Source organism: Panthera uncia (assembly GCF_023721935.1).
Source record: "Panthera uncia isolate 11264 chromosome A1 unlocalized genomic scaffold, Puncia_PCG_1.0 HiC_scaffold_17, whole genome shotgun sequence".
NCBI lineage: Eukaryota > Metazoa > Chordata > Mammalia > Carnivora > Felidae > Panthera > Panthera uncia.
In genome coordinates, this window is record NW_026057577.1 from 104410158 (window position 1) to 104532053 (window position 121896).

Consider the following 121896-nt stretch of genomic DNA (forward strand, 5'->3'; position numbering starts at 1 on the left):
CACAGCTGTTGCTGAGATCCCTGAATATAGCCTGCTGTTCTCTGTGAAAGCTAGGGTAGATTAGTGTGGTTAACTTGAGATGCAGTAAAGCCCTCCAGCCTGCCCCCTCCTCCAAATAGCCAAGCTGCTGGCAGCCAGATGCTGGTGTTTGCCAAATTATCCATGTCTGCTTGCCAGTGGGAAAAGCTGGGTGGTAGTTGAATTCTTTGTATGACTTTAGGAATGTCAGCACCCCTCTCAGGAACTTGGTTCCACTGAAAAAGAACAGGAATGACTCTACTTCATACTGGAAAGTCCCCTTGGGAATGAGCACTCAGCACTTCTGATCCTGGGAGGGTGATGATTGGAGAAGTGGCCTTCTCTGACTCAACTCCCAGAGGTGTGGCTTTGAGAGAATTCTATGAAACATGAGACATAGACCAAGGACAAAGACAGAATCAGGTTTATGCCTCTAACAGCTGTGGTTTTCAAATTGTTTGAGACTGAAGAAGTTGAAATAACAGCTGCAGATTTATTCCGTGCTCTTGGGATAGGAGGTAATGGGTGCAAATGCAATGGAGACACAATAGCCATCACTATTTTCTTCTTTAATAAATCCCAAATTATGTCTTGGGTTCTGTAAAATAAGATGTAGAATGAGTGATCTGGCACACCTAACCAAAATGAATAAGTGGAATTAGGTAACCCCAGCCCCTGTGACTTTCCAAATTCAGATTAATATTTTTGGTTAAAGATGCTCTGGACTCACAGAGTTCTAAGAAACCTTCAAGTTATCTAGTCTACATATAGGAGCTGCATGGTTGTCCTGTGTCATTCCTTATCCTTAGGTCCATGATAGACATTGTTAGTCACAGAGCTCTAGCCTGCTTTCAGACATTCATTCTCATCACAGAGGTGGTCCAGGCAGTCTCTAGCAATGATACGGAGCTGAAACTCAAGACAAAAGTCATTTGCCATCCCTGATCTATGCCCAACTTATGCATTTTACACATGGAAAACTGAGGGCCAGAGAAGGGAAGAATCTGCCCTAAGTCACACAGTGAATCAGTGTTATTTGTGGAAAGCTAAATAAAGAGCCTAGAATTCTTAGAAATGTCTAATAAAGGGGGGCCTGCGTGGCCCAGTCGAGTGCCTGACTCTTGATTTCGGCTCAAGTCATGATCCCAGGGTCATGGGAATGAGCCCCACATCAGACTTCACCCTGAGCGTGGAGCCTGCTTAAGATTTTTCTCTCTCTCTCTCCCTCTGCCCCTCTCCCCCACTCGCATGGTCTCTCTCTGTCTCTAAAATAAAAATTTTTGAAAATTAAAAAAAAAGGGTCAAATAAAAAATAGGTCGCTGCTGACTTACCTATTGTGCTGTGTTTGTTCTCTCTTTCTGTTTTCTAAATTCACCAAACTGTTTCTCTAAGTTTTGAGGGCTTTTTTTCTAATATAAAAGCAATATATCTCTACAGAAATAGAAATAAAACAAAAAACCCACTCAAAAGCAGCACTCACACATGAACTATATAAGCCAAGGTCTGGAGACCTTTTCTTTTTTTTTTTTTTATTTTTTTTATTTTTTTTTTTCTTTTTTTTTTTTTTAATTTTTTTTTTTTCAACGTTTATTTATTTTTGGGACAGAGAGAGACAGAGCATGAACGGGGGAGGGGCAGAGAGAGAGGGAGACACAGAATCGGAAACAGGCTCCAGGCTCCGAGCCATCAGCCCAGAGCCTGACGCGGGGCTCGAACTCACGGACCGTGAGATCGTGACCTGGCTGAAGTCGGACGCTTAACCGACTGCGCCACCCAGGCGCCCTGGAGACCTTTTCTACATGCATCTACACATTTACCCATATATTTATATTTTTATGTTTTAAATCAAGTTTCCTTTGTAGAGCTCCTGGTCACAAGAAGCACTACTTCAGGTCATACCTTCAATTGGGTCCATATTTTACATATTGTTTTGTGACCTGCTTTGAGTAAATGTTCATCAGTTATAGGGGTGCCTGGGTGGCTCAGTTGGTTAAGCATCTGACTTTGGCTTAGGTCATGATCTTGTGGTTCTTGGGTTTAAGCTCTGCATTGGGCTCTGTGCTGACAGCTCAGAGCCTGGAGCCTGCTTCAGATTCTGTGTCTCCCTTTCTCTCTGCACCCCTGCTCAAAAATAAACATTAAAAAATTTTTTTTTGTCAAATGTTCGATTATAATGTCTAAATACACATGTTGTTAGATGTTTAGACTATTACCAGTTTTTTGCGAGTCTAATATCCACTCTAAATCTTTGCTCACAAATTGTTTTCTTAATTTTTTTTAATGTTTATTTATTTTTGAGAGAGAGACACACACACACAGAGAAAGAGAGAGGCAGAGTGTGAGCAGGGAAGGGGCAGAGAGAGAGGGAGACACAGAATCCGAAGCAGGCTCCAGGCCCTGAGCTATCAGTATAGAGCCCGACACAGGGCTCAAACACACGAACTTTGAGATCATGACCTGAGCCGAAGTTGGACACTTAAACAACTGAGCCACCCATGTGTCCCCTAAATTGTTTTCTTAAGGGCAAACACATTTTAAAGGATTTGACACACATTGACAAATTGCTCTCCAATAAAGCTGGAAGCAGGAGGCCAGCAGTGTCTCTAAAGTACATGTTTTTTTGTTTGTTTGTTTGGTTTTTGTTTTATTTTTTTAGCAACTTCACTAACACAAGATCTATTATTTTTGTTGTTATTTTATTCTCCTGTATGTATGCTTTGTGTAAAAAGATTGAGTGTGGAATTTCCAAAGGTAAAACCACACTTTACAGTTCCCAGGGTAAGAGGCATGACTGAACACATAAAAATGAATTAACAGTTACTGAACATTAACAAAGTGAGGGGCATCATAAGGTTCACAACAACCTATCTTGTAGGGGAAGTTCATAAGGGTAGAGCAACATGTCTGATGCTACCTGGGACCAAGCTTGAGTATGTCTGGCCTGCATACCAACCCCTTTGCCATGTTGCCTCCACATAGTCACTACAAATAAATATTTACATGGGTTGATTATGTTCCTCTGGTAAGACAGACCTGAGCAACTCAGAAAGGAGTAGCCATAAAAATAGGCCAAAAACACAATATTAGTTCTCCTAGTCAGTCCTGACTGGAATAGCCCCAATGGATTTCAGCAATGTTTAAGCTGGGTTTGAGGGTATGACCTGAGGTAATATTTTTATTAAGGATTTCTTATGACTGGGAACTCAAAGAAGGAAGCTTGAATTATCCCATATAAAAATATAGCCACTCAAGATTATCAGTGGCATTTCCTTTTTATAGTGTTTGGTGCTAATAATAACTCCAAACTCCTCAACCCAACTTTCCAGCTTTTTAAAAGAACAGTACTTAGGAGAATATCTGAACACTTGTGAGTGGTGGGATTTATTCCATCCAGCATTTCCTGTGGCTTCTCTGGAAAAAGCAAAGGGCTTGGAAGTTGGTGGCTACATACAGTTTCTGTGCTGCCCCAGGGACATGGTGAGGTGTCCCTGGCCACAGAATGAGAGCCAGAGAGAAAGGCTGCTAAGGAAGCAAGGTGGGGATGTGAGGTAGGGGGAGGGGAGAGGCATGAGGGTTTCTATGGAGAACTCAGAACAAGTCAGAATATCTATCTTCAGTTCCAGGGAGCTGAGTAGGCCCCTTTCTCCATATTGTTGTCCTTTGGGCAGGTCTGTTCCTGTCAGACCAGCACTTGGTGTCTGACAGGACCTGAGGAGCGATTGTGACCTCTAAGAGTATGAAAGGTCTTGTCAAAGCAGGGAGTGACTTTATAAACTAAAATGTTCTCCTTAGGTTTCCAGCCCTTGTCTACTTCAATGTCTTCCACACCGTGTCTACCCATGGAGGCTCTCTCCCTGCTGCACAGGCATGTTTCAAGGCTCTCTCATTTTGAAAAAATAATTCTTGGAGATGTAATTTACATATAATAACATGTCTCCATTTTAAGTACACATACAGCTTGATAAATTTTGACGAATGTGTGCACCCATACGACCACCACAGTCAAGATGTAGAACACCCCTATCACCTCAAAAAATTCTTACTTGCCCCTTCCAGCCAATCTCCTCCCCCAACCCCCACTCTAGAACACCAGTGATCTACTTTCTATCACTGAAACTTGACACTTCCAGAATTTCACATAAATTGAATCATAGTGCGTGTAGAATCTTGGTCATGACTTCCTCCCTTGGCATAAAGTTTTTGAGATGCATCAGTGTTGTTGGATATATCAATAGTTCTTTTTCACTGCTGAGTAATATTCCAGGATACATGGATATACCACAATCTGTCTAGCCATTTGAGTTTGCTTCTTTTGATTATTATGAATGAAGTTGCTGTGCACATTCACATCAAAATCTTTTTGTGGGCATATGCATTCATTTGTCTTGGGCGAATATCTAGGAGTGCAATTGCTGGGTCACAGAATAAGTAATTTAATGTGGTCTCAAGCAGTATCTCATAGTGCTTTTAATTTGCATTTCCCTGCTAACTGATCATGTTGAATATCTTTTCACGTGCTTGCTGGCCATTCATATATCACCCTTTCTGAAGGGTCTGTTCAAATCTTCTGCCCATTTGTCTTTGAGTTACCTTCTCTTAATTGACCTTTCAGGGTTCTTTTTATATTCTGCTTACAAGCCCTTTATCTTTTGCTTTGCAAACATTTTCTCCCATATTGTGGCTCACCATTTGAGTTTCTTAATAGTGGCTTTCAAAGTTCTGGTGTTTCAAAGTGCAAAGTTTGGTTTGGTTGGTTTGGTGAAGTCCAGTTTATCAGCTTTTCCTTTAATGGTTTAAACTTTTCTGTCCTGTCCATGAAATCTTTGCCTACCTCAAGGTGAATATTTCCTCCTATTATTTCTTCTAGAAGTTTGTAGTTTTAGTTTTGCTCTTAGCTCTATGATTTATTTTGAAGTAATTTATGTATATACTGTGAGGTAGAGGCCAAGACCTCTTCCCCACCCCCGCTTTTTGTTCCCATATAGATATCCAGTTGTTACATAAATGTGGGTTTGCTTCTGGTTCTGCTACTAATTTCATGACTTTGGACAAAGATTTCAGGCTCCATTTCTTTATCTGTAAAACGGGATGATAGTGTTTTCTTCTCTGGCACTTTATTTTCCTTTAAAGAATATGTACACAAGATTTGTCATTGTTCTTGGCACAGTAGGTCATAACTGTGAACTGTTAATGTTTCTGGTCTGAATACTAACATCGATTATATGTAAAAAGCTATTTCCCATTTACAAAGCACTTTTGCATATATTTGGTATGATCTGATCCCATTCCTCCATGTCAGGCTTTAAGACCCCTTAGAGAAAGAACTGCTAAAGGGTAATCCTTACATCTGTGCTCAGTAGAAGTTGGAACTGTGATTTCCTGAAGGGCAGAGGGTTGTGTCTGCTCTACTTTGCATTCTTTCCCAGTACCTAGATTGGGCTGGCTACGCACACTAAGTGCTCAATGGTAGTGTCATTTCATTTAGTGGGACAAGAAGTTATCTAAGTGCTTCTTGAAATCAGTCATGTTTCCAGTCTTTTCTCTCATCTCTTTTCCTCTGCAGAGATCTCATGGGTTCTGAACCAGCTTTGGTGATCAGCCCATGACTCCCACATCCCACCTTTTGCCTGGCTTGCTTCAGTTCTGTTTCCAACAACCTCACCCTCAAAAAGCTTAAAACCACATTCATCGGTGCTATCCTAATCAAAACTTTGTTGGTCACAGAAGCAGAAACTCACTCGAGTTAGTTCAGGTAGAAAGCAGTATTTATTGAAAGGCTGCATGGGGACAACCATACAAGTGAAGGGGCGGGGGGAAGCAGGAGGGCTTGAAGGACAGCTTGCTTGACTTGTGTGACCAAGGAGAGCCCCATAGAATACAAGCATTTGAAATGAGGTCTGGCTGTGTTTGAAAGGTGAACATAGTGTGAGAAGTCTTTTCCAGTAGATGAAACACCTTAGATATAAAGGCAGGAAGTTAGGAATGTGCTAGTTATTCTCAAATATTACTTGGCATTTTGGTTATTTGTGAATCCAACTCTTCTTCCCAACTGCATTCTGAATATGAATGTAATATTATATTTCTTCAGAACAAAATAATAATAAAAAGATCACCACCACCATCATCATCATCACCACCATGAGAATTATTTATTTAACATTTATGCACTAGGTACAGTGCTAAGTGGTTTTCCATATATTTTTTTTCCTAATCCTCAAAATGTCTTTGAAATGATATAGCTGAGGAATTTGAGGCTCAGGGAAGGTATGTTCTTTAACTTAACCAAAGTGATTACTTAAAAGACACAGGGGAAAGACTGGAATCCAATCCCGGTCTGCCTGTTCCCAAAGTTCCTTACTCTTGAAGCTGAAGGCTTCTTTTTTTTTTTTTTTTTTTAATTATTTTTTAATGTTTATTTATTTTTTGAGAGACAGAGCATGAGTAGGGGAGGAGCAGAGAGACAGGGAGACACAGAATCTGAAGCAGATTCCAGGCTCTGATGTCAGCAGGGACGGCCGACGTGGGGCCTGAACTCATGAACAGCGAGATCGTGACCTGAGCCGAAGTTGGATGCTCAACCGACTAAGCCACCCAGGCACCCCAAAAGCTGAAGGCCTCTTAAGAACATGGTTTTGGGGTGCCTGGGTGACTCAGTCGGTTAAGCATCTGACTTCAGCTCAGGTCATGATCTCAGGATTTGTGAGTTTGAGCCCCTGTGTCGGGCTCTGTGCTCACAGCTCAGAGCCTGGAGCCTTCTTCAGATTCTGTGTCTCCCTCTCTCTCTGCCCCTCCCCCATTCATGCTCTGTCTCTCTGTCTCTGTCTCTGTCTCTCTTTCTCAAAATTAAACTTAAAAAAAAAAAAAGAACATTGTTTCAACTCCTGACTTGTTTGTTGAATGAAAAAGGCTCCATGTGATTGATATTGGAAATTTACCCCCACCCCTTCCAAATCATCTATAACTATTAAACTGTTTGTGCAGGCCTAACCTAAAGATCTTTGGTGATGACTTTGTCCATCATGAAGTTTTATGGCTCTTTGAAAGAGATGGAAGATCATTATTTCTTCTGACAAGTCCTTCTTCAAATGGGATCTTAATCCTCAAACCTTATAGGAATATTGACACTGGAACAAAGTCATTGCTCAGTCCCAGTTAGCACTGTGAATCTTTGGGCAAACTGCTTTCTTTAAACTTGTTTCCTTGGTTAGCTTTCTCCATAGAGAACTTGGTTACAGAGAACTTATGGGAAGGGCTTTCTAACTGATACTGATCAGTAAGCTTCAAGAGGCCAGGAGGAAATGACGGGCTTAAGTGGCTCCTGATGACCCTTCCTGAGCCAAATGCACTTTCTTTCTTTTCTTTTTCTTTTTTTTCCCTAATGTTTATTTATTTATTTTTGAGAGAGAGAGAGAGAGCACAAGGTAGGGAGAGAGAGGGAGACACAGAATCCGAAGCAGGCTCCAGGCTCTGAGCTGTCAGCACAGAGCCTGCCATGGGGCTTGAACTCACAAACTGTGAGATCATGACCTGAGCCAAAGTTGGCTGCTTAACCAACTAAGCCACCCGGGTGCCCCAACTGCACTTTCAAGATATCTTTAACAGTGGTTTTTCAATCCCAGGTCCCTTTTCAGAGAAAAAGATTACCTTGTGCATTTGTTATGCTCTCTTCGAGATGGAATCTTTGGACCAGCAAGGGAAACCCTCTCATCTCCAATCTGTGAATCATGATCCCCTTATACTATTGAAATTACTCACAGTCTGTAAAAGAGGAAGTGTGCCTGTGGAGAAGGATCCTGGCCCAGGAAGTAGTATGAATCATTCCAATGTGGTATACGAGGCACCACCCACTGTTGCGTCAAATCCCAACTCTGCTCTGCCCTTGGCATCGCCTCCCACTGCCTACTCTGGTGATTTGTCTAACACACAGTCTCATAAACATAGCTCCAAGTTGGTTGCTAAGAGTAACTGTTTGCATCTGGATTACTCTTTGTAGTTAGCGCGTCATTTTGAATCATTTATCGATCCACCCATCTTTTCATTCATTCAGTAAAAACGTACTTGGCAATAATAATAATATTATAGGCCCACCATGGAACAAGCATTGTGCCAGACATAGAGATTATAGTGATAATCAAAAGAATCATATGGTCATGGTCACTGCCATCATGGTGTTGGTAGTCCAGGACAGTGTTTTTTGTTTGTTTAAACACAATTCAGTGAAATTCAATTGAATTGTTACGTAAAAGGTATTTCTTACTGAGGATTATGGCCAAAAACATGGAAACACATTGGTTTAGTGGAAGTTATTCCTCTAACTATCCTTCTCACATCCACTGGAGAATTCATGGAGTCTCATGCAGAAGAGAGAAAATATTATTACTGTTCTTGCTTATAATAATATTCATCAGGCATTACACCTTGCAAGGGAAGCAAAAGTTATCAAACACTGCTGTCCTTGCCTTCAATCCTTTTGGGGCTCCCCATCACCCACAGGATGAAGGCTCAACACCTTAGCCTAATACAGCAGCCACTGCTGGATGATCCGGTTTCTATCTCTCTGGCTCCCTTTTCCATTGTTCATACCACTTCCCTTCATCCTCTTCAAATGCCCTCCTTAACCCAGCTGCCTGGAAACACCTCCTCATCTTTGAACACTCAGGTTAGGTGTGACTTCCTCTGTGCCTTTGCCCTGTTCCTTCAGGCAAAACTGACAGCTTCTTGTTTGGTCTTTCACTGTCACTTTTCTTATTCCCCTTTTTCTTCTGATTATGGCACCCCCTTTTCTTTGGGAAGCCCCCTCCCCCATGTGGTGCTGATGACAGGCAGGACTCATAGGATGGGCTCATGACGCTGGCCTAGAACCTCATATTCTGAATATTGCAATTGGTTCAAGGATGGTATATAACCCAAGCAAGGCCAGTTACAGTCTGTGAGCCCTTTGTGTTGAGATAGGTCAAGTTGGGTCTCTAAATAGTCATGAATATACAATGTCTAACTTTATAGCACCCTTACTTGTCTAAAGCCTATCTCCTTCTACCATACCATAAATTCCTTCAAGGCAAAGACTGTTCTTTGACTTAAAAAAATTTGTATGTGTATGAGTTTGTGTGTTCGTAAAAGTAGGAAAAGTAGGAAATCAGTGGGTGATTTGCTGTAGAAAAATTTAAAAACACACAAAAACGTTGCTAAGCCCTTGTAATCCTTCCTCTTCTATTTTAACAATTTTTATAGTGCAGATACACACAAAACTCACATTTTACACAAATAGAATATAAATGAACATATGACTTTATAACTCACTTTTTTCACTTAAGTGATATATTGTGAAAACTTTTCCATGTAAATTAGCTGTTTTTCCTCATGATTTTTCTTGGCCATTTATTATTCCTAGTCAGATGGAAAATGTGTCATGGCCTATTCATCAAAACTCTATTGGAAACTTAGGTGCTTTCTATTTCTCACTATTATAAAAAAAATGCAGTGTCTGTTTTATGCCAAAGATGACACTGTAAAGAACAGTCTTTTCAAGAAATGTTGCTGGTCAATGAGATAACCATACAGCAGGTGTATTAGTTATCTATTACTGTTTAACAGCAATAACAGTTTAACCACTAACTTGCATTTTAATGCAATGTACACATGTTATCTCAAAGTGTCTGTAGACAAGAGTTTAGACAAGGCTTAACCAGGCCCTCTGCTTAAGGGTCTCACAATGTTGCAATCAAGGTGTTGGCTAAGGCTGCAGTATTATCAGAGGTTCAACTGGGGAAGGATCTGCAAATCAAATTCATGTGGTTATTGGCAGAATTCAATTCCTTCCAGGCTACCAAACTGAGGACCTCAATTTTCTGCTGTTAGCTTGAGGCCACCCACACTCCCTTACTGCATGCCTCTCTCCATGGAGTAGCTCAGAGAGTAGTTGGGTGTTACAATTTTAAGTAACACAATCATGTTCACAAAATCACATACATCCTGTCACCTTTGCTATATTTTATCAGTTAGAAGCAATTCACAGGTCTCACCCAGACTCATGAGGAAGAGGTTACGTAAGAACATAAGCACCAGTATGGGAATCATGGGGACTGCCCTAGACTCAACCTCAGTGAGTTTCCCAAACTTTCTTGATACATGGCACCTTTAATGTCCCAGAAATTTTCTTTTCGTGGCACCGTTAGGCCAAAAGAAATACCTAACAATTTTTTTTGTTAAGTAGTTAAATCCAAACAAGTTAGTAAGTACTTATATCCTAACAATTTAGTAATCATTTGAAAGATAGTACATATAATTTGAAAGAAAAAATAATATTTTTTTTATTTTTAAGCAACCACAATATTTACTAATGGATTTATGCTCCTGTGGGCCCTACAGGTCTTAATGGGCCTTGGAATCAGACTGAACACCATTATTCACATCTCCTGATTTCAAGAGGTATTTACTTTTATCACAGCAACTTCAAAAAACCCAGCTTTACAAAAATATGTCATGGAAGGGAATGTAGTACAATTTAATGTTGAAACTGAACTACTTCAAGTTAATAGTTTGGTATCCAACAGATGTCACTGTGCTTCTCTCAAAAAATGCAAAATATCTCATGGCACCCCTGTGAATTCACTATAGCTCCCAAAGGTGACTTGGTACGGCCATGTGGAAAAATTTCCTTGACCTTTACGTTATACCATAAACAAAATCAATTTCTAATAGATTACAGATCTAAAGGTAAAACGAAAACGTAAAGTTTTCAGGGGAAGAACATTTTTCTGATCCTGGGGTACTGCACAATTTCTTGAATAGTATTTAAAAAGTACTAAACATAAAAAATTGACAAATTCAACAATATATGAATTTCTTTTTTTAAAAATATTTTTAATGTTTACTTATGTTTGAAAGAGAGACAGAGCATGAGCAAGGGAAGGGCAGAGAGAAAGGGAGACACAGAATCTGAAGCAGGCTCCAGGCTCTGAACTGTCAGCCCAGAGCCCGACGAGGGGCTCAAACCCACGAACTGTGAGACTATGACCCGAGTCAAAGTCAGACACTTAACCAATAAATAAATAAATAAATGACGGACTTCTTTCAATTCCTTGAATGAAGCAGACTTTTTCAAGACTAAAAGCAGTTCCTATTTGCTCTTCCCAGAAATCTCTTCTCCCTGTTCATCATACTGCTGTCAGCTTAAAAGACACTCAAATAAGAGGCTTCCCTAACCATGCTGTCTAAAGTAGTCCTCCATTCTTATTCTGTCTTAGCTCCTCTTGTTTACCAATCTCAATGCATAATTATTATATCTGATTTATTTGTGTAGTTGCTTGCTTATTGCCATTCTCCCACTGGACTCTAAGTACCACGAAGATAGGAATGACGTATGTCTTGTCCACTATTTTAACCCCAGCACCTACCTAGCATAGTGCCTAGGATGGAGAAGGCCTTTATGTTAGGCATTTTTGGCCACAAGGGACAAACTCCTAACTCAGATGGACTTAACCAAAAAAAAAAAAAAAAAAAAAAAAGGAAGAAGAAGAAGAAGAAGAAGAAGAAAATTTTTTGGTTCATGTAATTGAGAAATTCAAGGGGTATAAATAAACAATTTCAGACACGCCTGGATCCACAGGTTCAAATAATATTATTAGGCCAGGTTGTTTCCTTACATAGTAGCAAAAGAACTCCTCACCAGCCCCAAACGTACATTGCTAACCATCTCTGAAGAAAAGGAAGATACTTTCTGATAGGCCTGTCAAGAGTCTTGGGGAGGATTGTCCAGCTCAGGGACACATACCCAACACTGAGCCAAGCTCAGTGGGTATGGGGGCAGAGTTCTATACCCAGGCCTTGGTTCCTTGACTGTCTCTGAGGGGCTGGATGGGTGGGAGCGGAGTCTCTGTCCCATCCAAACCACAAGCGCTGATGTGGAGAGGTGCAAGACCACCGGGGGCTAACTTAGTTGCCTAACTCCCAGTCCAACTTACCACTTGATTAGCTGCAGGGACTCAGCTCTCTCAGTGGGTGTATGCAGCCATTAACTGAAACCAGGCAGCTGAGACCTAGAAGTAATTGAGCTATTTTCCAGCTAAGTGGGGCCAGCTAAAATTAAGTGCTTCCTTGAACTTTGATTGCCATTTTTAATTAGGCAGTATATTGGCATTACCGGAATGCCTTCTCCCTTTCCAATTTATTTGGGATTTAGGTGGAGGTCTGCCCTTTGTAACAAAACATAGGGGTAGAATTCGTATATAACATTTTCTTTCTTCCCAGTCCTTATTCTAAACTGAGTCTGTTTATACGGTTTTCTTGATCGGCTTAAATCTCACACCCCCACCCTTAGGGTTTATTCACCTCCTTCACCTGTTTCAGTTGGATCAGCCTAAAGTTGACTGAGCTAAGTGACAAATAGGGATTTTCTCATTGGTATGCAGAGGTACATCAGATGCATAAACTCACTGGCAGTCTTTAGTATTCACTGCCTTGCAGACTCATCACTTTAGATTTCCAATTTGGCTCCTTTTTCAGGGTTTGTCCATGACCTTGAAGAAGTCAATTCCCTCTTTCTGGACCTTGGTAGCTCTAGCTATAAAATGAAATAATTACCTCGTCTACTGAATAAGATGATTTCTGAAGATGATCTCTGATCCCGGAATTACCTTTCCCTGCCTCTCCTTTGTAATCTGGTGATGAGAAGGTTACCGTTAAATGTGAGGTGGCTGCGGGATCAGCCACATGATTTGTGGATTCCCATACAAAATGAAAATGTAGGTCCCCTTTTCCAAAAAGTATCAAGAATTTCAAGATAGCAACAGCAGAGCATTTAGCCAAGTATGGGGTCCTTCTGAGAGTGGGATCCTGTGCAACTGCCTGGGTAGCCCTGGTGAAGCCACCCATGGATGCCTGAATTAATTAGATAGGATTAACCAGCCATGCTGATGCCCCTCCTCAAAATTCTGCATTATATGTCCACTGTCTTTTGCAAGGATAGAAAAATCAAATAAAATAAATGAGTGATGTGGGCTGGGGGTGGTGGTGACTGTGGCAAAATGGAGAGAACAAATATTCTCCCTAAAAGGAGCAGCTAATATTGTCTGCCAATTGTCATCATGGGAGAATTTAGGCTTATTACTGTCCAATCTTTTAATGTTCGAAAAGAAGCCAGGGTCAGGATAAAAAACCAAAAAACCAAAACAAACAAACAAACAAACAAAACCTCCCGATTTTTCTTAAATGTTTATTTTTGAGAGAGAGAGAGAGAGAGAGAGAGAGAGAGAGAGAGAAAGCATGAGCAGGGGAGGGACAGAGAGACACACACACAGAATCCAAAGCAGATACAGAATCTGTCAGCACAGAGCCCAATGTGGGGCTCGAATCCACAAACCGTGAGATCATGACCTGAGCCAAGACCAAGACTGGGATGCTCAAACAACTGAGCCACCCAGCCACCCCCTGATTTTTTTTGCAATGTTGGTAACTGTTGAGAAAAATTATCTAAAATTTGGAAATGAGGCAAAAGGATAATTGCAATTTCTTTTAATGGCATCTGAGAGCAGTGGTTCTGAAAATGTGCTTTCCAATCAACAGCATTAGTATCACAAGGCATTAGCATACACATGCTTATATGTAAGTAGCATGAATAAAAGCAATGATGCAAGGGACAGGAGGGAGAAATTGAGATTATATTGTTCTTATAAGGTACTCACAGTACCCTTGAAGTGGTATAGTGTTATTTGAAAGTGGACTTGGATTAGCTGTGGTATATTACAAACTTTTTTAAAAAGTTTAAAAAAGGGAAGTATAATCCATAGGCTAAGAGAGAAAATGGAGTCATAAAAGATGTTCGAATAAAACCACAAAAGGCAGAAAAAGAGTGGAAGACAAAAACAAGAACAAACAAGGACAAATAGAAAACAATAACAAATATAATAGATATTTATCCAACTATATCAATAATCACGTGGAATGTCAATAGTCTAAATGCACCAATTAAAAAAAGAGAGAGAGAGAGATTGTCAGGGCGGATAAAAAAAGACCCAATTACATGTTGTGTACAAGAAACTCACTTTAAATATAAAGACAGTTATACATGAAAAGTTAATGGATGAAGAAAAATATACCATGCTAACAATGTTCAAATGAAAGCAAGAGCAGCTATATTAAATTCAGAGAGAGAGCAGATATCAAAGCAAGGAAAGTTACTGGGGATAAAGTAGGGCATTACATAATGATAAAGGGGTCAATATTTCAAGAAGACATAACAACCCTTCATATGTCTGTACCTAACAACAGAGCATCAAACTATGTAAGGCAAAAACTAATAGAATTGCAAAGAGAAATAGATGAAACCACTATTATAGTTGGAGACTTCAACACCCCTCTATCACAAAGGGACAGATTCAACAGGCGGAAAATCAGTAAGGATATAGTTGAACTCAACAACACCATCAATCAACTGGATATAATTGACATCTATAGACTAGTTGATCCAACAATAACAGAAAACATATTTTCCTCAAGATCACATAGAACATTCTTCACTATAGGCCATATTCAGAGCCATAAAACAGACCTTAACAAGTTAAAAAGAATAGAAATTATACCATGTCAGCTCTCAGACCATAATAGAATTAAACCAGAAAGCAATAACAAAAGGATAAATGGAAAATTTCAAAATACATGAAGATTAAATAATACACTTCTAAATAAGACATGGGTCAAAGAAGAAATCTCAAGAATAATTTGACACTATTTTGGGTTAAATAAAAATGAAAACCAGCTCATGAAATTTATGAGGTATAGTGAATGTAGTGCATAAATGGAAATTTATTGAATGTGTATATTAGAAGGAAGAAAATTAAAAAATAGTAATTTAAGCATCCACCTTATGAAACTAGAAAAAGATGAGTAAATTAAATACAAAGTAAGCATAGGAAAATAAATAATAAAAATTAGAGCAGAAATCTATGAAAATGAAAACAAGAAATCAATACACAAAGTCAATTAAGCCAAAACTGGTTATTTGAAAAGATCAGTAAGTCAGTAAGCCTCTAGCCAGGTTAACTATGAAAAGAATACCGAAGACACAGATTACTAATATCTGAAGCAAACGGAGGGAGGGGCAGCTGGGTGGGTCAGCTGGTTAAGCATCCAACTCTTAATCTCAGCTCAGGTCTTAATCTCAGGATCATGAGTTCAAGCTCTACATTGGGTTTTCCACTGGGCATGAAGCCTACTGAAAAAGAAAGGTTTTAAAATAAGAAAAAAAAAAAAAGAAAAGAAATGAAAGAGGGTACATCAGCACAGATGCTATGGACATTAAAAGGGTAATAAAAGAATACTATGAACAACTCTATACCCACACATTTGATAACCTAGATGAAATGGACCAATTCCTTGAAAGACCCAATTTGCCAAAACTGACACAAAAACAAATAGGCAAAGTGAATAGGCCTATATCCATTAAAAAAAATTGAATCAATAATTAATAACCTTCCAAAACAGCACCAGACGCAGATGGATTCACTGGTAAATTCTGCCAAACATTTAAGGATGAAATTATACCAATTCTCTACAATCTGTTTCAGAAGATAGAAGCAGAAGAAATACTTCCTAACTCATTATATGAGGCCAGCTTTACTCTTATATCAAAACCAGGTAAAGATATTATAAGAAAAGAAAACTACAGATCAAAATCTCTCATGAAAATTGATGCAAAAATTCTCAATAAAATATTAGCAAATTGAATCCAGCAATGCACAAAGAGAATTATATACAATGACCAAGTGGGGTCTCTCTCAAGTATGCAAGACTGGTTTAACACTCAAAAATTGATTAATATAATCTGTCACATCAACAGATTAAAAAAGAAAAATCACATGATCATATCAATAGATACAGAAAAAGCTTTTGCCAAAATCCAACACCCATTCATTATAAAAACTCTCAGTAAACTAGGAATTTCCTTAACTTGATAAAGGAAAAAAACTAGAGCTAATATAATATCATAATATAATAATATCATATCATATCATATCATATCATATCATATCATACTTAATGGTGAGAAACTTAAACCTTTTCCACTAAGATGAGGTACAAAGAAAGGATGCACCTTCTCACCACTCTTTTGCAACATCACACAGGAAATTCTAGCTAATGCAATAAGATAAGGAAAGAAAATAAAATATGTACAGATTTGGAAGGAAGAAATAAAATTGTTTTCCTTTGCAGATGTCATAACCATCTATGTAAAAAAATCTGAAAGGCAGACCAAAAAAGCTTCTGGAACTAGTAATTTTAGCAAGGTTACAAGATATACAAGGTTAATATACAAAAGTCGATCACTTTCCTATATACTAGCAATGAACAAATGGAATTTGAAATTAAAAATTCAACATCATTTATATTAGCACCCCCCAAAATGAAATACTTAGGCATACGTTTAACAAAATATGTACAAGATCTAGGTGAGAAAAACTATAACCTTTGATGAATGAAATAAAAGAACTAAGTAAATGGAGAGAGATCCCATGTTCATGGATAGGAAGATTTACTATTGTCAAGATGTCAGTTCTTCCCTTGGAATGCCTGGGTGGCTCAGTTGGTTAAATGTCCAACTCTTGATTTCAGCTCAAGTCATGATCTCACAGTTGGGAGATCGAGCCCCATGTTAAGCCCCACATTGGGTTCTGCACTGGGCAAGGAACCTGCTTAGGATTCTCTCTCTTTTTCTCCCTCTGCCCCTCCTGTAATCACATGTGCTCTCAAAAGAAAGAAAAGAAAAGAAAAGAAAGAAAGAAAGAAAGAAAGAAAGAAAGAAAGAAAGTCCATTCTTCCCAATTTAATCTATAGATTTAATGCGATCCTTATCAAAATATCAAAATCTCAGCAAATTATATTATGGATATCAACAAAGTCACTCTAAAGTTTACATAAAGAGGCAAAAGACCCAGAATGACCAACACAATATTGAAGGAGAACAAAGTTGGACAACTTTAAGACTTACTATAAAGCTACACTAATCAAGACAGTGTGGAATTGGCAAAAGAATAGACAAATAGATCAATGGAACAAAATTAAGTTCCCAGAAATAGACTCACATAAATATAGTCAATTAATCTTTGACAAAGGAGCAAAATGTTGTACAATTGAGCAAAGATTTTTCCTTTCCACAAGTGGCACTGGAACAACTGGACAACCACATACAAAAAAAAAAAAAAAAGGAATTTAGACAAAGGCCTTACATTCTTCACATAAATTAGCTAAAAATGGGTCATGGACTATGTAAATGTAAAACTAGAAAACTCCTGGAGGGTAATATAGAAGAAAACCTATATGACCTTGGGAATGTGGCAACTTTTTAGATACAACACTAAAGGCACAATCCATGAATAAGATAATTGGTAAGGTCGACTTATCAAAATTAAAAAAAAAACTTTTGCTCTGTGAAAGACAATGTCATTGGAATGGAAATATAAGGCCACAGACTGGGAGAAAATGTTTGCAAAAGACACATTTGGTAAAGGACTGTTCTCCAAAGTACACAAAGAACACATAAAATTCAACAAAAAGAAAGCAAACAGCCTGATTAAAAAATGGGCCAAAAAATTTAAGATACCTAACCAAAAAAGATATATAGATGGCTAATAAATATATGAAAATACTTTTGACATCATATTTTATTAGAAAATGGCAAATTAAAATGAGATAGCACTACACACCTATTGGAATGGCTAAAATCCAAAACACTGACAACACCAAATGCTAGCAACAGTGTGGAGCAGCAGGAACTCTCATTCATTGATAGTGAGAATGCAAAATGGTACAACTACTTTGGAAGACAGTTTGGCAGTTTCTTACAAACTACACATGCCTTTTGATTTATTTTTATTTTTATTTTAAAAACTAAACATAATCTTAACATACAGTCTACCAATCATGCTCCTGGATATTAACTCAAATGAATTCAAAACTTATGTCCGTCTACACAAAAACCTGCACATGGTATATATAGCATATTTATTCATAATTGCCCAAACTGGGAAGCAATCAAGATGTCCTTCAGATAAAGAAACTGCCGTAAACTAAAACAACACAATAGTATTCAGTGATAAAAAGAAAGGAGCTATCAAGCTATGTAAAGACATGGAGGAACCTTAACTGGATATATGCCCAGTGAAAGAAGCCAATCTGAAAAGGCTACATATCATATGATTTAAAATATTTGACAATCCAGAAAAGACAAAACTATGGAGACAGTAAAAAGATCAGTGATTGGAAGTTTGGGGTTTGGGGTGAGAGATGAATAGGCAGATCACAGAGGATTTTTAAGGCAGTGAAACTATTCGGTATGGTATTTATAATGGTGGATACATATAGTTCCACATTTGCTAAAACCCGTAGAGTGTATAACACTAACAGTGAACCTTAATGTAAACTATGAACTTTGGGTGATAATGATATATCAGGGTAGGCTCATAACATCAACCATAACAGACATATTACTCTGGGGGGGGGGGGTGTCAATAGTGGGGCAGGTGGTGCGTGTGTGGGAAAGGGAAGTAGTGAATTCGTCATGCTTTCTGTTCAATTTTATTGCGAACCTAAAGCTTCACTAAAAAATAAAGTTTGTTAATTTAAAATGATGTACTTCCTTTAGGGTCAAGTAGGAGCAAGCAAGTATCAAAGCCTCTTTCCTAGCTGTTCTGCCAGCTGCGGAGGCAACACCCTGTGTTTCCGAGGATGGCCTGAATTCAGTCCAATATCCAGAGTGACAAGGAGGAGATGAGGAAAAAAAGGTGATTTGGCCAGGAGTTTGAAGCTGGGATGCCCTGTGAACTTGGGGCATGGTAGATCCCACAGCCACCTCAGGCAATTTCACTTCTTCAAGCCTCAGTTTGCTTATCTGTAATAATATTAGAGTATCATAGTGGTTACAGACCATTATGGTTTCAGTGGCTCTGAAGTTCCTCATACTTCAGTTGTGAATTCAAGCTTTGTCTCCAACCAGCAGCTTCATGAACGTGCTTCCATCACCACCTTCAGTCTCAGTTGCCTCATCTGTAGGAATATCAGTAGTACCTATGGTAGAGAGTTGTCCTAAGGATAAAATGTGATAATGCACTGGTTACACTGTATGCCTTGTGTAATCAATTATGACTATTATTAATAGGTGAACCATATTACATTGCCAAAGTTTGACCCTTTCTGATCTACAAAATCAACAATTCTGTATGCTTTGACCTTATATCTTTTATGGAACTATTATGGGCACTGAATGAGATAATACAGGCACTGTACTTGCTACCATCACATGATAGTGATTATTATTATTATCCACAATTCTGGGGACAGTACCTGGTGTTGAGAATTCAAAGGCCCAAGACACATTAAGAAACTTGATCATTCTCTGTAACTGTCATTTCATTTACTTGTCAGTTCCTATTCCCATCTCTCTTTTTCCTCACCTCCCCCTACCCTAATTGTTACAGTAGAGACCTTGTCTTAGAAATCTTTGTATTTGTAAGGGCACCTGGGTGGCTCAGTTAGTTGAGCGTCTGACTCTTGGGTTCAGCTCAGGTCATGATACCAGGATCATGGGATCAAGCCCCATGTTGGGCTCTCTCTTTCTAAAATAATAAAAAAAAAAATGTTTTAAAAGAGAATCTTTGTGTTTTTAGATTCTAGCAAATGCTAGATACATAATTAACTGCTCAAGAAATGCTGTTGAATGAGTGATTCCAAGAGCTTTATGGGTTTCCCAGGGGTTGGAGGGATTTGCTTCTCCTGTGGATTACTAAGAGAAAAAAAGGAACTAAGGACTAAAATCTTGAACATAACCAAAGAACTTGAGTAAAAGACCCATTTAGGCTTTAATTGCTTCTGTCAAAATGGACCCAATAATCCTAATCTGGTCCCCTCACAGAGTACTTGAAATGCAAAAGTGTTGCTGGGAAACAACACATATATTAAAATGGCTAAAATCAAAAGAACTGACAATACTAAGTCCTGCCAAGGATGTGGACCAATTGGAACTCTCATGTATTGCTGGGAGGAATACAACACCGTACAACCACTTTTTTTTTTTTTTTTTTGGGACAGAGAGAGACAGAGCATGAACGGGGGAGGGGCAGAGAGAGAGGGAGACACAGAATCGGAAACAGGCTCCAGGCTCCGAGCCATCAGCCCAGAGCCTGATGCGGGGCTCGAACTCACGGACCGCGAGATCGTGACCTGGCTGAAGTCGGATGCTTAACCGACTGCGCCACCCAGGCGCCCCCGTACAACCACTTTTAAAAGTACTTTTTTGTAGTTTCTTACGAAGTGAACATATTTAACCACAAGACCTAGAAATTTCACTCCTAATTATTAACCCTAGAGAAATGAAAACATAGGTTCACATAAAACTTGAATATTTATAGTGACTTCATTCATAATTGTCAAAAACTGGAAACACCCAATGTCGTTCAACAGGTGAATGGATAAACTAACTGTGGTATATCCACACAATGGAATATTACTGAACAATAAAAAGGTGGGAACTATTGATACATGCAACAACGTGGATGAATCTTAAATACATTATGCTGAATGAAAGAAGCCAGACTCAAAAAGCTAAATTCTGTATGGTTCCATTTATGTGGCATTCTGGAAAAGGTAATGCTAAAATGACAGAAAGCCAATCAATGATTGCTAGTAGTTGGGAGTGATAGGAAGCAGGAGTGAAGTTTTGGGGGTGATCCTAATTGCAGAAGTGGTTGTTCAAACTGTATGCATTTATCAAAATTCATAGTCATGTACACTAAAAAACATGGAGACTATTAATTATGTAAATTATACCCAAACTGGACTTTAAAAAAAGAGCTAGTTGCTGGAAAAATGGTTTACAAAGCAAAGTTGTCACTGGGCCAACATTATTCCCATAGTAAGGGCCAGTGAAGAAAATTCTCCTAAGAGCAACTTGGAAGTGTGCTGAGCCAGAATGAAATAATAACAATTAATTATTTAATTTATAATTTATCTAATTAAACATTTATGATACCTTCTAAATGCTGGTGGGACAAAAGAAGAACAAGGTATACCTCCTATTCACAAAAGGCTCACAAGGTAGTGGGAGTGGGGTAAGGAAAAGAAAATTACAGTATAACAGGATCATTATCTTTGACAATAATTAAAGAATCAGTATATAATTAGACTCTTCACACATCACACAATTAAAAGCACAAGCTAAGCATTATACACTCCTCACCCCTGTACTTAATAGCAGTAGAATGAGGATAATAAAAAGTAGCACTTATTGACTGCTTACTACGTGAGAGGTGTTATGGTAAGCAACCATTTAAGCCTCACAAAAATCCTGTGATCTAGGAACCATCATTATCACTGTCCTTTATAGATAAGGCAACAAGTCATAGGAAAGTTTATTTTCCCATGGTCACACAGTTGTAAAGGGTAGCACAGGGATTTAAATCCTGGTATGATGGTTACCTCCTAAACATGACAGTATACCGTAGCTACAGAGAAACAGTGACCTGGGTCACTTGGACTCCCAAAATTTGGAACCGGTTGCTCTAACTTTGCCTCAGTTTCCCTAACATTGGAGGAGAGAGTCAAGCATGCAAAACTCTCTGTGTAAGACACCAGGGTAAACCACTATTCCTCTTGTGATCCTTTCCTGTGTTTACCATTTAACCCATCCACCCCCATTACTAAAATAATATGTAATTGTAAAAAATGGAAGAAGCAAAAAAAAAAAAAAAAAGATAAACAAAACGCAAAAAACAAACAAATAAACCTTCATCCACCCATAGTCTCACCACATAGAGGCAATACTCTAGCATTGTGGCACATTTCCTTCTAGTCTTTTTAAGAAATGTCTTTTATTTACATAGCTGAGATCATACTTAAATGTAATTTTGGACCCTGCTTTTTTTCACTTAAAATCAGAGCATAAACTCTTTGTAAACGCTATTTTAAATGAATGTATAATAATCTATCATATAGATACTCTACAATTTATTAACTATTCCTTCACAGTTGGATATTTAGGTTATTTCCAATATTTTCACTATTATAAATAACACCACTATTAACATTCTAGTCCATAAATCTTGCAGATTATTTTTTTAGGATAGTTTCCCAGAAACGTAATTACTAGGTTAAATGTCAAGAATATTTTAAAGATTACATAGAGATGTAGTATTCTTTACAAATACAAACACATTCTTTACAAATAAATGGAAAGGCTTCCGTGGGGTCAAAAGTCATTTGTATGTTTGTTTCTGTGTATAAGTATGGCGTTGAGGGGGTGATGAGAGACAGAATTCGGAACTTTCTCAGTACTTGGTCAGTGCAGTAACCACTTGACTTTTTCTTTTATGAGCTACTTTCCAATTGTCAGGGGCCCATGATGGTTAAATATTGATCACTGAGTGCCAGCAAATGGAAGCAAATTTCATGTACAGAGTTTGTATACCTTTTGCAAGTATATTGTCCATAGAATCAGTGAGACTTGGCACCTCAGTGTTTTTCACTGGGCAGCACCTTCACCACCATTTCGTCAACCGTTCTCATAGCTCCTGGGTGAAATGGGTTGGAACAGCCATTACCATTCTCAGGTCATTGGTTAGAAACTGAGGCCCAGAAAGAAGTGACTTACCCAAAGTTACAGAGCTGGTTGGAGAGAGCTGGGACTAGAATTCTACTCTCATGCTTCTAGGGTAAAAGCCCCTGTTACAAACTGAATTATGTCTCCCCACCCCCCAAACCCACATCACCCATTCATATGTTGGAGCCCTGACCTGCAATGTTACTATATTTGGAGACAGGGCCTATAAGGGGGTAATAAAGGTTAAAAGAAGTCATAAGGGTAGGGCCCTGATCTGCTAGGATTAGTGCCCTTATAAGAAGAGGAAGACCAGAGCTCTCTGCACACACAAGAGAAGTAGCCATGGCAGGACACAGCAGAAGGGGGTTGTCTACAAGCAAGGAAAAGAGACCTCACCAGAAACCAACCTTGCTGACACACTGATTGTGGACTTCCAGCTTCCAGAACTGTGAGAAAATAAATTTGTGTTGTTTAAGTCACCGCATTTGTGGTATTCTGCTATGGCAGCCCTAGCAGACTAATACAGATTCTGGTATCAAGAAGTGTGTGGGGGGGGGGGGGGGGGGGGAAAGGGGGGGGGGGGGGGGTGGTTTGCCTAAAAAATGTGGAAATTGTTTCTGGAACTGGGTAATAGGGAGAGACTGGATAAGCTGTGGGGTGCATGCTAGAAAAAAAAATCCTAGGTTGTCTTGAAGGGACGGTTGGTAGAAATTGAATGTTAAAGGCAATTCTGGTGAGGGCTGAGGAAGGAACGAGAAGAGCTATTAAAGAAAGCATCTCTTATTTTAGAGAAGACATATCATCATGGACAGAACGTTGGTAGAACTGTGAACATTAAAGGTGATTCTGGTGAGGCTTCAGATGGAAATGCAAAACATGGGAATGGAAACTGGGAGAAAGATGATCCTTATCAGGAAGCAGCAAAGAACTTGGCTAAATCGTGTTCTAGTGTTTCATGGAAAGTAGAAATTGCAAGTGATGAACTTGGAAATTTAGCTAAAGAGATTCCTAAGCAAAGTGTTGAAGGTGTGGCCTGGTTTCTCCTTGCTGTTTATAGTAAAACATGAGGCAAATGAGAGAGGCAAATGGAAGGGATTGGTAAGCAAAAACAAACCAGAGTGTGAAGATTTGCAAAATTCTCAGCCCATCCATGTTGCACAAAACAAGAGTGCATGTTCTAGGGTGTGTCTGGCAAATCACTCTATAAGGAGGTCAACCCATGCAGTGTATCAGCCATCTCAGCAGAAACCAAGAATAGAGATGGGATTTATACCAGCACAGACATTGCCAGTTTGGACCAAAGGGAACAGAGATGGTATAAGATAAAGGAAGGCTATTGGATTTCTAGGATTCTACAGGACAGGATAATAAAGCTATTTGGCTGTGAATATGCTTTATCCTTTAAGAAAAGAGGATTGACCCTGAAGGTGATTCACAGATCATCAGGGCTGCCATTCCCACTATATGCCTAAAGCATACAGCCCAGAGAGCAAGACTATTTCCTTCTGGGTTTCAGAGGGTAGGGCCGGGCCTCCTCTTGGTTTCAGGGCTCTGGGCTGTCCCTGCTTAGTGCCTCAGGGGCAGGGCTACAGCAGAAAGCCACAGGGTGGGGCTTGCCCCCAGCGGAGGAGGCAAGGCTACTGCCTAGTGAGGATGACACTACTGACCAAGTGGGTCCAGAAGGCAGAGCATTCCTCGAGAGGATTATTCTAGAGCTTTAAGACTTAGTAGAATTTTCCTTGCTAGGTTTTGAATTTGTCGGGGACCTATCACCCCTTCCTTCCTGTTGATTTCTCCCTTTTGGAATGGGAATATCTATCCTATACCTGTATTTTGGAAGCATGTAACTTGTCTGGTATCTAGGTAGAGAAGAATTTTGCCTCAGGATAGGTCATACTTGGAGCCTCACCCATATCTGATTTAGGTGATACTTCGATAAGACTTTGAACTTGGAACTGATGCTTGAATGGGTTAAGACTTTGGGGATTGTTGGGATGGTTTGAATGTATTTTGTGTACAATGAGCACATGGATTTTGGAGGGGTCAAAGGAAAGAATATTAAGGACTGAACTGTGTCTCTGTCAAATTCATATGCTGAAGCCCAACTATCAGAGTGACTGTCTTTGCAGACAGGGCCTATAAAGAGGTAATAAAGATTAAGTGAGATCATAAGGATGGGGCTCTGACCTGATGGGATTAGTGTCCTTATAAGAAGGAGAAGAGAGAAGAGCTTGGTTTCTTCACACAAGGAGAGAAGACACCATGTGAGGACTCAGTGAGAAGGTGGCCTTCTACAGGCTGGGAAGAAAGATCTTATGGAAAACAACCAAGCCAGCACCTTTATCTTGAACTTCTAGCCCCCAGAACTGTGAAAAAAGTGTTAATCCACCCAGTCTGAGGTATTTTGTTACGGCAGCTCAAGCAGATGATTATAGCCTCTAAATACATCAATGGCTGGGGTGCTTGGGTGGCTCAGTCAGTTAAGCATCTGACTCTTGATTTTGGCTTGGGTCCTGATCTGGCCTTTCAGTTCATGGGATCAAGTCTGGAGTGGGGCTCCACACTGACAGTGTAAAGCCTGCTTGGGATTCTCTCTCTCTCCCTCTCTCTCTCTGCCCCTACCCTGCTCTCATTCTCTTTCACTCAATAATTAAATAAACTTAAAAAATACATCAATGGCAAGACCATATACTTTATTTATCCTACGGGTACCTAATGGTTTTGATAGACCTACCTACTCATCACCTTCCCAATACAGAGTATTTTGTTGAGTTGTACAAACCTGGGTCTGAAGAAAGAGGTGCTGTCAAGGAACAGATGACAAGAGGTCTGAGGCTTGGTTTCTAGAACCAGGCTTTGCCAAACCTTGCCAAGGGATCTTGGGCAAGCCACTTCCCTCTGGTTATCAGTTACCCATCTATAAAATAAGGTATGCTGCATCAGACTCTGGAGTTATACACATGTGGGCTTGAATCCAGACTCTGACATTAGCTGTGTGACCTTGCACACATTACTTGGCCCCTCAGATTTAGTTTTCCCATCTCTAAAACAGGATAAGCATTAGCCCAGGGTATTACTGGGCTAACTGAAAGATGATGTGCAGAGTCCCTGGCACATTTTAAAGGACAATACAAGTAGTTCTCTTCCTAGATTAGTTAATTAATTAATTAAGTTAATGTATGTAAAGTGGTGAGGACAGTGTCTGGCACTTAGTGAGGGCTGTATCCAGTTTAGTTACTTTTTTTTTTTTCTTCTTACTTGAACAGAGAGTAGGTCCTCAGTAAGTGAGGTCCTTATTATTATTTTGGAGGCTCATCTCCCTTCATTTCCGTCCAAAGGCCTAACTCCTAACTATAGCTAATTTCGGTTTTTCCCCAAATACAGCCTGTGGGCTTTCCCGCCCTAGTACATTTGTCTATTCCGTTTTCTCTGCGTGGTGCTCCATTTCTCCTCCTCCGGAGCTCAGATGTCTTCTCTTCTGGGAATCCTCTCTCCGACACCCCCCTCCTCCCAGTCAGAGGAATGGCTCCTAGATTTGTGTCCTGCTAAGAAAACAACTCCATATAGCACTTAGTTCTTTGTGCTCGGTGATTCGGTTAACTCTTTCAGAGCCTGCCTCCAAGAGTGGCGGCCTCTAGGGCACGGTGCTGGGTGAGTAGCCTCTGGGTGTCACCCAAGACGTCTTAGCACAGTGTGGGACAGAGGAAACGGACCCCTGTGCAGACAGGGGTCCAGTTTTAACTCCTAGAAGCCCGAGCCCCCCGACCCTCCCTAGGCCTTGCGCACCGTGAAGCCTGCCCCTCCTCGGGCTCCGACCCTCCCTCCCCCGGTCCCCATTACCTGAGCCGACTGGGCTGCCCAGGGGTCCCCCAGGCTCCTCCTCCGCGGTCCCTCCGCCCCCTCCTGGCGGGCGCGTCCCCTCCTCCACCCCGCGGCGGAGCCCTGCGGAGCTGAGGGCGGAGCGTCGTCGCCGATGGCTGGGAGCCGGGCTGGGAGGCGCTGGGAGAGCAGTGGGTTCCTGACGCGCCGCCGCCTGGCCGGGGGGCTGGCATGGCCGCGTGCTTGTGAGCGCGGAGCGCGCAAGGGGCCGCTGCCACCATGCCCGGGGGCGTGGGCGCCGTCCGGCTCTGCCTGCTGGCGCTCGCCCTGCCGGCGTGGACCAGAAGTAAGTGGCGGGGTGTGAGGGCGCTGGGTGAGGATGGAGATGGGTGGGCTGGGTGGCCGGAGGACGTGGGAGTCGCCCCCTGCAACTCCGCGGGGCTGTTCCCCCGCGGTCCCCCAGCCTGGGAGCCCGGGCTTTGTTCCCACGTTGTGCACCCCGGGAGGTGGTGGGGGTCCGGGAGACCCAGAGCAGGCAGAAAACAGCCGGTCCTCTCCCTGGCTTGCCTCCCTCTCCCTCTTTCTCTTTTCCCACTGTTTTTCTGCTTTTGGCTTCTTTCCGCTGCTTTCCTAGTCTCTCCTCCTTTCTCCAGTCTTTGTGTGTGTGTTCCTATAAATATATATCGATAAAATTGGAACCGTACCATATGCACAGTTTTGTGTCTTGCATTCTTCACTTCACAGTGTGAGCGTTTGCCACATCGTTACATTCTGCAAAAACATGACTTTAATGACTATAGATTAAATCAAGAAATCGCAGAAGTGTAATCTTCAAAAAGTTAAAAACATGACTCATACAAATATAGGATGAATGGGTGGCAAAGATTCCTTCAATTCATTAACGAGGCTGCGAGTAGGGTGGTGTAGCTGGTTGAAAGCATTAGAGGAACAGGGATGGTGCAGGTATCCAGGAATTGTTGAAATCATGTGCTGGGACAGATGTGAAAGTGGTCAGTGCCCCATCCGGGGAAACAACCATAATCCTTAGTTATCTTTCTCCCATACTAAAGTCATTTGCCTCTCTACCAGACAAAAATTTACAGTTAGCATGTTAAGTTCACAGAGTATGGTTTTTTAATTCGTTGTAAATTAAAAAAAAAGTCAAACAAATGTACATTCCCCTAGAAAAATTTGGTGATGTATGAGAGGGCCTGTTAAATAGTGCTCCAGTGTGACATTGAAAGGACATCCTGCTTGCTTTTTGCCTCATTTGCAAGTTTTGAACAATTTTTCTTAAAATATACTGTGTTCCTCTATTAATTAGTCTTGCTTTCAGCATTTTTTTTTTGCGATCATAAAGATAATTTCATTCCTTTAAATATTCCATTAAATGTCGTATAATTCCTTTTTGTTGCAAAGAATCCAGACTTCTGAGAGCCACTGGAGCAGGGACTATGCCTCTCTGGTTTCCCCATGAATATCAAGCACCTAGCATAGTACTTGGTAAATAGTTAAGCATTCAGAAAACATGAGTAAATGGATGCACTGCTTCTGATTTTTACCAGTATGATGATTCTAATGCTAGTCTAATGAGATTATTTTTTCAGATATATTTTGATTGAGAATACATTATATCAGTAATCTGAAAGGAACATCAATCACTCATAATTTTGCCACTCTAACAGAACAGCTGTGGCTATCTTTCATATCACTCATTGTATTCTATGTGATTGATGTGGTTGGTTTAGAAAGAATAGATTTTTGGAGTCTCCCTAAATCTAGGTCCCCCACCCCAGGAGTCCTATGGATTTAACCTATTCTTGTGGAGACTAATTTGTTTAGGTTTTGGGAAACTACCAGTTTATCGAGGTTATCTGCAAGAGTGAGGTCTGCAGTGCCTAGAACAAATCTCTCCTCAAACAAGTTTCAACTCACCTTTTTTTTCAAAATGGGAATCCTGCTGCTTATCTTGTCTTGAGGATGAAGGAGAACCAAGTGGTGATAGTGATTTGGAAAGTAGGAAGTGATCTGCAAATGCAAACTTGCCATTAGGAAGCTCAAGGTAATGCCAGGATGCCTTGTGGTTCTGGGAGCACTTTCACTGTGACTCTCCCCAGCAATGCTGTGACATAGGCAGGCGGGTATCATAGTCTTCATTTTACAGATGAGCAAGCTGAAGCTCAGTGGGAATCACCCATGGGCCTGAATCTGACCCATGATTCTGAACATACCCAGAATCCGACCACTTCATTCTTCTCCACTTCATTCTTCTCCACTGAGGTCATTTTAGTCTGAGCCACCATCATCACTCACCAGGTCTCCAGCCTGGCCATCTTGCTTCTACTCTCACTCCCACACCCTCCCCCACCATACCCCCCATCTCCACCCAGCCGGCAGAATGATCTTTTAAAAACTGAATACAGAGCATATTGCTCTGTGTCTAAACACTCCAGTGCCTACTGATCTGTTTATTTTGAGAGAGAGACGGACAGAGAGAGAGAGAGAGAGAGAGAGAGCGTGAGTGCACGTGTGAGTTGGGGAGGGGCAGAGAGAGAAGGAGAGAGAGAAATCCCAAGCAGGCTCTGCACTGTCAGTGCAGAGCCCCATTAGGGACTCCATCTTGTGAACCATGAGATCATGATCTGAGCTGAAATCAAGAGTTGGATGCTTAACCCAGGGCCACCCAGGTGCCCCTCCAAGTCTATTTATAATAAAATCCAGACACTTTCCATGGCTTCTGTGATACAGACCTGTGGCTCTCTTGCTGACCACATCTCCTACCAACTTTGCTACTCATTGACTAGATTCTACCTAGTAAATCTCCTACCAATCAACCACATCTCCTACCAACTTCCCCACTCATTTACTAGATTCTACCTCTACCTTCTGCTTGCTCCTTAAATGGGCCAAGTCCACTTCTGCTCACGCATGACCATTGATTGCTCTTGCTAGCCCCTCTCCCTGGGGCACTCTTCCCCCAGATCTTTGCATGGCTACCTCTGGTCTCTCAGATCTTAAATGCCATCTTTGCTGATCATCCTGTCTAAAATAGGTACTTCCTCTTCAGTGTCTCTTTATTCTATGACCCTGTTGGACCATTTGAGAATATTTGTGGATTGTGCATCTCTCACCTCTAGAAAGTAAACTGTGGGGAGTACAGAGACCTTGGTAAGCCCTGTGTACCACTATATGGCCAACAACTAGCAGAGTGCTTGACTCAGGAAGTGCCAAGAGCCTGGCATCCAGCAGGTCTCCTAATGACCCAATAAGGTGTTCTTTCCAGTTGGCAATGCATGCCTAGCTTAGCTAGGGTGCAAACTCCTGGGATACCAATGGTTGTGCATCCTGTATTGGCAGGAGAAAACGGGGAAGGCAGCCCCCAGCTGCAGCATGAACTAATAATACCTCAGTGGAAGGTTGCAGAAAACCCCACGAAAGAAAAGGTAAGACCCCAAAATATCTTATTTTCAAAGGCAGGAGCTGACAGCTCCATTCTGTGAAGTGGCAGGCCACCTTCTTAATCTTCCTGGAAGCCCAGTTATCATTATAAGTTCTGTTTCTGACTCACTCTACATCCTCTCTGTGTATTGGTTTTGAAAATCCCAGATGGGACTTTCCTTCATTGTATGACAAACTTGTAGAACACTTTCAAATGCTATTAGTTGAGGAAATGAAAATTATTGATGCTGACACAAGCTAAGTGCAAATAGTCACAAAAATCACCATCTCTCAAATGGAATTGATTAAATATTGTCATTGCTATATTTTGTCTATATATACATGCTTTATTTTATTGATGACATAATTTACTTGAAGAGAAAAATAATAATTCAAGCTATTTTTAAGAGTCAGGGAGGGATCTAGTACTGGGAAATACATCTTAAAATGCAGTAGGGCTCCTTGGGCCATAACACCAGAAAAATGCACAGGCTTTCTCAAGGGGATTGGGAGCAAGACAGAAAATATTATCCTGTTATGCAGAGAGGACCTGTACATCTAGGATGTTCTTTGTGGTTCTGGTCTTTATAGTTCAAGTGAGTCATGAAAGGGCTAGAAAGTAAGACATGATTGCTGCGTGCCAGTAACCAGCTATGGGACTTTCTACTTTCTGAACTTCGGTTTCCTCATTTATAAAATAGGGCTTAGAGGGGATAGGAAGAAAGAGGACTGTGGAGAAGGGAGAGTTAATAAGGTCCTTTGGGCTCATGATTTATTGGGCAGCATATAAAAGCAGGAAAGACTTCAGACTTTGTGGCTTTTGAGTCTGGAAAGGTAAATGGGGGCTGGGGGTGGAGAAATGCTTGGAATCCTTGAAGTTATGGCTAGCGTAATACAGACATGTCCAAAAATGCTTCAGTTTGAATTTATTAAGGGAACTTCCTGCAAAAATTTTAGGAGAAATGAAAGTAAGTAACATTTTATCCTAAAGACAATAAATGCATGGAATTCATTTCATCAAAAAGTAGGAAAGGCTAAAAATAGCTTCAGGGAAAGTCTAGACAGATTGATGGATGGCTATCCTAGAGCAGGTTATTTTTAAAAAACAGGATCTTGGATAGTCCAATTTATCCATTATTGCTCAAGGAAGGGATCCGATACTTTTTGTAGAGGTTCTGTGTTCCTTTTAGATGTGGGATGCCTAGCATCCTCAGGAAGGGCCTGAGAAACAAAGTGGAGCTCTAGATCCTGTCTTTATTCCTAGCCGTTGTCTGCCCTGAATCTGGGTCAAAATATTTTGTAGGATTAGTCGGCACAGTGCCCTGTGCCATAAGTATCCATTGAATGAACAAATGAATGAATGTCAGAGAGAGAGAGAGTATAAGGTAGGTTTCACTCAGGCCTCTTATTCTCATTTATGTAATTAATTCATTCATCAAACATTCATTGAACATTCACTGTATACTAAATATCGTACCAGATCGTATGGGGGCTGCACATACACAGGACAGATTTCTGATACCCTATGGAGCTGAAGATATATTTACTTATTTATTTATTTGTTTGTTTATTTATTTATTTATATTTATTTTATTTATTTATTAAAAAAAAATTTTTTTAACATTTTATTTATTTTTGAGACAGAGAGAGACAGAGCATGAACGGGGGAGGGGCAGAGAGAGAGGGAGACACAGAATCGGAAGCAGGCTCCAGGCTCTGAGCCATCAGCCCAGAGCCCGACACGGGGCTCGAACTCACGGACTGTGAGATCGTGACCTGAGCCGAAGTCGGACGTTTAACCGACTGAACCACCCAGGCGCCCCTATTTTATTTATTTAATCTACCTCTAAAGAGAAAGGAATTTTAACCCTTTCCTGCAGGAAGTATAAATATCAGTGTCTGAGCATCTTCCACACCAGAGGGAAATATTTTTGGAGTGCCCACTTATAAATACTCATACTCATGTTGCAGCTTGTGTCTCTTTGGAGGAGACGTGGCAGTGCTTAGATGTGTGTCAACTTGCCTTTTTTGTCTGGACTGTCACATGGCCATCTACTCCTTGAATGAGGGAATTGCTACAGCTCTGTTGGTGTGTACTTTTCCTCAAATGCCCACTTGGGACTGTGTCCTGATGCTTAGTGTCATTGGGTAGGGTTCTTGCTCTGGAACATCCCAGAGTAAAGTGGCAAAGGATCAGCAACCAGAATGGGTGTTAACAGAGCTTCATCAGGGCATCAGAAACAGAGATGTGGATCCCGTAGTGAAGTTATTGTGCAAACATCCACCTAGCTTCCTCTCCCCATGATTTTGAAATGTCCCTTTTTAAGAGAAGTCAATAGGATGAATTAGTGCAAAAATAGCAAAGGACAGGGTTGCCCAAGCTTCCTGTATCAGAACGTTCAGATCTCATCAGAGCCCTTGGTGGTGTGACTGTCCCAGGGATGCCCAGGACCCTAACGGCAGATGCAGTTTGGGGCAAATGAGAAGAGGAATGTACTTGGCAGAGGAAGGTCCCCAACCAGAGGTGGCAAAGCAGTTGGCCCACTTTCTCAGATGCTGAAACTAAGCTTTGAGATCAACCTTAAAAGGGACAGAAGCTCCACTCTATCAAGAGCTTCTGTGGATTGAAAAAAGACTTCAAGAGTTTCTCAGTTCCTTGGTCCCAACTTAGAGAATGTGCATTTAAAGCACACCAAAGAATTGATCCTTTTTTTTTTTTTTTAAGTTTATTTAATTTTGAGAGAGAGAGAGAGAGAGCGAGAGCATATGCATGAGTGGGGGAAGGGCAGAAAGAGAGAGAGAGGACAGGGAGAGAGAATCCTAAGCAGGTTCCATGTGGTCAGCGTGAAACTTGACTCAGGGCTTGATCTCACAACTGTGAGATCGTGAGTTGGACGCTTAACTGCTTAACTGACTGAGCTACTCAGGTGCCCTTGGTCCTGTTTTTGATATGTTTAAATATGTAAATATCTCATTTCAAATAAATAATTTTTTCCTTTGAAATAAGTTCAACCACCTTAAGTTGAATTGTTGAAGCATGGAAGTTTATTATGACTTGAATTTTTAATTTCTTTGAAATTTTCCATGATAATAAGGTAAAAAGAGATTAAAAGCCCATCACGTAAAATATAAAAGCAATTCTAAAAACATGGAAAGATGCGCAAAGAAAATAAAATTAACCCATGATCCTATTGCTGAGAAGTAACTGTGGTAACCTTTTGATACATTTTTCTCTACAAAAGCATATTTAAATAAAATAAAATAAACAGTGTTGTTTTGAGCCTTTGTGTACTTAATAATTATCATGTGTACTTTCTTGATAGTTTAACAATTATTTAAAGTCATTTTTAATGACTGTCTAGTGTTTTGCCATATGATTGATTATAATTTATTTAACCATTCTATTATTGGACATTCAAGTCATATTTCATTAATCATTATTGTAGGTAATGAGCATCCTTGCATATAAAACTTTACTTGTGCTTCCATTTGCTCTTTTAATATAGAATTTTACTGAGTCAGAGGGTCTAAACATTCAAAAACTCTTGGTCCAACTTTCAAATTATTTCCCAGTGAGTTTGTATCAATTTAAATTCTCACTGGTAGGGTATGAGAGTGCCCATTTTTCATTATGCCCCACTGCCTTGTGATTTATGGGTCCTAAAAAATATTTGTCACTGTGATTTTTTAAAATGTATCTTTAAAAATTTTTATTTTTTGGCGGGAGCAGTTACCAGTGATGTTGAACATGTTTGTGTGTGTGTGTGTGTGTGTGCGCGCTTATTGGCCATGATATCTCAAATAATTTATTCTGGGTGTGTTGCTAATTTGGCTATCTGTAAGTTCTTATGTGCTTCAAATGTATCTTATAAAACCTTAGTTAGAGGCTCTTCTAGTTGTCTCCTCTGAAATGGGTGGGTGAGTGGGGCATCCAAACCAAGAGCCAAAATAACATAAAATAAGAACTCACTATGAAGAGAGTTCTCCTGGTATTTTAGATAATAGCCAACATGTATCAGGGGCTTTCAGTGTACCAGGCCCTGAGACAAAGTTTTTACATTTACTATGTCACTTTATCCCTACAAGGTTCCCATAAGGATGACTATTATTATCTCTATTTTATAAATGAGGAAACTGAGCTAGTGGGAGGTTCAGGAACACGCCCAGGTTGGCACAACTACAGTGTCAGAGCTCAGAGCTAGCACTTGAATCCAGATGTGAAGATTGTGAGCCACACTGAAGATTGTGTTGTTGTGTGTTTGCCTTTCCCAGACCTGTACGTGAGCACTTCCATCACATCTCAGCTTGAAGTTTCTTTCCTTTGTGTTTGAAGAGAGGTGGATGGGGGAGGGGAATTGGGTCCTGCGGGGATTGAAGTAATTTCATGTTTGGGCTGGAAGTGCAATTGACCCTTTCTCGTTCACTTCCTGTGGATCAATGTGAGAGCATTGTGCTGGATCCTGTGTCTCTTCCTGGGAGCCTTGTCCCTGCTTTTAGGAACTGACATTCTTTTGTTGTTGCTTCTAGCATCCACTCAAAGCTGAGCTCAGGGTAATGGCTGAGGGGCAAGAATTGATCGTGGACCTAAAGAAGAATGAGTAAGTGGACTCTTCCTTGTCTAAAATGAAACAATTCACTTCCCTGTCAACGCCGGATGCAGGTGCCATTGTTTTGGAAAGAAGCAGTTTGTTAAATGACCCAGGCTCTCAATCTGTGGTTCCTTTGTAGGGAATGTCTTGCAAAGACAGCATATCCACAGTCTCTTGATTTGCTGTGAAATTACTGGACCGTTTAACGTCTTCCTTGAATTTCCTCTGGTTGTATTTCCGGGGCTCTTAGAGTTCACTGCAGGCTCACAGGGGTGTGTGTGTGTGTGTGTGTGTGTGTGTGTGTGTGTGTGTGTTGTGTGTGTGTGTGTGTGTGAGAGAGAGAGAGAGAGAGAGAGAGAGAGACAAAGACAAAGGGAGGGATGGACTGGAGGACTTTGGCAGCTGTCTTACTAGCTCCAGCACAGCGCATGGCAGGAAGTGAAGGAGATTAGAGGAAAACAGCAGAGAGCAGAGAGGCAGGGTGGAGTGTTCTGGGATTTTGCACCTCACACGCGGGCTGCTCCATCTGTTCTGGGTCAGCTAAGTCTGAGATTCTGCCAATAAGGGCATGGTCAGCAGTCCCCTGGCTTAATCAGGCTGATTCTTCCATCTTCCTAACCTCATTCATCTTGGGTGGCTGCCTGGCTCAGGAGTATTTCCACATTGATTTGCCATCAAGTGCAGTTGTATCTTGATTCATGTTATTGAGCAGGTGAATAGACATAAAGCATGGCTGCTTTTTCACCATTCCCAATCTGCTTGAACACTGGAGAGCTCTGCTCACTTGGCTGGGGGATGCTGAGGCCTTTGGTGTTTTCCCACTAACCAGTTCTGCCTCACAGACCTCACAGATAAGGCTGCATGGCTCAGGGAACTGCCTGCCTCCTCTTGGCAGCCTCTTGAGTCCCCTAGAAGCAGATGAGTAATCAAACGCATCACTGCCAAGAAAGGGATGGATAGGGACCTTCCCGTATCCAGAAGGATGGGAATGGCTGCTGAGCTTGGGTGGAAAGCAAGAATATAAATTATTCCAAATTTGGGCTTTGGACACTTGCAAAGAAGGGTGAGTGGTGTTGGAAGTGTGGCAAATGTATGCCTTAAGCAGCATGTACAGTAATGGACTTCATCCACACCTTTCCTCTGTCTCCAGTATATATATATGGTGGCCTTCGGGAAGCTAAACAGATGGGCATCTCAAACATTTTTGCTACTTTCCTCCTACAGTGAAACCACCCCAAGAATGGGTTCCTTTTGTCCCATTTTCCTGGAGCAGATTTGGCTGGCTGTGTCCTCAGAAGGCATAGGCTCTGCATGACTGGGATTTCTCCTTGCATTGTCTTCCTTTCGTCCTGCAGGAAATGCCTTCAGAGGGTCTGTTCTTGACTGTCTCTCAGGAGCCTGCTTTAGCTTCCCATGACCCCAGCCTTCCAGCTCTAGTCTGAATATTTGCTATTGCCACCTGAGCCTCATCTGTTCTATTTGGCCCCAAGTGAAGCATTTGGGCCTTCAACTTCCTCTGGGTAGTACAAGTGATGGGGGTGATGTCATGGGTAAATGGGATCCCAGGAGTCATCCTTCCCTCATGTTTTGGAACCTGTGCAAGAGGTCATTGGAAGTTAGAGCAGAAAGACATCTTAGAAAAACACCTAGTGCAACCGTCTTATGTGTGGTTGTAGAAACTTTGAATCAGAGAGGGTTAGGCACTTGTCTAAGGTCACACAGCAAGTAAATGAGAGAGGTGAAAGTAGGATCATTTGTGTTCTTGGCTTGGTTCTAGAGTCACAGAAATCCAGGTTCGGCTTACGAGCTGTGTAACCTGGGGCAAATTGTTGCCACTTTTGGAAACTCAGTGCCCTTATCTATAAAATGCAGAATGTGACGCTGACTAACTTCATAGGGTGATTGTGAGGACTGAATGAGGTGGTGCTCGTGAAGTGCTTATAAAACACATGGTGATCAACCACTGTTGTGATTTTTATTGTCCCACACTGAGAGGTTCCAGAGGAGAGCCTGGCACACAGCTCTACTGTCTGCTGCTCCAGGCATCTCTTTGGTTTCCCAGTGAACAGCAGGGGTGGGGGCGGGGGGGGGTGCTGGATGTGGTTCCTGGCCTCCTTGAGTTGGCAGAAGGCAGGAGGCTTGACAAAAATGGAAGTAGCAGAGCCAAAAAATATGACCTCACCAGGTATCCCTAGGGGACAGCTTCCTGCTATTTTCGTCCAAATTGGGTTTTTTGTTTTTGAACATGTGTTAGCAAGCGGAACTCTAACTGCACACGACTTCCTAGTGTGTTTATTTCCCAAAGCCTTCTCATTCATGGTGCTTGTGAATCTGGATTCAAAACAGCTGGGAGGGGGAGGGGAGCTGGGGGAAGTGGGGGAATGATGCTTTTCTGATTTTTCAAATTGCTGTGTTAAAGTTTTTGTAATCCTGTGATATTTGAGGGGAAGCTAGGCCCTATGCCTGGTGACTTCTCAGTCTCTGGTTCTTCATTTCCCCCACCGATTCATTCACTGTCATGCATCTATTATGTACCTGCAGCATTGCAGGCACCGGTGTTGGTACTGGGGACATGGCTGGGTGAACAGAACAGTTCTGCCCTACGGAGCTTATATTCTAGTGGCAAGAACAGTACACAAGTAAACAAGTAAACTGTGGTATGTCCGATGACAAGTGCTATGGAGGAAACAAAGTTGGGGGAGGCAGGAGGGGTCAGGAGGGAGGTGCTTTTCAGAATGGCGGTCAGAAAAGGCTTTGGTGGTGTTTTGATATTGGGGTGAAGGCCTAAAGGAGGTGAGGAAGTGAGCCATGTGGACAGCTAAGAGATGACAATTCCAAGGAGAAGCAACACCCAAGTTTAAATCCTGATAGGTTATGAAGGCTTCCTCCATCCCCATACATTTCCCCACATATTGGATTCTGAGGCCTCCCAGGGCAAGGACTGTGGGCAAGGGCTTCTGGGATTCTGAGGGAAGGGAGAGGACATTTCTAATTTATTTTTCATCATCCTGAGGTGTCTGGCCTTCTCCCATCAAGTCAAAGCCCATGTGCTAATGCATGGCCCAAAATAGCAGTGAGCAGGCCTTTAATGGAATTCACACATGGAGAGATTTCCAAGAATGGTGGAGATGGAGGAGCAGGGGGTGGGCCGGGAGAGTCGGGGTGTAGCAAACAGTCTTTCAGCTCAGACACTGCGAGTTGCCTTAGTTCAATAACGTCACAACTGGCAGCCTTTTCCTGCTGTGAAGCAACTCAGGATAAATGGCTGTATGCCCATGGGAGACACACATCTTTTATAGAGTGCAGGTGAAAAGGAGTGACATTGTAGGGCTAACCACAATATGGGTTTCGTGTTCAACAGTTCTGGGTTCAGATCCTGGCTCTGCTACTTAACTAACTGCGTATTCTCTTTAAGTCTCAGTTTCCCTATCCAGGGTATAATGATAGTGCTGTGCCATGAGCCATAGGGAGGATGAAATGAGATGGTATGTGTAAAGGGCCCAGCATTGTGCCTGGCTTATATTCCATACTCAGTAAATGGCAGCTACTATTATTTCTTGCTCATGGTTTTTTAATTGCAAAAGCAATACGTGCTCATTGTAAAACATTTAGCAATACCAAAATATGGTAAGTTAAGGAACGAGAGCCTCACAGGCTCACGGTGAATCCACTCTTTGGTGGGCCTACCCAGGATCTTTTCTGTGTGTGTGAGAACATGCGCACAGATATGCATAAACACAGTTGCACAGAAGCACATATACCGGCTGCTATTTTTGTTGGGGAGGGAGGAGCAGAAATGAGATTATACTATATACATTGTTCCATGCTTGTTTATTTAGATTTAACTGTATGTCTGAAGTAGTACTCTACTCCAATAAAGTGTATATTATGTTCTTTTACATTAACTCACACATGATTTGCAAATGTTGGTGCATAGCTGTTATTAAGAGAATCTTACTTGCGATTAAGGCATAGTGGTCCGGTGGAGAGAGTACTGAGCTCAGAGACACATGATGTAGAGGTGAACAACAAGCCAATTGGCTCTCCTGGGCCTCAATTTTCTCATCTGTAAAATGGGGATTTTGTCCCCATTGGGCTCTAAGAGCTTTTTCCTTCACTGCATATTTAAAGGATGTGGTGTAAGTAGAAAAATGGAAAATGAGTCCCTTCCTTAGGGAGTTTGCTCTCCAGTTAAAGAAACATCCTTGAAAATAAGGCAGTGGGATAAAAGCAAGTGCCCCAAAACCACAGACCTTGGAGTAGAGTTTGAACTTCTAGCTCAGGACTCACCGTTTAGGCAACATAAACAGGAAAAGGGAAACAACAGGGAAGAAATTATAGGCTGTTATTTTCACAACCCAAAATTTTGAGTCATAAATCCGTAATATTTTTTCTGCATATAATTTCCCCCATACCCTGAGGACTGCCTCATCAACCCAGAAACTGTATTGGACAAAAATCTGTTTGCTGAAATCAAATGGACTCTTCCTTAGCTGTAAGCATCTAGGGAGATGAACACCTCCAGGACATGTAGGCTTTGGTTCACCCCCTTCTCCTTTCTGCACTTTTTCCCAAGAGGAGAGCCCACTGAACTGTTGAATCAGCTTGCAGGATGCTCGATGCTCATTGGGTTGCACCCAAGGGCAGGATCACTAGGTTACAAGGTCACCTTCAAAAACACATGAGTAGCTCAACTAGTGGGCACTCTGCCCAGAGGACCTTTGGCCATGTACGTCTCCCTGCTGGTCTCTTGAGCACATTCTGGAACTCTTAATTTCCTCGGTATACTGTCTTTCCTTGAGTCCAAATGATGATAAGATTTAGATTTTGGCTTGGGAAAGAGGTGACAACCTGGAAAATTAACATTCACTGCTAATGGAGTGATCTAGTGCCCTAGTTTTCTCCTTTTTCCCCTCAATTCTATTTGAATTATATAATACTGGAGGGTTGGAAAAGGGGAGAATTAGCAATCAGGAAAGGAGTTTTTCAGTAAGAGACAGGCTGGATTAGTTAAGAACCTCTTAGTGCCACACTTCCCTTCCAAGGAGGCCTGGGAGAAATATATAGCTGATCCAGACCAAAACCCTGAATACACCTAAGCCACTGTGCTCTCTGCTCTCTCCACCTTCCCAGCTTCCTCTTGAGTTGAGAGTAGACTTTAACATCTTATCTAGGATAAAGGACAGCTCTGTCTGACCCTCTATTGTCATGAGCTTCATTTGTTGTTGGCAAACTTCAATTTCCCTGGATCAAAGACCAGCTTAAGAAAGGCTTAGATGCTATCCCAGTCCGCTTGGTAAACCATGCTTCACTGAGTTGCATTTAAATGAGTCAACAGACATATGGATTACATTTCACTTAAAATACACATGGCTTAAGAAATTAGAGGATATCGTTCTTTAACCAAGTATTTGGCAGATCTAAAGTATTCAAAATGTTTTTCCAAACTCGGCATGCAGCTGGGCTCCCCATTCCCCACAGCTGAGACTGAATAACTGAAGGAAGCTGGTGCCGAGGAAATGGTTGAGTGGATGGGCGGGGACACCAGAATTTGATGAGAGCTGCCTGTAAGTGTCTGCAGTCTTCTTCAAATGTTTTCTGAAGTACCAGGAACTCAATTAACCCTGCTGCGTTGACTCTGAGGCAGCGAAGGCAGAAGCGGATACAAATTCCAAGTACTACACTAGGAACCTTGCCCCAGAGACACCTGTGGTCCTGCTGGAGATGTAGTTTCCAGTTGTAGCTTTGTAGATGGAGATGGATTTCATCTACAAGTCCCACGTTGCCCAGAACCCCTAGAGTTGCAGAATGGATCGCCAGCCAATCTGATGTGATCTTTTTGCAAGCCAAATTCTCACATAAGCAGCGTCTTTATTATTTCTAAATCACTGGAGACTTGATACCGCTTTCTTAGGGTCCGTTGCATAAATTCAGTTTCAGTAATTAGGAGAGCTGATCTGAAGGGAGGTAGCTATACAGTTGCCAGAAGAGAGTATCGGGGAGCATCTGGAATTGAAATAACCTAGAAGTGTTGATTCTGAAGGCCGCAAGTGAGCCCATACACCCAGAACATCATAATCCATAGAGTAGAACAGACTCAGGCTTTGGTGCCACAGAGACCCAGATTCAGTTCCAGGCACTGACACTTCCCGGTTAGGTGGCCTTTGGCAAGTCACCTGCCTTCTGAATATTTTCTTTATCTATATTCATAATAATACTCAGTCCTTGGTGAGCATGTGCTGAGAGCCAGTCACTGTGCAGAGACACTTCACACACTGTTTTATTTAATCCTCATGGCAACCCTTTGAAGGAGGTATTATTGTTATTCATATTTTATGAATAAGGAAACTCAAGTGTAAGGATGTTTAAGTAATTTACCCAATGTCAGGCAGAGCCAGGAGCCAAACTCAGAACCATCTGCCTCTTACTATATTCTACCACATGCATAGAAAATAGATATTAATACCTTCATTGCAGGGTGGGGTAAATTGAAAATTGCTCCCCACCCCAAGATATTCACATTCTAATCCTGGGAACGTGAGACTATGTTACTTTATATGGCAAAAAAAGAGTCTTTGTAAATGCGATTAAGTTAAAGATCTTGAGAAGGGGAGATTATCCTGGATTATCTAGGGGGCCCTCAGTGAAATCACAAATACATTTATAAGAAGGAGGCAGAGGGAGACTTGATCGTAGACAGGAGAAGGCAGTGTATAACCATGGAGGTAGAGACTGGAGTAATGTGGCCACAAGCCATGGAATGCAGGCAGCCACTGGAAGCTTGATGGGGCAAGGAATGGAATCTCCCAGGGGGAGTGCAGTCCTGTTGTCACCTTGATTTTGGCTCAGTGGTCCTGTTGGAGATGTTGTTTCCAACTGTAGCTTTGTAGACTGAGATGGATTTCCTCTACAGTTCCCATGTAAGACGCATTTCATTCTTCTGGCCTCCAGAATCGGGAAAGAAAAATTTCCTGTAATGTTTAAAGCCACCAAGTTTATGGTAATATACAGCAACCACAGGAAATGAATACCCAGGGCTCATGAGGTTTAGTGGTAATGTATTAGGAGGTGCTCAATACAGTGCCTAGCACATAACAAGCAGGTTTCAATACACACTAACTTTCATTCATGCAAAATCAAGAACAAATATTTTCTAAAGTGCCTTGATAAGGCATAGCATTGCACATGGCCCCTGTGACTGTCTTCATGCATGAAGCGACAAGAGAAAAACATATTGAGAAATAGTGTTGTGTGGTTATTACTTATCAGCATTTCCTAAGTTCCAGGTCATGTCCTCTGATGCTCAGTCTGCCTTCAGGTAACTTCTGGCTGAGGAATGATGGTCAGATATTAATAATGGTGTCAACAACCATGGTAATTATAGCTGTTACCATGTAAAAGATGCTTACATAGCAGGCACTGTTCAGAGGTCTCTATATGGTTCATCTAAGTGAATCCTCACAACTCTGAGGTGTAGGTACCTATATTAGCCTTATTTGGCAGATGGAGACCTTGAGACACGGAACAGTGTGACTTGCTCAAGGTCACCTGGGTTGGAAGGGCAGAGCCTGGATGTGAAGCTAGATCTGTTTGATTTCAAAGCCCAGGCTCTTAGCCATGGCCTTGTATTGCTTCTCAGATGCCTTGCCCTTGCTCGATATGCTCTATCTCAGTTAGAACTGGCATTACTTCCCCATTCTACCTTCCCTCTTCCCTTTCCTTCTGTCTGTCCTAGGCCTTGATTAGGATCTGGATTTCAGTGTATGGTATGGATTTAGAGCTTGGCTCTTTGCACCCACTGATGACGTAAGCTTGTTGAGTCTCAGTTTTCTCATCCACTCAATGGGGCTAATAATAGTGGCCACCTCGCTGGATGTTGTGTGAGTTCAATAACGTAATGCTCTTAGAGGATGTGCACAAGGCCTGGTGCACCATGAAAGTGTAATAAATAGTCGCTATTATTTGTAATTCTCAGGGTCGGAAAAACAGTTAAGAATGAAGTAAGAGGGAATTCCCCTGGGTTGGTTTCCAAATGTAATTTGGAGGAGTTGACCTTAGAACCCATTGCCCCTGAGAGGAAATTCACTTCTGCTCTCCAGGCATGCCCAGTTTGACCTAACTGTGTCTCAAGAATACAGCTTTGTAGGGTTCTCTAGCCAGCCAAACTGTACCTCTTTTCTGTGCCTGCAGAATCAGTGCCCAGCCACTCCCTTGGCAAAACCCTGAACTGTCCGATACGGAGGTCAGGATTTGTTTGCCGGTTCCGGCTCTATCTCCTTCCAGGGATCCACAGCCAGGGCTGCCTGTGTAGCCAGGAAGGATGTCCATGGTTTTCTTTTGTCTCAAGCTTATTTCTCCTGGCGGCCCTTCAGCAGGAGCACGGGGTAAAATGAATGGGAGGAAGCTGTCAGCTGCCCTGTTGGCCTTAGATGGACCCTTGTCAGAGCAAAGGGAAGTACTGCACTTGGAGGAAGTCAGGAGTTGATTCTTGAGTCTAAGGATCCCTTTACCATCAGGCTGTTTACCTTAAGGTCACAACGATAGCCGGCATCCAGCGTGTGCACATTGATGCTGAACTTAGTATCTTACATAGATTTTTTTTAAAGCCCTTTGTAAATTTCCATGTAAATTTACCCAAGTAGGGTTATACGACATCCTCAGTTTTATAAATTTTTTTCAGTTGGAAATATAGCATGGACAATCATCAAATCATTAAAAAAATTTACACAAGCAAGTTTTGGAGTGTTTGAAAACGTTGATAATAAAATTCTAGAAAAAAATTACACAAGAAATAGAGTTTCAAAATAAATGAGATCATACTCTATATATTATTCTGTAATTTGCTTTTTTATTATTTATCTTCAGTATCTTTTCATATTAGCATATTTATAGGTCTGTCTCATTCTTTTTAATGGTGACATAGGATTCCACTAAATGGATAGATCAAAATTAATATCCTTATTAATGGACAGTTAGGTTTCCAATTCTTGCTATTTCAAGTAATGCTGCAGTAATTAGCTTACACATTATCTTTAAGAACACTTGCTAGCATTTCTGTAGGATTGATACCTACAGGTAGAGTTGCAAGGTCATTTAGCATATACGTTTAAAATGGTTTGGATTTTGATCAGTTGTACCTCTCACTCCACAGCTTCTACCCCCGAAGGCTGTACCTTTTTATAGTCATGCAGCAGAATATGAGAGCATATTATAGACACATTTCCATGTAAATTTATCAGATGATTTTTTATCAGGTAATTTTTAATGGCTATGTGATATTAAATTGTATATATATGGCGTAATTGTAAATTTCTTATAATGAAAAGTTATCAAATGCATACAGAAGTAGAATAATATAATGAATCCCCATATGCCCATCGTCCAGATTCAATAATGATAAAGATGCCACGATTAATTAATTACCTCATATGGATAGGCGTTCATGCTGTTTCTTCTTTTTTTTCATTTTTACAAACAGTGCTGAAGTGAACGCCCCTGTATTCTTTGGAAGGTACTTCTAGAGGATCACCTTCTAGGTTTCAATCACTGGATCAGGGGACTTTATGTAGAACACGTGGATAAACGCACATTGCCTTTGACTTCCCTCTAAGTTACATCCTACAGCCCTGTGGAGCCAACTTTTCACACACTCTCACCAGTGGGTCGAGTTTTGAGCTTGGGCACACTCTTCAAACCCAACTCTCCTTCCATTTTTTAAAAAAAGCTTTATTGATAAATAACTCATAAACCATATAGTTTATCTATTTAAAATATACAACTGAATGTTTTTTAGAGTTGTATAACCCCACATGTCCTAGCTTTTGAACATTTCATCACTCCAAAAAGAAGCCATTAGCAGTGTTACGGGTTGAATGTGTCCCCGAAATTCACATGTTGAAGTCCTAGCCCCCAGGACCTCAGAACAACCTTATTTGGAAATACAGTCATTGTGGATTTAATCAGTTAAAATGAAATCATATGGGACAATCCAATATGACTGGTGTCCTTATAAAAATGGGAAATTTGGCCACAGGCATGCACACAGGGAGAACGCTGTGTGAAGATTGAGGTCATGGAATAAACCAAGGAACTACCAGAAGCTGGGAGAGAGGCCTGGAGCAGATCCTTCCTTAAAACTTTCAGAGGAAGCATGGCTCAGCCAACCCCTTGATCTTAGACTTCTAGCCTCCAGAACTGTGAGATAATAAATTTGTTTTTTAAGCCATTCAGTTTGTGGTACTTTGTGAAGGCAGCGCTTGCACACTGATGTGAGCAGGCGCTCCTTTTTCCCCACCCCCCTCAGCAATAGGCAACCACTACTCTGCTCTCTGTCTCTATAGTTTTCTGCTTTTGAGATATTTCATGTAAAGGAGATTATACAACATGTGTTGTTTTGGTGTTTTTGTTTTTTGCTTTTTTTTTTTTTTTGTGACTGGCCTTTTTCACTTAGCATAATATCTGTGAGTTTTATCCATGTTGAATAGCATGTATCAGTACTTTATTCCTTTTTATTCCTATATAGTAGTCCATTGTATGGATATACCACATTTTGTTTATTCATTCATCAGCTGATGGATCTCCTGCATTTAAAAAAAGTGTTCTTTTAATGTTTATTTATTTTTGAGAGAGAGACAGAGACAGAATGCAAGCAGGGGAGGAGCAGAGAGAGAGGGAGACACAGAATCCAAAGCAGGCTCCAGGCTCCAAGCTGTGAACACGGAGCCTGATACGGGACTTAAACTCATGAACTGTGAGATCATGACCAGAGCCGAAGTCAAACGCTTAACCGACGGAGCCACCCACGCGCCCCGGATCTCTTGCATTTTAAGCCAGAACTAACTTGTCTCCATTCCACAAGGTTGATTTCAGCAAATGTTATAGAGCATGTATGTGTAAAATACTATGCAAGTGCTGTAGGGAATAGGTGTAAACACAGTGTCCTTGCCCTCTGGCAGTTTACTGTCTGTGGGAGAGAAAACATGCAAACAGCATACATAATTCAAAGCAGATTACAAACTTAATAATAGGGTTGCAAGTACAGTGCTGAGGAAGCAGGTGGGAATAGAGACTTTCTGACTGGGGCATAGAGAAAACTTCCCTAAGGACGGTTACTTGGAGCTCTGTCTTGCAGGAGCAAGGAGAAAAGGCTGTGGGTTGTTGTTGTTGTTGTTTTTTTATTGAAGTATAATTGACAGACAATATCCTATTAATTTCAGGGGTATATGATTTGATACATTTTATACATTATGAAATGATCCCCATGATAAGTTTAGTTACCATCTGTCACCATGCAAAGTTATGCTGATATTGTTGACTATATTCCCTATGCTGTACCTTACATCCCCATGACTTATTTATTTTGTAACTGGAAGTTTGTACCTCTTAATCCCCTTCACTTATTCCATGCCCCCCGCCCCACTCTGTCCCTCCTCCAATAACCAATAATTTGTTTCTTATATCTATGAGTCTTATCCTGTTTATTCGTTTGTTTTGGTTTTTAGATTCCACATATAAGTGAGATCACACAGTATTTATCTTTCTCTGTCCGATTTATTTCATTTAGCATTATGCTTTCTGGGTCCATCCAAAGGAGGGGAGGCTTTGGATGAGGGAGGGAGGAGAGGTGTGTGGAAAAATGAGAAAGGAATTCAGACTGAAATTAATATATAAATATTTGGTCTGGATCAAGGGGCACCAGGGCTGTAGTGCTAATAATCTCTTAGGAATTCAGTATTCCAACGAGCCAGATCATTTTGACTCAGAAGGGTATTATGTGGGGACTAGGGAAAGGGTTTATTTTCCTTCCACAGCTTGCTACCCCAGGATTTCAGTGCCCTAAAGCTCAATTTTTTATTCTCTCTCTTTTTAATTTTATTGTTATTATTAATTTTTTTTTACTTTGAGTTGGGCTCTCTTCCCTCAGGTAAAACCATGTGGTCAGGGAGGTAGATGGGGTACCTCTAGGAAAGATCCTTGAGGTACACTCCAAAGCTAGGCTGCATTTTTTTTTAACACATCGGATGAGAAGAAGCTCTTGCCCCACCCCTCCCCATTGAAAGGAACTTTGGTCTGAGTCTAGTGGATCAAAGTGTACCTGGTGGAGGGAGCCATAGACTGATTGCAAGAGGCTGAGCATAAGGCAGAGGGTGGCTTCTTCACAACTTAGGGAGGCAAAGAAAGCCTCCTGAGAAGCAGGGCATGCTGGGTGGGATGCAGAAGGATATGTGGATATACTTTTGGATTTGGGAGATGTGTGGAAGTGCCACCTTCAGGACCTCTGTTTTCTCCCTAGCTTCTAGGATGTGTTGAGGCTCTTCATCTAGACTCCCTAGAAGGTGGAGGATGTTTCCACTCCACAGCCTTTGTGTTTGTGCCCTGTTGCATGACTAGCTCAGGAAAAATCTAAGGGAGGAGGAGGTCAATACTAGAGCCTCTGGACTGGTTCTGTTCTGAGAATGAAACTGTGTTTACATTTCACCCAGGAAATATTTTGATTTTAAGAAAATGAGCTTAGTCTTTCTCTATGTAGAATTTAGTGCCATACACAGACCTTTAGCTGACACCTTGAATACTAAATAAATAGGCTCTTGGACACCCTGGAGCACATCATAGATCTTGTTCAAACTCAGCTGGAGGTGGACATTGGGTCAGAGAATCCCTGGCTTTTTTTTCTTTTTTCTTTTTTTTAAGTAGGCTCTATGCCCAGCTTGGGGCTTGAACGCATGACCCTGAGATCAAGAGTCACATGTTCTACTGACTGAGCCAGCCAGGCACCCTGAATCTCTGGCTTTACTGATGGGAATCTCTATTGTATTGGGCCTGAGCTCTGGTCTACTCATTGGTAACTCTTCACTTCTTGTCTTTCCTTCCTTCTCTTCCTTCATTCAACAGATATTGCGAGTGCCAACCACGTGGCAGGTACTGGGCTAGGTCCTGGGTGTTCCTTGGAGAGCAGTGGCAGGCAAAGCACAGTCTCTGCCATGGTGGGTGGGGCTTAGAGCTTAGTGAAGGAGCCAGGGAATGAAACTTTTCTGGAACAACATAGGGCTGTAATGGAGGACGTAGAGGCTACTGTGGGAGCATGGGGAGGGGGAGCCTACCCTGGACTGGAGGTAAGGGAAGGCTTCTGGGAGGAAGTGAAGGAAGGAAGGAAGGAGTAGGAGGAGGGTGGTAGAGTTGGCCTATTCAAGCTGCAGTGGTAGAAGAAACAAAGTCCTGAAGGTAAGAGTAACATGTGGAGATGAAAACAAGTTCTTTGTGGTTATAGCAGAGGGAGGAGGGCAGGAGGAAATGGTGAGAGAGGAAGTTGGCTAGGTAAGCAGGGGTGAATCTTTGAAGAGCCTTTTAGGCTCCTTAAGGGGGTTGGCCATTTATCTTTAGGGCAATGGGGAGCTGATGAAGAATATTTTAAAAGCCAGATAGTAACAGCCTCCCACATGCATTTGACAAGGACTACTTCAACTGAAGTGTAGGATGGGTTGGAAGGGGCAAGACCAGAGAGGTACTAAGACCCATTCAAGAGTTTTATTATAACTGAGTGAGAAATTAAGGTGATTGAATTTAGGGAAGAAGTAGCTGATAAGGAGAGAAGGGGATGCGTTACAGGCATGTTTATAGGGTGGAATCGTGGAGACTGGGAGGTGGGTAGACTAAGCGCTGAGGAAGGGGATGGAGTCAAAGACCAATGTGAGTTTCCTGCATGTGTAGGTAGTGGGACAGGGCTGCCGGCCCCTGGGTTTGTCCTTAGCTTGCAATAGGACCTCAGACAAGTCACTTCTTTTTTCAATCTTTAGTTTTCTCATTAGATGAAGGTAATAATCCCCAGGCACCAACTTGGCAGGATCATGGTGGAGATTCACTGATAAAATCCAAGTGTAAAGTAGTGTCCTGTTCTCTTTCCATGACCCTAAAAGGCTGGGCAGAAGCAAAGTCTGTCCTTACCCTGGTTATCTTTGTAATTTGGGCTTTTACATGGTTTCCCCCCTTATCTGCAATTCTAAGTACTTAATCTCCCAGGAACTGGTGAGCCTTCTGCCTGGTCCAGCAGCTGAGGCCTCACTCGGAGCCTCTCTGGGGGGGTTGGGGGGGGTGGTCTCAAACCAGCTTTTGTTGAAAACAATGATATCATTGAGTGGGTGGAGCTGGGTTAGGCTTTTCTTAGCCAGTTTCAGGAGAAATGGGGTCTTTATGACTTCTGTACTTATGGCTCTTTTCCAGTCCCTTCCATAGCTCCCATGTACCCCACTGCCCCCTTTTCTTCTCTCTCCCCTGAGGTTACAGATTTGTGGAAAACTGGCAGCCTCCACATTTTCTCCTCTTGCATCAGCCTCCCTGGAGAGAAGTCCAGATGGGCCAAGGGGCTATAATGGCTGCATTATATCAGGCATGGTTTCTTTTTCCAAGCCCCCTCCTCCACTGAAAGGAAAGGCAAGTCACACAGAAAGGAAGGGATTCTTTTGAAGGGAGACTGGAATGCTAGGGAAAAAAGGTGATCTAAGTGTTGGGAAAGATATCAGGCTCCTGGTATGCTAGAAGCACTTTATCTCCTGACTTCTTGATGCTAAATATGGGGCTTGGGTAAGAGTGCAAAGATTAAGCAAGCCTTTCAGTTATGCGGTGATAGGAATATGGCTGGGGAAAAGGAGATCAGCAATGTTGAGTAAGGACCCTTAGTTCCTATTCTCTACGCCATTCTTCCTGTTTGTCCTCAACACACACACACACACACACACACACACACACACACTCACACATATGCACACACACACCTAAATACTGATGCACCCTTCCTCCACAGCTATGTAAGCAGCTTGTTACGGGTACTTGCTAGTTGTTGCCCGACTGGTTTGCAAAAGTTCTAGGAAGGAAGGAAGATGGGCTGTTTAACAGTGATTTGGCCTCCTGGGACCAGATGGTCATACCCGCCTTCTGTGTGGCCTGGTTTGCAAAGTGCTTTCACAGCTGACCTTGTAGGGGAGGAAAAATAATTTACCCTCTACCTTTCTAAGTTCTCAGCTGGGAACCCTGTAAACAAAGGCAGATTAACAAGAGAAAAACAGACAGAAGTTTATTAACATGTATACATAAGAGATAGCGAGGGAAAAATGAGGAGTAACTCAAAGAGTTAGAATTCAGGCTTATGTAGCATCTTTCCCAAAGAACAATAAATTTGTAGAGAAATGACAGGACAGAGGAAAACAGTTACACTTCCAAAGATGGTAAGCTGTGGGAAGGTAATATATGGCAAACTAATGGGAGACAAAAGCTAGTCAGTGAAAGTTGTTGTGTAGATTCCTCTGGTGCCTTCACCAGGTGGATAGGGTCTGAAGTTGTCTCCGGTGATTAACTTTTGTCCTTCCTGGTAGAGAGGGGAGGAGGGACGCCTTTGAAAATTTTTGTCCTGATTTTAGGCAAATAGGTAGAGGGCAGAGAGCATGTTTTTTGTATCTGTTTCTTTTCAATTGCCTTTGGTGCAAAATTATCTGTATGCTTACTTGGCACATTCCGCCACCCTTCAGCCTACTCTGATCTTCATAATAGAGATGCAGGTGCTGGGGAGGGCAGGAAAACTGTGCTTGTGCCACTCACTCAACTCCCTTAGCATCCTAGCACAGTGCCTGGCACACCACGGTCTCAGTCAATATTTGTGGAATGAGTAAACAGGTTTGCAGAGGCAGAGCCTGAGCTTCAGAAGAGGTACTGCAGCTTGGCTGAGGACCCAGAACAAATACATGATGGATTCAAGCCAGGAGGAACTTGGTCTCCCTGATGCCATGTGCCCCACAGTTTGTACTATATGATGCTGCTTAATAAGCAGTTATTGACAAGATTACACGAACATCCTTCCTCTCTGCCTTCTGGGAGTATCTGGATGGCCTAACTCTTGGATTATCTACCACTGACATTTAGCTTATTTTTGTTTATTTAGACTGATGAGTTTAGAAGCAAAATATAACTATGTGATGTTGGGTAAGTTGCTTTTGCTCTTTTTCAAATTTTTCATCTATAAAAGTGGATTGAGGGGCTTCTGGGTGGCTCAGTCAGTTAAGTGTCTGACTCTTGATTTTGGCTCAGGTCATGATCTCATGGTTTGTGAGATCGAGACCCATGTCGGGCTCTGCACTGACAGTGTGGAGCCTGCTTGGGATACTCTCTTTCTCTCTCTGCCCCTCCTCCACCTTCCCCTCAAAATAAATACATAAACATTAAAAAAATATAAAAGTGGATCAAGGGTTGGTGTGCCTGGGTGGCTCAGTCGGTTAAGCGTCTGTCTTTGACTCAGGCCATGATCTCACAGTTTGTGGGTTTGAGCCCTACATCAGGCTCTGTGCTGACAGCTCAGAGCTTGGAGCCTGCTTGACATTCTGTGTCTCCCTCTCTCTCTGCCCCTCCCCCACTCACGCTCTACCTGTCTCTCTCTCTCAAAAATAAATAAACTTAAAAAAAGTGGATTGAGGAGAAGCATTAGACAGATAGGGTGGCATAAAAAGATTCTTTTGTTGCAGTCAACTCTGCAATTTGTATACTGATCTCCCCCCCCCCCCCCCCCCCCCCCCCAAAAAAAAAAAAACTTTACGGAAGGATATGGGACAACAGATAGAATGTGTTGGGGAAAACAAAACAAAACAAAAAAAACAGCTGAAGAACTAGGGCTTGAACAGGAAGGATTTAGGAATTCATAGTTAGTCTTTTCAGGTGCCACCACTGGGGTGACTCTGCTCCAGCCATTTTCACCAGATGTCACCCATCATGGAATTTGGCGAAATGAGATTTGATTGTCTTGGCTTGTCACTACTGACTCCAGGTGCCCACAGTCAGTATGCAGGGACAGGGGAACATTTGTCTGAATGCAAATCAGGGCAATCTTACTCCAAGAAGGTGGCAAAGATGCTAGAGGCTGGGACAGTTGTTGTCCATTACGATCTAGAAGGGCTCGCCAACATCCGACCTTCTTGACTGCGTCATAGCTGTGATTTGTGCTTTAGGATGTTAAAAAACCTGGGGCAGAGTTATTGGGATATTTAATCAGAGTCTAAAAGGGACGAAGCACCCACATTTAAGGTGGGTTGGTTTCTTGTCTTCACCCACCTGCTTTTTGTTTGTATGTTTTTTTTCATAGGAAAAATGAAATGGTCCTCTTTCCTAACATATTTTTGTAGGCCCAGTGATCTTAGAGGTTCCTTTTCTTCCCTTCCCCTTTGTCTTATTCACCAAGTAGATCTCTGAAATATGCCTGGTACCTCTTGTTTTGGCCCTTCCCTTCAGGTTGATTTGTTAAACAAACACTGTGGTTGTTTATCAAAATCTGGTTGCCAGAGAGACTGCTATCAGGTAATGTTTTCATTTTTAAAAATTTTCTGAGAAGTGGTAGAGATAGTACCCCATTTCTTTTAACTATTCTTATCCACCTCCAATAAATACTCATAACAGGCTCTTCAGGACACTGTAGAACAAATCTCTAGACTCTTGGGTGACACATTTTGAGGTCCCTTATCTCAGGTCTCTAACACTTAAGCTCCCTGATCTCAAGAAATCAGCCATGTTTGCACAGAGAAGTTACTCGTTTTTGTGGAGTTAGCCAAGAGGGAGGCATGGAGAGGATTAAAGAAATACCCTGCTGGTCAAAGGAGTAAACAGTGCTCATCCAAACATCCTTTGGTATATAAAAGCAAAACATAGAACCAGGAGCTGGTGGGAAGGATGCCAGGTCTTATAGGGACTGGGAGAAGATGTAATGGGAAGTGGTTGGTGAAAAAGAGTGTTGATTTAATGCATTGTTGGGAAACTTCCTTAATAAAAGGCTAAAGAAAACATGCCATGTAGCTTTGGCTTTTTGCCAGGATTATGGGTAGCGCCATCTTGCTTCAAAGTGTTGCTTCTGGAGCTGGTCCTCTGGCAGTAATGATACTTGTTCAAGAAAGTCCTTGGGGTAGGAGGGGATCCCCACTCTTTAGATTAGGAATGATGTTTAAAGTCCCTCCTTCCTTGGCCTTTCTGTTCCCTCAAAAAGGAATGCCTCTGCCTGTGGGCCCCTGGACTTGTCAATCCTTATTTGGCTTTAGGGCCGTGCCTTTGGCATGTTGGTTTGTTTCCATTCCTTTGGAGTCAGAGGTGGAATGAGCACTGGTTTAGAAATCTTGGTTCTGAGACAGCTGTCTCTTCTCCCCTTTACTTTCTCCTTCTTTGAAAACAAAAGAAAACAAAACAATACTTACTGAGTTTGTTATTTTGTCCCAAATATGGGTAAACATAGGCTATTACATTAGAATAGCACTCTCTGCTTTTCAGAAACCCTTCCAGTGTCTGCCTGTCCTGGGCATCACTATTTCCATTTGGTAGAAAGGGAGACTAAGGCCAAGTAGCTTGTAACTGGCATAATGTCCCCTTGCTAGTTAAAAAATATTAATACCCGAAAAGAGTATTATGAACCCTCAGATACTCATTATCTGGATTTACCAATTATCAAGATTTTGCCACATGTGCACATAGCTGTTCCCAGAGAAAATTATAACAGTGAATTATAGAACACAAAACGGTATACTTTAAGAAGAGTTCTTTCACATTTGTTGATTTTACTTAACAAAATTTCATAGGCATTTGACAACAGCCCTGTGAAGTAGATTCTAAAATTCTTCCCATTTTATAGATAAGAAAACAGGCACAGAGAGTTTAACTGACTTGCCCAAGCTCACCGGAACTTGAAGTATCAGTGTTTGAATGTATGTTTCTCATTTGGTCCTTTCAGTGATGCTGTGAGGTAGTAATTATTACTCTGTTATTTGTGGTCTAGGAAACGGAGGGTAAAGGTTTCGGTGGCTCAAGTGAAGTAGTTCTCATACAAATACTGGTGAGCACATGTCAAAGTTCGATTTATCTCATTAATGCATTAATGGGGGAACCAGCAAGATGATAACTGGCTTAAAAGTTGGATAAGGGAAATATGTATGTATGTATTTTTTTAATAGTGAAAAAAATGAATGTTGAGATAAGATTGCTAAGTTAGACATAAAACTGGTTAATATCATCCTAGGGATGATGAAACCATAACGTTTGGAGTTATCTTTTCTACTGGGTGGAAATCATTTGCATTTCCTCTATTGTATCTTATTAGCATTTTACAAGTTAACATCTCATTTTACAGACTTGTACAAGAGCTGCCTTAATTAATTGTAAATAGTCTTTCAAAGCTACATCTCCCCCCTACAGAGTCCGAAGACCCTTAGCCTGGCCTCCCCGAGCCTGCCACGCCATGGTGCTCTTGTACGAAATTGAAAAAAAACCATACTCATCTTTTTCCTCATTTCTGGGGTTTGAAAGAACAGTTACCTAGAGAGTAGTGCAGCTGGTACTTGAAGTGAAGCTTTCTGAGCCCTGGCCTTTTCTTCTGTGCTGTGCTGTGCATCTTTAGGTTTGGGAGGGTGATTAGGAGGCTAGAAATGAGAAAAAGAATTTAAAATGTTAAAATTGATCCAGTGGAATAGGAGAATTCCCAGAACCTGAAAATCCCAGTATCACCTGGAAAAACTATTTAAAATACAGATTTCTTAGTCCTTCTCTAGAGAATATAATTCTCATTGGGGCTGGGCTGGGGCTTGAGATTTTATATTTTTTCAGTGTTTCCGGGTGTTGTGCAGTTACTCGGCTAAGTCCCATGGCTACGGCATTGGGAATATGAGCGAGAAATGACAGAGGCTTGCATGATCATCAGCATGGGTGGGCATGGTGAAGGTCTTCCAGGGGAAATAAGAGGGCTCAGCAAGGCTATACCTCCCCAAGCATCACTGGTGCTTAAGAGCTAGGATACTCTTTCTTGAAGGACCTAGAGGGAGCAAGATCTGGGGGAGGAGGTGTCAGTAAAAATAGCCACTGTGGCATGAGCTAAGTAACGTTTACTTATACTGAGCATGGCTGCATTGGTTGTTTTTCAAGGTAGTTTGGAAATTATTATCACTTTATCTTCACCACGTGCTTATCTGAAGCAGAGGAAGGAGGACTGAACTCAGAGACGTTTTGCAAATTTGTTTTAGCCCTGCTGCTTCTCTTTCCAGAGGGAGTTTTAGAGATTGAAGTTTAGAGAGGCATTTGAAATTTGTCTGATAGTAAATAGTCCTTAAAGGGATTGTTCCGGTTTTGAAGGCACTAGGCTCTAGCAGAGGTGGGTCAGGGCTGTTTCAGACTGCAGTGTGCTTTTGGGGTCTGGCTGCACGTACAAACAGGGCCCTGGCCACCACAGGCAGCTCTATTGTCCTTCCCTGGAGAGCGACCTTATGTCTAGTATTTGAGAAAAAGCTTATTTTCCCAGGTGGGATTCAGTAGATGCAGGTTTTGGTAGAGGACATGGGGGTCTGAGCGACCTGGGTTTTGCCCACAGTGAGCATTTCTGTGCTAGCTGCTGTTAGTATAGGAATACTGTCTACCTGCTTTGTGGGCTTGTGAGCCTGGACGGTGTGTGTATGGGGTGGGGGAACACTTTGTAGAAACTGCTTTTCCATCAAAGCCAGTAAAAGGAGGGGGTGGGGTGGGAAATCTTGGACAGTCCTTCTCTCTTCCTGGACTCACATCACTCACAACTTGTTTCCTGAAAATCCTAATACACTCCAGTGGTGAGAGATGGCTTCCTGCTGATATGCTGAGCCAGCCCCTTGTCAGGGAGGAGATGAGAACAAGATGTGGCTGAAGAAGGGGCGGGTGGGCCAAGCCATGCTGCTCAGTGGCCCTGTGGCCCTCTCTCTGAGTCCTGAGAACACTGCCAGGGCACCCCATGGGCACGCAGGCATAGATAGGCCTGGCTCGGGGCAATGGAGAGGATTTGGAAGTTGTGTTTTGTCTATCGGTAGAATTGCACAGATGGTGGTGATGAAACATGACCCTTCCTTTTGCTTCTAGAAAGAAAGACCTTCCTGGCCAACATCTGTAACCCTATTTGGAGAAAAGGTTGTTGTTTCAAAAAACTAGCCCTGAAGTTCTTAACATACCCATCCCCTTTCTCCTGCCATGTGCTTTGCTTACTATATTTTTCTTGCATATATTCGCATCTAACAGTTCATGACATTTTTGTGACATCCCGTGTGTCTGCAAGGCAACTATCATTACCATCAAATTGTGGTTTGGACTGCTGGTTCTTGGAAGCGCTTTATTTTTATGCTTCTGCCTTCTAAGGGAGACAGAGCAGAAAAGTGCTTAAGAAGCATAGTCAGGGCCAACAGACCTGGGTCTGAAACCTGGCCCTGACATCATGCCATGAGAACTTGGACAAGTTAAATGTCTGAATTCCCAGTGTCCTCAATTACAAAACGGGGAAACAATTAGGACCTACCTCATAGGCATGTTGTACATAGGTGTGTTAAATGGTTTAACACTTCAATATGTGTGAACTGTTGTGATGCAACTTATCTGGTTTTTTCAAACTCAGAATGATCCAGGATGTGGTAGAGGCAGGAAGGTGATAGGGGCTTGGAGAATGAGACACTTTGATGTTTCTGAAGTTCTCCTACCTTAAAAATATTTTGAGGACTTGTGGTCTAGGGCGGTGGTTCTGCATCAGAATCACTGAGAGAGTTATTACAATGGATAGTTGGGCCCTAACCCCAGAGTTTCTATCTGCCCCAGTACATTTGGGCTGGGGTCCAGCAGTCTGCATTTTTAACGAATTCCTAGGTGATGCTGATGCTGCTGGTCTTGAAATGGCAGTTAGGTAGAAGAGGAAGCAGATTGTTCCATGTAGATTCAGAAGACAGAATGAAGCCAGTGGGTGCCAGTGACAGAGATAGATTTTGGTTCATTGTAAGAATGTTAACTGTTGTATGTAGTCTAAAATGGAGTGGGTGGTCTCATGAGTTCCCTGTCACTGGAGATGTCCAATCCTGAAGGGCCATCTGGCAGATTCCTACGCTAGGTAGAAGGTTCATTTGTTCATTCGTTCCTTTGCTTATTCCTTCTCCCACTTACAGAATAAACATGTACTGCCTGCCTGGTACGTGCTGGGAGCTGGGGAGAAGCCCTGAATGAAGCACTTGTGCCCTTGCTCTTAGGGAGCCCACAGTTTAGTGAGTTTGGCTAAATGATTACGAAAGTCCCTTTCAACCCTGAGGCTCTGGGAGTCCTATGATAATGGTGTCAGATCCTCAGAATAAGAAGCTGCAGAAAGATGCTTACCCTTCTGAAGGTATGGCTGGGGACTGACCATAATGTGGACACCTATGAGGTTCAATCTGGAATGTTCTCTTTGGAGCATCTTAATGTCACTGAATGAATGATTTTTTTTTCCCCCTGAGACCCAGACTAGGCTGAGAATGTATTTACCAGGGGTGCATTTCCTCTGGGAAAATTCACATCTCCCCACTGGCACTGGGAACGGACCATTAAACTCTGAACCCTTTTCTAGCTGTCCATGATGCCATCTGTGAAGGCAGATCTAGGGAGTGGGCCTGCGAGAATAAGCTAATTGCCTTTTCATCTCTCTCAAGTGATAAACTGGAACATTAATGGCTGGGGAGAGTTAGGGGAAAATGGGTAGATTATATCAGTTTTTCTGGGTTCTTCCATCATAATCCCTGGTGAAAGCAATAATGATAATTGCTGACCTTTACAGAGCTTACTCTATGCCAGGCCTGGTGTTAAGCCCTTTTTGTGCATTTTGTTATGATACTCTTAATATAGCCCTATCAAGTAGGCATATTATCCTCATATTTGCAGGAGAGGAAACAAAGGTTCAGAGAGGTAAAGTAACTCACTCATGGCCATGGAGACAGTAGATGTCAGAGCTGGAATGTAAACTTCATTCTCTCAGACTCCAGACCATGCTCCAAGCTCCTAATGCTGAAAACAACTCATTCATTCAATTACTAGTTAAGTCATTCTTTCATTAAATAAATGTTAAGCACTGGTATGTACTGGTGCACTAAACAGCTTGGCCTCAGTCCTCCTGGGGCCTATGGTTTATCTCCCGCAGACAAATGGGTGACTCCTTCCTTGGATCCTTGGCTTATTAGGTGCTAAGGAGAAAGACATAGGGCTGGGAGACAGACCCTGCCAAGTGAGCTACAGACCCAGAGTTTTCATGTGAATGAGAGTTTCTCTACACAAGCTGGGTTTTGTACTTTGCTTTATTTTTACATTTTTCTGTTGGGTTTCTTTTCTTCTTGTCCAAGCCTTGATGTTGAAGGGCTTGATGTAGTAGAAGAGACAGTTCTTGTGACATTTGCCTTCTGGCTGCACTCCGCGAGTGGAGAGGAATCTCAGTCAGGAGTCCCAGAACTTACAGCCAGAAGTGACTCTGGAGACCCTCTTCAACGGACCTCGTCTTGCTGGGAAATGTCCCCTCTTCCAAAACCAGGGTTGTCTCTGCACATTCCTTTGGCTCTCTGTGCTGGCCTCAGTCTGTACTTCCTTCTTCTTAAAAGCAGTTTCAAATTAGGTTTTCAGGTTTCAAAATAAATAATTATTTTTAAAAAAAATCAACCAGTTTTTAGAAATCTGCAACTTAGATTGTGAACATCTGCAATGCCCTGAGATAACCACCATTAACAATGGGCATTTGCTTCTCCATGTGTTCTCAATGCCTACACTTGTGTGTATTGTTATCAGTTTTTCATTAGGAGGGATTTTTAAAATGTGTATTTTCCTGAAATGTATTGTTTTGATCTAACTCCATTTTTAAACACTTTTTTCCATGTTAGTACATCTAGATCCTCTTAATTCTTGTTTTGTTAGACTTCAGTTTCTCTTCCATGAGACACCTTTTTGCCCTTAGACTTCAACTTTCTATAGATGCATTTTGCTTTTAATGTGGCTGAGCTAGTTGAAACGTCCATTTGGCTCTTTTATTTTTCTTTTAACTTTTAGAGAAATGCTAAGAACCTTGTTTGGTGTTGCCTTGCCTTTGATGAGGGATTCTTAACTTCAGCTTCAAGGGGTCTGTGGCAAGAGAGAAACCAATGTGAAGTTTTAGAAAAGAAAAGAAAATAAGAATTTGTTGTAAGGGTAACACAGAACTACCAGGTCTCAGGACATCTGAACCACTAGGTCTCAGCAAAGGCAGACAAAGGCAACTCTGGGAATCGAGGCAGCAGGAACAAAGGAACAGATGAATTGCTTCCATCTGTTTGGTTTTTGCAACATCACTCCATTGGCTTAGCTTGGAACATGGGCCACTCTTGGCCAGGGCCAGGTAGGACACCTTGATTGGCAGTCTCACCAGAACATGCAACAGGAAGGAAGGATTCCCATGAAGAAAAATTGGCGAGCCAATACTGCAAGTTGGTGGATGCAGTGCTGGCATAATTATAGGTACAAAAGAGTGTCCAAAGACCCTGGGAAATTTTAATATGGGTTTGCTTGTGTGTATTCCCAGGACCCAGAAAAAGTTGTGACCACTGCTGTCGTTTTGTCTCCTTCATCTGGTTGTGTTCATACTAAGTGATGATCCCATTAAGAACAAAATTAATAAACTTCCTCCTGGTTTTCTTTTTGTTCCGTAGGCCCTTAGGGCTGCTCATTTTCTTCTGCACAGAGATGCTTGGGTGGTTCTTCCTGGGTCATTTAGAATGACTGGCCACTGTTTCCAGGAGGGTGGAGGCCAACACCTAAAGAGACAAATGTCTATGTTTATTCTTTGCAGGTACCTTTTTGCTCCAGCCTACACAGAAACCCATTATACTCCAAGTGGCAACGCTCAAACCACCATGCTGAAATCTGAGGTGAGTTCAGGTCAGCAGGAATCTGTCAAGCAGCTGGCCTGTCCTGGTGCCACCCCCGGGAAGTGAGGAGATATGTGGTGGGCACAGTCCCTCCTCTGGAGGGATTGTTTGCCCTGACCCCAGACCCAGGGCATGAGCAGGAAAAGCAAAATGTGAATTTGTTGTTTCATAAGGGCTCCCTCTCCTCTGCTGACTAAAATGATCAGGCAAACAGAATATTTTAGGGTAAGTGCCTCTGACTACAATTGGCATAAATCATTACAAAGCATACATTTTCTCTGTTGTATGTTAATCACCCACATATTAACAAAAGTTTAAGTAAAAGGAATGATTTACTGGTAATCCTGCCATTGCACTTAATTAGATGTTTAATTGAGACTTTTCCATATGGATGTATAAGGTTTTGTAGTCTGCCTTTTTAAATGGGATTTTAGGTTTCATAGATTTTCTTGTTTTGCTGCCATCTTCATATTGGATATTTTCCCCCTCAAAAGTGTTTTTGAGTTTGGCTATTTGCAAAAAGATTTGTCACTTAAAAAATGGTCTTTCAAATGGTTTCTCAGAAGGATGAATTTTAGTCTGCTTCACCACACCCCACTGGTGGGCACTTAAGGTAGTGAATTGTCCACGTTTCATGGTCTGCTAGCTTTTCCTACTGAGGTACCTGCTAATATTCATGGGGTCAGATCAGTGGTTCTCAGCTGGGAGTGATTTTGTTTAAAGTGTTTCTTTTATTTAAACTTTTGTTAACATGTGGGCAACTCACATAATGCAAAGAAAATAGGATTTGGGATGATTTATATCAATTTTAATCAGATGCAGTTACCCTAAAATATTCTATTTGTTTCTTTGACCATTTTGGCCAGCAAAGGCTTGGGGGACACTTGGCAATGTCTGGAGCCAGTTTTTGACTGTCATGACTGGGAGGTGGACGCTACCAGCATCTGGTGGGTAGAAGCCAGGGATCCTGCTAAGTGTCCTACAGTGCATAAGGCAGCCTCTCCACAACAGAGGATTATCTGGCCCCAAATGTCAACAGTGCCCAAGGTGAGACACTCTGGATTAGAGTGACCCTTCTCGGACCGTGCAGATGAGATGGGGTGAAGAAGGGAAGATGGAACACCAGTGGTCTTCTGCCTTTGGGGCAGGACATCACACACTTTTGTGGCATACAGATGTGGAGGTGTGGTGTATAGGGCCAGAGGGTAGGTCCCTCTGCCTCAGTGCTCCTCTGGCAGCTTCCCGTGGAATCTTAGATTCCTGCATGGCTCATCTTTAAAATATCGCTGTTAGAGTGTAGATGTCCAAAAGGCCATGGCAGCCACCATCAGTCAGTAAAAGCTCAGATTAGTTTATCAGCTTAGCCTTGGATGGGGAAAGGGACTCAGGACAGCTAAATTTTAATAGATCTAAGAGGTCTGGAGCATAGTAATCAGGTGGCTGAGGTGCTGTGTTGGATTGCTGCATGTGAAGATTAATGCAATCTTACTCACCAAGACCTTCCTGGATAGGGAAGGAATTGGCAGTGTGGCCACTACCCGCAACAGGCAAGTTGGCTATGTCTTCTCATCTCTGGGGAGGCTATCCAGCTGTGGCTCCCCACCTTCTTCAGTATCCCTGGTCAAAACCTCTTCCATCATTGAGACTAAAGTTCTGTGCCTCCAGGGAGGGAGGGAGAGGGCAGGCACGCCTTGAAAGCCCCTACACATAAGGACCTCACAAAGCACGGTCCTCTCAGTTTGGCTCCTGCACTTCTCTACCCACAGCTCAAGAATGGGTCTCAGTGCACAAGTTTGCCATGAGCTCATACTTCCTGCTATGAAAGCCCCCTTGGGTGGCCCCCTCAGGCCGAGAAGCTGAGAAGGAATGCGATGACTTCATGACTGTTCATTTACTTGTTCTTTGTGCTCTCAGAGTCAGGCAGAGATGCTGTGAGGGCCTTTCAGATGGAAGAGAACTTCCCCTCATTCCCAGAACTCTCCTTCTTACGGAAGGTCTTGTTGACCAAAGCACATCCTAGCTGAAGTATGGGATAACCCATTGTTTTCTTATATCCCCTCCTGCAGGACTCTTGCAAAGCCCCCACCCGGCCTCAGGGAGCTCCTAGTCAGCTTTCTTATCTGGGAGCTGAGGGCTTCAAAGAGAAATGAGAACAGAATAAACCATTTGGCTGTGCTTGACCCCAGTGTTGAGAGCCATGCCCTGCTACCAGCCTGGGCCTGGGATAGTGGGAGCTCTGGAGCTCTGGGAACTTCCTCAAACTCATCAGCCAGGCCTGTAGGAGTTAGAGTTTGGGGTCTAAAGCCAGGGTTGTAGCCTTGGCTTTAACTGGCTATGTGACCTTCAGCAACCCTTTTGACCACACTAGTATTGAGTTTCTTCATCAGAAAACTGGATACGCTAACATCTGACTCTCAGAGCTGTAGAAGGGTACAATGAATCACTGGTTTTATGAGAATTTATAAACATCTCTCCCAACACCACATTTTATTCATGAGGAAATGGAGAGAAGAGAAAAAGTTAACATGCTTACCTTCAGATAACCAGTAAATGGCAAGGCTTAGACTAGAGCTCAGTCCTCCTTGGTGCTAGAAGAGAGAAGAGCTATAACAAATGAAGCCCTGTGCACTTTCCTGGGGCTGCTTTTGCCAGGGGTGGCTATGGAGTCTGGAGTCAGGCTGCTATCATTCCAGTCTCCACCTGGGTGTGTGACCTTGGGAAAGACTTGAAACCTCTCCAACCTTTAGTTTCCCCCCACCTCCTTTTTTTTTTTTTTTAAATTAATTTATTTATTTTGAGAGAGACAGAGCATGAGTGGGAGAGGGGCAGAGAGGGAGAGAGAGAGAATACCAAGCAAGCTCCACACTGTCAGCACAGAGCCTGACGTGGGGCTTGAACCCACAAAACCGTGAAATCATGACCCGAGCTGAAATCAGGACTCAGGTGCTTAACTGACTGAGCTACCCAGGTGCCCCTAGTTTCCCTTTTTAGAAAATGGGAATAATAATATCTACCTCCTAAGGCTGTGAGATTGTCAGAATTAAAAGGAAAAAATCGACATCAGTTTTTTTATCCAGTAGTAAGGGCTGGATAGATGTTAGCCCTTATTGTTTGTAACAGGAAATGGTGGGATCATTATCACACACGATGATGTGTGTGAAAGCCCCTGGTAAATTTAAAGCATGTTACAAAAGTCAGTTGTTAATGCTATTTCAGAGAGCACTCAGTGAACACATCAGTCCAAAGATGTACAAAGAGGTACAGGGATCCTTCACTCCTCTCCCTGGATCTGAATTCTCTTTATCTGTAGAGGTACTTAGATTTTTGAAACTAGCTGACCCCCATTCTGAACTTCTTGACTCCCCGTCATTCCAACATCTGCTAACCCCTTTTACTCTGTAAAAGCCAGGCCCCCTCTTCCACTTGTGAATGATCCTGGGCCGTGGAGTTCATGGCCCTGTAGCTTCTAAGGATCAGGTTCAGAATCTGAGCATTTGATGATGCGTCTCCAGGTCTTGGAATCTGGGGATGGGGGGAGAAACCATGTGATAGTCTGGCATTTGCAAGCAGATGTAATCATGGCTGGAAAAAAAGGTTGTCCCTGCCTCACCTTGTCTCATAGGTGCAACACAGTGGCTTTCCTTTGTGCACCTCTGGTCAGGATCTGACTTGTTTGATGTTCAGGAGAGTTTGATGCAGAGAGGGGCTGCTGCCTGTCCCTCCTCCAGAGGGCCTGAGCCCAAATGGGTGGAGGAGCCGCACTGCTGGCCAGTGGGTTGTCGCCAGGTGGAAGGGCATCCACCAGTGGTCTGGGGACTGACCCTGAACTGAGTGCCAGCCTGGCCCATGTCCTGTGATCTGACGGCATGGCTCAGCTGCATGGGACATAGAATTGGTGTGGCGATGACTGAGGATTCAGGCTCTTGGTTGGCTTCCAGCTCTCTCGAGGCCACATTTTGCCTTTGACAAGGAGAATTTAACGCCTATAACATGATCACTAAGGTTTATTGCCGGCCACTCTGGGCCAGGCACCCTGCACTAGGTCCTTGATGTACTGTATTCTCACAGCCACCTCGTGAGGTAGAGACTGAAGACACTGGAGGTCTGAGAGACGTTGTGAACTGTTTGCATCGCTGGCAGGTGTGGGAGCTTGTGTTTAAATCTGGCCTGGCTGTGCCAAAATGCTTGAATTTAATTATTGGGCTGTCCTGCCTCGAGGTGGGTGGAAGGTGGAGCCAGAGAATATGCAGGAATGGGTTAGCTGTCTCCTGGGTCACATCCTTGCCAGCTGGGGATCAAAGAACAACTACAAGCAAGTGTGGTCCTGGTGATGGATCACTTGGATTGTTCTATAGGCTGATGCCCGAGATTTCTTTTTTTTTAAAGATTCTATCTACGCCCAACGTGGGGCTCAAACCCACAACCCCAAGATCAAATGTCACGCGCTTCACTGACTGAGTCAGCATGGCATCCCGTGATGCCCGAGATTTCTGATTGGCCCCGCTCTGCTTTGGGGGGGAAAGAGAGAGCTCCTGGGTCTGCAGCTACATAGCTTATACCCTTCCTAAGACCTTTGCAGAACCTGGCTCTGCCCTGGGGATTTTCCCTTCTCTCTGTTCTGACCAGCTTCTCTCTCTTGAACTATCGGGGAAGAGGCTTGGAGGAGCGCGTCCCTCGTTATCACCCTGTAGGGGAAAGTCGTGGTTTGTGCTTCAGTGCTCCCACAGCTGTGTTGGCCTCGTAGATGCTCTGGTGTGCCTACTTATGAAACACTCTGCTGGCACCTCCCAACTTTTACTTCAAGCCTCTCTTCACAGTTTGTAATTAAATCTTTGTATGGCTTTTTAATTAAGATTGGTTATCACAAGCCTGTAAGCCCCAGGAAGGCTGGAGCTGTGTCTGTTCGCTCCTTGCTGTGTCTCCCGGGCCTGGCTGGGGGGCCTGGCGCATGGCGCGGTGCTCAGCAGCTGTCTGTAGTCACGAGGAGTCCAGCCAGGTCGGGACGACCAGATGGCTGTGAGACACAGCAGTGAGAGAAGAGCATCAGAGCTCCATGCATCCATGGATACAGGTGCCAAGTCAAGTCTGATCCAGACACACAGGGACTCAGGGGAGGTGGGGAAGAAGGGGGGCTGTTGGATTCCCAGGGCTGCCATAGCAAAGCAGTGTGAACCCGGGAGTGTAAAACGCAGTTCCGGAGGCTGCAAGTCCAAAATCACAGTGTCAGCAGGGGCCAGGCTTCCGCTGTAGTCCCTTGGGAGGAATGCTTCCTTGCCTTTTCTAGCTTCTGGTGGCTCCTGGCAGAGTCTGTGGTGCTGCTTGGCTTATAGCTGCATCTCTCTAATCTCTGCCACTGTCTTCCAATGGCCTCTTCTCTGTCTGTCTGTCTGTCTGTCTCTCTGTGTCCTCTCCTCTTTTTCTAATAAAGAAAAATGATGAAGTCCAGTGTGACTTCATCTTAATTTAATGACATCTATAAAGACCCCATTCCAAATAAGATCACACTCAGGTTCTGGGTGGACACACATTTCAACTCTGTGGGGCAGCCACAGAGGTGACCCCAGCCAGTGTTTCCTGTGGTCACATGTCCTGGAAAGAGCTCTGAACTAGACCTGAAGTCCTGGCTTCTCTGACTAGCAGGGAAACCTTTGGAAAATCTTTTTGCTTCTCTGAATCTCAGCTGCTTCATCTGTTCAGTCGGGATGATGACATCTGCCCTGTCCCACCTCCCAGGACTATTATGAGGATCAAATAAAATTGTGGCTTGGAAAGCTCTTTGCAGAGTGTAAGTTAAGATCTATATAATCATCCCTGACCTTCACGAGACATTAACATCGCCATGCTCATCAGTGTCCTTTGGCCTGACCACCCCCCTTTTCTCCTTGCTAGGACCACTGCTTTTACCACGGGACAGTGAGGAAGGCAGAACAGTCCAGTGTCACACTCAGCACCTGCCGGGGAATAAGGTAAGAGGCCCTGACAGTGCTGGCGGAGCACCTGGCACTCTCTCTAGAAATGTGGTAGGGCTGGCCCTGGGCAGGGTCCTTGAGAAGCTGTCCGTTGAGAGTGTATGCAGCCAGTTCTAAGAAGGGCTGAGCTTGGGAGAGAAGAGGGGAATCCTTGATGATCCACATTTTCACTTGGATTGAGCTCTCTCTTTCTTGAGGAACTTGAATTTATTATTATTTAGGGATGGTGAAGCCAACAGGCCAGGAGATGACTGCCATTGAAAAAATAGTTTATTGTACTCAAGATCCCAAGAGGAGGGGCACACCACATAGGGAAGCATACGGGTCAGTCAGGGGGCAGGGTGTGGGAGATGGGAGGATGTGGGCAAGAGTCTTTACTGTGGTTTCTACAGGAAGAAACAGGCAAAGCAGGGTAAGTATGTTTAGCATTGGCTACTTGGAATAATTCAGTGGGATCTGAGGCACAGGGGCTCTTCCCAGTTGTCTGGAACCTGGCCCTGGGGTGACCAGGGTAGGGGGACAGGGGCCCAGAGGGTGAGAGCCTGAATTTGAAACTTGTTTACCATCCTGGGAATGGGCCGATCCTGAGAAGGGCAAGTCCTCAGCTGTCAAAGAATCAGAATATGGAAAATAAAAGACAGGGTTCATACACTTGAAATGAGTGTGAGCACTTATTCCCACTTCTCCTTTGCTCTTCTCTGGTAGAAGTACTTGTAGGCGGTAAGAAAGGAAATGGAAGAGGAGAGGAGAAGAGAAAGGGAAAGCAAGGTCATTTTCAAGAAGGTCCAACTAGGTCCTTGTAAAGGTCCACTGGAAAGAGAATGGCTCTTCATTCTCTGAGCCAGACTCCCTGGGTTTGAGCCAGGAGCAGTTGACCAGCTGGGTGACCCTGGGCCTCAGTGGTCTCCTGTGTAACATGTGGATAAGGGGGAAATGTCCCTAGTGTCACAAGGATTGAATGTGTTAATAGATCTCTAACGTTCAGAACTGGCTGGCATAAAGTAGCACTCAACAGCCTCCTGGCCCCTTGCTTCCTAGGTGCCCCGTTAGAGGGGCGATATTGACACTACCTGGGAGCCTCTTCAAAATGCAGTATCTTAGGTCCCACCCAGAACAAGTGGATCACAATCTACATTTTACCAAGATCCCCAGGGGATTCGTGTTCACATTACAGTTTGTACCTGAGAATACATGTTTCACAAATACTTGTTTCTCTCCTCCAGCCTATGCTAGTGCTTTGCATATAGCAGGATCTACACATGTATGTTGAAGTAATAAATATCATTCATTTAGACTCTTCCCACTCTCTCCTTCTTTTTGGAAAAGAGATGAGGATCTGAAAAACCTGTATTCTAATTGCCAATACTACGGGTTTTACAATTGGGTTTTAATTGCCTATACTACGTGGCACCTATACCCAATGTGTTGATGAATTGGCACTATGGGGGAAAAAGGGGGCAAAAAAGCCCTGAGTTGTAGTATCTGCCAATATGCTGGTAGAACTACTCCCACCATAACCAATTTAAAGCTATGAACGTGACGTTACTGAAGGCAGCTTTGGGAGGTATGCACACGATGGGCTCCCATGAATTAGTAGGAGGTGTTTCCACTGTGTACCCTTCCTCTCTGTTGGTCAGTTCATTCAGTGACTGTTTCTTTCATTCAAATTAATATCGGGTGCCTACTCTAAGCCCATGTCCTACACAGGTAGAGGAAAGACAGACATTGAAAAGTAATTTTCTGGGCCCTCAGTTTCCTAATCTGTAAAATGGGCGTTGATGATAGGCATGGTAGACCATGTTAAGTGCTATGTTAGCTCTATAGCACTCTACAGACATACGGGATTATTATCATTTTATAACAGGGAAGCCATGCTAACTAAGACTTAACCCAGGCTCACATGCAAGTGCAAGGCCCCTCATGCTGCAGATCCCATGTGTTTGTTTATAAATTGGACCATGTCTCCTCTGTAAGGCCTCGTGTTGAGTCTGCCGGAGGGAATTAGGCAGGAAACAAGCTTTGGCTGGGAGACCATAACTGTGGCTCCAGATCCCCTGCTCAGATGACCTGGTTGAGCCAAACCAACTGGTCTCCCAGTGGTGTTTACAGGCCCAGCCACCACCACCTGCAGTCTGCAAGTAAACAATGTGTCTCCCAAGAAGGAAGAAAGGGAACATGCAGGTGTGACTTGCTTCTCTCTTCCTCTGTCTCCATGGTCTGGAGCAGTGGGAACTTGGCTTGGACTCTTGCAAATCATTCCCGCAGCCGTGCTGACAGGGGGAAACCGGGTGAGCCGTCCATGTGTTTCTATTTTGCATGCTTCCCTCTGGTGCAGTCCACCCATCTGACTTTTCCAGCCTTCTCACTACGCACCTTAAGAACTTATGGGTGTCTGTGGGCCCGGCTGACCTCAGAGCCAGAGACGCATGCCAGATGTCTCGATTCAGACTCTAGAGAAGGAGAGGCTGCAGCAGCCTTCTAACCCACGTAACCCCCAAGTCACTCCCTAGGCTCATAAAACGATGCTGCCATGGAAAAAATCTCCATCGTGATTGTGCTTCCCTCCCGGGAACATGCCCCTCGTGATTGGAGAAAATAGGTAGGACTTATACCAAATGGAACCTTCAGGCTGATAATAGAAATACAGAGGTGTTCACCTGAGTTTCCAGATTGTCGCTGGGCCCCCTCGTCTCTCCAAAACAGTACTTCGGGTGACTTTAATTGAAGCAGTAATACATGATCATAGTAAAAGCAAATTCGAATAGTACAAAAGAGGGTATAATGAAGGACAGGTTTCTTTTTCACCCAGGATTTTCAGGTTCCTCCCTTCCCAGAGGCAGCCATTGTTACCAGTTATCTTATTTATCCTTTTAGAAATACTTTTTTCAAAAAAAGAACATTGATATGTAATATAGTGTTTTGTAATCCCATTTGGGCCACTGACACCTTTGAGAATCACGTGGCAGCTGTGGATACTCATAAAATACACAAGTGAAATACCATTTCACTAGGGATGCTGGGTGTCCATGCCCCCGAAGCCTGTCTCTGATCAACGACTCATCCTCTAGATGTCTACCTGACTTTTCACATGTACAAATGCTTTGCAAAGTAACACAGTATAAATGTGAGGAGGGATGATTATTTGTGAAGAAATCTAGAGAGTACTGAGATGAAGTGATCATGAGTGAGTCTGTGGGTTCTGGGAGATACACTGTGTGTGTGTGTGTGTGTGTGTGTGTGTGTGTGTGTGTCCCTAGCTCACTGTCATCAAGAGAGGTATTGATTGCAAAAAAACATTTTTTTAAGTTTATTTATTTATTTTGAGAGTGAAAGCGAGGGGTGCAGAGAGCGAGGGAGAGTCTTAAGCAGGCTTCGTGTGGGGCTCGATCACACCAATTGTGAGATCACGACCAGAGCCAAGATCAGGAGTTGGACACTCAATCGACTGAGTCACCCAGGCACCCCAAAACACTTTTTTTCCTCAGTGGTAAGTTGTTTCTTTTTAAAGAAAATGCTTATTAAAAATTATTATTGTACAACTAGTGTGTTAAACATTCAAACAATCCAGAAGTATCAAGTTAAAAGAATTGCAAGTTCTGTATCCTGTTCCACGGTTCCATCCAATTGCATCTCCATGTATAATCACTGTTGGGGGTGTACATAAATGCAAGGCACACCCGTGTGCATACCTGGTGTTTCTTAATCCAAATGAGGTTACCCGTGTGCATAACATTCTGTAATTGTTTTCCAACTTAACATTATATCTTAGACACATATAGATCTACCTCATTCTTTGCATGGCTGCATAGTGTCTCATGTACGTGTGTCTGGCAAGTTCATATACAGAGAAGGATATACAATAAATCATCTGTGGTTTTTATTTGATGCTTCACTCCTACAGTGGCTCTGTCCTCAAAACTCTGGGGCCCCCACTGACTGTGGTTATACCTTACTCCTGCCCAGGACTCAAGTCTGTGAGAGAGGCCAGGGAGAAAGAATATGAGATTAAAAGTGAATGCAAGATTATGTGTGCATGATGGGCTGGAAGGAGCTCAGAACTTAGAGTCAAGGAACCTGTGTTTGAGACCTAGCTCCACGCCTCCTGGCTGTGTGATCTCAAGCTTTCCCCTCCCCAAATCATTTTCTCCTTGGCTTTACCTTGGCTGGGCTGGCACCTCCCATGGGCCTTACTCAGTTTTACAGACGTTGCTCATGGTGCAAGGGCTACGGGTGGGCGGTGGGGGTGGGGGCTGGTGTCAGGATCCCACTGGGGAGTGAGGAGCCTGTTGATCACAAGACTGGGCTCTTCCCCCTGGCTTTAGCTACTGACCTTGACAAGTTCCTTCTTCTCTGGGCTTTGGTTCCTCTCATCTGAAAAAGGAAGGTAGATCAGATTACGCAAAGGGCTCTTCCGTGTTGGAAGTTCTGTGTTGCAGAGAGAGTGGACAGTCTCAGGGAGCTGGGCACCTGGGGCAGGAGGAGGTGGCTCATAAGTACATGGCAGTCCATCCTTGTCTTCGCTTTGCCAAGGAGTGGCATGGCCTTTCCCTTTTGAATATCTGGCCTTCCTTCTGAAGAACAGACAATAAATGCTACCTGTGTATCAGGCACAGAGTAAGTCTTCACAGGGCAGTACCGTTCAGTCATGACAGGTGTAGATTCCGGACTCAAGCCATTCCTGTTTTAAAACCTGACAACTCGGGGGACCTGGGTGACTCAGTCAGTTAAGTGTCCAACTTTGGCTCAGGTCATGATCTCACGGTTTGTGAGTTCAAGCTCTGCATTGGGCTCTCTGCTGTCAGCACGGAGTCTGCTTCAGATCCTCTGTCTCCCTCTCTGTCTGCCCTTCCCCCACTATCTTTCTCTCTTGATCTCTCTCTCTCAAAAATAAATAAACATTAAAAAAATTTTTTTAAGAACCTGACAACTCACTTTAATTCTCTAGTGTCAGTTTTCTCGCTTATAAAATGGGAATAATCATGACATCATTGGTGGATTTACATTAGGTGATGAGTGCAAGCTCCTTGAGAGCAGGGACTCTCTGATCATGTTGCATCCTCAGCACCTAAAACAGCTCCTGGCACATAGTAGGTTCAATATACCTGTGTTGAAGGGCTACCGAATGGCTGCCTATTCGTTCAGTCAATTATCCCAGCCACAGTGTGAGCCAGCCAGCATTATTGACTTAGCATAATGCTAGTAGACAGCAGAGCCAGAATTCAAATCCAGATGTGTCTCCCTCCTGAGCCCACCCTCTCCACTTGTGCCTTGCCACCCTATCCCGGAGGGCGCACGTCACCTATATGCCTTCTGCCTACTGTGCTGCCTTTGATGTTCCCAGTAACTTTTTCTCCTTGGACGGAGACTGGGGAGGGAAGAGGGAAAGCAGGGTAACAGGGTGGTTACCTCTTAGAGCAGCTCTGGATGTAAGAACATGGGATGTGTCCCCTTGGGTTTAGCTCCGAATGGACACGTTCCCAGGAAGCAGTTTGTGCCCGGTTCCTTCAAGGGTGCATTTGGGTAAGTCCTGTGGTTGTTCAGGAGTTAAACATGAATCGTTCGCTGCTACCTGCCTGTCCTGCCCTGCCTGGGTTCCTCTGTATAATTTCATTTATATCAAGCTCCTAACAGTGAGAAATAGGCTGGAGAATGGAATGGAGGATAGCATGTGAGGTCCCAGCCACCCAGCCTCCTGGGCCCCCCTCCCGTGCCCTCTGGCTAAGCTCTGCTAGTGCTTACATTTAGCAAATTAGATCAACTGAGGCTCCTGGAAAGATAAATGACCCATAGGTGCTCAGGGGAGAGCAGCTAGCAGGATTTGAGGGTGGTGATAGGGGAGGCCCCAGAAACTAGAGTCTCAGAACCCACCCTCCCACCCCCCCACCATCTTCAAAGCTGGTGCTCACTATAAAGTGCTCGGTCTTGTGCCAGCTTCTCCTCCAAACCAGGCAGTCTGGGAGGATTGCAACCGTGCCACAGGGTGAGTTACCAAGGAACACAGTAGGGAGGAGGGGAGGGAAGTGGCCTGGAGTCTTACTGCTGGAAGGACCTTTGGTGTCCTTCTGAGCCTGTGTTTCTCAAAGTGTAATCTGCTCACTCCCTGAAGCAGAATCGCCTGGGGCTTTGTGAAAAGACAGGCTCCTGCCCCCAAGCCTGGGCTGCGGGCCAAACTTCCTGAGTGTAACTGCACAGGGAATTACCGGGGGACTTGTTTACAGTGCAGAAGCTCTGGCCTACAGAATCTGAGTCTCCTCCATCTGTATTTTTAATACACTCTGTAGAATATTCTAGTAGATAGCTCTGAGAGCTCTGATCCTTGAGGTCTCTGACCCATAGGTTTGGAACTTGCTGATGGAGGCAGACGATGGAGGCAGACGGCATAGAGGTTAAGGGCATGGGGTCCAGAGTCTGCCAGACCTGGCTATCTAACTTCCCTGGGACTCAGTTTCCTCATCTATAAAATGGGACTCATGATGGTACCTTATAACACTGATGAAATGAAAGTGATGATTGTATGCACAATGCCTGGCATATGGTTAACTCTCAAAAAATGGCATCTAAAAATGAAAACTAGACTAAATGCCTCCTTTGTCTTCTTATCTCCCAGCAGACTGATATCTTACTTCAGACAGGCCAAGCACACCTCAGGGAGAGTTTCTGGTGCCTGTTACTTAACTGGGAATATCTTTCTGATCCACTCTACAGGGCTGTTGTGACAGAGGCAGTGTGAGATTATGGTTAAGGTTGTGGGAACCAGACTGCTTAGGTTCTTACTACCTGTGTGACTTTGGGTCGGTTTATTATCCTCACCTAGCCTTAGTTTCTTATTTGTACAACAGGGATAACATTTGTAAAGATCAGAAATGTTGGTGTGAATAATAAAATACTCAGCACAGTGCCTGGACTATAGCAAAGCCTCTATATAGCCACCATGATTATTATTACTCACCATGCACCAATCTTTGACTTGATCTCTGTTCTATTTGGCCCAGAGGCTTGTTCAAATGATGCCTGGTCAACTACACTGGAACTTTCACTGGTTCCTGTGTGGAACTTTCCACTCACTGGGTATTATCTTCATAGCCACAAACTGATGCACACAAAACCATCATCTGATTTGCAGTCAAGCCCTCTGTTTCCAATGTTTGGAGCCATTGGGAGAAACTGAGGTGACGGGAGGGGCCTTGGTCAGTTGAGATGAGAAGAAAGCTTGGGAACAGGATGCCCGCAGTGGCTCTGCCCTCTGCCCTTTCCTGTATGGACTCAAGAGCGGATGTGACCCTTGCTCTTCACCCCACTCCCACCCCCAGCTGTTCAGGGGGCACCTTGGGTGTCCTGCTGTGGGGCTGGTCCAGGATTGCTGCGTCAGCCTGGGTGAGGCCGACGGGAAGTCATCAGGCTCCCTGGCACCGGAGTGAGGTCAGCCAGGGATGGATTCCAGGAAGGCTGCTGCTGATCAGAGGCTGGCTCTATCTCTCCCACAAGCATCGCGGGCTCTTCCCAAAGGGCAAAACCTGGGCAGGGCTTTGATGGGGTGGAGGCGGAGGTGGAAGCCAGGACAGCCAGAGAGAGGTCCTGCCAGTTTGGAGTGGCAAAGACTGACTTGGAGATACTTTAGCTTTTGAACATTCTGGAGAGAGGAGGGCCTGAGGTTTTGGAGCTCGTGAAATGCTGCTGATGCCTCAGGACCTCTTGCTGAGCTTCTTCCTCCCCCAGAGTCCTGACGGAGTGCATTCTCTTGCTATAGTATTCATCTCACTGCATCAAGGATGGCAAATACCTGCTATGTGGGCCTCTACTCACCCTTCCATTGATTATTTGTGATAGTGATTGATAATAAGTCATGGCACTCTTTCTCCCCTTGTGGAGATAAAGCTCTCAGAAGCCTCATTGACGTAGCAGTCCCAGGCAGCTGTGTCTAATCCATCAGTGTTAGCAGCGATGAAATCTTTTTGCGCTCTCTGTTATATACTCTAGTGATTTATTCCCATGTTTAGAATCTAAGCTCCGTGGGGGCAAGCACTTTGTCTGTCTTGTTCACTTTTCCATCCTCATCAACTAGTCTGATGCCTGGCACATAGCAGGAGCTCAGGAAATACTTGTGGAATGAATGACTGCCCTCCAGTGAGCTGTGAATTACTCAAGGACAGGGATTATATCCAAATCACATCTAGTACAGATTAAGGATTCATTGAGTGAAAGAATATAATGAATGAACACATGTCCTTATTCTGAGTTCAATCGTTGTTTCTCTAACCAAGAGAAAAGAGTAATCACATGTCCTTGGTTGTGGACATCACTTCACTAAAGAGTGGCTTTGTTGTGGCTAGTAGGAATGCCATTGGTAATGCCTCTAGCTTTGGTTTCTGTACACAAAAATTTAATCCATTTAATCATCTGGAGTCCTGTTAAATTAGTAAATTATTTGCATTTACACATGGGGAAACTGAGGCTTGGAGTGATTTTATTTTTTTAAGAGGTTTGTTGAAGTCCATCTGACAGCTTAATGTTGGTGCTGAGACCAGAACTTGGGCCTCCTCACCCCTAGACCAGTGTTTCTTTTCCGGTCACCATACCATTTTTTTCTGAGTCTATAAAGTTTTGACTTTTGATTTGTCATATGCCATGTTTGAGTTTGGGAGGCTTTTGGGAATCCTGGTCTCACCATCCTTTCTATTATTAACTGTCCCAGGTGAGCCTTTTTGGAATCTTTGAGCTTTTTCATAATAAGCTTTTAAAACCTGAAATTGTGTGCCACCTTTCATATGCATGTGCATTTCTCTGGAGAGGAAGTCTAAGTTTGCATCAGATTCTCACCAGAAGTCATTATGCATGACCCATAATAAGGTTAAAAACCAACGATCAAAACCAACATGTCATTTTGCATATGGGGAAACAGGCCTGAGCAAGAGACTTTTCCAGACCATAATCTTTGACCAGAGATTCTATTTCTCCCATTGACAGAGGACTGATTATGGTGAGAAGTAACCTCAGCTACATCATCGAGCCCCTTCCTGGCAGTGAGGGCCACCACCTCATTTACAGATCTGAACATCTCAAGCTGCCCCTGGGGAACTGTGGGTTTGAGCACTACAAGTCCACCACCAGGGACTGGGTCCTTGAGTTTACGAACCAGACCAAGAAAAGACCTCGCAGGGTGAGTCTCAGTGCAAGAGTCAACCTGGGGGTAGGCTTGTCCCCTCTGAGGATCCTTACTTTGGATCCAGGGGTATTTCTAAATTAAAAGAGATGGCCAAGAAGGAGGAAATTACCTTTCTTTTATAGTCTAAGTTATTATCTTGTTCACTGCTGTGAGATACTCTTGTATTGGATGGCATGAATTGGATGGGAAAAACACTATGACATTTAAAATACCCTGAGATGCTGATTTCAGAAACTTTAAAATGTGAGAAAAGAATTTATGCCTCCCTTTTTGGAATAGCCACTTAACCATATGCACAAAATGCTTGTATTTATGTATACTGAAAATAGAGCTATGTGGTTTAAATGCTTTTTGGGAACTTGACTTTCAGCATGTTCCCTCACAGTATGTTGGCCTATGTACTAGCAAGCCCAGCTCATTACTTTTTGAATATAAAGGACTGGACTGATAGTCTCAGAGCAGCCCCAATGATAACCAAGATGGCAGGCAGAAGGTGTAGTGAGAGTAATGGCGACTGCAGCCAGAATGGCTCTAGTGCCAGGTGTAAAGTTAGTAACCAGCACTGCTTATTAACTAGCACTATTTCTTAGTAGTTTTTTTTTCAATATATGAGATTTATTGTCAAATTGGTTTCCATACAACACCCAGTGCTCATCCCAAAAGGTGCCCTCCTCAATATCTTAGTAGTTTTTCAAAATGAGGAAACGCTCATCATTTCTACAGCTCTGATCTGCATATATCTCTTTCTTAGATGAAAAGGGAAGATTTACACTCCATGAAGTACGTGGAACTTTACCTTGTGGCTGATTATGCAGAGGTAAGGGGGAGACAGGGGTTTTTGTTTTTGTTTTTGTTTTTTTACAGAAAAGCACTCTTTTGATAGCTTCCATTCCAGGCTTCAAACTACTTTGGGGGAAATGCTGAAACATTGATCTTTCCCCAGTTTGTCATGTGATTTTGGCCTTAAATCTGACCAACGGCTGTTTTCGCTATTTTGAACAGTTGGGGGGCTGGGGGGAAACAAGGAAAAATCTCTTCTGGCTCCATACATTAATCAGATAGAAAATCAGGCAACTAGTGTTATTTAGATAAACATTTCTTAAACTGAGTCTGAAGATCTTTAGGTTTTGGTGCTTAATCTTAGGGAGTCCATAAATTCTCTATAGAAATTAAAAAAAAATTTTTTTTTTTTGCAAAGACAAAAAGAGTATTTGCAATCATCTGATTGAATATAATTTTCCAGCCCATGTGTGGGTCCGTTTTTGTAATCGTGTTCGTGCCAAATGAGAACCATGGTTCTCAAAGCATCAGCAGCATCTGGGAACTTGTGAGGTGCTAATTCTTGGGCCCCACCCCAGACCTGCTGAGTCCTAATCTATGGGACTGGGGTCCAGGAATCCAATGTTTTAACAAGCCCCCTGGGTGACTCTGTACACAGGCAAGTTTGAGAACTACTGACCTAAGGAAAAGCTGTCTGCCTAATTCTATATTTCTCAAATCATGCCAGGTTTTCATGAGCCTTGGCTTCTAAGATTTGGTGAACACTTGTCTCTCTCACTCTTTCATTTCATTTGTTCATCAGCGATATCATGATTTTCTCTTATATGTCAAGCACAGTGCTTGGCCCCAGGAGATTAAGACAGACCTGCCCCTGACATCAGAGTTTATGGTAGGAGCACAAGAACTCTATAGTTTCAAGTGTGGTAACTGCCAGGATCGGTCTTTATAGTGGATCAGAGCCAAGATAATGAGAAGTGCCCCATGGTGTGGGAATTGGGGTAAGCTCCCACGTGGTGATGTTGAAGCTGACACCTGAAGAGTGGTTTTCAGGTTTTAGAACCCATATTTGCCTAAATTCGTCATATTTCACCCCCAGTTCTCAGTTCATGTAGTGACTCACCCACAACTAAGCACATCTGGGTATGGAAAGGCACGACGAGCTGAGTACTCCCCATGTTCTAACACTGCCGCCTTGCCTGGGGATCCCCCAGAGCTCTGTCTGTCTCATTCCCCATCCAGATGGTACAGTTACCAGCTCCCCGGAAAGAACTCATCCCAAGGTGGCTTTACCTAGTCCATAATCCCAGAGCACAGATTGTGGAGCAGTGCAGGTTATGGGAAGAACACTAGGCTTCGGGCCTGAAGAGCCACCTTCAAGAGTATTAGTGGCAGGAGCAGGTGGCCTTGCACTGCCTTAAAGGACAAGGAGTTGTTAATGGGGCAGACAAGTGGAGGTGAAGGGCATTCCAGGCCAAGGGGACATCATGTTCTGCTTTGAGAAGAATTTAGCTTTGTAACTGATGTCAGTATTGGTTTCTCCAGCAGCCTTTCCTTTTTTTTTTTTTTTTTTTTCTTTTCTTTTTGTTTTCCTTTCCAAAGACTGGTGTATGTGTAGGGTAGGAGAGCAGTGTGGGGAGAAAAATCTAAAGCTGATTTAAAAACCGAGGCTCCGCCGTCATGGGGAGAGGTAACAGATGCTGGCCCCTGCCCAGCAGGACTGCCTTATAGTGAGAGGGCTGCTGGAAAAGAGCTGAGTTCCTCTGACTCCAGGACATTTTTCCATTTAAGCTTTTATTAGATGATCTGAGATCATCTAATACAGTGGTCTTGAAACTTTTTTTTTTTTAGCCACAGAATCTTTTGTTCAGATGAAAGCTCCTGGTACCCTGCTGCTCTAATGTAAAGGTGGGGTGATCCTCCCCTCTGGCCCTGCACTCGCCACAGTGGAATCTTGCTTCAGGGTTCTAAAACCTACTAGGTGCGAAACTCTGGAAGCTGAAGAAGTGGGGGTGGGGTAGGTATTGGGTGGGCACCTTTAGTCTCTTGACCTTCAGGGTCACAGCAAACCCCCAAGAGGAAAAGTGGCTCCCAAGGTGCATCTAGGACTGGGGTGTGGTCTAGAGCCATCTTCCTGTTCCAGAGTAGAGAGCCTCCAGCACCAGCCTCATAGGCATTGATGATAGGCGGTGATTCGTGCAGCCTGTGGATCGGGAATATGCTCATTTCTCAGCGTCCTGGGCTTTGAATGATTCACTGGAGTGGGACGTAATCAGCCAGGCTGGGTTCACAGCCTCACAAACCCCCCGCCTCCCCACACCACTCCTTCCTGACTCCCTTTTCAAGTGATCTCTCACCCTCTGCAGGCAGAAATGTATCCCTGACAATTAATTAATCTGAGAGGTTGGGAAGACAAGGCAGGGCAGGGCTGCCTTATCTGTGATTTACAACCTGATGCTGAGACAGGCCAGGCTCCTTCTCTGGGCTCTGAACTCAGTGCAGGGAGCAGAGCCGCAGAGAGAGAGAGTTGTTGCAGTAAAAATGACCAGGCAGCTGCTCACTCCCTGGGCCTAGGTGGGAGGGCCTGGGGTGGTTCTCTGTTTATTCAGTCCTCAAGTGAAATGGGAAATCTAGGCGGGGAAAGTGCAAGATAGGATGTTGCAAGATGATGCAGGATAGTTGTAAAAACAGGCATGCAAAGTGCTTTCATATTCTGGTCAGAATGTGGGGTAGTTGGGAAAGGCCAAGTGATGATCCTGTTTTACTTCCTGTGTCACCCTAGAAAGTATTGAGATATTTCTTTCTTTAGATCAGGGGTCCGCAAATTATAGCCTATTGCCAAAACCAGCCCACCACATATTTTTGTAAATAGAGTTCTACTGGAGCAAATGCTCCCTGCTGTGTGTATTGTCCATGGCTGCTTTTGAACTGCAGTGGCACAGTGGAGTAGTTGAGATGACACAGTGTGTCTGCAAAGCCTCAAATATTTACAATCTGGCCATTTGCAAAAAGTTTGCTACTCCTGCTTGAGACTTTTAGACAACATGGTACATTACTTAAACTACCGTGGTAACATCAGGCAGCTGTTTGAAGATAGGATTAATATATTTGAATATTAATATATGTGAAAAACAATGAAATCTGATGTTCAAATAAATATTCGGTAAATGCTACAACACTTTCTCTGCAGGAAGACCAATTTAGAAATGGGAAGACTCCATAAAGAGAAACTTCAGGATTCACAAGTCATAGGTCCAAGTCATGGGGCTTTGCATTAAATTTATCTCTGTAGAAGGCAACGGTGAGGTGAGATGATTGACTGTTCTGATGAGTAACAGTCCTAAGGAAGCCCAGGAAAGTCCAAAAGCAGTGGGAGAGTAAGAAATGGTGGGTTTCTCCCCTGTATCATGGCTGGGACACACGCCCGTGCCAAGAAATACCCCAGAGTGTTTTATCTGGCTGTTCTTTGTGTTTTTTGCTTGGATATTTTTGCAGGATGGGGTGGAGGAAGGATGTGAAGGGTTGGAATTGAAGTAACGTATATAAGTGTGTATATAAGATAAATCACATAGGTTTTTATACAACAATAGCAGTGTACAGGACATGCCCATAATTTGCAAATTTAGGTTGCAATTGTAGCAAATTTTATCTTTACACTGTGAAGCTTTCCTTCATCATTGCAGCTGAAAGAGATCTATCCCATTCAGGCAGGAATGATAAATGCGAGGCTACACACTGAAATGTCTCCCTCCTGGTACCCATGGCAGACATTTATAATCGAGCACAGCACTCTTTCCTACTGAACCCCATGCAGTCTCAGAATTTTTGTAGAAAGGCACTGCCATCAGTCTGAGTGGCATGCCAGATGAAACCTGTTTTCCAAGGGCTTATAGTCCTGGTTGCCAGCACCCATGTGTGTCGTTCATGTGGCCTCATGCAGTATTTATGTACCCATTTTAATTGTGTACTCCTTAAATACAGAATCTGCCATTGTTGTTATTTCTGGCTCTCTTTCTGTTTTAATTTAAGGTCCTCTAGACCAGTACCAGGATCTCACACACTGTGTCCTACCTCGTCCCAAACACAATGCCTTGTCATCAAAGACATTCAGCAGCTATTTGATCAGTGTTGATTGATCACATGTAGGGAGCCCTCATGAGATCCCTGTGATGGTGGCTTCATGTTGGGGTGATGACCAAAGCAAGGATCAGATTGGTCCCACTTCTAAGCCCCAATGAGAGTTTGCAGGAGACCTGGTAATTTGGAGGACAGAAGAACAGATTTGATTTCAAGGGCTGGAGGAAGATAATTCAGTTCACTACACAACTATTACATGCCTACTGTGTGCCTGGCACTGAACTGATAGTTGGGGATACCAAGATGAATGTGACCCAGGTTCTACCATCCCTGAGCTGAAACTGTATGTAGGGGCAGGGAGGAGGAAGTCATATAAAAATAACTGCTCCTAGAAGACTGGAGAAAATAAAAGCTAATTGAAAGACAAGAAATGGGGCACAGGAAGGGGTCCTGGGGTCTCACCTAGCTCTGCTTATTCCATTTAGTTTCAGAAGAATCGCCGAGACCAGGATGCCACCAAACACAAGCTCATGGAGATCGCCAATTACGTTGATAAGGTGAGACCAGGTGTGTACTTTGTGGGAAAGGTGCCAGCACCTTAGAGGTGCTGCAGGGTAGGAGATCACACGGCCCCTGAGCTGCCTCGTGGATTGGTCACCCAGCCAGTTTCTGAGAGGCAATAACAATGGTATAGAGGCTCAGGGTGGTCATGACAAAGCCCTCAACTATGTGACCTTAGCCAGGTAACTTACCTTCTTTGGTTTGCAGTTTTGTTTTGTTATGTTTTTAATTTGCAAAGTAGAGGGCGTGGCTTAAACCAATGGCCTGCAATTATTTTTGTTTTTCTGGTGGAATCCTTCTTTTAAATGAAATCTTAGGACGATGTCTAATATAAAAGTCAGACGAAAACAGACTGCTCTAAACCAAAGCAAGGGTGAGGATCTGAAGTGATGTCCTCTCGATTCTTCCCCTCACCCCTGCAATGGTTGCTGGGTAACCTAGTTTAAGAATGCTTTAAGGTTCAAAAAAAAAAAAAAAAAAAAAAGACTACTTTAAGGTTCTCTGAGGTTCCTTCCAGGTATAAAGCCCAGAAATTTTCTGACTTAGGGGAGAATTGAGGTAGGTCAGCATGGGAAAAGTACAGGGCCTTAAAAGTTGAGTGGGTTGTTTTGGGCAAGCTGTATAGTCTCCATCTGTAAAATGATTCTAAAATTATTTGTCTCTTAGAAAGTCTTTGTGAATGGTTAACTTTCCTTGATCAGGCCCTTTTAAACACGTCCTTAGGAAATACCCAAATTCTTGAATTTTCCTAGAGCAGTCTGGTCGGGGACTTGGAAATACTTTATGTGAAACTGCAAACTGCAGTGGAAAAGATAAACCTCTTGATAGGCTAGTAGTAAATAGTTTTTAAAAGTAGATTTTAATATGTTTGAGGTCACAGGTCTCTCGAGAATCTGAAAACATTTATTGTATGGTTTCAGGGCACTCATAGCACTTCTGAAGCTTAATTCTGAGCCTGTTAGGGATTCATGGATCCCAAGTCTACAGGGGAAATTATTATTACTATTTTTTTGCCCACTAATAGATAAAGAAGATAACTTAAATTTTTTTTTATGGATTTTCAAGCAAATTTGCTAGTGTTCTGAAGTCATCAGGTGAGAGGGTCTGGGGTCTGTGTTTTTGTTTTGGCCTAGATGGCTCCAAAAACACTGGTCAGTGACAGGTGAAAGTCAAACATCAGCATTTCCTGGAAGGAAGGACTCCAGGGACACAGTTCAGTCCTCTTTCTAGCTCTTAATTCACTCAACAATAACATTCAAGTGATTCTACATCCCAAACACTCAACATCTGGGAAAACAAGAAAAGCTTGTTTCCTGGGGGGGATACCAAGGAGGCAGATCCTGCTGTCACTCACATGACATCTATTGTTCTGGAGACTCAGCAGGTGGGAGGCCTGGCTGGGTCTCCCCTTCGTGGACTCCAGCTGGTCTGGGTGGTAGAACCAGGGTTGCAGATGAAAAGTGGAAGAGAGGGGACACCAAGCCCCAGCCCTTACTCAAAGCCCCTAGCCTTGCTAGCTGGTCCCTTCTGTTGAGCACTCTTGGTTTTCTCCTCAGCAGCTGACTTTAGTCACTCCAACTGGGGTGAGGGAAGGCAAACCTACTTCTCTGAGGCTTGCTGACCCAGCTACTTGAACTGAACTGTTGTTGAACTAAAACTGGAATGAATCACACTAATTTGCTGAATCATGAACCCAGTCCAAAATGTTTTTTCCTTAACTGTGAAAAAGCCAAGTTTAAGTCCTTAAAAGCTCCCTCACGAAGCAAGTTCAAATTGGAATCCAAACCCTTTGTTTTCTGTAATGATCAACCTGGCACAAAACTGGAAAATCAAAATTTCCTTTGAAATCTACTGATATTTCACTGAATCTGGAGCCCATCTTACAGCACAACTTCCGGCGGGGGGCAAGATGATTCTCTGGATGTGTTAATATGCCAGCACTTAACCAGTGAGGGTCTTGAGTGACTCTGAGACCTGATCTGATAACCTGGGCCTTAATCCTGGCTCCACCGTCCTCCCTCTGAGACTTTGGGCAAGTTACTGACTTTTTCTAAGCTTCTGTGCTTGGTACATAGAATGTGCTTGATAAACATTGGTGTTAGGATTGTTTTTAGTTGCTGCAGCCCCCGCGGGTTTTGGATTAAGATAGTATCTTCTGTTCATGTGATCCGGGTTTACATGCATTGTTTTTATTTTTTTCAAAGTTACTGCCTCAAGTGATCTCTAGGGTAGGCCAAAGAATCCCTTGAACATACGCTTTCCAGTAGTGCTTAGCTTTAAAGAAAACCCTCTTCCTGTTTACGTACGTGAGATGAAAGACACTGTGTCACAAAGGTAAGGTGTAGCTCTAATCTGAAGGATCCTGAGAGTCAGGTCTCATTTATAGACTCTCAGGCTCTCTGGGTTGGTCAGAACTCTGAAGGTTATCTGGACTTTTGCGGACCAATGCTGGCAACCTGTTTGTGGTATTGTTGACAAAGCCTGAACACCTCCAGTGATGGGAAAGGAAACTTTTGAGAATAAGCGTTCTCTCTCTACTTGTATATCATTTATACCCATTCACTTCCAAAAGGAGTGGGAGACATCACACAATAATCCATATACAATTTGGCATATCCATACAGCGAAATACTATTTAGCAATTTAAAAGAATGATAAACTGATACAGGCCATGAGATGGATGAATCTCAAAAACATGCTAAGCGAAAGAAGCCGCAGACACAAAAGACCACATATTCTGTAATTCTGTTTATAGGAAATGTCTAGAAAAGGTAGATCTATAGAGACAGAAAATAGGTTTGTGATTGTTTGGTTCTGAGGGTGAAAATGGGAAATTACTATAAATAGGCATGAGGGGCCTTATTGGTATGATGAAAATACTCTCAAATTGGATTATGGTGATCACTTTACTTCTTGGTAAATAAACTAAAAATATTGAGCTGTATACCCCCAAATGGGTGGATTTGATGGTATTTAAATTATACCTCTGCATACAAGAGGAATTTGGTATGAGAGAACTTTCTAGACACATATAAAACAGGTAAGTACCATGTAAGGAATTGGGGGAGATGACTCCCAGGCAGCTGGACCATAGGTGCTTATTTACAGACAATGGCAGAGCTTAGCTCTGAGCTTACTCGTGACTAACTTCATTTAAAAGCTTTTTTCCTATTTTAAAATGAAAGGGGTCTTACGTGTTTTACCTACTGGATGAGCCCCACTGTAGGACTGAGTGAAACAGCGCTGATCCTATCTGTGCGTGAAAGCCCTGTACATGTTTGAAAGCAAGTCTGTGTCCTGTCCTGTCTCTAAGCTAAGTCACCCCAGCTCTGCCACCAGAATGTTGCGCATTGTGCTCGGGATCTCACTAATCCCTCCTGAAAAAATGTGAATAGCCACACCTGTTGCCTCCCTGTCCTTAGAGGAATGTGCAGAAGAGGAATCTGGTATCTGAGTGCTTAGGCTAGGAAGGGGCTTATAAATCTCAGGTGGTGCTGACGGAGGAGGCTGTGGCCTTTCTGTGTGTGTTTTCAGTTTTACCGATCCTTGAACATCCGGATTGCCCTTGTGGGCTTGGAAGTATGGACTCATGGGAATATGTGTGAAGTTTCGGAGAACCCCTACTCTACTCTCTGGTCATTTCTCAGTTGGAGGCGCAAGCTGCTCGCCCAGAAGAACCACGACAATGCACAGTTAATCACGTGAGTAGCCCTTTTCCATATAGGTTGCCTCAGCCCCGGCTGCACCCCCCTGCCTGCGGGGTGTGTGTGTGTGTGTGTGTGTGTGTGTGTGTGTGTGTATGCTGTCTGCCCTCCCCCTCCCCCCAGTGCTGAGTACTGGGAGTACTGGCCATTTTGCATCTCTGGTCCAAATAATTACTTATTTCTCAGACCTGTGCTCTGCCCCCAGCACACCCAGCAAAATATTAAAACCCTGAGAGGCATAACAACCCCAAGAAGTGTTTACAATCTAGATGAAAAAAATTAGATTTACACATATTCAGTTGAACATCAGAACCGATTGGGTGTGTATTTGGGAGGTGACTGACTCTCATTGGCTGCTCTCAAACAGATTTTCTAAGGGGCTCACTGTGGTCTTCTTGGTGCTTTGTTTTAGTATGCATACTAATCTCCCAAAGCAGTAGCAGGAGGGAGCCTTCCTTAGGTCGTCCTACACTTTGTTCCCAGTGGCCCAGGGCTGACAGCCTGAACTCACGCAAGTGGCAGACAGTGCAGGAGCTGTGCGATTGGTGGGAGGGAGACATTGGGGTGGGGTGGGGGAGTTGTGTCGGAATATCTTCAATCCCCGAAAGAATAGACACTGTACAGGGGTCGTGGTGATACCTGATGTCCCCCTGGGGGTGATTATACGGTATTTTTAGTGTTGGCATCCAAAGGTATTCTGACACCATTATAACAAAAGGCACATACATAATAAAACTATTTTCCTTTTGTTCCCTAAAAAAATCTCTCTGAATCAACAATCATTTAAACATTTGTTCACTCTTAAAAAGAAATGGAGAAATAACTACCAAAAATCTGGACTCTGGTTATTCACAATGATACATTCACCTAGGAAGTTTTTGGGTTTTGCCTGAATTTTGGAAGCCTGATGTCCTGCTTTGGGAAAGATCTTGAATCCAGTAGGACTTCCTTAGAGCTATGTCTAAGTTTGTAAAATAACCTGTGGGGCTTCATATAAATTTGCATGTATTTTATGTATTCTTTTCTTATAATCTTTTTTTTAAATTTTTTTAAGTTTATTTATTTATTGTAAGAGAGAGAAAGAAGGAGAGAGAGAGGGAGACAGAGGATTCAAAACAGGCTTTGCTCTGACAGCAGAGAGCCCAATGTGGGGCTTGAACTCACAAACAGTGAGGTCATGACCTGAGCTGAAATGGGATGCTCAACTGACTGAGCCACCGAGGCACCCCTCTTTAATTTTGTTTAATGTGTATTTATTTTGAGAGAGAGAGTGGTGGGAGGGGTAGAGAGAGGGAGAGAATCCCAAGCAGGCTTCATGCTGTCAGCTCAAAGCCCAAGTTGGGGCTTGATCCCACAAACCATGGGATCATGACCTGAGCCAAGACCAAGAGTGGGATGCTCAACCAACTGAGCCACCCAGGCGCCCCTATTTTATGTATTCTTTTGCAGATTGTTTCTCTGAAGAAGAATTTGGCTTCAATACAGCAGACATTTATTAAGTACACCCTATGTGTCAGATTCTATGCTAAGTTCTGGTGACCCCAAAATAAATAAGGCCATCTTGGCTCTCAAAGATATCATGGTCTAGATGAGAAGACAAACATGACAATATGAAAGTACCACATAATGAATTTCTCTGTAGACCTTTAAATAAATTACATATTTATAGCATGCATGAGAATACCAGTGTTTTATTCATCCCTTCTCCCCTGCCCTGGATGGATACAGCTGAGAGAGGGGTGTATTGAACTGGGGGAATGTAGCTGGCTGTTGGAAGATTAGGATCACAAATTGCAAAACAAAGGCAGAAACAGCTCATCTTTGCACCCAGCTGCACTTTGTGAGGCTCCTGATGGGACACATCTGTTTCCTTGGCTCGAAGTGATGTGGAAATGAAGCATCAGCCCCCACAGCTGCTGCCCAATCCCCCCACCCTACCCCCATATGCATACCACAGAGCCGGGGATATGGCACAGGACCCTGGCAGCTGGCGGAAGTGGTCATGAGTCACTTCAGCATCAGAACCTGTGCCACTCTTCCCTCAACCCCTCCCTCTGACCTTTTCCTCTGCAGCAGGAATGGGATGCAGCTTTACAAGACCTGCCCATTTCCTTCCAGGGAATGGGCATATTTGTGGGAAAAAGGGACCTTTTGCTCTTTCCACTTCTCTGGAGCAGTAAGAGAATAGGTGAGAGGAAGCAAGAGGTGTGGTGACCTGGAAGTTGTCCAGTTGGCTTAGAATACCAGGATCTCTCTCCTCGGGAGTGATCTGGAGATGTCAGCAGGGCCAAGGAACAACCGTGTTGGCCACCTGCTCCTGGGCACAGTGGAACAGCCCTCTCAACTCCCATCTGAATGGCCTTCTCTTGTTCCCTCGTCCAGGGGTATGTCCTTCCACGGCACCACCATTGGGCTGGCCCCCCTCATGGCCATGTGCTCCGTGTACCAGTCTGGAGGAGTCAACATGGTGAGTTGATCAGCCAATATATTGATGCTGCAGAAGGCAGAAAACTGCCTCATAGGATAGGAGGTCATCTTGTGAAAAAAAATTTATATTTATTATTTCAGGAAAAACAGTTGATCAAGTAGGGAAGTTACTTAAATTTTTTTTAAAATGTTTTATTTATTTTTGAGAGAAAGAGAGAGACAAACTATGAGCAAGAGAGGGGGAGAGAGAGACACACAGAATCTGAAGCAGGCTCCAGGCTCCGAGCTGTCAGCATAGAGCCTGACACGGGACTCAAACTCATGAACTGTGAGATCATGACCTGAGCCAAAGTCGGACGCTTAACTGACTGAGCCACCTAGGTGCCCCTAGTAAGGCAATTGTTTAAAATGAAGTCATTAAGTTCTAAGAGATGGAGGTACCCAAGGATGAATTTTCATTTACTTATTTTTTTTAGTCAATTTTTTATTAGAGTGAGAGTGAGGTGTGAGTGGTGGAAGGGAACAGAGGGAGAGAGAGAACCCCAAGCAGGCTCCACACTGTCAGCAGAGCCTGCATGAGACTTGATCTCACAACCCTGAGATCATAACCTCAGGTGAAATCAAGGGTCAGATGTTTAACCAACTGAGCCGCCCTTGTGCCCCTGAATTTTCATTTATTATACTTTATCCCCAATTTTCAAACTCAAGAAAAAACTGTAAGTGATTATGTTACATCCGGTGATGTCACTAGATCCCTCATGTGTTCCAAACCAGGGGCTGGAGAATAGTAAGATAATAGAGATAAATATTATTTATCCTAGGTCTTGTGTTTTTATGCCTATCATTATGAAACAAGAGCTTGTCTCAAAGTCCTGGTTAGGAAATTACTGCCTTCTTTTGAAATTCCCTCTGGCTTTGTGGGACTGTTTTGAATATTCATTTCTAACCTGTGGGGAGTTTGTCCACCCATCTGTTTGTCCACCCCTTTATCCATCCCGTATTTATACACAGATGTAGCATGACAGTTAAAAGCACAGGCTTTCATAACCAAGCTTGTATGTGCTGATCGTGGCATCAGTGGAGAGCTTTGAGGCCCGGCTAAGAAAAGACAGGAATAGGGAGTAAGGAGAGCTGTCTTCTTGACCTGAACTCTCCCCTTGGGCAGGACCACTCTGAGAATGCCATTGGCGTGGCTGCCACCATGGCCCACGAGATGGGCCACAACTTCGGCATGAGCCATGATTCTGCGGATTGCTGCTCGGCCAGCGCAGCTGATGGCGGGTGCATCATGGCAGCTGCCACTGGGTGAGTCAAGCAGCAAGGTGAGGAGAGCAAGAGCGTGTGAGGATGGTACAACACAAGTGTTCCTCCCAGTTGGCCCTAAGAGCCTCTGTTATACCTCTTGTGGGGGCCTTGGAGAGAAGTGCGGTTGACAACAAAGACCTTGGAAGAGAACCAGGAAAGTAAATGTGTGCGAGGAGCACTAGGTCTGTAGCAGGCGATTTGGTGCTGGTGAAACCCTAGACAGACTTCATTTCTGTCTTAGGGTCTTTAGCTGTAAAATTGGCTCGACCACATGTGTCTTTTTCACTTCATGAATTTTTGAAGAGGACCCATTTTGAACAGCCCCAAAACTTAAGTCCCTCTGTCCCAAGGGAATTTGGGCAGTGGTGACTGAAAGTTCTGAGGTAGCCTCCACAACAAGAGAAAGGAAGGGGAGCATCCATGCCCACATAATGACTCCTCAGGGAATTTACAGACTGCATGTACCATGAGGAAGAAGAACAAGCCAGCTCTGTCTCCCTGTATTTTACAGTGAAGGATTTTTTTAACCCAAGCCTTTGAGAGAGAATTCTGGTAGCAGCCACAACTCTTAGTCACAACTCTTAATATTTAGTATCTGGGCTCATACGGTGGAGAGCACTGGGTTCTTCTAAGACCTGAGTCACTCTTTGGAAGGCATCATGATGGGAGTTTGTGCTCCCTGTACCCCAAACCATTAGAGCCTGCTTGTGCTTCTTAGAGAACGGTGTTCCAGTGTCTCCAAGAGGAAATGCAGTTTTCTTGGAGTTTCATTGCCAGTGTTTGTCCGTCACTTTTTAGCTGTGACATACAAAGGATGATGTTGACATGCAGGATACAACTCCATGGGTCATGCTCAAATCCCTAAGAGCTCATGGTTAAGTTTATCCCTTTCTCAATCTAAAAAGCATATTTGTAGTCATATGGTTGAGAGTTATATTAATTATGACTCTAATTCATTTTTAAACTATATGCAAATATACTACTAAAGTAGTTTAAAAACTACTAAAGTAGTTTAAAAACTGTTGGCAACAAATTCCTTGTGACACAGCTGACAACTGAAGGGGACCCTCCACTGTTTAACTTTTTTTTTTTTTTTTAATGTTTTTATTTATTTTGAGACAGAGAGAGGCAGAGCATGAACAGGGGAGGGTCAGAGAGAGAGGGAGACACAGAATCCAAAGCAGGCTCCAGGCTCTGAGCTGTCAGCACAGAGCCTGACGCGGGACTCGAACTCACAGACTGTGAGATCATGACCTGAGCCAAAGTCGGACGCCTAACTGACTGAGCCACCCAGGCGCCCCAAACTTTTAATTGGTTTGGAGAATTAGATAACTCTTCCTTTAGACTCACATTGCGGTACTGACCTGCCACTAGAGAATATATGACTTCTGATTCTTTTTTTCCAATAGCAGGACTCAGAACCTTTCATGATCTTGTGATAAAAACTATCCATTTGTGGATTGGCTGGTTGAGTTTGGAGTGTTGCCCTGCATCCTTAGAATAGAGGTCATCAGATCACTGACCTAATGAAGAAATCTAACCCATGATCTTGGCCTTTTTTGGTTTGGTCTTTTGTCCCAAGAAAATCTCCGGTTAATATCAGCTTTAGGAAAAATTTGAGTTGGCTAGTATTTTATTCAGCTCTAAGGCTCAGACCTATTGTAACACATTCATAACCCTTTATTTATTTCAACCCCTTCCTACAAAGGGCAGAAATCGCTGCTTCTGATTCTCAAATACCTCCTCCATGCACAGTGAGGGGGAAAAAAAAGAACATTATGGGGTGGTTAATATTTCTTAATGCTTAGAAAAAATTGTAAGATAATGTATCAGTGATGTTCTGAGGGAACAGAATGCATGTAGGAGACTATAGGGGTCTGAGTCTAGGTGGAATCAGCCTTATGGGCAGCAGGATTAACACTGTTCTGGCTGCTTGATGCCCAGATTCCCAACTAACTCCACCCTTATTCTCTGCCAGGCACCCCTTTCCAAGAGTGTTCAATAGATGCAACAGGAAGGAGCTGGACAGGTATCTACAGTCAGGCGGTGGGATGTGTCTCTCCAATATGCCAGACACCAGGACGCTGTATGGAGGCCGGAGGTGTGGGAATGGGTACCTGGAAGATGGGGAAGAATGTGACTGTGGGGAGGAAGAGGTAAGGTGTCTTCGTAGTGCTAGTGGGAAGGGAAGAATGTTCATTGGTTTTAAATCTTAAAGTCAAAGAGAATGCAACTGAACACTTCTTAGTCATAGGCATCTTCCACATACACATGGCTATCAAAGACCCTATCACAAATAAGATGTGGAAAGTAAGCTTTCAATAGGGACCATTTATGTAGACTCTCTCAGTTTGAGGTTGGCACTGTTGGTGTCCAAGTCAGGGTGGAGTTCTTCCTGTGAGAGTGTGGTCTAACCAAAACCCATAATCTCCCCAGTAGAGTTACAGATGGCCTCCTTGGTCCTCCAGCTGCACGGAATTTCTTCTGGAGACCACATAGCTGGATATATGAACTTGAACCTGGGCTTTGAGGTTGCTTAAAATAACAAGCTTGCACTTGCTAAATTCTCATTATGTACTTTGTATCCTGAAGAAGAGGTAATTGAAAGGAGATGTAGGAAGTACCGTTAGGTCTGGAAAGGGCTTCTAGGAGGAAGAAGGAACAGAACTGTTTGTGTATGGGCTCGTTCCTTCCTTCTGATTTCCAGATGAGTCGAGGGCATGCAGCATAGCTCTATCATTTTTGGCAGATGTGTGTTGTTCTGCAAAAAGCAGAACTGGATACTTTCATGTCTATTTTCTGAAGGATGAAATATGTACGTTAACATATGCAAAACAGTAAAGTGTGGAGGGGAGACTGAGGGTGTGTGTAAGACTGATTTTATAGCCTTCTCTATGGTTTGATTTTTGTTCTTAACGTCAGCACGTAACTTTCATAATAAATCAAGAATTAGTTAAAGGCTCTGCCACTCTCACCACCATAGTTCAAAGAGATCAGTCCAGACCCATCAGAAAGGAGGGAGTTGCCCCTCTCCATCATCATGGAGGGTCTAGTGGGGTTGAGGAACAGTCCATGAGTGTGCTCAGCCACTTGGCTTATGTTCAGAGCAGCTGCTTATTCAGCAAATATTTACTGAGTGTGGGATACTATGTTGGGTGCTAGGGATAGGATGGATAGCAAAAATAGATGTGGTTCCTGTCCTTGTGGAACACATCGTCTATTGGAGGAAACACACACTGACCAAATAATTGCGAAAGTGTATGAGTACAATCCGTGCTAAGGGCTTAGGAGGGCCAATGCCATTGTGCTGTGAGCACTTGCAGTATGAGAGGAGCTGCTCTACTCAGGTAGGAGTGTGACTTCTGGAGTTACTAAGGAGGACAAGGAGAGAGGGCACATTTTAGCTAGAGGAGGAAGCATGCCCTGAAGCGGGAGAAGCACAGTCTGCCTGGGGCCCAGGATGGTAGGAGATTAATGGAAGGAAAGTGTCCTTATTCCTTCTCCTAGGGAAACAAGCAGATGGGCATCGTAGTCAGGCATGGGATGCGTGCCTCCAACATGCTACACCTGGACCATTATGGTTATGATATGGTTCATAAGCATGGGACAAACCCCAGGCAGACATGGCTTGAATTCAGCTTCAGTACTTGCCGGGTGTGTGCCTTGACCAGCCATAGGACCTGTCTGAGCTGCATTTCCCCGTCTATGAATTGGGAGCAATCCTGCCTCACAAGGCTGTGATGGACCTGTGCATATGGAGCCTGGCACATTGTCAAGAAATGGTTTAGAATAGGCCTATGAACATAGTAGGAGTGGGATAAGGACACTTAGAGTCATTGGGGTGTCTCATCATCTTTTTAAGTCTCATGCTATACATCAGCAAATCAGGACCCATAAGGCAAGAAGGAAGAGAGGAGAACATGGAACCCCTGGAGATCTTCTTTCCCAGAAAGGTCTGGGCCAGTGCGGGTTGAGGAAGAGCTGCAGATAGTGAGAGAAGTCTGAGGAAGCAGGCCCCAGGACTGACATAAACTGTGTTCGGAAGTTGTTCCCGCATGCCCTTGCTTTTGATGGCCATTTTTTAAATGGGATTAAAGTCCCTGGGAATGTGTGGGGACACAGGGGGCAGCAATAGAAGACAGGGTCTCTGACTGTTCTATTGGGGATGAGAAAAATCTCAGTATTCCTATGTAGTATAAGTTTATGCTACAAATCATGTTTTTGAAGATTATAGGATTTCAGGAAGAAATGTACATATTGTATTATGTTAAAAAGCAGTATGGGTACTAGGATTTTGCAAAATAAGTATGTATCTATATATGTGAAAGGGAAAAGGCCTGGGTAAATATTCACACTCAAAATGTAGTTGTGTCTGAGTTGTGATGTTATTGATGATTATGCATTTGTGTATTTTCTGTGATCAGTATACATTGCCTTCATGATAAACTTATAAAGTGAAATTATTGGTAAAGACTTTCTGGGGAGCTTGGGCCCCAGGGGCATATGGGGGAGGGGTGAGGAAATGTGGGAGGTGGGTGAGAGGCCTCACCCCACCCTGACCCCTGTTTCCCTGCCCTGCTGTCCCCGAGGCTCATGGCCACTCCCCTTTGCCTCCTTAGGAATGTAACAACCCTTGCTGCAATGCCTCTAATTGCACCCTGAGAGAAGGCGCGGAGTGTGCCCACGGTGCCTGCTGTCACCAGTGTAAGGTAGGAGGTCCTCCTCACTGCCCCCTGCCCGGGGTTCTGACCGGACAGCCCAGTGCTCTGCTGGGAGCTGGTGGCCAGAATTCAGCCTCCATGGTGGGGAAGTGATGGCATCAAAGTTTCAGAAACATGGAGCTGGGATGCCACTTGGTCCAAGTTTACCATTTCCTATGCCATGCCTCACTGGGTTCAAATTAGCTCAGAGGGCTGTACCACCTGGAAGATGGGAGATTTTTCTTCAAAAAATAAGTGTCCAGGGGGTGCCTGTGTGGCTCAGTTGGTTAAGTGTCTGACCCTTGATTTCAGCTCAGGTCATGATCTCTCAGTTGGTGAGATCAAGCCCTGGCTCAAGCTCTGCACTGGCAATGTGGAGCCTGCTTGGGATTGTCTATCTCCCTCTCTCTCTGCCTCTCTCTCTCAAAATAAGTAAACTTAAGAAAAAAGACACACTTAAAGTGAATATTTATAATGTCGCAGAAATATTAATGTGTTTGGTTATAAAGTATAACCCCAGGCCCTGCTGGAGGTTATATAATATACATATGTAATGAAGGCATGTATATACATATACTTACATGTGTATGTACATATGTGTTATGTCTGCTTTCTGAAATCTGAGGAGTCTGAGCCCATCTGGCCCCAAAGTTTCGGCTAGGAATTGTGGACTTAATGTTTCCACTTACCAGTTGCTAAGTGCTCATTATGTGCTAGATGCTGTTCAAGTGCTCTATTTGAATGCATTCATTCTAACAATCCCATGAGAAAGTTATTATCCCCATTTACTCTGTCCTAGCCCAGAGAGGTTAAGTAGCTGCCCCAGGTCCCACTGCTGATTAAGGAGCTGGTATTTGAATCTAGGCAGGCTGGCTCCAGGTGGGTCCTCTCCATCTCCATCCTGCTCCTTGGTGGTAGAGATTTGTCCTGCGTCTTCCTCCTCCACACACGGCCAGTGCCGACCCTTGCAGCTGAGGCTCCATGCTTTTGCCAAGCTGCTCAGCTGGGCCCATTCTCTGCCTTCTCTCTCCCCTGTGTGGGGTCGCCTGGAAGTAGGGAGGGCATTATTCTCAGATGCACCTTTCCTTGCAGGCCTGGGGAAACTCACCATTAGGTTTGACTCTAGAGTAGACCTGGTGTCTCCCCATGGAGGTTGTGCTGGGCGGGGCCCTTTGAGTCTTGGACGTTGGCCTGAAGAATAAGTATGTATGGACAGTGCCCATTCAGTTTGAGTCTCAGAAAGGATTCTCTGGAGAGAAGCGTGTGCAGAAAGATGAGGCTTAGAGTCTGAGACCTTCAGTCCAAGCTCTGGTAATGCAATTTGGTGGCAGCCTACTAACCATCTGAGTCTAGGCACATTATCTGACCACCCAGTGGAAGGGAAGCTGAAAAATTCAAAGGGAAGCTGGAAACTTAGTCTTTACCATTTGCCCAAGGTGTGCTATTGATTGGGTTATTTTATCTTCAGAAAGAGGCAAATAGCAGCTTCTGCCTCATGGATATTGTGAGGATCACATAGGATAAGTATGTGTAACTTAGCCCAGTGCTTGGCTCCATAATGGGGATATATTATTGCTAAAGTGCTTTGTAAACTCAGAGATGTTGTGAATACTAGCTTAGTGTATGTATGTGCATGTGTGGACACACATTTGTGTGTATATATTAGTGGGCCTGGCTCTTCAGCCACTTACGACCCATGAGACTTTTGATACATTGCTTAACCTCATCTGCCTCAGGTTTCATCATCTGTAAAATAGGGATAATTATATCATATTACCTAGGACTCTCATGAAAAGTAAATGAGGGAATATTTGTACTGGGCACTTACATGGGAGCTCCATAAAAGTAGCTGTTATTAGTAAAGCAGTTTACTTAGTAAACTGTAAATTGTCGCATATATATTATTCTTATCTACTTCTTTTTTTTTTCTTATCTACTTCTTAAAACTTAGAAGAGAAAATGAGCTAGCATTTGTGAAAACACCATGAAAACTCTGAGTCCTTATTCATATTGTAAGGCTGATGATGATGATTTGAGCTAACGAGGTCATGCAAAATAACGGTCTCTGGAATAATGGAAATGGGGAATTGTGTTCCACAAAAGTGATGCTCACGAATCCTTTGCTGTAGGGTTGAGGGCCTGTGGGAAATTGACCGTTTTTTCCCCTCTCCTTCCTCGGTCCAGCTGCTGGCCCCTGGGACCCTGTGCCGTGAACAGGCACGGCAGTGTGATCTCCCAGAATTCTGCACGGGCAAGTCTCCCCAATGCCCCACCAACTTCTACCAGATGGACGGCACTCCCTGTGAGGGCGGCCAGGCCTACTGCTACAATGGCATGTGCCTCACCTACCAGGAGCAGTGCCAGCAGTTGTGGGGGCCTGGTAAGGACTCTCCTACAGAGAATGTCCCTCCTCCTGCCTCACCACTTCCAAGCCAGCCTCCCCCTTCATGCCCTCAGCATAGCTTAGATCCTTGGTTTCAAAATCGCATCTCTAGATACTCCCTTTTTATTTCCCCTTGACTCAGGGTAGGCTTTCAGAGAGAGACAGTGGACAGTGTTCTTCCTAGTTCCTTGATGCTTTAAATTCTCATAGTGGGTAAATGCGTAAGAATAAACCAACAGAAGAATGCGCAGATCATGGAGACAGAAAAGGAAATGCAAATGACCCTTAGCTATGAAAAGATATTTAACCTCACTCATATTAAGCAGATTATAACTACTATGAAATGAGATTTTTCATATATCAGATTGACAAAGACTGAAAAATTAACATAATTATTTAATTAATTAAATTAATTTAATAATTATTATGTACCATACAACCGGACCAATCTATTCTGCTACTTAAGAGTATATCCTACACTTCTATTTGCACATGTATGTGAAGATAGGTTTATAAGGATATTCACTGCAACATTGTTAGTAATAGCAATAGCAACCTATATATCCTCCAGTAGGGACCAATTAAGTCTGGTACATCCCTGTAGTGGAACCCTATGCAGCTGAATGAAAGAAAGAGGCAACTCTGTATGTACTGAATAAACCCATTTCGTTCAAGACATGCTTTATTTCTTTATAATTTTGTGCGTATATTACCTGTTTTAAAATCTAAAATGGAACAGGTCTTTTTAATTAGTCAGTAGGTTTAGCACACAAACCGCCCACAGGTATACAATCTCAGTAAGGTATAAAGAATTGATATAACATCCTTTTCTATGAGTAGGTCTTGATGAGAAGTTGGGGGTGGAATAATCTGATGGGGATACAGGAAGAAAAAGCTCAACATTCCCTCCCCCCAAAAAAATGTTCTTAACTTCATGATTTTACCAAGGGCTAGCTTTTTACCTTAAGGGGCTTCTGACTTCTCCTAAAGTTGGCTAGTGTGCTGATAAATGTTTCTTGCCCACCCAGGAGCCCGGCCCGCTCCCGATCTCTGCTTTGAGAAGGTGAATGTGGCAGGGGACACCTTTGGAAACTGCGGGAAGGACATGAATGGGGAACACAAGAAGTGCAACATGAGGTGATGACCATAGGGCTGACCCCATAAGATGAGGAGTGACAGAGCAGTTTCTGTTCTGTCCTCACTCCTGTCCATCTCAGCCACTTGGGTCTTTAAGTAAATTGTCAGAGTCAGACAGCTGTTCCAGGCCTGTTCTTGGATGATATACCATTCAGCCTAAGGAAGTCAAAGGGAGGGTATCAATGGCAGTGCTTCCTAGAAAGCTGGTCAGACTTCCTTTTGGGTCCTTCTTACAGTTGAGCAGGGAATCAGCTCTCTTGGGTCATTTCTGTGGAATGCTAATAATACCCTCATCTGAATACCCTGTCATTCATTTCCTTCCTTCCTTCCTTCCTTCCTTCCTTCCTTCCTTCCTTCCACCAACTATCCACCCAATCCTCCATCCATCCATCCATCCATCCATCTGTTGAAGGTTTGCTGTGTACCAGATACTATGCTGAGTACATGGAACTTTTAATAAATGATACTGTATGATAATGGAATGTGGAGAGAGCCACCCAATCTGGTCTTAGTAGGTCAAGGTGGTGTCCCAAGGGAAACTGTGCTTAAGCTGAGATCTGGAGAAATTATCCAGTTGAACAAGATAAGGATTTGTGCTGGTACGAGGGAGAGTAGATAGATGAGTAGAGGAAAACTGGTGTGAAAAGCAGCTGATAACAGTTTGTTATAGTTCAAGTACAATGTTGGGGTACAGTGGAGAGGGAGCTACTGAGAAACAAACCTGGACAGTTGAGCAGGGAGACCAGATCATGAAAAGCCTTGAATGCATGACTAGGGGAATTTGTGGACTTTAGCTTGAGAGGAGTTTGGAAATTAGACACCAGTGGAGGCAAGGCTGAAAGCAGGGAGATCAGTTTCTTGCTGTCCAGGTGACAAAAGGATGGAGGTGTGATTTGGGGTAAATATATATGAGGGAGGATTGACAGGGCTTGGGAATTACTTGAATGCAGGAGTGAGGGAGAATGGGGAGTGGGAATGACACCAGGCTTCTGGCTGTAGCTCCTGGATGCAGGGGGGTGGGTGGAGCATAAGGGGCAGGTTGCTCAGGTAAGGCAGTTGTCCTTGCAGTAAAGAGGACTTCCCAAGGCCAGCTCTCTGGCACAGATCTGCTTGGGGACAAGGATCTAATTTTCTATCCTTAGTCTAAGTTCACATGCGATCTCTCCTGCTGGGTCCCTAGGGCACACTCATTGCTCCTCGGCCCCTCCCCTATCCATGCCTGCTCTCCTGAGCAATGAAAGATTGAAGCTCTTCTGTCCCCCAGTTCTTCCCCTCCTCTGATTCTACCTCCTTCCCTCCCCCTCTCTCTTGGGCTCAGAGATGCCAAGTGTGGGAAGATCCAGTGTCAGAGTTCTGAGGCCCGGCCCCTGGAGTCCAATGCAGTGCCCATTGACACCACCATCATCTTGAACGGGAGGCAGATCCGATGCCGGGGCACCCATGTCTACCGTGGTCCTGAGGAGGAGGGGGACATGCTGGACCCGGGCCTGGTGATGACCGGGACCAAGTGTGGCTACAACCATGTGAGTCCCAGTCTCACTCAAGGGAGAGGGGAGTGACTGAGAGATGTGAGCTCTGGAGGAAAGGTGCCTGGGCTCAAATCCCAGCTTCCCAGCCTCTCTGTGTCTCCATGGCTTCCATTATAAGACATGTCAGTAATAGCATGACCCACCCCAGAGAACTGTTGTAAGGATTAAATGAGATAATCCCTGTAAACCACTTAAAAGGGCTAGCTGTTATCACTTTTGTCCTCATCATGAATTATTATATGACTTAAGAAATGGACTTGACTCTAATCCAGGAGCCTTGGGAAGATAAAGGCACCTATCTCAGAGTTAACTGAGAAGGAAATTAGAAAAAACACGTGAAGCATTTATTTGGTATAGCACAGAGTAGACTGCTGTCACCATCATTATTTTTAAGGACAATATTAAAATTAATGCATATTAATATACACTTAAGTAATTAACATATAACCAACATATTAATATAGAATGTAATAACATCTATTTGTTATATTAAATATAATGTCTTAATATAATGTTTATTATTTTCTCCCTCATCATAAAACTAATAGCAGAATTTAGTTAACTATCATCCTGTCCTTGGTTTTTAGGTCATTTTCAATTTTTCAGTGTAATAACCTGAAGTGAGTTGCATTTTCGAGTCCCATATGTCCTAAGTGTAAAACCCCCATCTCCTGATTGCTAACCAGTGTCCCTTCTGTGGCACTGACAGTTTGGTTTCCTCCTCAATACAGATTTGCTTCGAGGGGCAGTGCAGGAACACCTCCTTCTTTGAAACGGAAGGCTGTGGGAAGAAGTGCAATGGCCATGGGGTGCGTGTGCCCCGGGGGATTCCTGGGTTCCCCTGCACTGATGTCCACTGGGGCGGGGCGGGGGTGGGGGGCAGGCCCTAGGGGAGGCTGGACCTCTCCAGGGTGCTGACACCTGTGCCCTTCCCTCACTTCAGGTTTGCAACAACAACCAGAACTGCCACTGCTTCCGAGGCTGGGCCCCACCCTTCTGCAACACCCCCGGCCAGGGGGGCAGCATCGACAGTGGGCCCATGCCCCCTGAGAGTGAGTGCCTGGCCTGCTCAGAGCCTCTGCCCATTTTTGTGAGGTTGGGTGGGTGGCCTGTTGTAGAGAAAGAATGAGTCAGCTCCATTATCCTGATTTTGTAGACGAAGGAACACAAAAGAAGAGCCAAGTGGGAGAGTGGCTGAGGCTGGCAGCCTGCTGTCTCTCATGTCAGGGGCTCATGTCAGTTGCTCTTTCTCTATCATTTCTACTGAGGAGAGCAACACTGCTTGGTTGAAAGAGAGATTGAGACAGATCAGAGGTTATTGAATGATCTCATCTAGTTTTGGATAGTGGAGTGACAACCTGTCCTTCTCAGCCACATAAAAACAATCATGAACCTGGGGCACATTATAATGGTTCAGATTCCCTGGATGAATAAGCTTCAAATGGAGAAACAGACAACCAGAAAAATGTACTACAGTTTTTAGTGTAAACCACAGAGATTCTAGCCCTTTGGTTTTCAAGCTTTTTTTTTTTTTTTTTTAATACCAAAGTACTTTTGTGTGAACAAAATCTCTTAGAGAAGAAACTCTAGTTTATAAAACAGACAAAAGTAGTGTGTCTGTACATTTAAATTGTACATTTAAATGTACATTGTACATTTAAATTTGTAATTTGTGACAATTGAGGCAGCTTTGATGAAACCAAATATGAAATTGTGGATTATCCATGAGACTTTTAGTCCTAGGTTGGTCTCAGCCTCTCAGCATCTGGGGTTGGTTGCTTTGTGTCCAGAAAAACCATGATTCAGGCTAAAAGCTAGTGGTAAATAATAATAGAACTTGAACTCCTTGCCTCAAAAGGAGCTTTTAAATTAAACAGAAGTGTCTGGAGAAGCTTCACTATGAGGTCTGCACAAAGCAAGTTGACCTGGCTGTTTAAGCTAATATTAGCGGTTTCCTAGGGGTACATAATGTGTGTGTGTTTATTATACTTCTTAAGTTAAAATAAATAATACAAATTAAGTGCAAATAAAATATCTGAAGAAGAATCAGGAATACAGTGTTTGAATTCCACTGCTGCAGCCCAAATAGCTTCTAAATTTCTAATTTGGGTTCTCTTTCTGGAAGGTGCTGGTCCTGTGATAGCCGGAGTGTTCACGGCCGTATTTGTGCTGGCATTCCTTATGCTGATGTACCACTACTGTAAACAGAACAACAAACTGGGCCAGCTCAAGCCTCTAGCCCTCCCTTCCAAGTTGAGGCAACAGTTCAGGTATGATGGGGTGCCATGAAGGACTTGGGTCCATTGATGGACCATAAAGCTTTCTGTAAGCAGAACCGGGTAAAAACAACTGGTGATAGTGGGTCTAAATCAGGGAAGGCAAATGAGCAGTACATGCCGCCATCTTCCCTTCTGCCTTGCTTCGCCAATGTGGCAAACATTACTAATTGATCTTACTCTAAGTATTCTCTACTGGTTGTCACTTCAGAATCCTTTTCATCAGACTGCCCCTAACCAATTCAAGTTGAAATGTAAAATGAAGTCTGTTTGCCATCTTTTTTTTAATTGATTTGATTTCCATTTTAAAGAGCAGGAAACTGAGGCAATACAGGTGGACTAACCTAAGTCAGTCCCGGCGGGAGGGGGGGGGGGGGGGCTGGATATCGACTCAAGACAAAGGCTTTCTTTTCCTCCCAGTGATTCATTCTTTTGGATCCTGGGGATGTGTAGTTTTTGAGTCCCCTATTAAATTATACTTTTCATGGAAGGATTTAAAATCCCAAGTCTTTCTGGATCTATGCCTGAAGGGAATTGGTTGATGGCTGGTGACATCCTTGTGTCTCCTTGAGGGAGCAAGTTCTTAAAAGGGTAAAGAGAAGGTGATGAGGAAAACTCTGTTTTGTAAGGGGCAACTCTTTACATGAGAGTTCTCCACTGGCCACACAGTGTCTCCATATGTAAGGAGTCTTCACTTCTCCAGAGAAGACTTGGGGAGATTTAGCTGCTTGCTGGACTATTCTGGGCCAGAGGGAACTCAGGCAGTGACCCTTGATGAACATTTCCCCTTTTCCTTCTCCCCCATTCCTTGTTACCAGTTGTCCCTTCAGGGTGTCTCAGAACAGTGGAACTGGCCATGCTAACCCAACGTTTAAGTTGCAGACTCCCCAGGGCAAGCGAAAGGTAAGGGCTCTGCACCATTGAATTTTGCCGCTTTTCCTTTATCCTTCAGTACCCTGCTGGATTTTCCTAAGGCTCTGTGGGCCTGTGGGATTGGTAAAAAAGCCAAACTTGGCTTGAGAGAGATTCAGTTGGTTCCGACATCCCCTAATGACTTTAAAGATTGTACCTGACCTCTGGGAACCTGGAGATTTGGCAGGTCAGCATGTCCTTCCTTTGGTCTCTGGTCTCAGTGAGACACACAGGGACACCCTTCCTTGAGTTTTTTCAGTATCTTGAGGGCTCCTGTTTCTCAGACATTCCTTGTCTTATGCATACAGGTGACCAATACCCCTGAAACCCCACGGAAGCCCTCCCAACCTCCTCCTCGGCCCCCTCCAGACTATCTTCATGGTGGATCCCCACCTGCACCATTGCCAATGCACCTCAGCAGGGCTGCTAGGAGCTCCCCAGGGGCCGGGTCCCAAGTAGAGAGGAAAGAGTCATCCAGGAGGCCTCCTCCCAGCCGGCCAGTTCCCCCGGCACCAAATTGCATCCTCTCCCAGGTAAGCAGATTCTCAGCAATGCTGTTTTCAAGGCCACCGGCAGCAAGGAATGACAGAGGCTGTGAAGACGGAGCTCACTGAGTCGTGAGCGACCACTTCCCCTACATCCTGGTGAATGCAGGGGCACACAGAGGGTGAGAGAGGTGACCTTGGGGAAGTTTACTCCTCAGGAAGCCCCTGAACTGCAGAGGATTTCCTTCCTGGTTGGCTTGTTTTCTGACACGCCACTACCTACCCAATGCCCTCAATGAACTTCTTTCAGTTTGCTGTGCTTTTTCTCTCCTCTAGGCCTTTGGGAATGCTTTGTCTTCTGACTGGCACACTCTTTCCTCCTTTTGCATGGCCAGCCCTGTTCATCCTCAGATCTCCTCCTACTTGTCACTCCCCCTCCCCAGAAGCCCTCTCTGACCCCCAAGCCTGAGTTTCGTGCCCCTGTACCTCTCTCATCACAGTACTTATTCCACCAAATTGAACTTTCCACTAGTCGGGAAGTCTTAACTGAGGGATGCTAATTCGAGGGCAGTCAAGGACAGAGGCCCCTGGAAGGTGTGAGTCATCCTGCCAGCAGCCTGTTCACCTGGCCTGTCTGTGCCTGTCTTACAGGAGTTCCCACGGCATAGGCACAAATCTTTCCCAGGCAGTGTCCCAGCACGGTACCTTCCAGAGCTGTCCTGTGTGTTCTGGTGTGACCCTTCAAGTGGGGCAGAGGACCCGTTTATTTTCCTTCTGGGACTGCTTTCCTTGGGCTTCACTGGGACCCTGGCTGACCCCATCCGTGGGTTTGGCACCAGCTCTGGGAGGTTCCCTGGAACACAGGGCAGGATCATGGTTCGGCAGAGTTGAGAGCATCAGGTTTGGGTCGCCAATGATGTGAATCTGCCTGTCTCCCATTTTTCTCATCTGAGTCAAGGGTGGGATGGAAAATATACATGCAGAAAGGGAGGGGGAGGACAGGCAGCAAGAGGAGAGGGAAGAAAGGAGAAGAGCAAGAGGTCAGAAATGAGCAGAGGCGGCAAGTGCATTCGTCAGCTGGAGAGACCCTGAGTCCCACTGACCCCCTGAGCAAGGGCTTAAACAGCCGAAAGTTATTTTCCCACAGTTCTGGAGGCTAGAAATCCAAGATCGGGGGTCTGTAGGGTTGGTTGGTTCTGGTCTGCAGATGACCCCCTTCTCCCATGCCCTCTATTGGTCCTTCCTTTGGGCCCCAGTGTCTCTGTGTCCAAATTTCCTCTTGTCACAAGGACACCAGTCAGATTGGATTAGGTCCCATACTAACAGCTTCATTTTAACTTAATTGCCTCTTTAAAGTTCCTGTCTCCAAATATAGTCACATTCTGAGGTCCTGGGGCTTAGGGCTGCAACATATGAATTTGTAAGTGGAAGAGCCAGGCTTCAAACCCGGTTCTAACTCCAAACCCTTCACCACCCTGTGTGCCAGGTCCTGGCTTAGGCCCTGGGATCCCCCGAGCTGAAGGGAGCATCATCTTTTCTTGGGGGCATTCGCAGTCCAGATCTCAGCTGCACCATTCCTAGCTAGGTAATCACCCTGGAGGTCTCTAGGGACCACCCTTTGAGAGGTAGTGGTGAAACTTTGTAGCCTCCTCTATCCCCTACAAATATTTAGGAGCTTCTAATCTATACCAGGCCCTGGAGGGCAAAACAGATGCCATCCGTGCCTCCAAGGGCCCATATTCTGCTAGGGAAGAGACTCAGACATGTGTAGTTACAGTGGTGATCAGTGCTATAAAGGAGAGCTCCAGGGTGCTCAGAAGGAACTACAGCAAGAGTTGATCTACTCTAAGAAATCTAGGAAAGTTTCCCTGAGGAGGTGACATTTGAAGTGAGAGCTGAAGGATGAGCAGGAGTTGGCAGACCGTGAGGGTTCAGAGAGGAGAGAGTTTTCCTGGTCCAAGGACCTGCTGATAGGAGGTTTTATGATGGCAGAGAGTCCCGCAGAAGGAAGGAGCATCAAGGTCATGGCTCTGGGGCCTGAGGAGTTAGATGAGGCTAGAGAATCAGGAGGGGCCAGACTGTGCCACAGGCTTTGGTCAAGGCTTTGCTCTGCATTCCGTGGGAAGGGGGCAGTGGTGGAGGCATGGTGACATGATCCACTTTGCCATTTACAAGGATTCCCTTTGGGCTACCTTTAGGCAGGAGGGGAGTGCAATGCCTGGGAGGGGCCTGTAGATGCTTCTGGGGCTGTTAATCTTCTATTTCATGCCCCAGGTAGGGATTATAAAAGTGTGCTCACTTTGTGATTATTCATCTAGTTGTATATTTATGATTCACATTTTTGTATGTATATTACACTCCACTTTACAAAACTGGTTTAAGAAAATGAAAGGTTTAATATTTTAAAAAATTAAAAAAAAAATAAGACCATAAAGTATATCCTTTTTTTCTCATCTGATTTTGATCTGTAATATATCGGGAGCATTTTCTTTCAAACAGGCCCCTCCGGCCTTTGAGTAAGACTTGTGACTTTCTCCCCAGGATGTTTCTAGGCCGCGGCCGCCGCAGAAGGCACTGCCGGCTAACCCTGTGCCAGGCCGTAAGAGCCTCCCCAGGCCAGGTGGCGCCTCCGTGCTGCGGCCCACTGCCACTACCCCTCTTCAGTCTCGGCCTCTGGCAGCACCTGTCCCAAAGGTGAGTCTGTGGAAACCCTCAAGGTATCAGCTGGAGTCAGAGGGCTCCAAGAGGCAAGAATGTGGTTGAGAAAACAGACCAATTCATGCTCCTTTTTGCAGGGATGAATTTCCAGAGCAAAAGCCAAGGACCAAACCTTAGTGTTTCCTGGTGCCTGCATGACTATCCCTTAAATTAGGGTTAGAGTTTTTTTCTTTCATATGAAAGGTGATGCTTAGGAGTCTGAACTGTGGTGCCTTCAAACCTGGATCTGCAACTGGCCAGCCAAATAGCCCTGAGCAAATCATTCTTGAGTCTCAGCTTCCTTCTCTGGAAAGAGGCAATAAGAAGCAGCAGTAGTCTGCCCCATCAGGCTGCTGCGAAGGTCAAGGCAGTTAGTTTATATACACTGCTGGCTAGTGAAAGGCTATTTACAAATGGCCCATCTTCTTCCCTCTCCCCTGGGGCTGACATGTTCTCAGGCTGCCAGTCCTGGAAGTTGGGGCAGAGGGGAGGAGGCGAGGAAGCTGGCCAACTGCCCTCTGTTCCCACCAGGCCTGGGAAATGTGTAAACTGAACTGCAGCTCAGGTTGGGGGCATCACCTCACCTCTCACTGGAGGGTTGATAGTCTGGATGCACAGGCACGGCGACACATTTCTATGGGAAACCATTCCGAGCTGACGGTCTATCCTCCTGACCTGTCAAAAGCAAGAGGACAGATCCCATTGACCCCATTGGTCAACATTTAGCTGATCTCTCTCTCCCTCCCCTTTCTTTGTTTCCACAGTTTCCTGAATACAGATCACAGAGGGCTGGGGGGATGATTGGCCCGAAGATCTAACCCCTCTAAAGGGGTTTCTGCCTTTCCTTGAGGACTCTGAACCCCACCTCATCCCAAAGGATCCGTGGCCATGGAACCTGGAAAAAGCATGTCTGGCCACCTCCAAGCTCCTCCTCCCCTCTTTCCTTCCTCCCAGAACCACCGCATCTCCAAAAATCTCCTTCTTGACTCAGTGCCTCCTTGGCTTCCTGGGAGGCCCAGAGAGACTACTGTCCAGTGGCATCAAAATGTTGTTTTGTGCAATATACTGCCCCAGGAAAGGGAGGAGAGAACACAGATGAAGACAAATGGAAGCTTCTCCTCCAACCTCCCTTGGGTTGGCCTGTCACCTCAGAGGTGCCAGTGGGGATGGTCTGGGCTGTATCACCATACAGGCCCAGCTGGGAAAAGTCCTGTTCAGCCCTTCAGCCCACAACTTGGCTTGGAGAAGCCATTCATCCACATCCTGTGGTGGAGGGTATACATGAGAGCTTTCCATTTCTTCTATCTCTCTTAAAGGTCCCAGGCTTGACAGAGGCTGGGCAGTTACTCATCCCTTTTAGCTCTGAGATCGAGAGGGGTCAGGCCAGCCTCCACCGTGGCCCTGTTCAGGGCCTGGTCGAGGCCACCACTCCTGGCTCTGTGGCCACATGTGAGCAAGTGAAGTTTGCTCCCCTCCCACCCCTCTAAACCCCCACCTCCCCTTATTCACACGGGTCGCCCTGACTCCAACAGGTACTATTTGTGGGCAGTATAGACAGCAGAGGGAGCACCAGGCTTGGGCCTCCTCTGAGCCAATGCCAAAGTTGTGGCTCTCACCTCGGGATCATTCTTGGTTGCCTTTTGTTTCCTTGTCTTAATAAGTGCCCAGCGCTTTTGATTTCTCCCTTCAGAAATTTCTCCTTCCCCACTCAGATCTACCTAAGGTGTGGTGCTGCAGTGAGTGGGTCTTCAGCAGTCCCAGCCTCCCAGAGACCTGGTGCTTGTGAGTTACAAGTGAGGGTCCTGCTGCAAGGGTTGGCCACTGGATTTCCTATGTGGTTCTCACGGCTCTTGACCAGAGGACACTCAGGCCATGGCTGTGGGGGTCGAAGCTTTTTTTTCCCATTGGGTTTTGTGACCTCAGCAGAGTGAGGGTGTCTTACCCTCTACTCCCTGGTGGAAATCTAAGTAAGGTCCTCAGGGAGGGCAAAGGGGGCAGAACCCCAGCCTCTCCCTAGGTCTGGTTACTGATTGGAGTCACGGTTGTTGCCCTCTGAGCAAAGAGCTGACCTGTCCCTAGAGATCTGTAGAGAAGTAGCAGTTAGCAGTCTTGATGGAACAGAGTCAGAGCTGGAGCCACCAGGCTTTTTATCATCCACTTCCTCGTGTTCTTTCTTCTGGTCACTGCCTTTATCTGACTTTTATAAAAAGAACTCGAAGCAGCTGGGAAAATGCCACTGCATTGGGTACTGCCCTCCCCAGAGCAGGAAAGGAAGGCTTTGTGGTGCTCTGCTAAATTGGACAACTTGTCACTGGAGATGTTCTCTGGTGGCGGTCTCCACCCCCAGAAGGGTGCTGTGCTGTCCCCACCTCCTGCAGTGAGCCGTTGTTCACGCTTGAAAACCTCAGTACAAGGAAGAAGCTTGAGCTTTTACTCCCCAGCCACCAACCCAGGGCCCCCTTACAGTTCTCTGCACACAACAGGTGCTCGATATGTGTTCTCGGGTTTTAGACAAGTGGGAGATTTGGAATGTACCCCTGGGGACACACATGAGGTAGATTTAGAAAGATCTCAGGAAAATGAGTTTCCTTTCCCTCAGGTAGTCTGATATTCATGCGTCTGTCTCCCAGACAAGGGCCCTGGTTGATCCCCATAGCCAGTTTCCACCTTCCTTGCTGCCTGATTAGGTCAGGGGACAGCCTTCCATGTAATTGTGCTACTCCAAATGCCCCAGGCCTCAAGGTTGGGTCCCAGAAAAGTAAAGGTGAAGACACCCTGGCAAAAAAAAAAAAAAGTCACCCTTATGCCCACCTGCATGCTTCACAGACGTTCCTGTGGTATGTCTAGCTTTTTTTCCCACATACCAGGAGGTCGAAGGCTCTGAAGTGAAAATGCCACAGCCATTGTGGCTGCATGAGCCTTTTGAACCTGAAATCCACTCTCCCTGGAGCCATACCAGAAAGAGTCCTGGGTTGTGTTTTCTTTTTTTTCTGTTTTTGTTTTCCGTTATTTTAATACCACCTCTATCCCATAAAATTGTACTGTGAACTGGAAGAAGGTCGAATTTTTTATATTTGATGGAGACTTTTGGTGGCCGGTTCTATTTACTGTTTCACTTCTGGCTGTGTCCCGGGACTGGGAGTCACCGTATTGGCAGGCTGAGCAGGCTGCCCAAGAGTGAGACTGACCACTGCGTGCTCCCTTTTCCTTCCTGTGCCCTGTGCTGCTTTGAGGTGACAAATAAAAACAAATATGGCCTTAGGTTAAAAGGGATTTTATTTGAAAGGATTACTGCAAGACAAGGAAAGGGAACTTGCATTCGGGGCAGGGTGCTGGCAGTGGGGGGAATGCTCAAGTGAGCTCTTGTAAGATCTGCAAGTATCTCAAAGCTCATAAAGGGGCCTTTTATTTGATAGGATGGAGTGGATGTGACTAGAAAGAACTGCAGTAGGAGCATCCTTGCACTCAGCCTCCTTGTGGGGGGCTGCTACAGAAGGGCCGTAGGTTGGCTCAGGCTGAGGGTGGGCCCAAGTTCAGAGTCTGGTGGGGAGACGAGCCTAGCTAAAGCTGGTGGAGTTAACCAGTCCTTTGTTCAGATGGAGCTGTATGGAAATCTTTTTAAAAGCTAACTTAACCTGCCAGTTTTACAGCCCTGTAAATGTTTTTCTTAAGAACCTGGGAGCCATCTCTGAAAAGTAAACCTCAAGGGACCGCAAGGGAGCTAGCATCCCCATCCGCCTGTCTCAGTGGGAGTTTTACCCAGGGACCGACTTGCTGTCGGTTGTTTTTAGCGTTGTTTACTTCTCCCTGTAAAAGCCCTTTTCTGCCCCAGCTCTGAGATGCCTGCAGATCCTATAGTATTGTGAGAGCCCCTTCTCCATACTGCAGTAGCTCCTTGCTGTCTCTTGCCATAATCCTTTTGAATAAAACCTCCCCTTACCTATGTTCAAATTTGTTCTTTTTTGGCAAAGGGTATGGAAGACTTGTGTATTTTAAATGGGGGACCAGCTCTAAAGTCAGGATTGTGTTAAATGTGTATATAACAGCTCTGCTGGCCACCCAAGAAAGCCAAGGGAACGCCAACTGGAAAGGTGCCCCATCCCTAGGGAAGCTTGCTAAGAGGGGTTCTGCAGAATCCAAGCCAGTGTCCCCAGAGCCACCCTTCTGCTCATCCTCTCACACCATCTGCTGTGTGTATGTGTCTGGGATCTAGGGCATGTGAATTTTCTTTTTATTTGGAGATTGTTCACGGAAAACAGATCCTCTTCTCTCTTGTCCACCTATTAATTGTTTACAATATTTGTACATCTATGCAAAATACTTGAATGGGCCATGGTGCCTTTTCCCCCCCTTGTTTGTATTTAATTAAAATAAATTGTCATTCGAAATGTTGTCTGGTTTGGCAGTTCTTTTTTGTTGGTGTTAATCTCCCACTGCTCAGCCTGGATAGGGTCCATCTCATGAGGACTCCTCAGAAGAGTTCCCACAGAGACAACCAGTCCATCTGTGAGGCCACAATGAAAGACCCCAAGCCACAGCAAAGGGTTTTCCCATGACCAGTTGAGAAGGGCTGCTTACCTTTGTACCTGGACACAGGCTAGTCTAGTTTAATTAGGTTTGGGGTCACTAGAGGCACGAAAGAATGATCCTGGGATCGTCTGCTGTGTTTCTCAGGCTACACTATTGTGCTTGGAGACAGCGAGGACCCTTGGTCAGCCTCCACATCTTATTGCTAGGTAACACGCACTTCCAAATGGGGAGAGTCTTGCTCAAGGTCTGTTGGGCTGGGTGGGCAGGTGCAGAGCCAAGGCTAGGGTTATGCTTTCTGATTCCAGAGCCCTATGTGATAACAACTGCCATCCATTAGTGCCCCTGAGTCCGCAGAAAGATCCCACCCTTATTCTCTCATTTGATCCCTGCCTTGGTTTTGAGGTTCTCTAAGAATCATAATAACCATGCTCGGAGGTAACATTTACCGAGTACTTAAATTATGCTAGGCATTGTATGTTACTGTCTTTCTGTACATTACCTCATTTAATCTTCACAAAAGCCCTGGGAGGTCTTTGGTATCTGATATTTTTCTAACTTCTCAGGATTTTGAGACTGCCTGAGGATATCAAATGCTTTGACTACTAAAATGCTTCCTCATGAAATCAGCCCCCACCCAAACACCCCTGCCTGTTTAACATCCATCATCTAAACTACCCACTGTGTCTACTCTGCCAGCCGATCTCTGGGTTGATAGTCATAGATTGATCAGCAATGCAATACGCAAAGCCTGGTTGGACAGACCTGGTTCAAATCCCAGCTCTGCTGCTTACTAGATGTGTGGAAATGGATAAATTCCAGAACCCGGGGCCTTTTTTTGCTACATGGCGGGAGTAATACATACCTCAAAAGTGTGATCATACGCGAAGTGCTCCGTGTGAAAGCACCCACCTGTGCCTAGCCTGGGCTAAGTGCTCAGAGACTGCTGACTACATCAGTTTTTGAGTTGCCCTGATGAACATGCCAGGGTTTTATTTATATCTGCTCTGGATTGAGAGTTGGCTCCCAAGACAGTTTGGGCAAAGGAACAGTATTGCTCCTTTATTCAACAGATGATTTTTATGAGTGCCAACTATGTGTTCGGCATTGAAAACAAGCAGCAAATAAAGACCAGCTCCCATGAGGCTTATACCCAGACAGGGGAAACAGCACGGATCACAGGAAAAGGAATGAGCAAAGTAGTGCCAGACTTAGTTTAGTGCTTCGGAGAGACGCATTGCCTGGTGGGTAAGACTATAGACCCAGAGCCAGATATCAACTCGGACTCTTCCTGGCTGTGTGACCTTGGGTGATTACATAACCTCCCTGAGACACTTTCCTCAAAAATGGGGCTTAAAAATATATCTACCTTGGGGTGCCTGGGTGGCTCAGTCGGCAAAGCGTCTGACTTCGGCTCAGGTCATGATCTCACGGTTCGTGGGTTTGATCCCCGCATTGGGCTCCATGCTAACAGCGCAGGGCCTGGAGTGTGCTTCAGATTCTGGGTCTCCTCCTCTCTCTCTGCCCCTCTCTGTTCATGCTCTCTCTCTCTCTCTCTCTCAAAAATAAATAAACATTAAAAGTTAAAAAAAAAATCTACCTGGGGGATTTGTGAGGACTTAATCCACATAAAGCCGTTCATACTGTGCCTGGCTCCCAGTATGGGCTCAGGTATTAACAAGGGATGAATATTTTCAACCGACTATTCCCCAAACAGCCTTTCCCACTGTAGTGAGTGTGCCTGTGAAAGTTACTGTAGGGACTTACTTGGCAGTCACAACCCTCCAGAGATCAGAGACCAGCCCCCCAGCATTAGACAAACCAATTTAATTGTTCTGTGTCCGATAAAGGCCAAGACACAAGTATCAAGTAAACATACCCAGAGGTCTTTTTTCTTGACCCTGTAAACCACGCTCTCAGGGCCCTTAGATTACTGCCACTCTCAAGATCCAACATGTTGCACTGATTTTAGTTACAGAAATCCACATTCATTGAAAACTGGAGATTTGAGGCTGGAGGTGCAGGAAGCTAGTATATTGGTCAGCCGAGCCTTTAGAGCTTCAAGGCCAGCAAGAGTCTGGGCCGGGCTTGGCTGTGCTTGGGGCATGGGACATCAACGCAGGACACAGGTACGGGGTTATACAGGGGAGGCTCTGCACCCACTTGGGGGCTGAGGATCAAGCCTTCCCTCTTTATAGATATACTGGCTCTCTTACTTCCCCTTCAATGGCCCTTCTACCAACTCCCACACTCTTGCAGCTAGAAAGAAGACGGGAAGAGAATTATCTCTCTCCCTCTCTCCAGCTGCTCTTGTTTTTTAAATGCGTCTGGCCAAATGCAAGGGGATCAAAGGCAGTCCCCAAAGTAGATGGTGTTGGAGCAGCCACGACCTGCTGCTTCCCAAGGTGGGTAGCTCATCAATGGCATTGAGGACTTGGTGGCCATCTGATCAACAGCCAGAAAACACCCATGCCAAGCCTACACCCCACTCGGTCACGGAAGTTCAAAGCTGATCCCACTGCTCAAGCCTCTAAGGCTGTAGCCCAGAAAGTACTCAGAGCCCTTTCCACCGGGGTTCTTGGTTGGGCACCAGAGTAAACACAAAAGTCATCCCTGGTTTCTAGAGGGCCTGTGGCCGCTTTCTGCCAAATTCTGACATTGCTCCTAATTCTCCCCATCTCCCCAAATCATATTTTGGTTTACTCCTTGAGGAAAAGGAAAGTGCATTCTGCCAAATGCTATTTTGACAGCCAGACTACTTTTAAGAGCAGTGCAAATGCTGTTCTCTTCCCAGAGGGAGGCAAAATGAAACACTGAGTTGGGCCAGCAGAGCTTGGCTATAGAGGATCATTGTCCTTGTCATTCTGTTTTTTGAGTTCTAAGGTAATTGCCTGAATGTCTCAGTGACAACTCCTTAGGACAGAGAGAGAGACGGAAGGGGCAGGGATGGGGGTAGAGTGGACGGAAGCGAAGATGCTGACCTCCCGGCTGGAGTGCTCCGGGAATGGGGCTGGTGGAAATGTTCCCTGAGACATCAGGTGGTTTTCACAGTAAGAAGGTCAGCTGAGGTCATGCTGTTGTCTCCGAAGAGGAAGTAGCAAAAGCAGCAAGACGTCTCACATTAGTTGTCAGCTCTGGATGGGAGGCGTGACGAATTGCTCTCGGGGCCTCCAGGAGCCAGCTGCACTTTGTCCTTGGGCTGAGGAATGGGATTCAGTCTCAGGAGAACCAGTGCTAAGTATTTCCTGATGACCAGCATCTCAGGGAAGTTCTTGGCCTGTGCTACATTCAACGGGTCAAATTCTATCTTCTTCCCAACAACACAGAGATGACACTGAGGAAACAAGTGGGAAGGGAGGTCCAGGGGACCTGCTGGCACCAACATCAAGTAGGGTATTTGGTCACTGAGGCTGTTTCCACGAAGTTCTGCAACCACCGCTCACTGGGTAGGGATTTTCCTTCTGGAAACAATGATGAGGTATAAATGAACATCTCAAGAAAAGAGAGCCCATCAGTAACAGTTGTTCTGAAAATAACCAGGTGGCTCTGGAATTGAGAAGTCAGGCTGTACTGTAGTGCTCATCTTCTCACTCTCGTATTCCACACTTTAAGAATGGATTATAAATACTTTGGGCTTCTCTTCTGGTGATGGGGTGCTGGAGAGTTCTATATTGTCCACAAGGACATTCTTGTCTTCTAGTCTAATGACAGTGGGCTCAGGGGTGGGAGATGGGGTTGGGTTTTTGTGCATGTGGGGCAAGCTGGTCTGGCTGATGTCCAGGTCTTTGAAAGCATGAAGCATGAACACACCCAGAATGATGGTGACAAAGCCAGAGAGGGTGCCCACAATGTCCACTACAGACATGCTGTACCATTCCTTGAAGAGGATGACGGAGGAAGTAACCACCACCGTCGTGAAGAACACGTAGTAGATGGGGAACACCAGGGAAGTATTAAAAATGTCCAGTGCCCTGTTCAGGAAGTTGACCTGAGTGCTGAGAGAAAGTGCCAGGATGAGGGACAGGATGTAGGGGAGGGGATGCCTCACAACTGGCATCCCCTGGAAGAAGTTCTTAATGGTGATGCCCAGACCCTTGACGGCAGACACGGAGAAGGACCCAATCACAGAGCAGATGATGATGTAAACGAGGATGTTCCTTTGTCCATAGCGTGGGGCGATGACGAAGATGAGGACGAGGCAGAACACCAGCAGAAGCACAGCAAACACGATGTACCCTTCAGGAGGGGAAGAGATAGATAATCTGAGCTACAGAGGATGCAATTAGTATCTAGAGCCCCTACCCATGGTGATGGGATGTAACACAGTAGGGTTCCAGTCCCATGACACAACTTTTGAATAATTTGGACAAGTTATTAATTAAACCGCAAGACCTCCATTTCCTCATTTGTAAAACAGGGCTAAGAATAGGACCTTTCTCGGGGTACCCGGGTGGCTCAGTCAGTTGAGTATCCGACTTTTGATTTTGGCTCAGGTCATGATCCCAGGGTCGTGGGATCAAGCACCATGATGGGCTCCATGCTAAGCATGGAGCCTGCTTGGGATTTGCTCTCTCTCTTTCTCTCCCTCCCTCTGCCCCTTTCCCCTGCTCTTGCTCTCTCTCTCTCAAATAAAATAAAATAAAATAAGATAAAATAAAATAAAATAATAAAAGAATGGGACCTTTCTCATAGAGCTTTTTTGGTGGGATTTAATAAGATAATGCATGCTACAAGACTATGTCCCCCCAAGTTCCTATGTTGAAACCTAATTCCCAGTGTGATGGTATTTGGACATGGGGCCTTTGGGAGGTGATTAGGTCATGAGGGTGGCACTTTCATAAATGGGATTAGTGTCCCTATAAAAGAGACCCCAGAGAGATCCTTCACCCCTTCCACCATGTAAGGGCACAGAGAGAAGATGGCCATTTATGAATCAAAATCTACCAGGGCTTTGATCTTGGATTTTCCAGCCTCCAGAACTGTGAGAAATAGATCTCCGTTGTTTATAAGCCACCCAGTCCATGACATTCTGTTACAGCAGCCTGAACATACTAAGACAATGCATGGAAAATATTTAGAACCATGCCCGGCACATAATAAACACATGATAAATGGCATCAATACACATCAGGCTGGGAAGCCTGTGAGCTAACCCTAGGACCAGCCCCCCAGCTTTCTTTCTTTAGCTTCCCTCTCCTCCAGGTGGCAGCACCTGGCATGGTCAGCACGCAGCCAGACCTTCCCACTCACCGGGGCTCGGAGCCTACCTGTGTCTTTCATCTTGGCAGCCATCTCAATGACGGTGGAGACCTTCTCTTCCTCAGGAGCGTGTATCACCATCACTGTGCTGCCGGCCACACAGATCACACAGCCCAGCTTCCCCAGCAGATTCAGACTCTCTCCCAGGAAGTATGAGGACAGGACAGCACTGCACATGGAAATGGGAGACAGAGATTAGAAGCCATACTTGTCCCAGTGTCCTGAAGGAAAATGGGGCCTGAGCAAGCGCTCATGGAGAACAGATCAGGGCTCACTGATCTCCTCCAAAAACATTTGAAATAGAAACTTATTTAGGGGAGGCTTATGGTGTGTGCTGGAGGAATCGACGTATGTGTGGAGTTCTTTCATTTTAGAGACTAAAAGATCCCCAAACACAAGAGTCGGAAAAGTCCTTCAAAGCACTCTTGTCTAACTTCCTACCAATGAGCACATCTTCTCTTAACATTACAGACTGCTTTCAGACATGACTTGTAAACCACTGGTGGCAAGCAGCTTGCCCCTGCACAAGGCAAATGGATCTACTCTAGGTTCATTCTAATTGTCAAAAATATGGTAATTTCTACTCATTGTCCTATTTCTATTCCATGAGCTATACAGAACAAATCTATTCCTTCTTCCGTTTGTATATGCCAATATAAACAACCACAATGACAATTATAGGCACTGTGTCTTAGGCATATATAATATGTACTAAGTATTAGGCTAGGAATTTTCTACTTAGTATATCTCACTCACATCTCACAACTCTTTGAGAAGTAAAATATATTATCCCCATTTTATAGATAAGAAACTGAGTCTTATAGAAATTAAAATAACTTGGCAAGGTCATGCAACTGGTAAGTAGCAAGGCCAGGATTTTAGCTGAATTTCTGTCTAATTATAAAGCCTATGGTTTTTCCTCTATACTTCATTGAAGAGAATTCTTGTGACTTCCCTGAAGTGGGTAAAACACCTCCAGTTCCTTGCTATTCCTTGGTGATGTGATTTTCATTCCCCTCACATCCTCAGATGGCAGAGGTGAGGGAAGAAGGGAGGGAAATGGGGCAAGACAGGTATGATCTCATGGTAGGTTTCTATTTCCTTACAAAGGTAACATTAACTTAGGGTAAAAATCAGTGGCTGATCTAGGAATGAATTCCTCCCCCCAAATCCTAGTTAAAGATATGAAGGGAGGGGAGATTAATGTCCAAGCTCCTTTGAATGTCTTCTGTCTCTCCTTTAAAACTGCCCATAACATTTTACCCAGAATGTGTGTTCAAGAGAGTCTGGTGGCATTAGCACAGGCAGACGTCACGCGATGGAGTATTCCCCTCCTCCCCCAACTTCCTGGGAGTGGGAATTTGTAAGTTAATCAGATACGCAATAGAAGTATCACAACTACATCAGCCAACTGTACCATGTGAGTCACGGTTCTGTTTGTTTTTGATTGTGTAAACGTTACAAAATTGTCATCAAGATGGTAAAACAAAACAGGAAACTATGGGTGCTGGGTGTGGTCGGCAGGGCTCCCAGGTTAAGCCAATAATCACAGCCAGCTTCAAATGGGGCTCCAAGACCCCCACAGAGGAACTATGCTTATAGTTCAGGAGGAATGAGGCAATGCGAAGCACACATACTTAGTATCAGTTATTTTAAAAACTATTGGATGTCTGTCAGGCAACACGGCTTAGTGGCTTGAGCACATGGCCTTTGAAATCAGACTGCTTGGGTGGGAATCCTGGCCTAGCCCCTTAGGACCTGGCTGATCTTGACCAAATTGCTTAACCTGTCTTGGCTTCAGGTGTCTTCTACTTTCTAGTTAGTAGGGAGGCTGTGAGGATTAAATGAGTTAATACATGGGAAACATTTAGAACATTTAGCACATAGTAAGCCCTCATATGTGCTGGCTATGGTGATTCTTCACTGCCAGTTCTGTACTATGCTCTTTCTTTCTTTCTTTCTTTCTTTGTTTTTCTTTCTTTCTTTCTTTCGTAACATTTATTTTTGAGAGACAGAGCACGAGCTGGGGAGGGGCAGAGAGAGATGGAGACACAGAATCCGAATCAGGCTCCAGGCTCTGAGCTGTCACCACACAGCCTGACTCGACGCGGGGCTCGAACCCACACACCGTGAGATTGTGACCTGAGCCGCAGTTGGATGCTGAGCCAGCCAGGCGCCCCTGCACTATGTGCTTTCTGTGCATCATCTCATTTAGTCCTTGAAGCAATGCCTTCAGGTAGGTAGTATTAGCATCCCCACTGAGCAGACAGGGAAATTGAGGCTTAGAGAAGTTAAATGACTTGCCCATGGTAATGTAGTTACTACATTAGGCAGAGCTAAGGTCAGAACTCAGGGACAGCTAATACAGAGCTTATGCTTTTTAACTTGTATGCTGCTCCTACTGGAGCACGAAAGCATTGACATGAGACAGTCAGCTTGGTGGCAGTGGGAGCCCTTCCAGCTGATCTGGGTTTGGCCTGCCCTTCTATTGCCCCATCGTTCGAGGAGATGCTAGAGCAATCAGCAGCAAACAATCTACAGATCAGGAGCTCTGAACAGCACAGTGCCTCTTTCTGGGAGCTAATATCGACCCACGTCCCTGACTGCAAGTGGCAGTTGACCCCACTAGACAGTTCCAGACCTCAACAAACTGAAAATAGGAAGGAGGCAGAGACAGCAAGAGAGGAGACAATAACCTTATGAGGACGCTCAGTGCTCCCAGAGGCGTGACAACTGTTGCAGGAGCAAATGCGTAGGCCCCGAAGTTGGCAACCTCTCCAGCAGCCACTAGGAAATGAAGGGAGAAAACACGGTAGTGTGGCTTCGATGCATCATCTCCAGCCCAACTGAACCTGGGCAGAGACAGCTTCATTCAGTGGTCAACCATTCACAGGATCCCAGACCATCATTCCTTAATGTCTTGATCCTTATGCTCTCCTCATGGCCAATCTGATCAGAAGGTCAGGCCCAGATTATCCTGATCAAATCCTTCCATTTTAGATGGGCAAGCTAGGCCCAGAGTCCAAGGTCACAGGACATGTTTGTGGAAGGATGCTTTCTTGTTCTTGAGGTCTCTTGGCTTCTAGTCCAGGCACGGCTAAATGTATCTCAGGGACTGTTGATGTTTCATCTGTATATATGAGGTGAGTTCTAGAAAATGTTAATTTATCAAATAAAGAAACATTTAATTATTGGTTCTCTAGGTACCTGTTGGTCATGAGGCCATCTCTCCCAGATTGACAGGCAGGTGGTTAGAAAGTCTGACATTCCCAAAGGGCCTAATTCTCTGCATTTGAGTTTCTAGTTTGCAGACTCCTGAAAGTGCCCTTTCTGTCTCTGCTGGTAGAGAATGACCTGGGTCTGCCCTTTGAAAGCAGATGATGAATGTTATAGCCCTGGCTATGACTAGGGTCAAAACCTGACTTATAAATGGAAAGCTGGATAATTTTCCATTCAAAAGAATTAGGGTTTGAAAGCCAGAGAGGGTGGGTGGAAAGCGGGGGAAACGTGTGAATGTGCAAATCTGGGCAAACTGCAAGTGGCAGACCAGCCATGTTCTAAAGTGAGCCAACACACGGCCTGTGGAATGGGAAAATTGGCTGAGGAGCCCCAGCCTCCCATGTAGAGATCCAACAGACTCCAGCCAGGAGTGATAACTCTCTATGTTTCAAGGGAAGTTGAGAAAAGACACCTTTATCATTACCAGCTCTCTACAAACCTCTCTGGGGTTAAATGTTTCATGGATGAAGGACTGACTTTGGGTTGAGAAAGAGATCTGAAATACAGGTAAAATGTTCAACCTGCAAAGATGGTCAAGATGTTCCCCTTGGGAATCTGGGTCTCAGATTCACACTTTGCACAATGGAGACAGAAAGGCCCCCCTCCGCCCCTCCTTTCATCTCCGCCTCTGCCATCAAAGGGTCACTGTTGTTAGTAAGAAAGAACCCACTTACTCGTGAGAAATCCAGCCCACCACATGGCATCCTTCAGGTAGCCATACCCTCCGTCCACTGTAGAAAGGAATGGACACAAAGTTAGCTTGGCCATGCTCTTTCAGGCACCTTTCCTATCTCTACCTTCACTCCCCAGTCTTGAAGGGTTCAATATATGTTAGCTGGTTAGTTCTCTGGGCTTGCTTCTGGGTGAACTTATCCATTCCCCAAGTTTTAAATACCATCTTTATGCAGGCATCCTTATTTCATACACGTATACTGATACTTTCTTTGTATGTGTATGTTCAATTGCTTAGTTGACATCTCTTGGATCTCCTATAGGCATCCCAAACTCTGTCTTAAATAGAACTCTTAATTTTAAATGCTCTCTACCCACCCACCTACCAAATGAAAGTCAGTAAATGGCTCCTCTATGCACCCAGTTGCTTAAGCCACAAACCAGAGAATCACCCTTGACCCTCCCATTCCTCTACCTCCTGCATTCCATCCATTCTGCTAATTCCCTCTCCAAAGAGCATCGCACATATGTCCACTCCACTGCCACCACTCAACTCCAAGGCACTACCACCTCTGGCCTGGGCTGAGGCAATAGCCCTCTATGTTCATCTGATTCCACTGTCATCATCCCTTTATAACCCACTGCCTTCATAGCAGCCAATGAATTTTAAGAATGTAAATCATACAGTCACCCCTCAAGCTTGCAGCAGGCCAATGGCTTCCAAATACTCAGAGGATAAAGCCCCAAATCCTAAATAAGCCAGTTTGTGGTTTTGTCCTTGTTCACCTCTCCAAAGGCATCTCCTACCACTCTTCTTACTAGTATCTATTCACTCAGGCTTTCTTTTAGTTCGTCCAAAATCACGAGCTCTTTTTGGCTTTAAAACCTTTGCATGTGCTTTTCCATGTTGGAAACAGTTTTCTTAACGATATTTGCTTACATATATTTGCTCACTCTACAGGACGTTGCTTGAATGTTTCTTCCCCTAAGATGTCCTCTGTGACCCCCTTATCTCTATTATTTCTCCTTGGGATTCTCTTTCATCACACCCAGCTTTTCTCCTTCATGACATTTATTTATAAATTGAATTAATGTATTTATTTTCTGGCATATCTCCCACTAAAATGGAAACACCAGGAAGTCAGGAATTGTGTCTGCCTTGTTCACATGGTGGACTCAGAGCCTGGCACATAGTCAATACTCAATAATAATAGTTATGATGATGATGGTTATGATGGTAATAGATGGGTTTTAGACAGTTATGTGAAAATCCAGAGATTGTGTATCGCTTTTTGTAAATGTCTATTTTTCTAAGAAGGTCTTTAGATCTTATCAGGTTCCTAAAGGACTCAGGATCTTCCATAAAAGGAGCACTGAGAGCATTTTATGCTAAGGGTTGAAATCTCATTAGATAAGGAAATAGCAGATTGGAGGGAAAAAAGGATTCCAGAGAAGCTACCTTTCTGAATGGTATCAGTGATATTTACCCTGCTTTCTCCTGGCACACGCAAATCTTTTCCTGGCACTTTGGGAGGTCTCTGGCCTTCTGAACACTTGTCAGGAAGTGAAGGAGAGAGCAACAAAGACCATTGCTCCTGACTTCCTCCCCACATCTCACAGCTTTCCATTTCAGAGGGCACCTGGCTCTAGCCCTGGTTATCCAACTGTCTGCCGGGCTATCCCACTTAGAGAAGAGTAATACCAATACTCGTGCCAAGCATTTTTGTAAACACACTACTTATCTTCACAACAATACTAGAGGTTGGAACTGCTCTTATCCCCATTTTATAGATGAGGAAACTGAGGCACAGAGAAAGCACTTTCCTTGCCCAGAATCACATCACCAGGAACTGAAGAGCTGGAATTAGAGCCCCAGGAGTCTGCTTCCAAAGCACAGTGTCTTACATACAGAACACTAAACTGAACATGCCCAGACTTGAACCATCGTCTTCCCATAAACCCGCTCTTCCTGCCTTCTTTATCACAGAAAACAGCACCCTCATCTCCTCAGTTGCTCAAGTCAGAAAGCTGAGTCAGCCTCGACTCTGTTTTCACCATCCCCTGGGAGCCAGTCGACACCAAACCCAGAAAGCTCTCTTGGGACTCTACCACTGTCTCCATTCCCAGGCCCAAGTTATGCTGTCCCTCTCCCCTAACTGGTCTCCTGGGCACCAGTCTTGTCCCTAATCCACCGTCCACCCAGCAACCAGGAATTTTTTCAAATCGTAAATCGAACTATGTCACTCCCCTGCCCAAAACCTTTGTCACTTACAATTGCACCCAAACTCTGTAGCCCGGTTTGCAAGACCCTTCGCGATCTGGCCCTTCCCCCATCTCTTACCCCTCGGTGCTCCAGCCATCCTGAACTACTTTCGGCTTCCAATGTCACTCATCCTCTCTCGCCTCTGAGCCTTTGCACTTGCTGTCCTTTCTGCCTGCATCACCATGTCTTCTTCTCTTCTCCTCCACCTTGCCATCTCATCATTTAGGCCCCAGCTTCCAGATCACCTCTTGTAGAAAACCTCCCCTAACCTTCCAAGCCTGGGCTTTACATGCTCCTCCAAAATAGTCCCAAAGGATTCTGTATTTTCCCCATGACAGATAGCAAGTAACCTACCATGGAACGATTGCTTATTGACTTGCCTGTGTCTCCCACTCAACTCAATGCCCCACAGGGCACTGTGTCCCCGTGTCCAGCATGGTATTTGGCACCCAGCAGGTTTGCGGTGAATCATGAGCAAATAAATGAATTCCTTGACACATGATTCCTTTTCTCCAGAATGTTTTCACAGTAAGTCCCTTGTGGACAGAGACCCAGTAATTTTTCTGTAGCCTGTAGCGGGTTCAGTGTGAAGTTAATAGGGCACACCAGTGTGCGGCAATGCTCTGGGCAGAGGTATTTGTATGCCCATTTTGCATAGGGAAGTTGAGGGAAGTTGAGACTTGCCTATGATGACCTAGCTGGTAAGAAATAAAACTGGACTAGATCTGGGGTTTCTGATTCTCAGCTGTGAGACTTTTCCTTATCTGTACCCCCAATTAACTTATCTTGAAATTCTCCAGAAATGTTGGATTTTAAAGGAACGTCTCCTGCTGGTGGACTGGATTCCTGGTGGAGTTGACAATGAGTCTTTTGTGACCATTTAAGCCAGGCTCTGAAACTGCTACAGTGGCCCCCCTATGAAAGGAGGTGCACAGGCCTGGCCCAGGGCCCAGTTGCCCGGCACCCCATGCCCACCCTCCCCCTCAGGACCCTACCAGCCCGTGTGGCCCCCGAGGCCACCAGTCGTTGAAGGCCTTTCTTCTTGAGGATGACACTGCTGCCGACGAGGAAGCTGGACAAGAAGGCCAGGCCCAGACCAATGTAGAAGCCGTAGCTCTGCCTGAACCTCTCCTTCCAGCTGGTAGAGGTGACATTGCTGGGCACCTGGGGGCTGAGGTCACTGACGATCTGGCACAGGACTTGTTGGGAGGAGCAGTAAAGGCTGATCAGGGAACCTGGACAGGAAGACCATGGTAAGTGAGTCACGCCGGGTACATTTTGGTGCTTTCAAGATACTGGAATTGGCGGCTCTTTCAGACCCCATACTTCAGCTTCCAAGGCCCACACAATGGGCCTGAACCTAACAATAATAATTAACATTCACTAAGTGCTTACTCCAGGCTAGGGGCTTTATTTGCATGAACTCATTCAATTTTCATAACCATCTGTCAGGTAAGTGCTGCTTTGAATTCCCATTTCATAGATGTAGAAATGGAGGCCATGAGAGGTCAGGCACCTTGCCTAAGAACACAGACTGTCTGACTCCAGAAGTCCAGCACATAACCCCTAAGGTGTACTGATGCTCCCCACACCCAGCAGGGTTCTCAGGCTCTCAAGCTGTCAGGCATCATTGACTCCAACTTCCCACCCTCCACAGGAATCTCCTCCCAGCCTCTGGACTTCCAATAGCTCAGGATCACACAGGGACTTTCTCCTCCAAGAGGCCTCTTCACTTCCATATCCCTACCTCCAGCCGCAGCAGAGATTCCTGACAGGTAACATGAGGGAGTGAGGCCTGCAGGTCCATAGCCCCTTCTAGGCCTGAAGATGACTAAATATAAGCACCCCGTTTGTTAGAACGGCCCATTTCCGAGCCAGATTTTAAGACCTCTGGTGCTGACAGTCAGTGGCCTGGGCCTCCTTCAGGCCTCAGAGACATTGGTGTCCCTGTCACTCCATGTGGAATCTCTTCAGTTTGCTTTCCAAGTGCTTGAGATCCTGAGAGTCTGAATCAGCCCTCATGCCCCAGAACCGGCCAACCCTTGCTTGCCTTTCTGGCACAAACACCAAGGACAATAGGACAAACTTGGGTGAGGGGCAGACCCTCAGTCAGAAGAGCTAAGCTGCCTAAGTTCAGTGAAACAATATAAAGCACAGCCAATAATCCTCCAGTTCCAGTGCCCACATGGTCCTCTACTCTGAGGCTTTTCAGGAACATTCCTACCACAGAAATGACACAGTGATCATGTGCAGGGTTTTGGCTGGAGAAACTGGGACCCTGATAAGTTTGGTAACCTGAGTAAGACTACACTCGTGGTAAGAAGAGAAGCCAAATTGTTCCCCAAGTCCCTGTGATGCCAAAGCCATGCTCTTAACCACCACATGTACCCCACAGAGCAGGCAGCAAGGGTGGGGTGGGGTTTCCTTTGGCCTCTTGAGGGTTATTTTAAAATATGAACTTATTGCTAACATTTAAAAATCCTATTTCCCCGGGTGCCTGGGTGGCTCAGTCAGTTAAGTGTCTGACTTCACTCAGGTCATGATCTCGCAGTCTATGGGTTCGAGCCCCGTGTCAGGCTCTGTGCTGACAGCTCAGAACCTGGAGTCTCCTTCGGATTCTGTGACTCCCTCTCTCTCTCTCTCTGC

At 44.2% G+C, this 121896-nt stretch overlaps 2 protein-coding genes and 1 long non-coding RNA gene across 3 annotated transcripts; 2 read left to right on the plus strand and 1 right to left on the minus strand.

Annotated features, from left to right (window-relative positions):
- The first annotated feature begins 26545 nt into the window (after positions 1-26545).
- Positions 26546-107638, plus strand: ADAM19 (ADAM metallopeptidase domain 19). Its single transcript, XM_049647893.1, has 23 exons — positions 26546-26769; positions 29781-29866; positions 34389-34459; positions 59070-59148; positions 65038-65114; positions 74082-74274; positions 75032-75097; positions 79620-79691; positions 83230-83396; positions 85782-85866; positions 86992-87131; positions 89110-89287; positions 91751-91840; positions 94016-94211; positions 95243-95351; positions 96670-96874; positions 97612-97689; positions 97824-97932; positions 99006-99150; positions 99975-100059; positions 100377-100601; positions 103095-103247; positions 104015-107638. The coding sequence occupies exons 1-23, from the start codon at positions 26703-26705 to the stop codon at positions 104066-104068; spliced, it is 2730 nt and encodes a 909-aa protein (XP_049503850.1). The 5' UTR covers positions 26546-26702; the 3' UTR covers positions 104069-107638.
- On the plus strand, positions 79698-83056 carry LOC125934495 (uncharacterized). The gene is made up of 2 exons (XR_007461438.1): positions 79698-80153; positions 80192-83056. It is a non-coding gene; the product is annotated as an uncharacterized LOC125934495 (long non-coding RNA).
- A 3737-nt stretch (positions 107639-111375) lies between the features above and the next one.
- NIPAL4 (NIPA like domain containing 4) lies at positions 111376-121057 on the minus strand. Its single transcript, XM_049648905.1, has 6 exons — positions 120998-121057; positions 120246-120534; positions 116990-117046; positions 115733-115823; positions 113045-113205; positions 111376-112013 (listed from the first exon to the last, which is right to left on the minus strand). Exons 1-6 carry the CDS (start codon positions 121055-121057, stop codon positions 111385-111387), a joined length of 1287 nt encoding a protein of 428 aa, XP_049504862.1. The 3' UTR covers positions 111376-111384.
- Between the last annotated feature and the right edge of the window lie 839 nt (positions 121058-121896).

Coding starts and splice junctions, on each gene's coding strand:
- ADAM19 (XM_049647893.1), top strand. CDS start 26,703: ATGCCCGGGGGCGTGGGCGCCGTCCGGCTCTGCCTGCTGGCGCTCGCC. Junction 91,841..94,015: donor CCTGCTGTCACCAGTGTAAG/GTAGGAGGTCCT, acceptor TCCTCGGTCCAG/CTGCTGGCCCCTGGGACCCT. Junction 97,690..97,823: donor AGAAGTGCAATGGCCATGGG/GTGCGTGTGCCC, acceptor CCCTCACTTCAG/GTTTGCAACAACAACCAGAA.
- NIPAL4 (XM_049648905.1), bottom strand. CDS start 121,057: ATGGACCTGCAGGCCTCACTCCCTCATGTTACCTGTCAGGAATCTCTG. Junction 117,047..120,245: donor CTCGGGGGCCACACGGGCTG/GTAGGGTCCTGA, acceptor TCCTTTCTACAG/TGGACGGAGGGTATGGCTAC. Junction 115,824..116,989: donor GTGGGCTGGATTTCTCACGA/GTAAGTGGGTTC, acceptor TTCATTTCCTAG/TGGCTGCTGGAGAGGTTGCC.